Raw genomic sequence first — 120,331 nt, forward strand, 5'->3', positions numbered from 1 at the left:
GCGCAGCCTCGGTTTCCCCAGCAAGGCTGAGCTTTGCAGACCCCACAGCACTAGGGCAGGAGCAGGATCAATCCATCCCCTTGCCAGCAATCCCTTCCCAGGCACCTGCAGGATGCAGGATCCTGCTCACAGGCACTTAATCCCATGCTTCACAAGACACTGAGGTTAAAAACATGCTGACTTGGGATAAAAGGTCATATGCCGAGCGAGCGTTTACTCTGTGCTGCCATTTGGGGTTTCCCTTCAAGGCACTCAGCATCGCCTGCTCAGCAAACCACTGCAGGCAGCACCGGGCTGTATAAGGACAAACATCCCGTTCCCAGGGCTGGTGACCACACAGAGATGCTGCGGCATCGCAGGAGCGGCCATAGGGAACAGCTTGGTGCCCGGGACTGGCACTGGCAGCTGCCACAGTGATGCTGTGCACCAAAGCCAGCAGAGTCTTTGGCATCCATTGCATTGCTGGCAGGCACACCAAGTGCCACCCACACTGAGCAAAGCAATTATAGCTCTAAATTCAGTGGTGTCGGGAACTGGTTGATTTAGGCTTATTATAACCCCCCAAACACCCCCCCCTGCTGAGCCAGGGTGAAAGAGCTGAGTCCGGCAGGTCCAACCCAGCCGGTATGGGTGCCCTCCCCCCCTGCGTGGGCGATGGGAACCTGCCTGAGTCATCCCAAAGCAGATGTCACACTTAATGTGGAAGAAATTGCACGAAGCTTTTCCCACTCCGGGGGAGCCTTCTCCATCATTCAGCAGCACTTCCCTCACCCTGGGCAGAGCCACAGGGAAAAACCCACACGAGATGGGTGGAAAGGGAGCTGCCTTCAGCTGCAGGGATGTGACATGGGGCTCCCACCACAGATCCCAGCCCCGTTTAGGGGCTAGGTTTATCCCCACAGACCACCACTTCCCTGCCTTTCCCACAGACGGGCTGTGGGGAGCTCATCTCTCCTGCTCCTGGCGTCGCAGCCCACTGTGGTAACAGCTACATATCCCCTTACGGGCTCGCAATCCAAGTGGAAATGAAAACGCATTGCACAAATAAAAAGCCCACATACAGGATGTCAAATAGACTGCTCGCTTTCCCCGTTTCGCTGATTTGATACAATCACAGAAAAAACAGTCCCAACCTTGTGCAACTGGGGGCTTATAAATAGCAACGTGGCACGGGAACCCAGCAGGGCTCTGCACAGCCACATCTGCTGTGGGATGACGCTGCCGAAACCTGCTGCAGTCCCAAGGCTGCGAAAGGCGCTGCTGGTTGCAGGAGGCACCATATCCCACCACATCCCACCGCTGGGATGGGTGGCACGGGGCCAGCCCAGCCAAGGCATCCCTGCACCGGTGGCAGGCTGCAAGGCTTGCACGCAGAGCTGCTGCTTCAGCCCCAAGCCATCCTCCCGGTCCTGCTGCCTGCAGCACTCCTGGCACCTTCCCACCTCCATTTGACTTAAATTTTGCAGCATTTTTTTTTCCCTCCCCAGGCTGTGCCTCGAGCCATGCTTGGAAACACGAGTTGCACACACAGGAGAGCCGTGCACCCCACGGGCTGGGCTACGGCTTCAGCATTGCTCTTCCTCACCCCCCCCCAGCACCTGAAAACACCCTTTGCAAAGCAGGGCTGATGAAACGGGTCACAAACATTCCCAGGGCACAGCTCTGCCGGCAGCAGGACCCTGCCCCATCGACACCCCCCCCCTCCCAGTGCATCAGCTGCCACCCACCCGCTTCCATCCCAAACCAGGCTGCGAAGCTGCTGCAAGGGCAGGATGACAGCTCACCCCTGGGAGAGCAGCAGAGCCGGGGGAGTGATGGATGCACCCACGCTGGGCGATTTATTGGCGGTTTCTGATTTGTGCAGGAGCTGTCAAGGGCCACTGACAGCTCCAGGTGCAGGAATGAGGGATTGCTGGGCATGGGTGCTTTATTTTTAAACCCCAGCCCAGGACATCCTTTCTGGCATTATCAACTTGTTTCTCACCTTAGAACCCCCCGGCAGGTGACAGACAGGACATCACCCAGTCGGGCATTTATGAGCAGAGGTGGCTCTTGGCATCAAATCCCAGCTGAGGTCTTGGGGGGTGGCCCTTTGAGGCGCTGGGAACACTGGTGCTCAGGATGGTCAGATCCAGTAGCACTCTGGGATGTGTCCCTCACTAGGAAACAGTTTTGATCCCCAAGCCAGCAAGGAAAGTTTGGGATGAGATGCTGGATGCTCAGCAGGAACTATCAACCAGCCTCACCCATTTCCCACAGGAGGCTCTGCCCAGAGCCACATGGCAGGGGGGGGAGAGCAAGAGTTTCCTACATCTTTCCACTAAAAAAAAAATTACTTGGAGTAGTAAAATCCCAGGGGGAATAAGAATTTGCTTTGCAAAGGGAGAGGCAAGGAGCAGCACTCAGCTCTGCATCACCCAGGGCTCTGGAAGCCTCGGTGGGATTAGAGGACATTGTGGCTGAGATGAAACGTCCTGAGCATCACAGGACACCCTGCCCTGGGCTCCCGGCCTGCAGCCACAGGCGGTGCTGCCCCCACCCAGGGGTGTGGGTCACCCAGCCCTGCTCACACCCAGCCTCCATGTCTGCCAAGGAGACAATTAGTCTGGTAACAAGCATGTCATCAATCCTCCAGCCAGGCTCACCTCGTCTGTCCCCTGGGGCTGAGCTAAAGGCTTTAGTGCGTCCCCACTGAGCATCTGCACAGTTTTAGTCTGCATTGGTCTCTTCCGCAGCTTGATTTGTTACAAAACCGTGGGACTGGTTTGGGTTTTGCTCACCCATCCCTCCACCGTGGCTGCCCTGCAGGCAGGCGATGGCCAGGGCACAGCTGGTGGCCCTGGCTGGCACGGCCCAGGAGGCAGTGCTGGTTTTTGCCCCATCACCTCTGGCAGAGCCCTGCTCCATGTGCCACAAGTCAGAGACATGCTCCACTTACCACAAAGAAATGGCCCTTTGGCATCCACCCCAACCTGCTTCTGCCCCATCTCTGTGGGCGCTGCTCCTCCAGCGCTCATTAGCCACCAAAGACAGACTTCAACCCAGATTCCTTTCACCTTTGCTTGATGGGAGACATTCAGGAAGGGTCTCTCCTAACTGGCTTCCAGTTGAGCACCTCCAGCACATCCAATAGCCCTTTGGTGAGGAGCTGGAAAAACAAACCAAGATCTTGGGGCTGATATCTGGGGACCAGCCCGCTATTTCCAGGCTCCAACATGCAAAAGGTTTCCCTGGGAGCCTCACAGTCCCCTCCCAGTACAGGGATCCCACAGAAGTTCATACCTGGAGCTCACAGTCTGGGTTGAGGAATCACCTGGCCCAGCAAAGCTCCTTGGGTCACTGCCTCGAGGACCACAGGGGCTGCAGGCAGAGCCAAAAATATCAGCCCAGCTCCATTTCACCTTTGCTTCACAGCAGACATTCAGGGAGGGTGTCTCCTACCTGGTTTCTAATTCGCCATCTCCAAGCTGTCTCCAGCCCACCAGTTTGGGGGGGAATCAGAGCGATCACAGCCCCTGGCCCCAGCAAAGCTGGTGTAAGCCCCCACCTCAGCACCCTGCAGGGGTTATCACAGCTTCCCCACCCCAGCTGAGCACCAGCCTCCAGACTAACTTCATCACATGGAAGAGCCAGCACTGGAGTGAGCCGGCCCCTTTTTATTGAGATTGCCGGGTTAATTAGCCCATGCTGGGGCTTTCCAGAGAGATCAATTCCCATGGCCACAAGAGGGTGAATTACTCTCCGGGCTGCAGCTGAGCTGCCAGGGGATTTGCCTTCAACCAGCCCAGCCTGGGGAGAATAAACCTATTTAGTGCAGTTTACATTTCCCACCTCAGCTTAATTCAAAATTAAGCCTTAAAAATTAAGGCTGTTCTCACTGAAAAGATGCAGGCCCTGGGATGTATCCAAAAAGCATCGCCCCAGCTGTGGGCTTCTCCGCCTTTCTCCGGAGGCTGCTCTGATAGCTGGTACCAGGTCGAGCCTGCATCGCATGAGGTGGGATGAGCGTGAGCCTTCCCCCCCTTGCCAGCACTGCCTCTGAGTCAGTATGGAAGTTAAACTGGAGAAAGGCTGATGAGGTGCTGTAGGAGGAGAGCAAGATGAACAGCTCACATGCCCAGCACTCATCTCTTTTGGGTATCTGCTAAAAGCACCTGAGCACCAAGCGGTGCCTGTTCCCATGGGAGGATGCTGAGGAGGATTCTGAATTTGGCTCTGCCTGAGGATGGAGCAGCACTGGGTTACACACGTATGTGTTACACGTTACTGCTGAGCAGAGGCAACCACAGGGGCTAGGCGATGCCAGTTGGACCCACAATCTGCTCCCAGTGATGCGCCTCTGTGTCAGCATCCTCCCAGCATGGCAGCTACACCATCCCAGCACAGCATCTTCATCCACCCCAGGGTCCTGGAACCACCTCGCAGCCCAAAACCGTGCCGTGAGAAAGGGGCACTTCTGTTTGCTCAAAGCAGCTGGAGAAATAAATGCCTTTTATTTGGCTTCTCAAATTTATTTTATTTCTCGTCCCTGGAGAGCATTTCCCCAGAGGCTCTCTAGTTTGCTTGCTGTAAACCCCCGGTGCCTTTTAGTGATTCTGAGACACCTCCAAGCTCGGGAAAATACTCTGCTCCCCCCCAGGAGATGCTCCCACTGCCCGTTTGTCATTTAAATTCTCTCTCATGCTTCTAATCTCTTGAATGTAATGGCAGGGCCATAAGCTGTAGTAAGGACACAGCTGATTCACCCATAATAAATCCTAAGCTGTGGGAGATGCTTCAGGACAAACCTTCAGCTGAGGGGTGGGTGTGTGGGTTGGGCATCAGATAGCAGATATCCATCATCTGCAGGACGAGGTTTTGGGTTAAAACCACAAACATCTTAATGTGACACTTATTTTTTTAAGAGAGATTTCTTCAGTTCTCCCTCTGGGTTCCTATTGTTTTTTTACAGCATGAATGAAATTAAGAAACTCAGTGATTAAAAACCCCTTGCAACAAGAAAAATTTCTGTGCCAGGGAACGGGTCTGGTTCTGGCTGGATTTCATTAATAAAGGGGAAGATGAGGTGTTTTCTTTCTCACCAAGGAAAGAGACGCAGCAGCAGGTCCTGTGACCCCGCATCTCCTCTGCTGGCTGTATGGATGCAGCAGGGACCACGAAACGAGGCCGCCGAGTAAGGGATTAAAACAATTTCGGCTCTTTTCTAGAGTTACTGTCGGTTCCTACCACCTCCATCAATTAATGCGAATTCCCCACAGGATCCTCTCCATGTGTTTTGTTGGACAAGATTAATGATGAATATAAAATTACATTTTTCATCTTGGGACATCACTATAAATCTGGAAAATGCCCCAATGAGCCCCTTTCCATTAATATTCAGAGACTGACCGTACGGCCGAATCCTTTGGGATTCACACTCACAACAGGGCCCTTTGCATACCAGTGCAGCACAGCAGACTCCTCCGTCCTCTTCCCCTCCTGGAGGGCCAGAAAGTTGAATTTCCAAGTGTGGTTCTGCACCTTCGTTTCATGGTCTTGATCTAATTTTAAGGATGTTTGTGCCCCAGCTGCTCGGCAGAGGTGGGAGGCAACAGCTCCAAGACTCGCTGTGGGCAGAGCGAGCTGGCATACGGGGGATGGTCTGCAGGGGTCTGTGCTTCTATTATCTTCAAACAGGTTCATGGCCAGGCAGGTTCTGATAGCAGCACAGGTCTTCCTGCTCTGCACCCCCAATTTACCCCCAAATTGGTCTTTTTGCCAGAACCGAGTGTCTTCTCTGGGCACCGCATCACCCTGAAACCCCCTCCTGTGGAACATGTGCCATTCGTCTCTTTTTCTCCCCCCCCACCCCGAGTGGGGTTTTTAACATGACATCTTTTGTGGGAAATCACTTCAGGCCAGGTCTGCTGGTGTCTGCATTGCGGAAGGAAAAAAACCCACAAGCTCTGGGTTTGGGAAATGGGAATCTGCCTCCTCCGGACCTTGGTGGGTGTAAGGATGTGGCTCAGTGCCAGCACCCCTGAGCCCTCCTGAGCTCCCCACTGTCTTCCTTTGGTGCACTGTGGCCACCAAATCCCTGCCCGGGGGGTGGGGGGTGGGGGGTGGGTGGAATTTAGGGTGGAGGGGGTTAAACCACAGCCCTGGTTCAGCATCACCCCAAAACTCCTCAGGTTGTGCTTCACCCACAGCCAGTGTGTTCTGTGTGCAGGGACCCCAGGTATAAAACAGGTAGAGGTGAGTATTCCTGTAACCTCGTGGCAAAACTAGAACCATCAATGCGACACGGCTGATAAACCCCTCGGGAAATACCCAGTTATTTAAGGCACCAGGTGGATTTGCCTTAATAACAGCAAAGGGCTTCGACTTCCCAAACACCGGTAGGAAAAACTTTGCGATTTGCAAACCTTTGCCTTTTCCTTGCAATTCATTTCTGGGCAATCGCCGCTTCATGCAGCAAGGCTTTGCAGGGACAAGTGTTTCGGAGCTGGCTGGTGCTCTCCAACTTTGCTGATGGCCCTGTCCTGCTTCCCATTGCCGGCAGCCAGTGGGGACGGGAACGGGGGCTGCCGGGCACCGGGCTGGGAAGTGGCACGGCCGCTGCTTCGTTGTGGGAAGACTCAGCATCCCTGTCAGGTCCTGGCTGCCCCAGCTGCCAGCTCGGAGCAAGCGATGCCATTTTCGGTCTAGTTTTGGCCGGGGGGTAGCCTTGGTGCAAGTCCCCAGAGCTCCGCTCCTCCTGCGCCGTTAAAAATAACAGCAAAATATGTTTTATTCCTGAGCCTGTGCCAGCATTGGGACTATTTCTGGAGCTATGAGACAGTTGCTTGGTGGTGCCAGGGGAGCTGTGGGGATACCTGTACCCTTGCTGGGGTCCCCCCACAGCTCCTTCCCACAGCCAGGTGTAGCTCAAGCATCCCAATGTCCAAAGCTCATCCCCATGCTGGATGCAATTCCCTCCTCAGGAGTGGCACAACACACAGAAGCCTGCTCCTGAAATGCATCCGTTATCTGAGAGGTATTTCAAAAATAAATAAATTCTGGGATATATCAAAAGGGGTTAATTAGTGCTGTTGATGCAAACCAGATCCAGAATTTGCCTTGGAAAGAAAACAAATCAGAGCCCAAAAAGAAGCACAGGGAGGGAAAGCTGTGCTGCAGAGCCACACGCAAATGTTCCATGTCACATTATACAGAATTAATGCTTTGGCTTGTCTGCGCAGATGAAAAGGCTTTAACCTAAAGAATCAATTAAGTTTCCTCACAGACAGCCTAATCTAACCTGGGTGGGACTCTGGGGGGAGCAGAGCCCCTCGCCTCTCTCGATGGCAGCCGTAAATCCCTGCCTCGCCACAGCCCTGATCTTCAAAGCACCAGGACCCGCTTGCTGCAGCTCCAGCCAGTACAGTCAACTCCATCCAGGTGGAAACCACAGCCCAGAAATAAAACCTATCATCTATTGCTAAGCACATTTAAGGTGAGGAAGAGGAAACGTGGCCACTGACACCTTTGCTGGCTCTGGCTGTCAGTGTCCTCCTTGGGCTGGAGCACTCCAGCATCACCCACCTGTCTGTCCATCTGATGAGACTGTTCCAACATTGTCTGTCCCTCTGGGTTGCTCTGAACCCACTCAGACTCACCCTCCTGGCTGTGCACTCCATGTTGCCTGTCCGTCCATCCATCCATCCATCCATCCATCCATCCATCCATCCATCCATCCATCTATCCATCCTGACAACACCAAGCCTGCTCCAACACTGCCCATCCATCCATCTGTCTGGAGCAGACAGGACAGGGCAATACAAGCAGTACTGGAGCCCCATTCCCTGCATCCCAGAGGCTCATGTGCCCATTTACAGCCCAGCTGGAAAACACAGCTCTTCCCCCTCTGAATCAGAGTTATGGTTCAAAACACTTTTTTATGCTCTCCAGGAGCTGCATCCTGCACTGAAAAAGCATCTTTAGGATTGTCCAGAACAGGCTGATCCTGCACCTGGCAAAGTAATGAGGCAAGAGCATCCCTGCAGATGAGGGATTTGGGGAAACCCAGGGAGTAGGACAGGATGGTTGCAAGCAGCAGGCCACCCTGGCATCACAGCACAAGCTCATAGAACAGCAGCACATAATGAATCATGTATTTTTAATTATGGGAAAAAACAATAATTTCAGCTTCGCTCCCAGATGCGCAGCTCATCTGGAGTGTGGCATCAGCCCGGGAGCCAGGCAGGTGCCTGGGATGTGCCAGGGCTGGATCAGGCCCGATCCTGGGGCCGAGCAGGGGGTCAGAGGGGTCCCCCAGCTGGCGGCAGCTCCCGGAGGATGTGGAGGTCATGGCTGTGGCCTGGCTGGCTCTGCACACACATGTGATGAGTTGAGGTCTCAGCTCGGACTGACGAGTCTTGCACCCTTATGGGTTTTGAAGCGGGTAGCAGCAAGATGGGGACAGCCCCATCCCCTGACAGTGACACCCCTTCAAGGTGGGTTTGCCTACCTGGTGCCAGCCCCCCACCCCAGGTCATAATGGGGCTACATGACCTGGGGGTGGGAAAAGATGAATTTTTGAGGCTTAAAGATGGTGTAAAGCAGGCAGCCGGTGCACCCACCCTGCCCACCCACTGCCAGGGACAATGTGTGCAGGTGTCCCTGTGTGCTTGATGCTAAATATGCATCAAGCCTGTGCTGTGATGGCAAGGAGATGTCACACAGAGCATTCATAAATGGACAACTTAGATACTGGAGAGTTCATCGATGAGCTAATGGATGTACTACTCCATAACTGCACTGCTGACGCACTGGTGACACACTGGTGACACTCTGGGCTCGCTGTCCCTCTCTGGAAGGAGCTCAGCATCATTTCATCCAACCCCATGAGTGATTTCTCTCCATCGAAGAGACTGGTACGAAGGCAAAAGAACACAGCTTTGACTTCAATAGAAGCAAAAAACTCTTCTGCTAATTTTATCTCCAAGGCAGGCTATTATTAACATGTCATTATTCTTAGAAAATTTTGATCCTGCCCGGCCCAAGACACATAAAGTCTCTATAAACTCCCGCGCATGATTTACGGCTCGGCATCTGGGGACCTGAGTGAAGTAATTCAGTCCTGTCACTTTTTGTTCCTATTTAAAGGCGTGCCACAATTAATGTTTACCCGCCGTGAGACCTGCAGTCAAAGTGGCATCTGCCAAGTGGGAAAATCACCGTTTTCATTTGACAGAGATTAATTAATCATAAATGCTTCCCCCCGGCAGAGCAGGACACCTCCCCCCCCCCCCCCCCGGCCCCAGTGCAGGTGGAGGACCAAATCCGGGAGCCCCCAGCAGTGATGCAGGCAGGGATGGGCAGCTTCGGCAGTGCCTTCCACTGCGCCCCCCCCCCCCCCCCCCCCGGGAAATAACATTTCCATGGATTTTCTCCCCATTTCCACCCTGGGAACGGCCCCACCATCTGAGCAGCAGCACCAAAGTGCAGGCACAGGGTGGGCAATGCTGAGATTGCTGCTGCCTTCTCGCGCTCGCCTGCAAATTAAATTGGCCACCGGGATAATTGCTGGAGGCTTGGGCTCCCCATGTCCTCCTCTGAGCAATTTTTGCAATGCCAGGCCAGGGGGGTGGCTGTTGGCGGTGTCACTGTGTTAATTGGGAGCAAGAGGGACAGCACTGTTAAAGCACAGGTCTAATTAGGTGATGAGCATGTCCTGCCAGGGGATCAGTGGGGTCACACCCCGCAGCCCCCGACTGCAAACGGCATCTCCTGTCCTGCCTGCTCTCAGCCAAGGGGAACCACAGCCTGGGGACAGCACGGGGGCCCGTGGGGACCCTTGCCACCACCCTTACAGGCACCACGAGGAGGATGAAGGGTGGGCACCAGAGTCTTCCTCGCTGCAGCAGCCCTGAGGGCAAGGGATGAGCCCTGGTCCCCAGGCTGGCTTGGAGCAGCATTAGGATGTGCCGGCTGGGCTTTGGCTGCTCCGGTTTTCCTCGTGCTCAGATCAAACCTATGTCCCAGCTGGGGCCTGAAATGCCCCCGATGAGGCTGCAAAGCCCCCAGCTCCTGCACACCCACTTGGGTTCCCAAAGCCCCAGACCCCCAAAGCCCCAGACCCCCAAAGCCCCAGATGCCGGAGCCAGAGGCTCGGAGGCTCGGAGCAGCTCCTCTTGATCCCAACCAGCAAACCAACAGCTCAAGGGTCCCCGTGCCAAGACAAACCCATCCCTCCTCCGAGGCCATTGCTCCTCAACAAGCTGGGAGGATGGGTCCCTCCGCCACCCCGGGATGCTGCCACCCCCACTGGCACCGGGGCTGCCCTGGTCCTGCCCTGCTCCCCCGGGGTAAATCCAGAGCGGCTCTGCTGGGTTCCCAGCACACCGGGACCGCTCCTGCCATGGACTTTTACTCTCAAATCTGGTCGCATTACAGGAGGAGCAAGGGCAGTAGGGCTGCCAGGGAGCAGCAGGGCGATCATTGCTCATGTTTTATCCCCTGCAGAAGGGATATGTTCTGTCTTTGGGTTTTTTCTTCCCAAACAGAAGCTATTTCCCATCCCCTGGCCCACCTGGCAGAGTCCCCTTCACCCACCCGCTGTCAAATTCTCACTTTAATTACATGCCCTGCCAGGGGTCTTCTGCAATTACCCAGCTTTAATTTCCTGCAGCCATGCATCTTCCAGAGCCTGGGAATCTCCCAGCCAGCAGCCCGGTGCTGGGTAAAGGGCCGCTCACTGTGTCCTGCTCACACCTTCGCAGCTGGACAGAAAATCAGCAAAGAGACGATGTGGTGAGCTGGGCTCTGGGGATGTTTCCCCCATCCCTTGTTAGAGCCGGCAGAGGTTTCTGCCCATGGCTGCAGGGTTGGAAGCATGGGGTTTGCACTGGGCAACCTGCTCACTCTTAATTAACCTGCAGCTGCAGCTGCATCACATCTTTTATCCAGGATGTGAGGGATGAGGTGTAACTCCCTGCCGTGTGCCAGCAGGAGCTTGTGTAAAACAAATCGCTCTGGCTACTTCAGGGACCGGGAGAAGAGCAAAAGCACCAGTGCTGGCTCTGGCTTTTTATGGGATTTTTCCTTTCTTCCTCTGCAAGGAGGGACCTCCAGCTTCCCACCGCCTCGCTCACACCCTGCAGCAGAAGCAGGGGGGCTCCACCAAGCCTGAGCCCCGCTAAATATCAAAGCTTGGAAAATGCAACACCAACTCCTGGGTTTGCTTGCAAATAGACTGGAGGGGGGGAGGGAAGCAGCAGGAGAGAAAAATGGGGAATCGGGAGATGGCAGGCTGGCAGGAGCGGTGTGGGGCTGGGCAGGCACCATCAGCACCTCCAGCTCAGCACCAGGCTCCCACCACGCCTGCCCTGCTGTACCGGGCCAGCCAGCCCCCCAGAGCCCCCCACTCGCTCCAGCCCCAGTGTGGCAGCGTGGCCAGCCAGCCAGGCACTTATAGATAATTTATAAGAGCCTTGGAAGCATGCCAGGACAGCCAATCAAGTGGTGCGGATTTGCATATTAATGACATCTCATAAATAATACATACTGCACCAAACAAAGCTGATGAGAGCTGCTGGAACACCAACAGCATAAACTGTCTCTTTAAATTACTTCTATTTTGCCTCTTTTTTTTTTTTTTTTTTTTAATCTTGGAAGAAAGGGCTCCAGCCTGAGCCCTCTGAGTAATAGGTATTAAACCACAGCAGTGAATATTACGAGCTATATTTATTGTCTCCATTATCAACCGGGGCAGAAAATGGGAACCCCATATCTAACTTTATTGCTCAGGTTCACAATCGCCTAAAACCATGGTTTATGGGGGATGGATGGTCAAAGAAAGGGCACCTCCTGCCAGCCTATCACACTCAGCACCCGCATGGCCCCTCCTGGGGCTGGAGCACCTCTCCGGGCAGGATCAGCCCCCTTGGGGTGCCCAAAGAGCGTGCAGAGCCCGGATGGATGGGTGGTGGGGTGTCCCTGCACCCATCCTCCATCCCAGCCTATGCACATCGGGTGCTGAGCAAGATGACCCTGCAACTCTGCGGCAGATATATTGAGCTGATATTAAAATAATAAATTTATATTATATATATATATGTAAAAGTGGCTGGAAATCTAGTTTGAAAATGTTATAATAGGTAAGGCAGAGGACAGCACGGCTCCTTCTGACACTGCTGCTTAGAGAAAAGGCATTTTATAAACCAAACACCCACCTGAGATCCAGCTGAGATGCTCCGGGTGCCCTCAGGGACTGGCTCCGGGCATGCAGCATCCCCACACGGGTGCCAGCCCGGGCAGACACGGTGGCCTTGGGCCCCTCATCGAGACACCGCTTCCCGGGGAGCACAGGGCTTATCAGCCACTCGCCCCATGCGATAACGCACTCGGGAGCCCTCGTCACAAGTTGTAATTAACTCCTGAGCGCTTTTCCTTGCAGAGCTGCTGTTTATTTGCTATGGTTGGTAGTCCCCAGTGGAGAGAAATATCATTCCCCAGCCCAAAAGTGCCCTCCCTGCTGTACCAAGTGAAGGAGCGCCTGAAATTTCAGCTGGAGAAGGTGACTTTGGGGTGGATCCATCCTCCCCTCCCAGCAGTGGGGTGGGCCATGGTCAGGGGTACCAGCCCCACAGCATCATTACCAGTCCCATGGGATAAATGCATGGAGCAATTATGGAGAAACATGGGATGCAGGGGGTGGGACACCATCTTACCCAAGCCTCTACAGCCCTGCTTGCAGCACCTCCAGAGACTCTTTCAGAGCAGCCCAGTCCTAATTTCTTCTCACAGAGCACAACCTGTCAGCAGATTTCGGACCCTGCTCCTCGCTTCTGTTGGCAGGGCTGCGGTACACCAAGCCCCTGGGGAGACTGCAGGAAGGGGAGAACCAGCTGAAAGCACCAGCATCGCATCCACACAGCCGGCGCTGAGATTGCTGCAGATCCACCGATGGAGCTCACGACCTGCTCCGGGGTGGCTGAGAAGCTGCTTTCTACTAGCAGGAAGGGCACAGCCCCTCTCCAGAGATGAAGGACAGCATCAATTCCAGAGCAATCTGTGTTGCAAAGGGAAAACCAAACCTCCCTGCTGCCCCAGGAGACCAACCAGCCCCAGCGAGGCTCCTCCAGGCTGAGCCATGCAACCTGAAGGGTCTGTGCTGGGTCCACCTGGTACCCTCAGTGGGGTCTGGGGGTTAAAACTACCTCAGAGCATGTGGGATGGGGTCAGCGGACTCGGCTGGACCCAGGCTGTGGGTCCTGGGTTTCACCATTACATCCCATCATCCCAGGACTGTGGGGATGAGCAAACAGCCGTATCAATGAGCCTGAGGCCAGTGAAGGACAGCAGCCCGGCGATGTCTGCTCTGGCTCTCAAATGCATAGGGAAGGAGAAGGCTGGGCAGGAACATCTCACCCTGTGTCCCCCTGCGACAGGGAACGCCCCCTGTAACAGGGAGCACACCTTTCTATTTATAAGCAGATTTATTTTAATCACGCTTCACCTCACCAGCCATCGCTAACAGGGATGGATACAGCGCTCTCCCAAGGGATACGGCGTGATGTGCCACAGCACCGGTGCCATTATCATCTCCTGTGACCAACAATGTTCCTGATCCTGCTGAAGCGGCTGCCCCGGCACCACCAGCGGGTGATGGTGGCTTGACAAAGGGCTCTGGAAAGGCACCGGCTGCATCGCCGGGTGCAGGCAGAGATGGGAAGCACAGCCACGCTCGGCCCCCTCCTCTCCTGGCCTCTCCCAAACTGGCAGGGAAATCCTCAGCAAATTGCTGCTGGAGTTTCAGAAACAAGCCACATCAAAGGGCTGCAAAAGTATGTTGAAATAATCGGCCCTGGGATGGGGAAAGCAAGGTCAGCAGCCGGGCTGGGGACCGTCCCCCAGCACAAGCTCCCCAGCTGCATCCACGCTGATGGAGGAAACCTCCTGCTGAGCCTGCAGGAACTTCAGTATTTGCAGCCTGGTGCCTTTATAGGTTTTCTTCTAAATTGCACCAAAATCATCCCATCCTCCTCCCGTCCTCCCAGAGGCAACGGTTTCCCTCTCCCATGGATGTCTTCACTATTAATTATGGACCTTAATAAATAAATCCACCACGAGCATCACTTCCCTCCCACCCCAGCTTCCCCCGGCCGCTGCAGGGGCTGAGCTGGGCTCCTTCCCTACCGCTCCGGGCAGCTTGGCTACAGCTTTGCCGGGAAAAGAGCTGAGCTGAATAATTCAGATCCCTTGCAAAGCTGGAGGAACCAACCACCTCCCCCCAGGCTTTGCCAGAGGGGCCAACAATTTAATTCTTGGTAATTTAATTAGGTTTGCCTCTGTTTTATGTCCCGTGACATAGAGACATAATGAAATTTTTAAAATGCAGTAATTTTACACCAAAAGGTTATTAGTACTCCAGCACTCACTAGGAAGAGAAAGTGAAATGATCAGGTGTGGGCTGCTCTGGTTTTGGGTGAATTTCACAGCTTTTCAGGCTCCTGACCCTTTGTGTCTTCCCCAGCCGGCAGCTCCTGTCCAAGAGCCATGAGGTGGCAGAGGCAGCCCAAGACCAGCAGCAATGGAAGGTCACTTCTTTTTATTCAAGTATTTTTTTAATCTCCAGCTCCCTCAGAAATCACCCAACCATGCTCACACAATAAAAAAAATAAAAGAAGAAGAAAATTTAATAAGATTTCAAATTGCCTTCTTCTGAATTCAAATTGCTTCATATATTATGTTCATGATAACTCCCGCACATCCCATTTTCCTCCAGTCTTTTCTTCATGTAAGACAAGTTCTTGTGCTAATGATTTCCTGATTTTTATTTACTAAACATTGCAGAGGAAATCCTCATTATTTGTGCCTTGGTCAGCCTGGAGCAGACACAGAAGGTCCTCGCCACAGTGCCCAGCCCAATGGAGTATGAAGCTCACGTACAACTGCTCCGCATGCTGCTACTGAGAAGGATTCAGTAATTGAAAAGACCTTATAAATCAATAGAGCTAAATTTAAAACTTGGGCAGGACTCCACATAATTCACCCACTCTCCTGTTAAAGACTTTTGTTTACTTTTTTTTGGGGGAAAAAAAAGTTGGTAAAGGGGAACCTGGGGTACCCCAGCTCGATGCTGCTTCCCCAGGACATCTGGCTAGGGAGATGCTGTGTGCGCAACTAATCCCACATGGAGATCATCTCGGTGTCAGGCAACCTCTGATTATCCCCCTGTCCTTCAAGTGCAGGAAGAAATTCTGGCCGCAGGGTCGAGGGACCGCAGTGAGCTGCTTTTATTGCTAGCCAGGAACATGAAGCGGCGCACGTCTTACCGAGGGAGAGGTAAAGCATTCCCCTGGGCATCCCATCCTCGAGGGCTTTACCCACCTGCCAGGGCATCCACCAGCCCCAACCTGGCATCCCCCCGAACCCCAGCAAACGCCTGGAACCACCAGTGAGCAGCTCTGCTAAATAATTTGCCAATCACGGAAAACAGGATTTAGGCGAAAAGGAACAAGTGGTTGGATGTAATTAGACCCAATTAGTGGATGGGTCAATTAAGTAGTGGCAGAGGAGACAGGGGGAGGATAGGTGACGGGATCAGCAGCAGGGGACAGTCGGTGGTCCCCGAGCCATGGCGATGCCAGGGAGCACAGTACAGCCAGCAGCTCATGCCCCAGGTGTGGGTGCTGTACCCTCGCTTGTCCCCCACCAGTTTTCTGGAAACGTTCACCAACAAGGGTTTAAATGAATCGTTTATCAATTAAATGTGCGATTTTGCCAGACAAATTAAAATCTGTCCTCTTGTTTAATTAATAGGGCAGCTTTATATTCCACAAATTAAGGAGACTTTTGAAGAGCTAATTTGTTAATTAATGGAAGCCTGGAGGCTCTTGTTTCATTAGATGTTGGCAAATCCTTTAATCGGAAGCACTGCTCCTCCTTCAACACCCCTCGTCTATCTCACACCCAAGCTTGAACCCAGGAATGGCCCCGCAGCGACACTTGCCATGGGAGAGCTCCTGGCATGGCCCTGGCTTCCCAGGGATTTATGGCAGCAGCTCGGCAGCGGTGTATTTCTCCTTCCCTCCCTTTGGGAGGATTTATGTCCACTGTTGAGGAAGGGCATGAGATCCCCACAACCAAGCCGCCAGCTGCCGCTGCCGAACAAAGTCCAAACCTGTCTCCAGGAAGGAAAGAGGGGAAAAAAATTAAACAAAGTAAAGAAAAGCTTCTGATTCAATTCAGAATGAAAATTTCACTTTATTTTTTAAGACAAAGCTCTCTGCGTGTGCAGTTCATATGTAATTGACTTTAATAGGTGCCCACCTTGCCGATGGCCAAAACCCGCAGCTGGCAGCTCAGATCTGAGCCCAGCCATCGAAGCCAGATCACTGCCACAGGAGCCTTCAGGGCAAAGAAATCCTCCAGGTATATCCAGACTCCCCAGGTCAGCCCTTTCCCCCATTCCAGGGTGGCAATAGGCACAGCTGCCCCAGCAAGCCCATCCCACTGCTTCCAGTACAAACCAGCAGGATGGTTCTGAGGCTGGGTGGGTACTGCCGACCTGTTCCAAGCAACGCCATGGCAAGAAGAATTGCATCTACCCCAGGGCAGGGAGCCCCAGACAAGCATGTTGGAACCAAAACTTCGCTGAGAGCAGGACCAGTAACACCAGTAAGAGCAACGTGGTGGCATGCACACCCTTGCTGACCCATGTGGAAAACCACACCATTTCCTTGTGATAAATATCTCATTACGGCTGCTCTTCATTTATACGGCATGGTACTGCAAATTCTGCTTTAAGTTAAAAAAACAGTAGTGTGATTTCCCAAGCTTGGGTTATGGACCATTTTCCCCCAAACCAGATTGACCCAGAGCCAGAAGGAACAGTTCTCTTGTTTATTTTTAGATATCAGTGCCTGCTGCACTAGCCATCACGTTATCAAGTAAATATGGGAAGCCAGACGACTGCCAGCAGAAAGGCACCCAGAGACTCTGTTATCTTTGTTTTTAATGGACTGTCAGTTCCTGGGACGTATTTGCTTTCAGCCTTTAAAAAGAAACACCAGCTTCACTTTATACCACAGAAGTCTGCCAAGTTTCCAGCTTTCACTGAAACTTACTTTGCTATAGCAGGCCTGCAACAGGCAGAGAGAGCCTCGAGAGAGGGCACAGCTTGCTCAGACTGAGAAAACAGCAATAAAAATCACATTGCATGGCAAATGCCTGTTAAAATTTCCAAACGCGTGGCAAAACCCCATAATGTTGCTGTTCAAGCCAACCCCATTTGGGTGCCTTTTGCACAAGGGCACTGATGGTTTGCACCCTGGGACTGCACCACTTGCTGGCTAGCTGCTGTGGTCAACAAGGAGGGGCAAGCTGGAGCTCAAGATGGGTAAAAGCACACTTGTCCCTGGAGCGGTTTTCATTAATCACAGATTAATTGAGGTTGGAAGGGACCTTGGAAATCATCTAGCCTGAGCCACAGCTCAAAGCAGAGCCAGCCTCCCAGTACATCAGGCAGCTCAGGACCTTCAGGTGAGCTCTGAGCATCTCCAAAGACAGAGATTCCACTACCGCTCTAGCCCCCATCCCAGGGGTGATCCCCTGGCACCGCAAAGGGTTTTTTCCTCCTGCCATCTGCCTTTTGCCTTTCACTCTGTGCCCAAAGAAGAGCCTGGCTCCATCTTCTCTACGAGCTCACTCCCGACAGCATCTTCAGGAGGGAGATCTAGTGCCCATCTAGATGATGGAGCAGACCACAGCATCACACTCTTCCCCCGGGCCATCGCAGACTGCCAAAGCCAAGGAAGTCCCTCAGGCTTTTCCACCTGCCCTGATGGCTCCATGAGAGCCCCAAGCCCAGTGGCTCTGGCCCTCTGCCCTGCTCAGCGAGCTCCTCAAATCAGAGGGGTCACCAGAAAACTGCTGCCTGATCCCCTTGTTTATTTGTTAAAAGAATCATGCATGTTTGGGGATAAAGTGCTGTCAGTTATTTCCCCCCTCTATTTTCTAATGCTCCAGCCTTAGATCAATAAATTCAAAATCATCTAATGAGCACTCAGCCTGTAATTTATTTTTCATAAGTGTTAATCCAATTCCTTCTGAATGTTATGCCTTTGGGACCCTCGCAAATTAGGAAGCTATTCAAGACACTTCCCCGACATTACTTAGGCGGAAAACAACATTAGACTGAAAATAATAATAATGCCAAGCTCTTTCTCTAAAGATGGTTTTCAGAGACCCAAAACATGTTTCATTTTATTTGATCCTCTGCTTTCTCTATTTACTGATGCACCCTGGGGCCCATCCCCAAGCAGTTCACTTCAGCCTTTAATAACCACTATAAAATGAGTCTTGCCAAAAGCCTTGATCTGATGTGGCTTTTATTGTGATCCAAAATAATGCTTATCGGGGGAACAGCTCCTGCCCTAGTTGTTGCGGGCCCGTAAAATACACATGGACTTCAACCCAGGGCTTGCAACGGCTTTTAATTCCTGCTTGCATTGTGGTGACTCTCACCCAGGTTTGGAAAGCAAAGCAGACTTCAGGAAACATGAAGAGATGATTCCAGGTTATTTTAAGCTTAAACCCAAGCAATACCAGAGCTTCTCCAATGACTCCAGAAGGCAAGAGCTGCCCAGACTCAGGGCTTGGTTGGGAAAATCAAAACTGAGATGGGAAAGGGGAAGGAGGGCAGGATGCCAGTGAAGTTTGAGGCCATGCTTCGTCCCTGCCTGCCCCAGCGCAGCCAGCATATGCCCTACAGCATAGACTCATAGAACCATTTAGGTTGGAAAAGACCGTTGAGTCCAAGCATACTCCCAGCTCTGGCTCTGCCAATGCCCCTCTCAGCCCTGTGAAGTCATTTTAGTCAGAAGCCACGGTGCTAAATTGTGTTTCTCCAGCCTCAGGCTCCAGGCGCAACCCCAGCCCTGCCAAGCACATTTTCGGCAGTTCCCCAGTGAAAACCACACTCAGGGGCAGCAGCAAGGGATGCTCTGCACGGGCAGGTGGCACCCAGGGGACCCCAGCTCTGTTCTCCAGGACCGTCCAGCGCAGGTAACCGAGCTGACACAGGGATATCTCCCCAGTTCCTGCTGGACTGCGACCATCAAACAGTTTTACTAAGGCTGATGTATCTTCTGGGGGATTTCACCCTAGTCCTGCCCCATGCACCCAGTGAGCATCCCCCCCTGCTAACAGGGAGGGTGCATTTCCCGTCCTCTGCTGTGGTTCCCAACACATTTTAGGCCCCAGCTGCATGGTCCTTCAGAGAAACTTCAATACCAACACCTTAAAATGTCTCTCTCTCTTCCCCAACAACAACAGGTACTTTTCAGATGCTGTGTATTTGTTCCATTTAAGCGGCAGGTTGCGCTGGGAATGGGAGAGAGGGAAACAGATGCTTTTCCCTCATGGTTTGCATAACGCATTTCTCTTTCCACTTACTGTCTTAACATGATGCGCTTGGCCTAAAAAGAGAAAAAAACTTGCAGTAATATTTACAAGCTAACTAGGCAGAGGACTGACTTGAACATCACTGCAATACCAGAAAAGAGCTTGTTGGGCTGGGAGAACTTTAGCTGATTTTCCTTGAAAATCAAAACTGCAACAGGCTGCTGCTGGCTATAGCAGGGAGCTGGAGCTGTCCCCAGGGATCTCAGAGCACAGCCAGGCTCCCAACCTGACCCCCTGCCCACCATTAGCAACCTCACTGGAACCACTTTTCTCCAATTTATAAAATGACTGCTGAGAAAGACAGGGGAAATCGCATCTTCTTTCCCCACAAAAGAACCAGATTTGAATTTCTATGCCATGGGATTAGAGAAAAATTAAAGCTATGCTTGAAAGAAATAACAATTGCATTATATTTAGCAGCACTCCCTTGTACAAACCCCAGTCAAAATGCCATTTCCAATAACACAACAAATCTTACACTACATAAAACTCTGTGCACTGAGGTGTGTGTGGGGAACTGCAACACAGAATAGCTTGCTCCTTCCACGCATTGCTTCATAGCATTGCTATTTTCTGCCTTGCCAGACCTCAGCCCCACACCTCCGAGGCTCAGCAAGCTGTGACGGGTCCCAGGAGCGAGGGACAGAGGCATCTCTGCAGCCCCGAGGAGGTCTCTCACTGTCGCGCTGATTTACCGTGTGGCAGGTGGTGGGAGCACTCTGTGCCAGCAGATCATCATCCCCTCCATCGCCCCAGTTATCCATCAGCCAGCAGCTCGCTTTCGGAGCACTGGTTCCCTGTCACTCAGGAATTATAGATCTACCCAGCAAAGTCGCAGGGAAATAATTGTTTGTTTGCTGCTCAGCCCTCTGAAACTCAAGGAGAAAATGAGATTTCGCCTGCTTGCTTCAGATCATGGGGTTTTCTTCCCTGCCGTGCTTATTTCAAAATCCCCACTCCTTCCATTCTGCTGCCAAAGTAGTGCAGGGAGCTCCCAGCAGCATTACAACCAGCACCCCTGGGTCTGGGGGATCAGCCTGTCGGCTGGCTGCCAGCACAGCTCAGCACCAGGGAGGGCTTTGATGAGCCCAAGGGGGGGAAATTTCCACCCTACTTCAGACCAAATCTTAGAGATGGTACCCACAGAGAGGCGGATTTGCAAAGCCTCACGACTTCAAACACAGTTTTAAATAGTGCCTGGACAAGAAGCACGCTCCAGACAAATAGAGATGTTGTTCCACTGGATACATTTAATCTCATTAACCCAGGAGCTGTTTGTGTGGTTTTGTTCAATTGCCGCGGAGCAGGGAACCCAGCCACAGCAGCAGTTATGCACAGAGGCCGGCAGGGAAGCTGCATTCAAACACAGCTGAGATCAACCTGTCCGCTTTTACTGCCCCCTCAAGCAACCAAACCACTGCAAAATTAATTACCCCTAGCAAATCAGTGTTTCTTTGGAATGAGGCAAGAAGCTCTCAGAACGGCCGACTCCTGGGGCAGGCGCTGCTTGGCACGGCCAGACGGCTGCTTCTGTGGCGTCTGGGTCACAGCGCTGCCCACGGCACGAGCACACAACCCCATGCGGCTTCATGCAAAATACAGCAACGATTTATTGGCTCTCCTGCTCTGCAATTCTTGCCCTGCCAACCTCCTCTCCTCCTCAAGAAGAGCAGAAGCAAGGACAAGGGAAGGAGCTGGAAAAAGATTTTGATTTCAGGGGAAGGGGGAAGACAGAAAGCGCAGGGGCAGCTCCAGCACTGCAGAAACCAGGATTTACAGCCCTCTGCCACAGCCTTTCGCACCCATATTGTGCCTCTACCCAGTCCAATTTAATTTAATTGATTTCTTCAAATGAGCAGCCGCCTGAATTGAGAGCCTTTTTTACGCTAGGATCTTTCGAGCAACAGCACCAATAGATGCCAGCATGGAGGACGTGTGCATGACCCTCACGGCAGCCAGGGTGAGACAAAGGTGGAGCCCATCTCTGCTAGAACTTGTTCTCCCTCCACAACAAAATATACCATCTTTTAACTCCTCTGAGGCGTTTCCTGATGCCAGCCGACAGCTCCCCCATCACATCTCTTCGGCCCTATGCAGATGCCAGGGCTCAGACCCCAAGTCACTTGGAGCACTGAGCGACGGAGAGAATCTTCAAACCCAGGTGTGACTCCTTGGTCAGCAAAAGGCAAACTTGGGTGCTCGGTGGCATCCTGCAAGGGCTGAGTGCGGCAGGGACAGGACAGAGCTCCCCACAGACCCTGCTGACACCAAAAAGCAGGCAGAAGCCCTCTGGCTCAACTCCTGACCATGCTGGGGAGGCTAAAGCAAGAGAGGGTTCAGCATCATCACAGCTTTACAAAATGGCTTCTGTGCATGAGCTGCAGGCCTGCTGCTTTTCCCGCCCCTACCTGCTTCCTTATTCAGTCTCTAGATGTCTTGCCTGCTAAAAAAGACACTTTAAAGCAAAAAAAAAACCCCCAACAACAAAACAAAACAAAAAAAACAACCAAAAAACCCCCCACAACCCTAAACTTGATTCCAGATGGTCTGGAGGAAAACTCACATAATTTGCCAAAAAGCTAGGATTTTGCTTTCTCAGTCCTGAATTTCAAGCTCTGAAAGGTTAGACCTCCCATAGCGACAACTGCAGTGCATTCTACTCTTTTCTCATCGTTATATTCACAACATTTGCAATTCCAGCTCATTACACAAACCCAAGACTACTGCGCTCTTGTCAAATCCACTCACTGCTTCTGCTTGCTGCCTCTTTTCAAGCAGAGACCACGTACCCAGGGCAGGCAAGGAGGCTGGGGCTGTGGCAGAGCACTCTGCACCAGCTGAATTCTGTCCCAGCTTCACAGCTGTGTGATCAGAATCTGTCCTCTCACCACCCCAGGCTTCACCTGCCCCACCTGAAAAGGCAGGTGAAGGAGAAGGAGACACATCCCAAGGAGCTGATTAGCTGATGTCTGAATAACACCAAGATCTTTATTGCAGAGCAGGAGGAAAGAGCAGGTCAAGCGCTTTCTCCAGCTTCAGCATTACTGAGCCACAGTCGTGCTGGAGGGAGCCCACTGGGACAGGTCTCGGCCAGCCCAGCCCACCTCCTGTTTCCAGCAACTCTGCCCCTGAATCCCCCTTCTCTGCTGTCTGGATCTGAACTCCCCTCCAGCGCACGAACAAACCTAAGCCACTTTGGTCTGTGTAAGAGTAACTGCTTGCAAGAGCTCTGCTCCAGGGCCACAGCTGGATGGATGCCTTATCAGCACAAGCTTCTTGAGATTCAGAGTATTTTTCACTTCTTTCCCAACTGGAAATATTCAAGAACCTCCTTTCAGGTGCTCCAGCTGCATTCCTGGATCTTCGAAACACTACTGGGGTGGAGAGACCTGAATCAGAAATGACATCTCACAAACATCAAATGCTCCTGCCAGATCTTTTTGGCATCTTCTCCCAAAGCTGGGCACCATGAGCACAGCTGTACTGGAAGGCCAGCCCACCAGTTCATTTACTTTGAGGGAAACCGCTCCTACAAAGTGTTCACAACAACCACCTAGCATTTTCTCTGCTCTATAGAATACCAATAAAGAGCCCTGTTAGATATGAGACAAGTCACTGGTTTGGCTTTAGCAACTGCTGTGTTATTGTGACCTCTCGTACAACACTCCTACAAACAGCCCTGACCAGGCACGCTCTGGTCTCAGGGACAGAGAACTGGGAACGTTACAAGCTGCAGGACCTGCTCCTGCAGGGCTCCTGGCACCTGAGAAATTATCTCTGTACTCCCTGAGTGGAGATGAGGTCTAAGAGCAATTTCCCCACCATACCCATACCCCATGCTGGGCACAGCTTGTCTCCCTCTCAACACTTCACATAAGAGGTGAGCGAGAGAAGACTGAAGAGACACTGAAATAAATAGCACAGCCCAGTTCTGATGTCGGCTTCAGGCTTTGAGGACAAACGAAGGTTTAGAAGTAACTTTTGCACGCTGGAGGGAAGCTGGTCAAAGAGCCGCTGGCTGGAAGGAGCCCGTTTATGGCCAGCATTGTGTAATCCCAGAGCACGCTGCCGAACATGCCATAGCAGCAAGGGCTAGAAGAGCATCTCATGGCAGATAGCTGCTGGGAAGAGCCCAGCAGAAAGACACGTTGGAAACGCAAAGGATGTACCTCAGCCGCTAGGCAGAACACTTGCTGCACGCTCCCAGAGAATCCTGAGCTCTGGTGTTAAAGCATTTACAAAAGGTTGCAAAGAGCTGCTCTAATTGTTCATCCTGGTGAAATACAGGGAAAATAAACTTTTAGAAATCAAAGGCTAATGCATGAAGCAGATGTGCCAGAAATGATAAGGCAAAGCAAGGCTTTTAGAAACCAAATTTCAGCTTTGCACAGATTAGACATTAAAATGAACTCAATTTCATGCCATATGCAAATCTTTACCAGCTGTCAGCTCTGTAGTCACTAGAGACTAAATGTAATAACTAAACAAGAACAAAAACGCAGCAAAGATTGCGTTCTGCACAAGCCTGGTTATTAGCAGGCTCATGCTCTGGGAAGTCAGGGACCCTGCCCAGCCTACTGCCCATGGCTGGCAAGGCACATAACCCAAACGTCAGCAGAAGCCTCAATTAAACGTCTGCAAATAAAGTAACTATAAAAGATGGGGCTACTATATACTCCTGACATTCAAGGGTTCCCAGGCAAGCCGATGTTTTCTGCACGATCTGTCACTAATTTGGTAGCTGGACTAACGAGTGACCAGCCCTCCCAGAGCAGAGGCCAGGTAAGCACCAGACATCTTCCCTGAGCACAGCTCAGTGGGACAGCAAAGGGACACCTCCATCCAGACTTTTCTCTTCCTTGGCAGCCCTGGATATATGACACAGATGCACCATCAGCCACGAGTGCACGAATGGAGAAACATTCCCGTTTCCCTCTAGAGTAAAAAGTCCTTGAACGCTGATCCCCACCAAAGTAGAGAGCATCATCCTGGCTGAGCAGCACCGCTGGCTGAACTACAGTCCCGTCCCCAGAGGAGCTGCACTGAATCATGACCCAGCACTGGCCATTTACCGAAACATTCAGCAAACATCAGCTCCACTGAAGTAATTCCACATAGCTCCTAGCTCTTGCCTGAAGCCCTTTGCCATTTCTCCCAGACATTGCAATCTTAGAATTGCTTCCAAAATGGACAGATCTCTGAGAAAAGGGCAGCACCTCGCCACTCTGTGCGAAGGCAGGATGCCGACCCAGCCAGCAAAAGCAACAGATGTGCCACCACTTTCAGCACCTGAACTGCATCCAGCTGCCAACACCATGCGCTGGGGTCTAGGCTCACCTGGCAGTAGCTGATCATTAGCTAAAACCAGCACAGATGTAAGCTGCAGCTTCTGGACACTAGTGAAAGGCAGGTGAGGAAAGAGCAGCAAGCCAGAGCTCACCCTGACAATCCCTCACTGTGGGGAGCTGCGCTGGGGGAACAGCATGCAGAGGGACACAGGCACGAGATTCTAGTACCAGAAAGCAGGTAACAAGTTGGCTATGAGGCAAGGAACTGTAACAGCAGCACTTCATCAGAAAGGCTTCCTCATCGCTGAGACAGCGCAGGGGTTTAGACAAATCACCTGAGCTGACAAGACAAGGCACGAGCCCATCTCCCCGTGCCCTAGCTGCGCTGTATTTATTTCCACGGTGCCTGCACTGCATTCCTGGGGAAAGGCGCAGCTCAGTCCTCTCCACCAGCACACTGCACCCACATCCCACAGGATGAGGGCCAGACAGAGCTGGCACATCAGCACACCACGCTCAGCTTTTCCCATCCCTTCCCCGAGCCCGAATGGGAGCCTGCCGCAGCCCACCCCAGCATCACCCCTTTTGGGAAGAGGCGGCCAGGGCACAGGAACGGACAGCACAGCAAGCAGCTGCCACGCGATGCTGAGCGCTTGCAAAAGCTGCTTGCGGTGCTTGCCCTACATACCAGCGCAGAGAGAGATTTACACGCAGCTCCTGTTCCAGCTCAACCTCTTCCTGTTGAAAGCCATAAAGCCCAATGGAGGAGATTTAACATTCCATCTCCAAAGTAATTAAATCCAGCCATATAAAGTGAATTGTTTAACAACTCGAGTTTTGCAGAGCGCTGGAGGAACCTGATAAAGATGGAGTTAGACTACTGGTAATAAACAGGGGCTGTTCTCCGCACTGTTACCGGCAGGGGGGAGAGGGGAGCCCGAGTTTTAATTTGGCAGAATTTCAGAGGACACATTTTATTTAGCAGCATGCAGGAAAATTAACAGAGCACCATGGAAAGCCATGAACTACACATGCTCTTTCTCCATATTTCCAAGAGGACTCTCGAGTCAGCATCTGAGCTCTGCTGACAGGAGCACAGATTGCTTTGCAAATCCATTTCTTCCAACTCTTGCCTTGTTTCTGAGCGTAGGTGCTCAGAAAACAGTTGTGTGGAGCTCCTGAGATCAGATCTCTACATCAGCATTACTAACCACAGAGGTGCTTGATGCTTTAATAAAGGATCATCCACCTGCTTTGGTTTGTGTTTTTAACAATCAGCACATATAAAGAGCCGTTTTAATATCTCAGGCTCTGGGAGCCTCTGGAAACTTAGATCCATGGAGAAGCAAAGCCAGAGTGGCCAGCTTCTGTTCCTGAGCCTCTGCTTCCCTTCCTGGGATTTAGGAACTTAAATAGCTCTTAAAGACTGCAGTCAGGGAGCATCCCTGTCATCAAGCACCGCCCAGGGCAGTCCTGGCTGACCAGAGACCCTCACAGTCAGTCCACACTGACCAAAAGACTGAAATGATGGAAATCAGCCCAGGACTGGGACCCGCTGGCCAAGGCTCACTCGCAGCCCCCCGAGCATCCCCCAGCACTACTGCCAGGACACATCGCTGCCTCCCCAGCATTGTTGCACTGTCTGCAGTTGCCATGGTGACTGAGCATCCTCCCCTCTCCCGGCATCTTTAAGTACGTCCCCCTTTTCAGCAGCCACCCCCCCGGCTGCATCCTGTGCCCGGGGCTCTGGCAGGCAGCAGGAGGACATCCTGGTCCCCCAAGCCAAAGCAGGCAGGATGGAGACAGCAGGGAGACAGCCGCCTGTGAGGAAGTGCCTCCGGCCAGACAACATCGCTGCCTCCATTCTCAGCTGCCAAAGGCCTCCCGTCGCTGAGCATCACCAAGAAAAATAGAAAATAAAGACAAGAGTAATAAGGACTTGTCATTCCCAGATCTAAAAAGGGTGAGTTTTTTAAATGAAGTCCAAGAAGGGAAGAACTTGAGGACATCTAAGACTAGAAGAGGCTCTCTGTCCTCAGAGCACCACAGTGCACTGCCCGTGGCCTCCAGGGCCACCACTGCCTCCAGCCCCACTACAGCCGATGGCACTGGCATCTCCCTGGGCACACACACAGGCCCCAGAGACACCAGCAGTGCCAGCTTCATGCTCCCCACCCACAGGAGGGATCACCTTCGGCCACGTCTGTCCCACCATCGCATCAGCAAGGAGAAGTGCCACCTCCGAGTTTGACAAGCTCTTGCCTTGCCATCCCAAATCTCTGTGGGATACCAGCTAAGCTCTGACAGCTGTCAGTACCTTAGCAGGAGGCGAGCTGAGAATCTTACAAGGTAGAATAGCTCCTTTTGTAATCTGCTCCTACAGAACACCTACCCTCTTGCCTGGTTTAGTCCTTCTTGTCCTCGATTGCCCTGGAGACAGCAAGCATGCAGAGTTTTAACTATTAAACAATGCATCTTGCAAATGCATCCCCAGTAAGCGTGGCGGCTGGAAGAGGTCTCTGCTGCGGCACGGACAGCTCTCCACCCTTCTCTGCCAGGCTGCGCTGCGAGCGCTGCCCTGATCTGGCTGCTCCTCTGGCACCTGGAAAGGACCAGGAGGTTGTTTTCACCCCTGGCTGGCTATTGGGAAGCTGTTCATCCTTCTGCTGTCTCCTAAGCAGGTTTCTGTGCTCCCCGACACTCAGTCAGAGACCGATTAAGCTCTGTGTAGCGTGCCAGGAGGACAGACAGCAGGAGCACGCACCTACATAGACACTGACACTAAATCCCTCTTAACTAGCATTGCTTTTGTTGCATTTTTAGCTGAACCCCCCCTTCACTCAGCCAGAGGAGCAGGGAGGTAGAAGCAAGAGATTAACTGAGCATCTTACCCCAGAAGGCCTCATTATCCCAGGAGGTCTCCACTGCTTCCTGGAATCAATTAAATGGACAGGAGTTGGGGATACCTGGCACTTCACAGGATCAAAACCCAGAGAGGAGACTGTGGGAGGCAATTTCCCTTCTGTTATTGACATGCAAATCATCGCTGCAGTAGCTCATGGGTTTAATATATTTCCAGATTGCCTGGTGTGGAGTCACATTAGTCAAGTATATGTGGCAGTTAGTCCAAAATTACTCTTATTATAGTCAGCGTTTCCACCTCAGCTTCAAGGACAGGCTGGAGATGTGTGTGCAGCCACTTGCCTTACCCCTCTCCCAGGTCCCCCCTGAGGCAGGGCTCCCACAGAGTTTGGGGACTGCAACTAAGTGGCCAAGAAGTCCCTAGCGAGGCTTGGAGTTAGAAACAGATCCTTGAGTTCCCCAAGAAACATCCTTTTCAACCTTGGGAACACAGATGACTGCAGCTTCCATAAAGCTGACGTTTCTTACTCCAAGGCAGGACAGCCAGCAAGAACAGGAACTGCCACAAGAAACAATGTTTTCTCCCACAAAATATATTGGGATTTTTCCAAGATTTTTCACATTTGCTCCCCATTCTTCATAGCTCCCAGCACCATGGCTGAAAACTTTTCACAAATACTAGAAGAGGGAGGTGTTCCAAGTGCTGCCATTTCCACCTCTGTCCCTGCCCAGGGACAGGACCAGCCCAGCAGCATTTCCCACTCCCTTTGGACAGCTATTTCTGTGCCCCACTGCCTTCCAGACCTTCAAACCAGTAGCAATGCACGCCTGATTGGGAAACTGTGCTGATCACAAGTACAATAATGAAAGAGCTTTTCTTCCACACAGATGGGACTCCTTATTCCCTTCTTCCCTCTAAATTGCATTCCTCATTATACCCAGACATTGCAGAGTGGCTTTGCTTGGGACCTGCTGGTTGAAACAAGCTTACTGGTCTGATGTTAGAACAGCTCAGTCCTGGCTTAGCTGAATTAACGTCGCACTCAGCTGCAGCACTGCTTTGTGAGTTCTCCTTTTGTCCATTTATTCCCAGTGCCGCAAACCAATCTGTCTGAGAAGCATATTCCTCATTATTTGTTGAGAGCCAACAAAGCCCTCTGTTCCTGCACCCTCTCAGAGCTTTGTTTTCAGCTATCTATTCAGTCTTCTGTTTGTGCTTCTCAATGTTTGCACTAAGAGCTTTAAATCGCTCACTTAGCCTTGAACCCCCTCACTCAGTGTCTTTGGTTTGCAGCTAGAACTAATCACCACAGTGCAATCTAGCCTTTGCTTTTTGCTTACCCTTCTATTTTCTCTTTAATTAAAAATCCCTTTGGTCTTGCACTTGGATCCGTGACGTGGTTTCCATTTGCCTTGCAAACAGTACAGCCAAAAATGTCAAAACCGTTTTTCACAACAACCTTGCTTTGACCTGGGTGACAGCTTTACCACCAGGCATTCGATCTCTTACTTGCCCATCTGTTCATTGATTAAAATCCCACACTTCAACATTCAATCCTGTCTCTGCACCCAATAGCTTCTCCTGACAACAAGACCCTCATACAGACAAGGAGCCTTTCCCAAGAGATGTTCCTCAAGCAGATCACCACCTCCTCATTGCCTCCGTTTAACTCAACAACTCAAGGGCAGCCAGTTGCCAGCAAGCCCCAGTGATACCGCTCAAGAACGCAGGAAATAAAAGAGATGAAACTCAGGCAGGGACAGGGGTGGGACGACACAAAAAAAGACCACCAGCACCCCCAGCATGGCAAGGGTTGTGGGGATGCTGTGCCTGAAGCACTGCACCTCCAAATGCTCTGCAGCACAGCTGGACTGGAGCAAGGGCAGACAAGCTCTCCCTTCTGCAAAGATTTGGTGGGGTTTTTTACCCTTAACATGCAGCCCAGGAAAGCCAGAAAGAAACCACCAACACTTTTGCCTTATCACATCTTCTAAATTTATATCAAGTAAGATTACCACAAGGATCAGCCTAACAGCCACCATCAGACACAGCACTGTGCAAGCTTCAGAGAAACGCAAGGTCTGTGCCACCAGCCACCGTTACACCTCATCAGCAATAGATCCCAAAAACCTCCTTAGCACACAGAAAGGCGATTTTTATCCCAGTACAAACAGTTCCAAAAGGAAGCCAAAGCCTTACTCAACCTTCAAGTATGTCTGATCACTGCCTCTAAAGGCAGAAGGTATAAAGGTCCAGGAGAAAGACTGCAGCACACTGGGAGGTTTCTACAGAGCGGCGAAATGAGTCAGTGCCATCTACCGGCTGTGGGGACCTGTCCGCTTCCACATTCACCGGATTCAGCCTCAAATACTAACTAATAAGAACCAGCCTCTTACAAGTCTTCCCCCATGACACAATTGTAATGCCTCCAGCCTCCCCCTGCAACGCCATAAGCGACAGCGCTCTTTCAAATGTAAATTCCTTCTGGAAATTAAGGGTCTATACAGAGCCCTTTGGCGCAACCATGGCTCCAGACACATCTGTGTCCGGCCATGCCAAGAGCTGCCAGGGAGCCTCAGCAGGCCAACTCAGGGCTAGGGCTCCAGCATTTCACAGCCCAGCTCCTTCCTACCATCTGCACTGGGAACTTCCTTCACTACCCCTGACAAAATCATGAATAATTATGATGTATGATAGACCAGCAATGGCAACCCTTGAGCTGGCCTGGATCCACGCTGAGGAAAAGCTGTGGAAATGCCAAGCGTCAGCAGTACTGCCAGCATCTCCAAGGGACAGTGTGGCTCTGTTGGCTTCTAGCACAGCAGTCACAAAGAAGTACTGCTCCAAGGCTACTGAGAGGCGTCAAAGCTGGGATGAGATGCCAGACATTCCTGGCTATCAGTGTTCTCCTCTGCTGGATCACATTTAATTGGTGAACAGATTCTAAATATGCTTCTTACCGTTTTTAAAAGGAAAATACATCATCATTCTCTAATTATTCCGTAATTAGGTTTGGGTGCCATATCACTGGCACCGAGGAAAATACACATTTCTGTCAAAGCTTCCTCTTGGAGGGCAGATAGATTTGCTCATCCTTCAAGTGCTAATTATCCCCCAAACTTATCTTTCATAATTAACAGGCTCTGGCAGGCTCCAAATGGCTGGAGGACACAGTATTTCTGTGCTGCAGGGATTGCCTTGGGCTCCATGTGCTGCTGAATGGTCTCAGAGCTGAGGTTCTGTCAGTCTCTTTTTAGGGACACTGGTCGAACAGAGTTCATCAAGCTGCTTTTGTCAGTCCTGGTAAAATCAATGAACACCCGAGAGAATCCCAGCACTGAAAGAGTGGTTACTGCCTTTCCCATTGAAAACAAGCAAGAAAAGGAAGACTGTCTCTGGAAACATGGAAACCTCCATGCAAGACAACATGATTTGCAGAGGAAGCACAACGATGTAGGAACAGCATAAAGCTAAAAACTGGATCAGGACACTGTGCACAGACAGCATCCATACTATGCAACAGCGTGCCCCATGCTATGCTCTTACTTAAGTACTGGCAGTGTGTTCCTTCATCACTCGGGCACAAAGGCACTTTGCGCTCATTGTTGGAAGTCCACCATGCAGAGAGACCACTCAACCAGCAGTTCCTCTGAAAGGTTTAGTTTCAAATCCCCATTGGGGAAAGGGACCCTTGGTGCATTCCCAACAGGAGCGAGGGAAATTCAAGGATGCGAGGGACAGCATCTGAGGAGGACAGAATATTGCATTTGTGCTCAGAACATCAGGAGGAATCTCAGAGCTGGCTCCTCTCTGAGGTGTCACAACGGACAGCCTGTGCAGAGGCAGACACATGGGCAGGCGTTAGGGCATATTTTGGGCCTGAATTTCTCTTCCCAAACGCAGTACTTGCTTTCTTCAACTTCATGTTTACAAATATTAATTCTACCACAGTAATTTAAACCCGCTCCTTTTCCTTCTTAAGTTATAGCCAACAAACCCAACCTGGATTCACGAGCAAGTTTTAAATGCATTCTTTACTCCTCCACTTCAGGCAGCGCTTTAACAGCAAGCAAAAGCAGAAAGGACAGATGCTGGTAAAGCCTCCCTCTGTAACACCCCACAGCAAGAAAAGCCACCGCAGCTGAAGAAGGCTGTTGGAGGCTGTGCTGCAGGGAAGCACGGTGCGCGCTGTCTGCTGACAAGCAATCCAGGCCCATCTTCCTTAGCATTCCTCTGGGAGAGTTGTGCGGGAGAGCTCCAAACCCTCACAACACAACAGCTGGATTTACTGTAACTGCTTTTTCACTATTGTCAGCTATAAAGAAGAAAAACAGTTTAAACTGCCACAATTTACGTCTGACAAGCCAGGTTATTTTTTATTTTTCCCTGCCAGTGATGATTTGCTGTATAAGCATGTGATAGAAAACCATCTTATCATCTTGCTAATACTAAAATCTGAAAGTTACCTGCAGTTCCCTAAAACACTCTCTTTTCTTTCAGCTTCTGGCAAATGCTTCCCCATTCCTGGTCTCCAGCAGAGAGGCACAGCTCTGCTGCACAGCACCAAGGTACAGAGCTTACTGACACACTCTGCTGTCTGAAGGCAAAAAATAAAGGTCATTTTTTCAGAAAGGCCAGAGATATGCAACAAGAACACTTCTATCAAACAGATTATATGGTTTTTACCGTGCAAATACACAAGCTGTGAGCACTGAGAATGACTTCCTGCACTCCCCACACCACCTGGCCCCAACAGAGCCCCGCTGGTGGAAGCTCCTGGCCAGGCACTGAGGGGGCCGCACCAGCCAGGCAGCTGCCATCGGCCGGCCCTGCAGCCTCAAGCAGGCCTGGGCGCCCCCGGACACCTGCCCCGGGGCTGAGGGGAGCGCCGGGGCCCGCTCCCGCCCAGGCCGCAGCCGTCGCTTAGCAACAAGGAGGCAGCCCCCCCCCCCCCTAGTGCTTGCTATTTAAAAGCTGGGAGCCCGCCCCGTCTCCGTTTTGCCCTCTTATTGGCTGTCGGCCGTATGATTGGCGTGAGCGCTCACCACTTCTCCCCCTCCACGAGCGTCTCCCGCGTCGGGGGCGTGGCGCTACTCGGAAGACGCCACAGGAAGCCGAGGGCAGAAGTAGGGAGGCCCACGAGCGGAGCGTCCGCTGTAAGCGCCAATGGAAAAGAAGAAGAGCGGCGGTTCAGCCAATGGCAGGGCGCGGAGGGCGGGGTCCGGATGGGCGGGGCAACTGTAGCCGGCCGCTGGCGGCTGCGGGAGGGCGGCAAAGGTGATGGGGGACCCTGGGACGGGGGGACATGGGGGAAGCCCGGGCCGCGGCGGGTGCTGGTGCGGCCGGGGGGACCCCGGCGGGTTGGGGGGGCCGGGGGTCCAGCCTGCGGGAGGGGGAGCTGGGGGGACGGAGGAGGAGCAGCGGCTGGAGGGGAGCCGGGGGCGGGGGAACGTGGATCCCCAAAATCGTTCAGGCTGGGAAAGATCTCCAGGATGGTGGAGCCTGGGCGCGAACCCTGCACTGCCAAGGCCACCGCTCAACCACGTCCCTGCGCGCCGCATCCGTGTGGTTTTCAAACACTCCCAGGACGGTGACTTCGCCACTCCCCTGGGCAGCCCGTGCCAGTGCTTGACCAGCCTTTGGGTGGAGAAATTTTTCCGAATATCCAACGGAAACCTCTCCTGGTGCAGCTTGAGGCTGTTTCCTCCTGTCAGCTGGGAGAAGAGCCCGACCCCCACCTCCCTACAGCCTCCTTTCAGGAGTTCAGAGTGATCAGCACCCCCTGCCCCGAGCCTCTTCTCCAGGCTGTGCCCCCCCCAGTGCCCTCAGCTGCCCCCCATCAGCCTTGTGCTCCAGCCCCTTCCCCAGCGTTGTTGCCCTCCTCTGGACACGCTCCAGGACCTGAGGGTCTGGGGAGTGGTTTCCACACCGGGAGGACATGCAGGAGCTGTGCCATATGCGTACAGGACAGAGCTCCTTCATCCCTGTGGAGCCCAGTGCCCACGCTGCTCACGGGCACCAGTGTCCCCTCCTGCTGCTGCATTAATGTATAGCAGATGCCATGAGGACTTGCATTATGCTGAATGCCGCGTGCACCCTGCCCTCGTGTGCTTAGGGGTGGCAGGGAAAGGTGGGTGCTTGGGATAACCCCTAACAGCTGTGACAGAAACCCAGAGCAGGGATGCTGAAGTCCATTCAGGTGCCACATCTCCAGCACCTCACCTGCCCCATGACATGGAGGACTTGGCTAAAGCTGTTGCTGTTTTTGTTTCCAGGTAGGAGCAGTGGGAAAGGAGATGTTCCTCCTGTCTGCACTGGAGGCAGGATGAATCTTGTGTCTATGGCGACAGATCCCGAGTTGAAATGGATAACGCTGTGGGTCCGCATCAGGTGGGCAGCCGTGCTCGGGCTCCTTCTGGGCTCCCTCCTGCTGCTGCTGCTCCCACTGGCTGCTGTGGAAGACCAGTGCCATGCAGTGCTCAAAGGACTCTCCTTCCTGAAAAGTAAATTGGGCACAGGCTCCTTGGGGGTCACCAGATACACAGGACAAACAACTGAACTGAGCGTGACCTCCAGTGGGCTGGAGCTGCTGGTGCTGAAAGGCAAAGCCTCCCCAGGTAAGTCTCCCTGGGTGGGCACAGGGGAACAGCCCAGCTGCTGTATGATAACAACCCACACCCCCTGCCTGGTGATCTCCTGTACCCCACAATGGTAATGAACTCTCACTGCCCAACTGCAAATTAACATCAGCTGTAAATGACCCAGAGGTCAGATGTGCCATCACCGGCAGCAGCCCGACTGCATTCCATTGCCCTGCAGAAGGGCGATGTGCTGATGTGCTGGCATTTTCTCAGCGTTGCTTTGTCCCTCAGAAGTGTTTTCCTCATGCTTTTGGCATTAGTAAGTTTTGTTAAGGGAACTGGAATATGGAGTGGTGTTTTAACATACAGTAAGCTGGGATAAATGGTATTAATCCTGAAATCTCAGCTGTCATAGAACAGCCTTTCTAGCAATGACAGGCTGCGGTTCTTGCCTTTATCGGCCAGGACATTAATTTGGAAAACATTCAGAGGAATCATTACAATTCCAGCACTGTATCTTGTTTGCATGAAGTTGTTTATTGCTGGAAGAGTTTGACATCCCAGTAAAAAACCCAGAAGTGCCGTTAGCAGCTGTGGGCCGTGCTTCGAGCAAGAGAACTGGCATTATTGCCGATGAGAATGTGTATAAGACTCTGTGTCCCCCCACACAAAGCGGCCTGGTGGCCCAAGCAAGTTCTGCTGCGATGGCTACGTGCCTGTGGCCAGCTTGAGCCGTGCTGCTCACACACGCTGCCTCACCACGCTTTCTGGAACAGCTCTGCTGCCGCGTACTCAGCCTGTAAACGTGACCTCTGCGCCTGTAGCCTGGCAAAGCCTGGAGCACAAGTTCTCAGTTACGGTTCTTAGAGACTGGCTTTATTTAATTTTTGTATCGGTGAACAGTGACAGTCCCCAGCGGTTTTCAGTAAAACTCACTACCCTGTTATCTAACTCTTATTGTTGCATTTCAGAAGTGAAGTTAGAAGCCAAAGCAGCTCTGAATCAAGCCCTCGAGATGAAGCGCCAAGGAAAGCGGGAGAAAGCCCACAAACTCTTTGTGTATGCCCTCAAAATGGACCCTGATTATGTGGATGCCCTGAATGAATTTGGTATCTTTTCTGAAGAGGAAAAAGACATTCTTCAGGCAGACTATTGTATTCCAAAGCACTAACCATTTCCCCTTGCAACGAGAAGGCTTTGATCAATCGGGACCGGACGCTACCTTTAGTTGAGGAGATAGATCAGAGGTATTTTAGCATTATTGACAGCAAGGTTAAAAAAGTGATGGCGATCCCCAAAGGCAATTCTGCCTTGCGCAGAGTGATGGAGGAGTCCTATTATCACCACATCTACCACACGGTTGCTATTGAAGGGAACACTCTGACGCTGTCAGAAATAAGACACATCATCGAGACCAGATACGCTGTTCCTGGAAAAAGCTTAGTGGAGCAGAACGAGGTGATTGGCATGCACGCAGCTTTGAAATATGTCAATACCACACTGGTATCACGGATAGGCTCCGTAACCATCAGTGACATCTTGGAAATACACCGGAGAGTGCTGGGCTACGCCGACCCGGTGGAGGCAGGGCGGTTCAGGACTACCCAGGTGTTTGTAGGACATCACATACCTCCACATCCCCAAGATGTGGAGAAACAGATGCAGGAGTTTGTACAGTGGATTAACTCGGAAGATGCCATGAGCTTGCACCCTGTGGAATTTGCTGCGTTAGCCCACTACAAGTTGGTTTACATCCATCCATTTGTAGATGGCAATGGAAGGACTTCACGCCTGTTAATGAACCTCATACTCATGCAGGCAGGCTACCCACCCATCACGATCCGCAAGGAGCAACGGGCTGAGTATTATCACGTCTTAGAAGTGGCCAACGAGGGCGACGTGAGGCCTTTCATACGCTTTATCGCTAAGTGTACTGAGACAACTCTGGACATGTTGCTCATCGCCACCACAGAATACTCTGTGGGCTTACCTGAAGCAGATGGAAGCACTGCCGGATGCAAACAAACTATCCCCGTCAAGACTTGAGGGTTGTGCACGTTCAGGAACCAAGGAACGCGTGGGAGAACAGAATGCCAAGCCACTCAGTATTCCTGCTGGGAAATAACTTGACAGGAGGTGTCACTCTTTAGCATTTCATTTATTTAAAGTGTCTTACATTTGATTAAATTAATATAATTTATTTATATACATTATGCCAAGCTGAAATGTGAACTGTTGATATTGACTGTGCACAATAACTTGCTTGTGCTACTGGAAGGAGAGGGGGAGACATGTCAAGAGGGGCTCAACAAGCTGAAATAGAATTTAATTTCTCCTTAAGGTTAGCTTTGAAAAGCTGCTTCAATCACAACCCTTCACCTAGTCAGTCAACTGCAGTCTTGTCAACTGCAACTTGTCAAGGAGCTGCTAGGCAAGACAAAGTCTTAACCAAGTTGTGGCTTTTGTATTACCTCTTCCCTGTTGATTAAAAAAACCCCACCAAAAACCAACCCCAAAACACACCCCTTGCAGTAACAGCACTCCCCCAGTTATGTTAATCAGACTCTTTCCTGTCAGTCATACAAGTTTGACAATACTGATCAGGAAGGAGGCTAAACTCCAGTTCAGCAAAGGCATCTCTCCGCTCCCATTTCTGTTTTCAGTAGCACTTTGCAAGTTCACTCTCAGTTGCCTTTCCTAGGGTGAGTTTTGTACAACAAGAGGGAAGTACTTAGTTTAAGATTATAGATCGTGTGACTGGAAGAGGAGAAGAAATACTCTCTTACGTCACTGAACAGTGAGGTGCTTTTGCTATGCTTCGGCTGGAAGGTCTACCTAGTGCTCCTGAGGCCTTACCTCAGATCCCACCCCAGCACGCAGGATCCCTGGGGAACTACAACTGTCCTTACACATTTCAGCTCAAGTGTTGGAAAAGGGCTTGCTTCTGCTAAGCTGTGGGCAGAGAAGGTTTTATGTATAACAGCGAGACAAACTTTATCACTTGTGCCAATTTGGTAAGAATCTGTCTAGCAAGTCTGCCAAAAACTTGATTTCTTCAATCTACACAAGACAGCTTTTCACAATTAGTTACCAGGTTGCATTACTACTGTGGTAAATGCGTCAAGAATCACACGAGGCCTCCTTGTGCTGCAGTGGCAGTTAGCACAGTACCTGGAAGCTGCTGTGCAATTCAAAGCAGCATACTTTATCTTTGCTTTTAAGGTAAAACCAGCTGCAGCCTAACACAGAAGAACAGTTCCTTCTACCCCTGCCTGCCAGCTGTGTAACAGCATTAATTGATCCCAACTCCTGTAAGTCCAGGTAACTTTGATTCAATCCAGTTTAGAGTGCTGTTAAACCCTCTGTAAAACAGAATAAGCTGTTAAGGCTGTCCCAAACCAGCATTAAGTTTCTTCTCTTCTATCTCCCCTTACCTGCGAGGCAGTTAGGACACATTTTATGCAGGCAGACAGTAGGACAAGACTGGGAGGTATCTATATACCACAGCATTATGCTCTGCTTATGTACCAATTATTGCTGACAGGGAAAGCAAACAATAAATGAGGAACGTTGTTCTATCCTTACGGTGTGCTTATTTTTGTAGCGCAAGGTGAGTATAAATAAAATCTGCACTTTAGAGCTCTGGAGGGAAAAAATGTTATTTTAGTAATAGTTTAATAAACTATTTTACTATTAAAGTCTTTGTTTGCAATAGGCTGTTCTCAAAACACTTTTCTGCTGCAATGAACTAAGAAGTGGTCACAGCTCAGTTTGTGGAGTAGCAAATTACACAGCACACATCCTGGCTCCCTCAGCTGTGTGTAACTGCAGCATGGGGTGTTACAGAGGGCTCTGAAGCAGCAAGTCCAACCCCAGCAGCCAAAGGAAACTTAATTCATCACTAGTGTTGTGTACGTGCCTGCCTGTGATGAGGGCAAGGCCAGCCTTAGCATTCCTGCCCCACAAATCAAAGCATATTGAAGTGTTATTAGAATGTTTCTAAGCTGGTTTTGAGGTAACAGTCCCTTGCTGTATCACTACAACTGCCACTGTTAACACTGTTCACAGCTATGAAGCAGACTCCTCGTTTCAAAGTAAAGCCAAGTCAAACCAGCACAGAAGGTAAGCACTGAAAACAGTTTTATTCACAGCAGTGCCTGTGTCGTACAAGCGAGCTTGGTACCAGGGTCTCCCCTCACACTCAACCCCTGTGGGTGTTGGCTTTCCAAGTTAGCAGCAGTTTTAGTTGAAAAGCAGTAATATTTCTATCCAAGATCGGTACCAGATTACTTTGAAGTCTGAGACGATTACTGAAGGGCTTTCAGGATATTCATACTAGATGGAATGAGCTACTTAAAGGTAAGTGACACTGTGTATCTCAGTGCACCTGAGAGGTGAGGTACATCAGTATTACCCAGCTGCCATAGGATAAGTGCAATTCCAAACACCCACATTTCAACAAAAGCAACAGTATTTATAAAAAACCTTTGAGAACTTGAGTTTAATAAACCAAGAAACGTCAGCTTGCACTTCACATTTGTACAAAACCATACAGAAAGCACCTGCAAAAGACATGAGCTAGCTAGCTAAAACAACCAAAAAAAATGGTCCTTAGCAACAGCACATACAGATTTTATGGGAAACAAAAATTACCAGATCTAAATATCATCTCATGACACTTAAAAATAATAATTTGAATGTCTTTTACAAATACACAATATAAAAAACAGGTCAACTGGGAACAGAACATTAGCCGAATACATATACATGTATATTTGTGTATATACATATACACACATATGTATACAAACTCTCCCAATACTAAAATAGGCCATTGTGGTGAAGTTACTAGCATCTGCCATTTAACTCTTAATGGAAGGAGATGAATGTCCCTGCGCGTGTGTGTGTTTGGGTGGAAAATGGGTTCGCTGTCAGAGAGAATGACTGCAATCACAATCGGAACTGACCAGTGGAGCTTGACAAGGTTATCACTAGGTTTTCACATCACATCTCATTCGTTAATGAAAGAGAAATTTGTAAAGTATTCATAAAACTTGATGTGGCACCCAACCTGTACAGGAAATATTTCCCCGCTCATTACCCTCAATATGAGGAATCGCGTAACGCCATTTTACCAGAACATAGTATAATGCTTTGCTCCTAGAAACAAGAGGAAAAAATCCTGGATTTGTACCATCCTACACTGATCTCAATGAATGCAGTAGTCCAGAACAGTATTTACACATGATTGTGACTGGCGTTCTCTCCTTGCTAGCATAAGGACACAACATGGCTTCCATAAAAGGCATTTCACATTTTACCAGACCTGCTGATTGCAGACTTTTTGCTCACTTTTTCAGTAGCATCTTGGCAAAATCAGCATTGGACATCTGTTTAGGCTCCTCGGGGGATTCGGATGAAGTTGCTGGTGAGTTCTGGACCATCCCATTCTCAGCCTTAGCCACAGGGTTACTCTGGCGCTGTAACGCACGAGGCATCATCGAAAGCTGTGTCCTTCCCTTCCCTCGCCTGGAGACAAAAAGGGACATTTAAAAATACGCCAGGCCTCTTTGGGCATACTGCTTTAGCTTGGGGAAACAAGAAGGACTTTGTTCACTATGAGGAATGCTCATTTAAATATTATTCCTGTCATTTGTTTCAGTAATAAGTAGTGCAACGCTTTCAATGGGTGCCCTTTGAAACAGTACACCTAAGTTCTGGCAGAAAACAATTGCCCAACAGTCCCCAGAAACTGAAGCTCCGTGGCACATACAACACAGCACCAATGCAGTGCTAAGCAGCAGAAGCACTCCGGAAGATGAAAGAGCAATGTTAACGCTCACTGTGAACAATGGCTGGTTCTCCAGAAGGACAGGACGTGGAAGTTATCAGCGCTCACATGCTAATATCAGATCCAACAGCATGTCTGATGCCTGATACTTAGTCACTACAGAACTGTTTCTATTGATAAAGAAGAAAAACCTGCTTTTCCTCATCAATCCACCAACCCCATTTTTTAACGTTCAGCACTTTTAAAATTGTTGTCTCACATTCTAGCTGAGATTCCTACACTTTAGCATATAAAGAAACTCTGTTTCCTTTTCAAGCATCACCAAGCAGCCTCCCTCTCGCTAATACTTACGCTCCATAAATCTGTCGTGGTACTGCAAACTGCGATGCTCTGCCTGCCTCAGACTTGTCTGGCAGCTTTCGGAGAGGTGGGTTACTGATCATCACCTTGATGACATGTTCCTTAACCATCAGGCCATCCATTTTCAGCACTGCCTGTGAGGCCTGAGCTTCATTTTCATATTCCACATAGGCCAGGCCCTAAATAAGGAAAAGAGGTAACCTACATTAGTTTGAGTGCTTCTTTCTCTGTGTGACAGCCTTTGTGAGTTATTTGGCTAACTGGTAGGAAAATTGTACAGAAAGTAGACCTTAACATGGCTAAGAGTCCCAATATTCTTTAGCTAAAAAAGTTTATCTACAACCTGCATTTCTTGACTGTCATCCACAACACCCTAATTTGTGGAAGAGGTATTTAAAAAAAGAGGGAGAAAAGAGAAAACCAAGATCCCAGTAAATATAACAAAGTACTACAGCAGTGGCAAGTCTTCACTTCTTGAATCTGGTACTGGACAGATTTGGATTCATAGGGGAAAAAAGACAAATGAATCTATACAGCTAGAACAGAAACATCCACACAAACTCTCCTGCGATTCTTCACTAGGCTACAACTTGTACCTAAGGAATCAAGTACACTAACACAGGGCCATTGCAGCCCCCTCAGTTTCAAGAGCAGCAAACCCCATCTTAAGCAGCTCCAACAGGACTGACAGGCACCATCTCTAAAGAGAAAGTCATCGCTGCCTGGAGAACAGCGACTCTTTGCAGGAAAAGGATCTGTGTTGACTTCACGAAGTAACAGCTGCTAACTGCACCGATAACCAGCTGCTAACGGCTGCTGGTACACCTTCAGTACTTGAGTCTTACTTCCAGCAAATGGACAAAAGGGCACCCCCCAGCATCTGCTGGGCAGGCTCTTACAGCAGGCACACTAGCTGTGAGGCATCACCTCTCAGCTCTGTTATTATTGCTCTTTTAAATGACATTCAAACTCTTAAGCTGTATTTTTTTTTATGATCCAGTTTCACAGGAAATACATCAAATTTTATATAATGTTCAAGGTAGATTTATTTGTGGTTTAGGCAGAACCACAGCTCCAACTAAGCTCGGAACATGGACTGCAAGACTTGGGGTACGCATGAGAGCACTTGTTATAATGTATACGTGCAACCGGAACTGTACTTGAGAATTGCTAAGAGCTATAAAATATATTTTAAAAATACATGCACAGCATCACCAGGATGGCACCTGTTAGAAGTGCCCGACATGCAGACATAGCCAAGGTGTCAGGTAGAATTTTGGCAGAGCAGCAGCTGGTTTAGAGTCTCTTATTTAACAAGGAGTCATTTATTCCAGGAGGGAAATAATGAGCCCTGTCAGAAAGAGGTGGCTCATTTCTCACTGGCAGATCTATTACTGCAGCAGATGTTAGGAACAATAGCCTCAAGAAACAGGTTTCACTTGGTATAACTGAAGAAAGGGAGGAGGAGAATCTATCTAGTCAGTAACTTTCAAAATAAATTCTTTGCAGACTTAATAATGCCTATTTTTACCATACTGAAAGCGCTGTAAACATCTTCCCCTCTATACTATTTATATCACACATTCTTCTTCTGCAATTTAAGAAGTATTTTAGAAAAATTCCTCTTCCCCTCCCATTTATTTGTTGGCACAAAGGCACACTGGGGTCTACAAATCCAAGCATTTCTACAAGTTTTAAAAGACAGCTAGGTTGGCAGCTTTTAAAAATAAAAACCCCTACTTTTTATATCCAAGCTTCACAAAGAGCTTCTTTTTGAAGGACTGCTTGAAATTAAGAGTGCATTAAGGATGCCTACCTTGGGTTTCCCAGCTCTGTTAGTGACCAGCCGAATGTCTTTCACATTCCCATGTGCTTTACACACATCTTCCAGCTCTTCCTTAGTGCAGGAAAATGGCAAACCAGATATAAACAGTTTATGTTTCTCCAGTGTAGTGCTATACCTGAACACCTGAAGAAATGAAAAGGCTGTTAGTTAACAAACCAGTCGGAGAATCCAAAGATTTTAATCTATTATACCCTCAAAAGGTTAGAGTACTTCATTATTTGTGGGCTCCAAAACTACCTTAAAGCCACAAGCAGTATCTTGAAAGATATTTGCCTATAAACATAGGCATACACTAAGGACTCACAAGTAAATGCTTCTAAATATCTACATTTCCTTCACAGTGAGGACAGCCATTGATAATGTCTTCTTGCTCAGTTATCACTATCTGAACATTAAGTTTTTGTGTGCAGTAACTCCATAATGCAGAAAACCACCGATTATACAACCCATCTCTAGTACAGACCATTAACAAGAACGAGTGGGTTGCGCAATAAATGCCCACAGCTGTCTAGGCTCAACCAAAATAAGTACTTCACAGATGGAGGTGCTCAAGTAAGGATCTGGGTACATCACACCAGTAACAAGCTGCCCTGATTAGCAGATTTCTGCAAATCTTGGAGGAAGCTAATGTTAATCCTGCTTTATGGCAAAGTACGCAAGAACTCCCAGAAAACAGTTTTACTGCTAAGACATAACATTACCATTCCAAACTCAAGTTTATTAGATGCAAGCACTCAGGAAGCAACAAACTTTGACAGCTTTCCTATGCAGTCCCACTGTTCAACCTACTACTTGAAAGAATAAAAAGTTTACCTTAAAATCTGGATTTTTGTTCTTGTCAACACATGGAGAAACAAACATTGGTCTTCCCTCCACAACTTTACGATCCAAGCCAAGAGCTTGGAGCGCAGATTTTTCTTCCTTGAATTGTACGTAGCAGTAGCCCCGGAAAGTCCCCTTGTTGCTGAATACTGGACGGATTTCTGCTACCTCCCCACAGCTCTCAAAGAGCTCTTTCAGTTTCACTTCAGGATCTGCCATGTTGTAGGAAAGGTTGCTGACGAAGACGGTAACATTATCTTTACTACTGTCGTGTAGAACTTTGGGGATGTCTTTTCGACTGGTAGATGCCTTTTCCTTTTGGTTTGCTGGGTAATCTGGCTTTTCAGGTCCACTTCTTCCAAACAGCCCAGTTTCTACCTCCATGTCTTCCTCAAGAAGTATGCCATCCCCATCTCCCTTGTGTCTCTTGCTGGGCAGCTCTGCTGATTAATGAAATTGAAAGCCTTAATAGAAAAAGGTTACACCTTTTCATTCACCATTGAAATTAAGTTGTCCTGCATCGCCACTACAGAGTTTGGAAACAGCATGTGAAACCACAAATACAATGACAATTCTTAAAGACAAAAAATAAAAACCTCCCTCAGGTTTTTAATAATGAGCAACAACAGATTATTTGACCAAGACGGCAAGGACTTAGATGAAAGCAAAAGGAGTATTTTTCCTTCTTTCTGTCAGTTACAGCTACTGATCTATGCTCTCTCTTTGTCTAATGGGATTAAAGTAAGAAAAAAAAATAATCTAGAAGCTCTCAAAACTCCCAGGGGCAGTAATCTATTAAAATCTTCTGTTACCACCTTCTAAGAGAGTGCTACAATACTGAATAACCCAATTTAGACACAGCCTCAGCATCACATGATGAGTCAGGAAAATTACTTTAAAACCAACTGAAAAACATCATAGTATTTCTCTGAAATAAGAAAAGTCTAAAAAAAATCTCTAGAAGTCCTTATAAACATATACTTCTGTTGGTCAAAACCCATTTAGCCTTGCTTTCATTTCATTATCACAGTGAAGACCTAGCAGAAAAAGACCCTGAAGACAGCAGCTCTGCAGACACCACTGATAGCACCTCCCTGCCTGCCTCTAACAGAGAGGAGATAACCAATAACTCTGTTGCCGCATCTGAAGTTTGAATTTATTATCTTTTACCTTCTTCTTCTTGTCCCCATTCAGCTTCATCATCATCATCTGCTTTGCGCTTGTCTCCAATCCTTGTTTTTTTGGCCTTTTTGGAAGCTTTCTTTTCTGCCCGAGCCTGCTTTCGTTGTTCAGCTTTCTCCTCCTCCTGCTTTGCCAGAGCAGCTTCTTTCTCAGCAGCCTACAAAAAAGCAAGATTTTTGCTTCTAGTGACTCCAGGCTGCAGAGCATTTTTCTGAAGTACTGAACCTGGAGGGTTTTCTCCAACAGGATCATCATTTAAAGCACATCTCAATTGTTTGCTCTCACAGCTTATCTGGAGTGCATGTTACTTTTGTATCCATCCAGAGGTCCAAAGGTGAAAGATGAAAAGTATCAGAAGAGGTTAACCACAGCTTTAAACTAAAAATCAATAGTTCTGAGGCTTTAAGACAATTCAGGATTATCTATGGGAACCAACATTAGAAATGTGACAGTCAGACAAGCATAAGCTTAATATAGGCATTTCCTATAAAGGACTTGGGTAGTTCTCAGAAAGTTCTGACCTTTGCTCTTTGTTCATTAACTCGAGCTAATCTGTTTTCTGTTTTTTGAACAGCTGCATCCCAGTCTTCCAATGTTCCTAAAGGAGTTAAAAAAAAAAAAGCACCTTGTATTTAGCTTTCCCATAATTTGAAAATACAATTCTAGATGAATAAGAGAGTCAATGTGTTCACAGAACTTGCTCTTAATATTAACCATTACATACAAAAATTCTATCTATAACGAGTAGCCTTCAAAGATAAAGAAAACAAAACCCAAGCAGAGCTAAAACCTCACATTTATAATATGACACTCCAAAAAGGCATGGAAAAAAACAGGAATTTCAGTAGGCTTCAAGTCAGGCCAGAAAAGAAGAAGAAAAAAAAAAAAAAAAAAAAAAAGAAAAAGAGAGCTGCTTGTGTATACGACAGCAGTGAAGAGATAATAACCCTTCATCAGAACACAAAACACTAGATCAAGATTCACTCTGTGTCATTGTACACTAACCAGACTGGGTAAAACAAGATGACGTGCAGCGAGTTACCTTCTATTCTCTCCAGCGTGAGCAGCACCTCACAGACATGCTCTGGATAGTCACTTGTGCACTGCACAGCTCGATGCAAGGCCTTCCTGCAGTGCTGAGTGTCACCGTGAGCTCTGCAGTAGGGAAACCACGGAGTAAGGAGCAAATCCTCCACATCAAGATTACAGGATAGGACAGTTAACTGCATTCTTTGCAAATGTTTCCCCTCTTCCTCAGCAAACTCCCACTACGCTTTGTTGGTCACATTACATTGTCTAATACTTCTGAAATATACTGCAGAGCTGCTGTAAGAACCTCAAAAGCCTAATATAGACCCATATGATGTACACCCACACTAAGCATCTAAGTTTTTAGTTTCTCCATCTGTGAGAGACAGAAGTTAATCAACTCTTCCAACCAGTTAGGCTCTTACCTTTCTAGGTTATAATATTCCAGCCACATGTTAGCATATTTGGCATTTCCTTTAGTCATGATGTTGTCCCAGAGTTCTCTGGCTTTCTGCATGTTGTTACATAAGCGGGCCTGCAACACAGCATCCAAAGTATTCAATATAATTTAGGATTATCTGTTCAACACCGTTACCCCACTGGCTCCCCTCTACCCCCCAAAACAAGAAAACACTAGCAATGATGCACACAGACCCTCTTTAGAGTGATCAAAGTGAACACCTAATGCAATCCTACTACTGAATAATACTTCCCTGCCCTTCCGTTACATCAATCTTTGGTTTTGGCTCCCACATACGTTTCATTTTGGTCATTATAAAGAAGTTTAGTTGCTTCCAAATTTCTCCTTTTGTCATTACTCAGGAACATACCTAACAGAGCACAGACTGAGAACTGGTTTTGTGATAGAAGTGCTTAGGAAAGGTAGCAGGGGAAGAGGGGAAAAGGATTAAGACACCCAAGTGAGATTCACCCAATCTAACTGTAGGGGTACACATGTATGCCTGACAACTGACTTATTAGAACTGCTTTAGCATAAGATGTACCTACTTTCTCCCTCCACTAAGTGGACAGAAAGTGAAAGTAAGTAATTCAGATTCAGGCTCACATTGTTCAGGAGGATTACAATGCCTGAAACTTTGGCAATTCATCCCATGCATTATGCCCAGAGAAATTACAGCACAAAAGTAACGTGACTTATTCTGATTCATACCAGCCTAAGGCAAAGGAAGGAAAATAAAACATCCACTCGCAGACAGTGACTGTGCAGCATGCTGACACCTGCACTAGGCTAAAACTAGTTAGCGTAGGCAGCACTAACTGCGGCTAGCCTGCTAACCAAGTTACACTCACATTTCTGTACCATACTGCAGTCACAGCAGTATAAACATACTAACGGTCCCGACAACCTTCTCAAACACAATGCTGCTTCTTTCCCAGGATGTTGTGCCTCAAGCCTGAAGCAACACTATGTGCTTGACCAGTCCAGAAACAGGAGTGGAAGAAGAAAAATTTACTCATTGGCATTTTGTCTAGGTAACTGCACAGTACAAAACGATTGCATTCTGTGGTTGCGATGTTAAAACAATCAATTTCCTCTAGTCTAGGAATTTAAATACAGCAGATGGAAACATCACCTCAACTCTTGCCCAGTTCTGCATGATCGTGCAGGATGGATCTCCACTCTCACTGAATCCTGGGAATAAAAACAAGTACTGTTTGTGAATGGCTCTTGGAAATAAAGTGTTTATTAAACAAGTTCTACACTGCAGATGAAATGTTTATCTGTAGCTTTCTTAAAACATTCGAGACACTTGAAGACAAGTTAAACATTGTGTGGAGAACTCATCTATAAAATTATTTTGAACGAGAACAATATACTGGATGATTGAACTTACGCTCTTCTACCTCTTGTTTCAAATACTCCACAGCACGTGCAAACGCAGACCGCAGCTCTTCTAGTTCTTTACTGGAGTCTTCAAAAAAAAGAAGAAAGAATGTCCTTCAAATAATTTTTCATCTCCCATCCATCTTCCCTAACACCCACAATAATTTTACTGGGGGGTGGGGGGAGCCAAAATTTATTACTTCAGTAAAACTCACACCGTGCATAACGAGAAACCCATCAAGTACCTAAAATATAAAAGGCAGGGCAGTTTTGCAACAGCACAATCTATTCTGTCAGCAAGGAGCTGCTTTAAACCAACTAAGTTCATATATTTTATAGACACTAAATGGCCAGAAAGTAGGTTTTGTGAAACATACGAAACTATTATTATTTTTTTAAAAAAATACCACCTCTGTTTCAGAGAGGTACATAGAAAACAGCTTAAATATTTATTGACATATATATCATATATACCTTGTGTAAAATCCACCCTTCTTCTCAGGTAATCAAGATATGCCTGCCAGATTTCTACATAGTCCGTGGCCTGAATAAAACCTGCATTCAGAGCTTTCTCAAACATTTCTGAAAGAAAACGGGGGAAAAAAAACCACCCCACATAAATATATTTACTTTTCAGATACAGACAAAATTCGCAAGCTACAGTGTATAGCACAAAGTAGTATCTGAGCACCTTACATTTCCAGGAAGACAAGAAAAAAAACCCAAGAAATCCTACATATGGTAAATTGGTTTAGGAAGTTAATTCAGAAGCCAGTTTAATTCAGTAATGTTCATACAAAGTTGTTCACTGCTTGCTCAGAACTGAAGCTGCGCAACAAAAGCGGCTTTGCCCTAGAAGCACACTACTATACATTGCATCAGCTTCAAGACTGTTGCAGCAGGATGAAAGCAAAACCTACAAGTCACCATTTGTCACATCTTATTCAGAGTGCAGAAAGCAGTACTGTAAAGAAGTTTTGCCAAGACGGTCTGTCTTTACCAGAAATAATGCTGTGATCCACTCTATGCCTCTCCATTGCCAAAAGATATCTAATCCACAGCCCAACCGTCCAGGGACAATTCCTAACAGCGCGGTCATGAGCAGACAAGACCAATTCTTTCACTTTTAGCTGCCGGTCCTGAAATAATCATACAACAAAGTTCCTGTTAGCCAGGGAGACCATCCAAGACAAATACCAGCTTATAAAGGTCCAACACCTTAAAAACAGTACTTTCATTTTCTATTTGAAAACTTATGACAAGGCATGTATTTTAAATTCTATACTCCTAAAAATCCAGTGAACACCTTCAGATCAAACAGGATATGCTCAGGAGCAACACAAGCAAGACTCCATGCCATATTCAGCCTGCACTATCTAACTGTCTGCTTCTAACCAAGGTATTTTCTGCCAACAAGATAAATGTAATAAATATAATAAAGGCCCAACTGTTCCTGGTACATTAAGAAGAGGGGAGGAAAGGATATAAGAAAGAGGGTGCACACACAGCCTACTCAGACAGACCTCATTCCATCCGCAACCTGCTGTCTCAGGCTGGGAAGATAGAGACAACAGAGCAGTTCAGCCTAGATAAGCCTCCTACAGCAAGTTACACGCCTCTTAATAGATGGTCCTTCTGCCCACATGTAAAGCCCTGCCTCTCAAGTTCAGTATGATACCCCACATGTAAATATAGGCTGAACATCTGTGTTTGCTTCAGCTTGCTGGAAAATTAGGGTTTTTTGTTTTCCACTACAGAACATTCAAGACAGCACCGGCAGCCCTCAAACAAGCGCTTTCATTAATTTATCTGTGTCTCCTGAAGGAGAGGGAGGCTTCTCAGTGATTCAGACAGCACTGAATTGCTTTGCCTACAAAAGGCTAGAAGAAAAGGAGGGACATCCTCGGAAGCAATGCCTCCGGATGACTAGCCACCAGAGACCATGCCACAGCTTAAGCACAGCAGATTACTCCTGGTCAACACAAGCCTCGATGCCCACACCCACTTTAATTCTGCAGTGAAAACACAGAGCTAGAGAAAGAAGTAAGCAAATGCTCACTCTGATCAATAAACACACCACTGAAAACAGGAAGAAACAAAGAGCAAAGTGAAAATCAGTTTCCAAAGAATTTAAAAAACTGAGGGACAAGACTGAGGTAGAACTTACTGGTTGGTTGTTTATCACTAAGATTTAAAAAAGAAAACCACACATGACACAGAAAAAAACCCTGAAAACATTGTTAGCTTTTTCCCCTTACCAAATACTGATTGTAGCGTGCCCAAAGATCTGGCACAAGGCAGTTCTCAGCCAAAGCCCTCTCATAGATCAACTGAATGCGAGCTGGATCACCTGCTTTCATTTCAAAATCAATGTAAGCTTGATATTCTGCTAGCTTTGGTGTTTCAGCACCCAGCTATAAAACAGACAAAAGACACAAAAAATTAAACTCTTTAAACAAAGCACAATCCAAACAATTAAACTGTTATTCAGAGTAGACCTCACGCAAAGCTTTACAGAAGAGCCCAGCCTCTAAATATCAAGAGCTTTCAATTTTCATGTATCTCCAAATACCACCCTGGTTCTGAAGCCATTCATTTTTACTCCTCTTAGCCCAGCATGCTCATCAATGTTGGAAGAAACAGCTGAGGTGCGCATGAGCACTCTGGAATAGCCTGACACAGTCAACAGATTCAAGTTTCCAGTATAACCATTGTGAGGCTTCTAGCCTCACACTGCTCACAGCTGAAGAGATCACCTAGCAATACTCAGCTGCTTTATCTCTGTGATTAAAAAAAAACCAACAGTAAAACTGGGGCAGGGGAAATCACTCCAAAGCAATTAACTCTTAGTTTTAAAGGAAAGTGTAAGTAACAGCATTACCAGTGCCTCTTCATATGGTTTACACTTCTCCAATTGCTGTAGAGCTTTTTTGTAATTCTTTATTATTGTTTCTGGAATTGGATCTTCTGACCACTCCTCGTATTCAGCATATGACGCCTCCATATCTATTAAAACAGACATGAAAACCACATCAATAATGCACTTATTGGACTAAATAACCAGATTTCAACCTATACTTGATTCTAACACGTATTTGTATTTTTATTTACACTTTCAACCTTAACTATCACACTACTGCATGCTTAAAGGGTTCAGACACTTCATCTTACAGCGCACCAAAACACAAATTCAGGGCAAGTTATTAAAGCTACTGATTTGAATTTAGAAAACCAAAGTGGCAAGATTGTCCCCAGGCTTTAATGAAAAAGAAGAACCTAAATTCTTTCAATGTGCAAATGAAGAAGTCAAAGAACTGTACTTAACTTTCTCCTGTAAGAAAAGCAGCAAGAAGAGGGACTCAACAAGGAGTCTGAAGTATGAATTAGACACAGCAGGATTCTAACAATCCAGCTGTCAGCACGTACTACTCCCCACCAACCAAGGTTTTATGGAGTGATCTTCACAGCTGAATTCCTAGTTCCTAATGGTCATGTTTTGTGCTCATCACTTGCACTTTAAACAGCCTCAAATTATGTACTGAAGAAACAGATAAATCAAGTTTCAATGAGTAACAATATTTCTGAAAAGGGATCTGTGCATCGTTCATGAGGCCCTAAAGACAGGCAAACATCATCGATTAAAGAACACACAAGTACTACAGCTGCAGTTTGGCTCTACCAGAAGCATAATCATGACTAATGCCTGGATCACTGTAACACAGCATATCCACACCATCTCTGCAAGTGCAATGGCTCTTACCTAACAGTGGGATCCCCAGCTGGCGCCTGAACAGCGTGTGGATCTTCTCAAGCTGGCTGCAGAGCATCTGCTGCTGCTCAGGAGATGGAACACTGCCAGGAGCTGGCTACAAACAAAAGGATTGAAATTTAATCAGTTCCCTCAAGCCTGAGCTGATGAACATGATGGGGCATTGTTTATGAGTTGGGGGATCTGGGCTCCAAATGACTACATGATCCTTGAAAGACAGACACAGCCATCTTGCATTTCAGAGGTCACCACTGTGAAAGCTAAAACTTGGAAACTGCTAGACTCAGAAGCTGGATGAATGTGAAAAGTATTCTCACTGAAAGCTGACACATGCATAGGGAAATGATAACCTGAAAAAAAAAGTAAGCAAAAGTAAGCAGCATGTGATCATGCAGTTTCACAAACCCACTGGGCTGCCAGATAGTTTTTCAACAACTCCCTGGTGTGAGCACAGATGATTTAGAACTTCCAGCTTTCTTTCTGTTTGTGAACGAAAGATATTCTCCTGTTACCCCTTTGTTAGGGCATTTCACAGAAGAGGGTTGGAATGGATCTTTAAAGATCATCGTGTTCCATCTCCCCTACTGTGGGCAGGGACATCTTTTAACTTCCATATCTTATGTAGTACTGGCAGTCTTGTAAAGGTGACTTTTGCAGATTTCAAACTCTATGTTCCAGACATAATATACGATCATCCAAAAGTCATAAAAAGCGTAAAATAATGAATGAGTTAAAAGCTGAGAAGCAGAAAAGTAGAAACTAGAAGCAGAAAACAGTCTAGAAAAGTAAACTTGATTGACTACGTGCAAAAATATTCACTGGCAAGAGCATCGTTTAATAATGAAGCTACTCAATTTCAAGTTACTCTTATCAGTTCAAGCTAAAGCAGCAGAGTGACACTTTGTGATCTTATTTAAACACAAATCCATTACTATATCAACTAGATATACAGAACATTTTTCCCAGACCAAAGGGTCAGTTCCTGCAGCTGAAAAGAAACAACTGTGTGACATTACAGCCTTTTCTCAGAGGAGACTGATGAGGGGGCAGTACAGGATGACTTCAGAAACTACACCACAGCTTGTTTCTTACAAAAGCCCAGGAGCATGGCCTTACCTGTGCCGTTTCCAGTATGGCATTCTCAAACTCACGGTACGCTTCCCATAAAGCTGTTCCTTTCGTCACATGCAGTCCAACCGCAGTTAACGCTCTCTCAAATATTGAGCGAACTTTCTCAATTCCTCCTTCCTGACCAATGCCACCGATTGAATACTGGGCATATTCCAACCAAATTTCAGGACCTAAACAAAGTTAGGAGAAACAAATGACCTAACCCTCCCAAAAATAAATAACGGTAACTCTCTGCTTCCCAAATACCTCATTTGCCACATGTAAATAGACCACCACATGCCAATTTTCTTCACCATCCAATGTAGTAGAGAAAAGTTCAAGTATTTTATTCTATGCTCTTGGTTCAGCACCAGCAGCTACAGTTTTCTTCTGAAAGAAGCCATGCTTGTGGTTGCCACTGACTCCTGTGGGCCACCTCTGGCACATGAGCTACATCAGAGATGCACCAAGACCCCCCAACAACATTTTCTTGAGCACATGTACAGAGCTAGGACCGCAAAGCTGCCACACTCCTACATAACTCAGACTAAAGTAGGTCCTTCTTCTCTTTCCACACTACTATACTTGCCTGCTCAGCAACTGCTTAAGCAGCTAACTATGAAGGCGAGAAGGAGGTGCTAGAACAGCGTTAGCTGCCTGGCACCTCTCCTGTCAATAGCAGTCTGAGCAAATTAGGTTGAAGAATCCCCAGCAGAGACTATCCAGCCAAGAGATGTCAGACTGCACATCTCAGGCTCCACAAGTAGTCCTTCTGAACTCCAAGCGCAACCCAGCCACAGATCCAGAGGATTCTTCCTCTCAGTTCTTCACCTCTCCATTCCTTCTCCCTGAACGACCACCAACACCCTGTGAGGTGAGCTATGCTGGTGCTGTGACATTTTGTATATAGCTTCTGCAAGGGATTTGCCTCGATGTTACCAAGCCCTCTATGCTTCTTCAGCCTTCAAGTTTTCAGCACCCCACCACAATGTCCCAGAGCATGCCGTTACTCAGTGCTTTAAGCTACAGCTGCAGGCAGCTCCTGACAAACGGAGAGCCAAGACACCACATACTTCCCATGCTTTTAACCGGGATGATCAGAGCCTGGTACCACAGCATGGTTAGGGTTACCTGCTTCACAGGATTTCAAGAAAGCTGTCTCTCAGACAGTAATCATGAGCTGTTCTGAAAGAGCTGTCAGACAGTAAAAGTGGCAGTGAAGACAGTGCTAACCAGCATGGAAGACAGCAGTGGAAATGAACCTTTTAAAAGCATTCGCTTTCCTCAAAGACCGACCTGAAGAATCTATAATGGGTAATAACAGAAAGCATTCCCTAAGCAAGTGCAATACCTGCTGCTTTTAGAGATTAGAGAAGTGCAAAACATGCATTTACAACTTTTTACAGCATTTGCTTAGGTCTTAAAGACTGCAGTGGCACTTAAAACCATTGCCTTTGAACGGACTTAACTCCAATGCCTCAGAAAGTCTAAGGATCACTTCACACTAATATTTTTTATCCAAGTTCTGTGTTATAAGAGAAAGAACTTTCCTAGAAAAAGCAAACCATAATCCAAATGCAACACAATACATTTTACAGCATATATTAACAACTTACAGATGTAGTCTTTCACAGCTCTCTCAAACAGCTCATAAACTTTCTCCCGCTCAGAGCTTTCAGAAGCCATTTTTATCTCATCCTTCAACCAGTCCAGCCAAATTTCTGGAAGGAAGACGTTTAGAATACATCATCAATATTCAGAAAGAATACGTTAAGCCCACTTGTTGATTTTTTTATGAGAGTTTTTAGTAACAGACTTAAAAATGGGGAGCTAGCCAAGGCAGAGAAGAGAGCAATTTTAGCCTCCACAACTACTCACAATGAATTTAAAATAAAAGTTTGGCAGAGATCTTTTCAAACTGGTACTAAACAAGCACACTCTTATTTAAAGAGAGTGGAAGTTGCAAGCAGTGATTTATCAGTAACTCAGGCAGAGGATCAGTATGCACCAGTAACCAAAGAAGCAGCACCCAGAGATACAACTTCACTCATACATTTACAAGAGACGGTAAGTTTCCAAGTTTTAGACTGCAAGTTTCCAAGCACACAGAAGGAAACCTTCCTTCGTCAAGCCTAAAAGCACACTGGTGGAGCAGCCTCTGCAATATTTACACTGCCTCTGCGTTACGAATAAAACCAGAAACACCCACTTCAAGGGCTACCTACAACTTCCACCAACATCCTATTTTTTTGCTTCTTGACTATGAAACTTAACTTTTGGCAGGAATTCATCTGGGCTCTGAGTCACATTCACTGACTCTTACAGGAGCTGTTTCAGTGCTGCCATCCCACAGCTGTATGCCCTACAGCTAAGGCAGCACAAGCAGACATATGTCTGTCCCTGGGCTACAGCAGGCTGCATCCTGGCAGCCACTCACGCAGCTAACAGAGCCTAGAGTAGACAGGCACACAAAAAACACCCCCTCCCACCAGTACCACACTACCACAACTGGCAGAGGACAGCACAGTTACAAGTGGCAACAACTCAAATTCCTGCAACAGGCTCACTATCCTGCATCTGCCAGAGACCAAGTTCAACGCTGGCCATTAACACCAGCAGCACTCAGTTGAAAAGTCCCAAATCTGTTCTTCTAGGTTTCTCTGGACTGGAATAATGTTGGTGAAGGCTAGCACAAACACATTATTTCACTACTGAAACAACAGCATTTTACACAAGTATAATTAAGCTGTATCAGCTGCAACACAAGGAGATGTTCTGTACCTTCGGTAAGAGGGAAGAGTTCGCTCATCTTCTGACGAGCTCTTCTGAGCTTGACCAGCTCTCCCTCCTGGCGGAGCAACTTTATCAAATCCAAGTGACAGTTATAGTCAAAAGCATTGATGGAAAGCTTTAAAAAAAAAAAATATATTTTTTTAGAAGCACTGTTTAGTGATTGACACGAAGAAATCTGAAAACTTTAGCAGAACAGAACTTCATACTCTCTTTTGGGGCGCACACATGTCATCGTGCATTCACATAGCCAAGACAACACCTACCTTCCTGCATGAGTTCCACCAAACTTCGCTATTGTTCGCAAGATACTATCAGGTCACAAGCAGACATTTATAAAACAACGCTTCCAAATTTAACAGACCTTTAAAATTAAGCTGAGAGCTTAGCTTATGGCTCTAAGCTCTAAAGGTTACTGCTCAGCAGAGCAAATGCCAGCAGCAGCAGTACAGCAGCTACCAGCCGCAGAAACAGATGCAAAAGCACAAAATTAAGAAAGTCTTTTTCAACAAAGCTAAACATGCTCTAATTTCAATAAGAAAACCCCAGACAGCTGTTTTTTTTTCAATGAGTACAAACCGTCCACTAGGCCTCTCCTCCAATTTCCCTCTCAAAAAAACCCACCCATCCCCAAACACTTAGCTCCCACTGCAAACTCCACGTTCCAGTCCTGACAGCTCCCAACACCAACCTACACGAGCACCCCCGGATTTTTTCCCCGCATCACCACAACTGCTCCAGCAAACAGGCACAATAAGCGCCCCCCGCAAGGCCTCAGACCCCCGGAACGAGCCCTCCCCAGATCCCCGGCAGGGCTCCCGGGGCGGGGGGGGCCGCGACCGACGCGTCTCTTGTAGCAACGCGGGCCGAGCCAGGCCGCACCAGCCCGGCCTCCAACACCCGCTCCTCGGGGCCCAAAGCCCGGGTCGGGCGGAGGCCGCGGCGCTGCCCTACCGCCCCCTCCCCACATTGCCGCCGGCCCAGCCGGGCCCCACCTGCTCCTCCAGCCGCTGGATTTCAGCCTCGTTTTCCTTCTCCTCATCTTCACCATCACCAGACGAGTCCGAATCGCCCTCATCCTCCGAATCACCTCCCGACTCGGGATCGCCCTCCGGCAGCCGCTTCTCCTCCTCCGCCGCCACCGCAGCCGCCTCAGCTCCCGCCGCCGCCATCTTATGCAGCTCCCTTCGCAGCCAGCCGCGCTCCGCCGGCCGGCGGGGCTGCCCCCTCGGCGCCTGTTCCGCCGCCGCGTACTGCCGCCGGGCGAGCGCGGCAAGGAGAGGGGCTAGCGGCCTCCCGCAGCACCCCGCGCTGCGCTGCGCACCGAGGCCGCGCTGCGGTGGGCGCCGCTAGCGCTAGCCCCCTTCTCTTATCATCTGCGGCTCAGGCAGCGCCGCGGGCAGCCCGGAGCCAGGCCCTCAGGGGGCCTCTGAGGAGGTCCGGGGCGTGCGCGGCACCGCTCGCCCGCCATATTGAGTGTGGCTGCCGCGGCCCGCACGTGCGCCGCGCGTCGCGATAAAAACCGTGTCGCGATTGGAAACGGCGTTGAGCGATGCTTTCAGCGACAGCAGTACGAGGCTTATTTTGCAGGCAGCCCTCAGCCCCTCGGGTAGCGCTCGGCGCCAGCCCTAAGGCAGCGCGGGGGCGTGGCCGGCCCCGCCCGAGGGTATAAAAAGGCGGCACGAGGCCGCCCCCGCCCGGCGGGAGGCTCAAGATGGCGGCGCTGAGGGCGGCGGGGGCGGCGCTGCTACGGCCTGGGCGCGGGGAGGCGGCGGCCAGGCTGGGCTACCACAAGAAGGTGAGGGGCTGTGGGGAGGGGGACGAGGACGAGGAGGGTGGCTGGGGATACCCGCGGTGGCTGGTGGTGACGCGGTGTCCTCGCAGGTGGTGGATCACTACGAGAACCCGCGCAATGTCGGCTCCCTCGACCGCAATGCCAAGAACGTGGGCACCGGCCTGGTGGGCGCACCGGCCTGCGGCGATGTCATGAAGCTGCAGGTGACCTTGGGGACCCGCAGGCACGGGGAGGGGGGGTCACCAGCGGCTGCTGTGAGGCCCAACCGCCCTTCTTTCCCCTCAGGGATGCAGTGCGGCCTTCCCTCCTCACGCTCTCTGCACCCTAAAATGTCCCCTGGGGCCTGGGCAGGGCCTGTCCTGCTCCCCGGGGCCCCTCCTGGCCCTGACAAGGCGGCTCTGGGGTGACTGGCAGAGCTGAGCCAGCCCCTGAGGTGCCACCGATGCTCTCACAGGTGGAAGTGGATGAGAACGGGAGGATCATCGACGCCCGCTTCAAAACCTTTGGTTGCGGGTCAGCCATCGCGTCAAGTTCGCTGGCAACGGAGTGGGTCAAAGGGAAAACGGTAAGGGTGCCCACTGGAATCAGAGGTAATGCCATGGAATGCCTTCAAAGCTTTAAACATGCCCGCGTTGTCTGTTGGGATCATGTAGGAAACACTGGCTTAGGAATCCCAGGACTGACTTTGTGCACTGCAGTACAGTAGCTTAGAAAGCAGCCCTGTTAGTGGCCTGACCTCTAGGGCGATAGCTGCCTTTTCCAAGAATCTCCATTAATCTGCAGGGAAGTATTTCGTGTCTTAAGCAACAAGCAAACTATGCTGATTGCATATTTTGGAAGAAAGTTTAATTATGGAGCATCTTTAGATCATTTAGATCTTTCTTTCTGTAGACAAGTAACGCATATCTGTATGACGGTAGTAGATAAGCACGTTTAGGGCAGCCCAGCTGGTAGCACTCACTCTGTGACACCAGTATGTGGTGTCACAGCTCATTCCTACCACCGCTCAGTCTGAGAAGTTCCTTAATTCCAGCATCCTTTGCTGCCCCTGGCAGTTGAGATGTTCTTCTGTGTGGATTCTGTTGGCTCTGGAGCATGAAAGCACTCTTAACCAATGCCTTTGTAGCCTGTGTTGTACCTCACGTGACCAGTGACCACACACTACCTGTGTTTCAGGTTGATGAAGCACTGAAAATCAAGAATACTGATATTGCTAAAGAACTCTGCCTTCCTCCAGTCAAACTGCACTGCTCAAGTAAGTAAAGGACCAAACAGTGAAAGTTCAAATACAGACTTGTACTTGAGAGGGAGACTTCTGGGAACAGCACAGGTGCTTCTGAATGTTGTTTTCCAAATAAAGTTTCTGCACAAGGAACAGCTAAGGTTGGCCCATAAGAGAAGCGTGCTTATATTCAGATTTCAGGGGGGCAGGTGGGGGATGTTAAGAGTTTTCAGATCCCTTTCATCTTTTGGACCTCATAGCTCAGCAGACTTGTAATAAAGTGTTCAGATTCTGACATTCTTTTTCTAAGGTGCTGCAATGGTGATGACTACTAGCTGCCCTTGTTTTTACGGCATCTTTTGTTCTAAAGGATTTTTGTCATCTTTGAAATACTTGTTTTGTTTGTAGTGTTGGCTGAAGATGCAATCAAGGCTGCATTGGCTGATTACAAGTTGAAGCAGGATCCAAACAAAGAAGAGTCAGAGAAGAAAGCAAACAATGCCTAAACTGACTGTAAAGCTTGTCCTCATTCCACTTAAATTTGCGGTGCAATTATTCTAGCTATTAGTAGGATCCTGCGCACTACTAAATGAAGCTGTAAGATACGCACAACTTACGCACAACATGTCACTGCTCGTGTGTGTACAGCCACTGTCGTTGTGCTTACACAACTGGGATGTGGGTATTTCAGCAGCCTGTGTCCTGTCACGACTGTGAAATGTAAAAGTGAAGAAGGCTGCTTAGCTGCAGAGAACACGGTGGCTTCTTTCTGGAGAGAAAATCCTGATGTTCTGGTACTGGAAGGGCTGCACTTTTTTGGAGGATGTATAGTTTTGCCTAATATTCTACAGAATTTGGTGGGAAATGTTGCCTTGGTCTTAACGTTTATGTAAGAACTACAGATCCGTCTGTGTATCAATGCAGTATACAAATGTGGGGCAGTGTGTCTGCCTGCAGACTACCGCTGTGTCGGAGTTTCATTTCACAATCTGTGTGAGCTCCTCCTCTCCAGGGTGCCAGGGCAATTCTGCTGGCAGTAGAGGGCAAGTGGGCACTGGGTGCCATCGCCCCAGGAAGTACAGACCAGTGCTAGCAGGGCTGGCTTCTGCTCGAATCCCTTCAGGACTATTTGCTTTATTTTTTATTTTTTTTTTTAAGCTCCCATTAGAGGAGCAATCTTAATTCTGGAGCATCTTCTTTAAGAATTCAACCTTTGACCTAAGTGCTTTGTTAAGGAGAGTAAATGTGCCCTTGGGCTTGAGCCCAGGAGAGGAAGGGTGTAGTGGGATGTAGGGCTGAGGAGGGGGAGTGAGCAGGGGTGGTTCCCTGCCCTCTGGAGATGCCTCCGCATCCCAAGGGCTGCAGTTCAGCTGAGATTTGCCAGAGGAGCGGGTTGTGGGGAGAGCATGGTGGATGTTTGCCTTGAGGATTCGCACGCCGAGCGTGTGAGCTGGCTCCCCAGGAGCTGGGGGCACACTGGTGTGTGGAAGGTCAGCGTGATGTGGTATCTGGCATGGCTTACGCGCTGTGCTGCAGGCCACCGTGCTCTCCTCTGCCTTTTGGTGGCTGCTTTTTTCCCAGGGAGTATTCCCATAAATTTCAAAAACAAACAGAAAACACACTTGCAAACTTTGCCTCCTCTTAAGGTTTGAAACCACACAAGAAATCTTACTTGCCTTTTTTCATACCTAGGGTGTTTTAAAAACCATTTAAAGAGAAGTGGCTATTCTTAATACATCTGTCCACAATATTTTTTTTTTTTTTTTTTTTTTAAATGCAGAGCAGGCCACGTGTTGCTGCTGTGGTTTGTCACTCACATGTGAGACCGCTCTTGCGGTACCTCAGCTGGGCACCACCCCATGCGCCGGATGCTGTCCCTTGGCACGGCCCCATCTCCTGCTGCCCTCCTGCAGCGAGGAATGTGCCTTGCTCCTTGGGAGCAGTCCTGTGGTTTCCCCAGTTAAAAAAAAAAAATCAGGGAAATTCCAGCCAGCCATGTCTGCTTTGAAGCAGAATCAGCTCATGGTGCTTGTGAAAGCCCCACAACAAACTGCAAGAGGGAGATAAGAACTGGCACGCTGTTCTAAAGGGGAAGGGTGTCCTGATGCAGGGACCTGGGGACACATCCTGCCTGCCCTGTGGCTGGGACAAAATGCAGGGTTATGGGGATGCACGGATGTAGCGATGCAGGGATACCGGGATGTGTTGCTTTTGAGGTAGAAAAGCCTCTTTTTACTTGCCTGCCACCCCTGCTGGGTGCAGCTGCGTCCTTGTGCTGGGGTGTGCGGCAGCACCGCAGCCCCCCCGCCCTTGCCTGTGGGGTGCAAGATAAAAATTTCCCAGAAATGGTTTGTCACGTGCAGATTTTGTGCCTGTTAAGCACATTCTCCAGCTCCCAGGGTTTCACCCACACAGATAGCCTTCACCCCGAAGCATGGCCAGGCTGGCTGCCAGTTGCTCTCGGGGGGCACCCGTGGGCCCCGTGGGGCTGGAGCTGAAACCTGGTGTGATGCAGGGAGGGCTCTGAAGGAGCAAACAGATGGGGGGTTGTGCTTGGGCCACCCAGTGAGCTGCAGAAACACACAGGAGAGGAAATCTGCGTAGGAAATGTCTTTATTAATAGTTGAAGGGGTTAAGAAAATAAGGCAAAAGTCCAGCTGGGCTCTTGGCTGCCCTCGGGTCACAGCTTTGGGGTAAAAAAAAATGAAAGAGTGGGTCCTTGCCACCAAATCCTTCTCCTTTCTCCCCTTATCTGGGCAAGGATGGCCAAGGTCATCCCAACCTCAGTGGCCACAACGATTGGCAAGGCCAGCCCGTGGTGCCCGAGGCCACAGTGGGCCCCTGCCCTGCTCCCTGCAGAGGGGGGGCAGCTGCTGAGACCCCCCCAGCCGTGGTCCCACGCCTACCCAGAGGGACGCAGCTCCCGTCCAGGTGCCCGGAATGGACCAGGATGCTGCTAATTAGTAAAATAACATTTAGAAGAAAGCTGGTGGAGGGCGAAGGCTACCTGGCGCAGCACCGGGGGAGGGGACAGAGCAGGAGCTGGGGAGGGGGGGTCTGCACACACCCAATGTCTGGGGGTGGGAAAAGCCCCTTGGGCAGCAGGAGCGATAGGGCTGCTGGTGTTCCAGCCCTGCAGAAAAATTCCATCTGCTAAAAAACGCCTTGGCTTTGCAACAGCATCTCGCCGGTGCAAGGGTCAGTGGGCCCCGGTGTGGGGGGGGGGAGCAGGGGGGAGTGGGGGGCTTCATCGGGGCTTCCTTGAGCCGCCACGTACGTATGGAGCAACAAACCACCAGGTCCATCGCGTGTCTGTGGGGTGTCCCCGGGCCGGCAGCTCCTCAGGCTCGCCTGGGACCGGGTCCCTGCCCTAGATGCCAGGGGGGGCCGGGGGGCCATCCCGGGATGTGTTGGGGGTCCCCTCGCCCCCTGCTCCTGTTGCGCTCACTGCTTCCTCAGCACCTGCATTTTGGGGAGGGGGCTTGGCCGGTTGCTCATCACCCAACTTTTTGCTTCCTTCCTCGTCTTCCTCGGCGGGGGGGCTCTGCTCCCCCCGGGCCCCGTTGGCCAGCGGCGCCTTGTGGGGGGATCTGAGGTTCTGGGCAGCGGCGAGGATGTCTGCCTGCAGCTGCCGGTTGCAGTCGAGCGGCTCCTCGGCACCAGGGTTGGGGGCCTTCTCAGGCACCTCGCTGAAATCCCGGGGCCCCCCCACTTTGTCCTGCTGGTCCACGTACTTCTTCTTGGGGAAAGAAGAGGGGTAGTAGGCGGATGCCTTGTGCTTCTGCCGGACGATGACAGCGGCACAGATGATGAAGAGGAGGACGAAGGCCAGCGAGCCCACCACCACCACCAGCAGCATGTACTCCTTGAAGAAGTCCACCAGCCCATCCAGCACGCTGCCCGGTGCTGAGCTGTTGGTGACTGTGGTCCCCACCGCGTCCCCCACCGTCGGGCCGGTCCCGGGTGTCACATGGTGGATGGGTGGCACAGCTGATACCTCCTCACCATCCCCACTGCCCCCACCATCGGGCAACACCACGGTGCGCCGGGGGGCTGCCGAGCGTGCCGGGGCTGCCGCCAGCAGCAGCAGCCATGTGACCATCGCCAGCAGCGCTGCCATCGCCCTCCGGGCTCGTGCACGACGGCCTGTGGGATGCAGAGGGGAGGGCAAAACATTAACACCCCGACGGAGTGAGAGCCCCCCCAAACCCCGGCGCAAGCAAAGCCACGCGATGCGCCCACCCTGAGCCCTGCGCATGGCTCTGGCGCAGCGGGACAAGCCACCGACAGTTAGCTCAGGCGCTCGCTTATTCACACAGCTGAATTTCCTTAAGAAAAGCAAAATGCAGCTCTGGTTTCCTCGCCCCCGACGCTGAGCAAGGGTCTGTGTTTGTTTTGCAATGGCGCGCTGCAAAAATAGATGGAAACCAGCTGAACTCAATTGCTCAAGCCTGGGGGACGCTGTGTGCACGGCGAGGGGACCGGGGCTGCTGCCAACAACGGGCTTCAGACAACGGTTATTTGGCTGATTAGAAAATTCCTGAAAAAATTGAGGTTTCCAGTGGAAACTTTGACACAGGCGACGCTGCCAAGGGACCAGCCCCCAGCGCGAGTGGCATTTCCCAACCTCTCATCCCAGCACAGACCATTACAAATGATTCCCAGCTTAAATGTGGCTAAAAATAGGTTGGCGGCAGGATTTCATCCCGGTGCTGCTGCAGCGGCCGAGCGGTGCCACCACGGGGTGTGTGGGACCCCCCAGAGCCTTTGCCAAAGGACAGCCCTGGAGCCGGGGTGCAGGTCTCAGGGGTCCCGGCTGTCCAAGCATCCCCGGGGAAGGGGGAAGGCCAGTGCCATCCCCTCACCCCGCCTCACTCCTCTGTGCTGGATGGGGCTGGATCTGCCCCACACCGGCCCCCACAGCCCGCGGTGCAGTCGGACATGAGACGAGCGTTTCCCATCCCTGCACATGGTCCGAAGCCCCCGGCCAGGCTCTGCACCCCCACGGGGTTGGGGAGCGGGCTGCGGCCATCCCCACCACGTTGCGTCGCGTTCCCAGGGGACAGCAGCGCCTTTTGGCTGCGTCGTGCCACGTAACGCCATCGAGCCGTTCCCAGAGCTCACCCCCTCTGCACGGCCCCGCGGGAAGGTCTCAAAAACCAGCTCCCCGGGTCTGTTGGTGGAGACCCCCCAGGGCAATTCCCCCAACCTCAAGCCCCCCAAATCCCAACCCGCCTCCCATTTCCCTCCCCCCAAATAAACCCAGCCCAGCAGCGCTGCAAACCGGGAGGGACTCCAGCAGCAGGACTTGGCTTTCAGGCTCCTTCCCGGCTGCAAAAATCTGGTTTGTATTAAACCAGAGCAAACAAACGGCGGCAGAGGCAGGAGGTGCCCCCGGACCACCGACCCTCCCGACTCACCGCAGGCACTGCTGCTGCCATGGGCTCTTGGCTCACTGCAGTAATGGCAGCACTGCCAGGACAAGGGGATTTGGGGGGCTGGGATGAGCCCCTTCCTTCTCCCTCTCCACCACCTTCACCATGGGGAGGGGCAGGGAGAGGGGTCCAGGGGAAGGTGAAGGCATTCATTTGCCGTTAGCAAGCGGAGCTGATGAGCAGCCACAGCCACAGAAGTGCTGACCGAAGCCCAAATCAGTGCCAAGAGCAGGGCCTGTTGCCCTGGCCATCACCAGACCTCCCTTCCCAACCCCATCCCATCCCATCCCATCCCATCCCATCCCATCCCATCCCATCCCATCCATCCCATTCCCATCCCCATCCCATCCTCACCCACCCCCATCCCCACAGTATGTCCCTGGCTCCGGCTCGGCCAGACACAAGCGAACCCCACTCCGCTCCCCTCCACCCCCCATACATTCGGGAAATTCACGGTTTTGATGTTGTCCAGGTGCAGCATCCTCTGAACTGTGCCCAGGCACGTGGCAGGCTCCATCCCGTGTCCCACCGTAGGGACCATGCCCAGCCCTCCCCGCAGCACCCTGGCCATGGGGCAGCCTGCACCCCGCTCAGGAGCCACCCTGAAATTGGGGAGCAGTCTGGCACTGCCAGTGGGATCCTCACCTTGCCCACAGCCGCCGCGTCGGCAGGAGGGAGCAGGGAGGACAAGGTCTGTCCCGCACAACTCGCCTCCTCGTGCCCCTTTCTGCTTGCCTGCTGGGATGGAGCCTCCTCCTTCTCCTTCTTCTCCTCCTCCTCCTCCTTCTCCTCCTCCTTCTCCTTCTCCTCCTCCTGCGCCGCAGCCTGGGACCAGCTTGTTCTCATTAGGGCCGGGCTGGGGAGGGAGCGCAGGAGGCCAGTGAGGGGCAGGCGCCCCCCAGCCCCCTCCCAGCCAAAACCCAGCTGCAGGCTGGGGGGCTTCCCAGCCTCTTGCCCTGCCAGCAAAGTGGGGAGCCCTGGTGCCCCCTGTCATTCTGGCCCCATTCTGGAAGGGGCCTCTTTTTGGGCTGCAAGTAGGAAAGGGGGTCACACGGAGGGGTTATTGTGGGGATGTTCTTATCCATGAGGGCGGAGGTAAAACCCCATCCCCTGGCCATGTGGCTGAGCGCCACGGCAGGACAGTGGTACTGGCACCCCCAAAATGCTTCCCAGCAATGCCATGCCAGGAGCAAGCATCCACCCCACCCAGCTGCCTTTCACAGTGCTCCAGGACCCCTCACCGCCCCATTCCAGGGCCAGATCCTGCCCCGTGCCCAGCCCTGCAAGCCCAGCCCCTGCAGCCCTGCCTGGGCGCAGGCACGAGGTGGTGGGCACGGCCACCGAGGCCACGCAGCACCTGGGATCCCAGTGGGACAGTGAGGCTGTCAGGCTCAGTGCCCCAGCGTTATTGGGGGCTGGCAGCATGGCACAGGAGCAAACAGGGCTTGGGACCCCCGCCTTCATTTCAGGAGACCTTTTCCTAAATGCCCCAGCCTGGCAATGCCGTGGCACAGCCGCCCGTGCCGTGGGGTGCAGAAAACCACCCCTGCAGTTCCCCAGGCCAATGCAGCAGCAGCAGCCACACAGCTCCCCAGGGCAGGCTCTCCAGGCTGGGGGTCTGGGGTCATCACTTGGACCCCCCTGTCCCCGGCAGAGCTCTGCCCACCCCACCACAGTCCCCTCCGTCTGGGCTGAGGTTGCTCAAGAGGCTGCAGCCGGCAGCGGGTGACCTCATCCTCTTGCGATTTGCCTCTGCGCCTCCCTGGGGACCCTGCCAGATCCCCCCGCAAAAAAAAAAACAACCCATCACCAGTACCCAGGGCCTGCGGCTGCTGCGGGGCTAGGGGTGAGGGTGCCTGTCCCCATCGTTGCTGGCACCGGAGGGGAACCGGCGCCATATGGGTTTCAACCGGCGTCGCCAAACGTAATCATGGCTCCCAGAAATAACGAGTCCGTCCATCTGTCTGCAGCTGGCGGCTCCACGCAGCTGCTGGGGTGGCTTTTCCCGGCCTTAAATGATCACTGCTGAAATCTTAGAGGGGAAGGGGGAAAGGCGAGGGGAGGCTGGGGGGTGCGAGGGTGGCCGCATTGCTGAGGCAAGCCGGCCTGGAGCAGCGCCAGCGGCATCCGGACTGGCTCCTGCAGCCCAGATGGGGACGGGGCTGCGATTCCTCCCCATGTGCCCAGCAATGCCGGCGTTGGGCTGAGCCTCCTCATCCAGGGTCCCCATCCCTCCTCATCCAGGATCCCCACCCCTCCCTGCCCAGTATCCCCATCCCATCCTGCCCAGAGTCCCCACCCTTCCGCAGCCGTGGTCCCCACCATCCCCATCCAGGCTCCCTGTCCATGCCCTGGGCTCTCCCCGCGGCCGCAGGGGCACGGGGACAGGCAGCCCCCGGTGCCAGCACACACCGGCCATTACGATGCCGTTTTTGCCTGCGGCTGGGGAGGGCTCGGCCGCTGGGTGCTGGGCAGGGCACTGCCACCCCGGCCCCGCTTTGTAATTTGGGTCAGCTGGAACGTGGGGACCCGCAGGGCTCGGCTCCGCGGTGCAGCCGGCCGGCCGTAACCTGCAATTTGAGACATTCTGGCCTTGCTCTGCTTGTAATTTGCTTCACTGGGCTGCACTTTGCTGTGCCAGCGAAATACCCGTGGGGACTGATCCTGTGGAGCTGCACCACGGCGTGCACAGCACCGTGCACGGCACAGCATGGTGCACACCACCGTGCACAGCCCCACGCCACCCGCTGCCCCCTGCACCGCACGCTGCCCTCCTGCCGCACGGACTGGGGCTGGCCGGGGCCGCGTGCCCGAGGGTCCTGCTGGGACCCCAGCTGGCTTCCTGCGGATTCCTCTGCCGTGAGCTGGGACATGGCAGCCCGACAGGACCCGCCGACGATGCCAAATAGGGCGATTCCCGGCTCCCGGCAGCCGGCTCCCGCTCCGGCGGTGGAGGAAAGTTTATCCTCGCTGGGCTGCTGGTCCAGAGGGGCAGGCACGGGGCTGGGAGCCATCCCTCCCACCTGCACCCATCCGCCTTCTCGGGTCCCACCAGCCTCATCCTCACCTGGAGCGGGGGCAGAGACTGGATGAGCCGCTGCGGGGTGAAGCCGGATGATGAGGGCATACCTTTGCCTCTGAAAGAAAGTGGGGCTGGGGGTGACGGTGGCCCCTGTGGGTGACCGTGGCCTCTGTGGGTGACAGTGGCCCCCATGGGCTCCCATTCCCCAGCCTGGCCCCAACAGCACATAAACCTTTGTGCCCATCACGGCTGAGCCATGAGCTCCTGCGGCTGCTTTTTGGCACGGCAGGGTGCTGGCACCCACACGCACGGGGACACAGTGGGGTCAGAGCAGGGTGGCATCGCCAGGAAGCCCAAACCCCAGGTGTCCCATCTGGGGACTGGCCACCGCCACCGGCTGCGGAGCCCCTCGCCCACGCTGAGTCACCCATAAACATTTACATTTGCAGCGGGGAGTGGGGCCCCAGCGCTCGGCCCCAGATGGAAAATATCCGAAGCGCAGTGTGAATGTAAACAGGCGGCGGGGCCGGGGTGCAGGTGAGCTGCTGCGCTGCCAACCCACCCACGGGGCGGCCACCCCCAGAGGTGGCTTTTGAGGCACCCAGCGTGCAGCTGGGGGATGGGGTGGCTCCAGCGCTTGTGCGCTGCAAACCTGGAGGGTGGGATGGGGCCGGGGGGATGGGGACTCCGAATCTGGCAGAGGAGGGGTGGGGATGGAGGGATGGGGACGCTGAGCCTGGCCACAGCCAGGACAGGGATGGAGGGACAGGGACCCTGGGACCAGCTGAGACAGGGATGGGGACGGAGACAGGGGGACGCTGAGCAGGGCAGGGACAGTCCCTGGATATTTCTGCTCCCTTGGGTGCCCCCCCCAGGGCCAGGCACAGGGAAGGGGTCGGGCTGGTGGCTTAAGGGACGACTGACACCAGTGCCCTGGGGGAGGTGGGACCTGGCAGCGAACCTGAGGCCTCTTCAGCCCCCCAGGTACAGGCAAGACAGTGGGACTGGGACCCTTGGTGACTGCGCATGGCTTTGCTCTCCCCATCCCTCCGGCCCCAGCCATGCAGGGACAACCTGGGCCAGCGACACCCTACGAGACTAAGAGCCTGTGACCACCACTTGCCCACCGGGGACAAGCCCTGGGTGCACCGGCAGCGCACAGGACCATCCTGACGGGTAGTGACAGTGCCGGCGGCGTCCCCTTGCCTCGCTGCAGGCGACCGCAGGGCAGGAACACGTTACGCCACGAGCGCACCCATCCCTGTCCCTGTCCCCCGTCCCCCCCCCGCCATTTCCGCCGTGGCACCGCCACCTTTTCCGCTCCCACACCACGGCACGAGGCTGAGCCCCACGTGGGGAGGGGGTCCCTGGGGCTGCGGGGGGGGTTGTTTCTGCCCGGTGAGGGGTGTCTGTGGGTTTTGTTTCTGCTCCCACCCAGGGGCTGGGCCTGCTGCTGGGGAGGAAGGATGGAGAAGTGAAATTTTAGCAGGGGGATATGGGCAGGCAGGGAGAGGGGAGGGGGCTGGGGGGCTGGCGGGCACTGTCCCCACCAGAAAGAGACCACCACGTCCAGATAGCGCTTTAATGGGGTCGGCCGCAAGGGCTGAGCTCACCCTCGGGGAAAGCAGCTCCCCATCACGCTGGTCCAAGTGAAAACACCGACCCAAGGGGATGGGGAGCCTGCTCGTGGCTCCATGTGTGGCAGCGCCAGGGAGCGGGCACCATGGCCACAGCCCCGCGATGCTGCGGGATGCAGGACCAGTCCCTGCGGTATGCAGGACCAGTCCCCGCGGCTCAGGAGTGCTCTGGCAGGAAGCTGCTGAGAGTCAGGTTGTCACCGTCAGCCTCGGAGCTGCCATTGAGCAGCAGCTTCGGCCGCCGAGCTGGGCCGGCTTTGGGGCCGTTGGTGGCCACCTCGCCATCGGGCAGCAGGGAGGAGATGCAGATCATCTCGGTGCGGCTGAACCGGCGGTGTCCCGTCCGTGCCCGGCGCCAGAGCAAGGTGCCTAGCACCCCTGTGCACACCATGAAGGTGGCGGCCACCAGTGCCAGCAGCAGGATGGCCAGCAGGCACTTGCCCATCACCCTGCTGGGGTCCCAGGGGAGTGGCGCCGTGGTCCCCTGAGGCTGCGTGACCCCCGGGGCCAAACCAGTTGTCGCAGGGGGAGCTCCAGCTTTCCTGACTTTCTTGTAACCCGTGGTGGTGGGGTCGAGGGCTGGGGGGGTCACCGAGCTGCTGTCCGTGCCGTTGGCCACCATCTTCTCCTCACCAGGTGATGTGAGCCAGCTGGGGACGGTGGTGATGCTCTTTTGGGGTGCTGCCTGTGTGCTGGGCTCTGCTGGCTCAGAGCCCTGCAGCAGGTCGGGATCAGGGGAATCGGTCTCATCCTGCAGATCAGCTGTGGTGGGTGCTGTGAGTGCCTGCTGCAGGCTGGCGTTGGTGCTGGGTGCTGGTGGTGGTGTGGAGCCCAGCAGCAGGTCGGGATCAGGGGAATCGGTCTCATCCTGCGGATCGGCTGTGGTGGGTGCTGTGAGTGCCTGCTGCAGGCTGGCGTTGGTGCTGGGTGGTGGTGTGGAGCCCAGCAGCAGGTCGGGATCAGGGGAATCGGTCTCATCCTGCGGATCGGCTGTGGTCGGCACCACGAGTGCCTGCTGCAGGCTGGCGTTGGTGCTGGGTGCTGGTGCTGGGGCAGAGCTCAGCAGCAGGTTGGGCTCAGGGGAATCACTCGTGTTGCTGCTGAGCATCGTGGAGGCATCGTGGCCGTGCCCTGGCGTGGTGGCGGTGGCGCTGGGCTGCTGCCCACCGTCGACCCTCTTCCTGCGGGAGAGTGGCAGGGGCTCAGCCTGCGCCTGCCCGGCCGCCCCCCAGACCCACTGCACACCATGGTGCTGCCCCGGCTCTGGCGGTGGCATGGCCTCGCACACCCACAGGGTGCTCAGCACCAGCACCAGCATCACCGGCACGGCCTGGCCCGGTGCCATGGGACCTGCGAGGGCAACAAAGGGAGCAGAAGAAATTCAGGTGCTGGTCTCTGTGGGAGGATGCTGAGTTCTGTTGTTCAGGCTGGAAATGGCCCCAAGGAGGGATGGCGCTTGAGCAAAGCATCCTCCTCCCCTACTGGAGAGGGGACCTTGGGTTTAGCGGGGGGTCAGAGGATGCGACCACCGACCTCCTCCAGCCACGGCCAGCAAAGCCAAGCTGCCTGCACCTGCACCTGCTCAGCCCCGGCAGTGCCGCTTGAGAAGAAAGTTTTGAAAAGGAAGCTGAGTGTCTGGAAATGGGAAACGAGCCGCGATGGAGGTGGCTGTTGCAGGACAGGCAGTTGCAGGATGACTCCCCGGGCAGAAATGAAACCGTAGGGATGCTGCATACATTTTCATTGACTCCCCCTGGGGTGCCTGTCCTCCCCCTCTGCCAGCAGCAGCGGATGACACCGTGTGCCTGTGCATCTGTGCCGGAATGGGAGGAGAGGCAAACCCACCCCAAACCCACCCCACCCCCACCCCGTTACATCTGTCAATCACCGATCCCCCCTCAGCAGCCCCTGTGGCTGGTCTCTGCAGCCCTGCACCCAACAGTATCCAAATACCCATCAATGCTCCCCCGGCACCGAGCATCCCTGGGAGGCTCCCACATCCCCGTGGCACCCACCCACCTCTGAAAAACCCCAGACACCAGCACTGCGCAGCACGCGGAACCCCCCGGGGACCCACGCTTGCCCCAAGGGGGACCCTGAGCATCCCCTTTGCACCCACAGCATCCCAGGGACCGATCCCTCACCGGACACCCTCCCACCGGGGCTCACCTCTGCCGGGGGATGCTGCAGGACCCCGAGCTGCAGTGCTGGCAGGCATCACCAGCGAGGGTCCGGCTCGGGGGCTTGAGGGCAGCCCCAGGGCTGGGCAAACGCCGAAAGCCGAGGGGCGTCGTGGGCTGCCCTCCGCCTGTGCCTCCCGCCCGGGCGGGGAAGGAAAGGCGGGCGCGGAAGAGTGGCTGTGGTTTCAGAGAGCCCGGCGGGGGAAGGACGTCACGCCAAGAGTGGGGCCACCACGGGCTGGGGGCTGCGTGCCCCCACCACTGTGGCTGGCTGGGATGTGGGGTGTACCCCAAAAAGGGGCTTTCTGCCCCTCGCCGGTGTGCGCAGTGCTCCCTGGGAGCCCCCCGGCCGGCTCGGCCCCACCGGTGTCTCTGCCGAGCTGCGCGCTGGAGCTTGTGCCACCCCGAAAGCAGAAGTGACGGCAAACCTGGTGCCAGGGCTGCCAGCCCACCCCGGCATGCTGCGGGCACGGCTGGGGGGGCAGCTCACTGTGCCCCCAGAGGGCACGTGGAGGTACCCCAACACTGGGAAACAGCCTTCTCGTGCGAGGAAGAGGAGGGTGAGGGTCTGGCTCGATGTCTTTGCAGAGCCCTTGCACCAGGGTCCTTCTCTCTGCTCCGCCATCCCCAAGAGGGGCTCTCGGGGGCTGCGGGGGGCTGGGCACTGTCCCACCACGTGGCACAGGCACGTCGCCCCACTAACCGCAGCACAGGCGGGAGGTGCAGCCGCAGGAAGGATGCTGCAAGAGCACATCCGCAGCGAACACCCTGCAGCTGCTGCTCAGGGCCATAAACAACCCCACCGCCTCCGCTGCCCCCACCCCGGGGGGACCCCGAAGCCCCAGTGCTGTGGGCTGAATGCACCCCATCCCTTCTGGAAAACTCCTGGCCACGGGGGCTGGAAGAGCATCCTGGTTCCTGCTGGCCCCAGATCGCTTGTGGGAAAATACGCACAGAAAGTGGGGGTCAGGTCCATGGGAGTGGGGGGCAGTGGGATGAGCATCCCCTGGTATGGGTCCAGGGGATGTGTGGGTGCCCAGGGAGCACTGCCGCTCCGAGAGAATCCCTGTCCTGTCCCCAGGCATGGCCAGGCTGTGCCAGAGCTGGGGGGCACTGGAGGCAGCTGAAGGCGGTTGTGGAATGCAGCTCTGGGGGGGGGATGCTGGGGGGAGGCCCCAAACCTTGGTGGGAACTGAACGCTGATGTCTGCAGCCTGGGCCTGCTTTGCCGTTGCAGGTTTTCCTGCACCCTCAAAGCAGGTTTTGGCTGGGAAGGAGCAGAATGAGCTCCCCCCCGGCTCCAGGGCAGCCCCCAGCCGGGGCTATTCCTGCCGGAGACCGTGTCAACCCAGTCTCAGCCCTCACCAGCAAGTCTGTACCATCGAGTCCTGCACCCAGCCAAGCTCTTGGGTTCACCCGCAGGGAAATCACCAGCAAGTCCATGTGCACCCACAAGGATGGGCCCCAGATCCCCTGGGACAGTGCTGGCTGGGGCAGAGGGGTCCCAGAGGACAGACCCTGCACAGTCACAGCCCTGCATCCTCTGGTTTCCTTCGCGGCTGTTGAGGGTAGTGCCATCATTTCATAACCTGGTTATGGCTAAAAGCCTAAAAGTGCACGTGCTACTGGGTAGTGGTGGGTGCAGGACACAGAGAGTCAAAGAAAAAGCAAACCAGAGGAAGTTTATAATCAATGACTTTTATCTTTTGAAAATGGAAGCAAATATTTGGACAGATACTATGGCCGCTCTATAAGAGCGCATCTTTCAGGACTTCGCTGGTTCTCTTCTGGGATATCACGGCTACAAAAAGCTTCAGGCACTGACTCCGGTTGAGCCTGGCTAGGCATCAGTTCATTTAAATAAAATACAGGCTATAAACTAAAAACCAGGGCGGCCTTTCCTCCACCCTCCTCGGACCATCTACCACGCACTGATCTCCTCTGGGCATTTCGATCCAGCATCTCAGAAAACTTATTTCCCTCCAATTAGAAAAAACCAAAAGGTCCCCAAGCACACAACCCTGAAGTCACACATACAAATCAACACAGAGATCACCATTTGGGGGAGCATTACGTTTGGTTTTGTTTTCCAAATAAAAAATAAAAATACACATCATCTCAGCCATTTACTGCAATACAACAACGTCACCAAACATTCAAATAACTTGGAGCGTCCAGACTGCGAATCCAGCATCAGTGGTCACGGACACTGCTGCGCTCACTGCTTAAAACAAAGAAAACCCACTTTTCTGAAGCTTTCATGCTATGCAGTTATAACACATCCTCTGTCTCTTCACGACTCATCCTCGTGCCTCTCCAGCTACGTCACCTGGCCGTTCCGATAGCGCGGCTTCACCTTCACACACACAAGATATCCCTCCAGAACAGAGAATCCTTAATCTGTAAGTTCTGAACATGCAAACACTGGAAAAAATGGAGAATTTGAGGATTTCTAGCTAACCTAAGGAAAAAAAAAAAAAAAATTCACTTTAGCCTGGACAAAGGGACACGTCCCCCCGCTGCCGGGGATGCCCTGGGTGGGGGGAGGCTGCTCTGGTGCGGCGGCTCCCAAGCACACAAACGTGCACGCACATCGGGGATGCAGTGAGCTGCTCCAGGGATGGTCCCAGCTGGGACAGGCATCGTGGCTCCTCAGCCAATAGCCCTCGGACACCCGATCGTCTTTGCCCACCTTTGGATTTGACACAGGTTGCCAACATCTCCCCAGCACTGCGGGGATGGGCAGTGCCAACCCAGCCTGGCACAGCATGCTGGGGGGGGGGGGGCGACATGGGTCCTGTTGGTGCCCCAGGGGCACAGCCTGTTAGCAGGGACCCATCCCTGCCCCAGGCAGCCCCCCTCGTGGCAGAGACCCCACTGAGCAGAGGTTTGCTGAGCTGAGGCATCCAAGCGATACCACGAGGAGGTCACAAGCTCGGCCTGCTCACACGCTTTCTCCCCTGAGGATCCCCAGCAGTTCTCCAAACTGGGATCAAAACCACCCTTCCCCAGTCCCTTCCACTCCAAAGGGCTGGGAGTGCAGGGGGGCTGGGTTTGGAGGTCACTCATCTGATCCGGGAACAAATAACTTCCTGCAAAGTTTTACGGCATGGTGGGGCGGTGAGGCAGGAACGGTGGAGAGGAAAAGAAACATTCTGAAAAATAAGAGAGGCATTTTGTTTTCGGAGACCCATCGTGCTGAAGTCACCTAGCTAGTGCTAAAGCTGCTTTGGAAGCAAGAGTCTAAATTTCTGACATCAGCATTAATGTGAGGGGCCAGAGAATTGCAAGCTGGCAGATTTCAAAAGCTTCTTAAAAGTCAACGAGCCAGAGCACGGTGGTGCAGCTCTAGCGCGAAACAAGTATTTACAGCAACGCATCCAGCTGAAACAGACCCCATGGAGAACCTGGTGGCTGTGGATGTCCCATGGCACAGCTTAAACCCTGTACTCTGCGGATAAATGTAAAGGTATTTCCTGCAGGAAAGTAACTTCTGCCTCAAAAGAAAACAAAAAAACCCTCGGCAAGTAAAACATGTGCTTTTGGACATGGCTAGAGGAATCCACGGGGGTATTTTAAAAGGGCAGCATGATGCTAGTTGAAAAGGTCTGTAGAGTGTAAAAAGGAGAAGAGGCATTTTGTGTGATGAATCACCTCCTTCACAACTACGGTTTTTTTTCTGTAAACTGTCAGACAATGGTGGTTAGGGAAGCAGGAAAGGCAGCTTGTACGATCTCTGAGGGGTCTCAGCAGCAGCCTTGGCCACACTGCAAAGGAAACCGATCTCATTGTTCAAAATTGAAGATTTATACAAAATAGCTTCAGTTTTGTTCTCTAAACAGTATAAACACCCACCATGCGCACACACACACCTGCACACACACGCAGTGCTGTCCCTTTAAATTTAAAACACAAATACTGCAAAGTGGCAAATAAGAAAAATAAAAAGCAACTTTTTTTTTTTTTTTGGCAACTTTAAAAAATGGTTAAGAACAATGTGGCATTGGTCCCTAAATCTAGAAAAAGATATTTGGGCACAACATTGAAAGTCAGAATGGATTTGTTTTCAAGAATTCGTAACATCTGGAAAAAAAAAAAAGACTGTAAAAGTAGCACTTATTCTTTTTGACTTGTTTGACACAGTCACATAAATTCATTAAAACATCAGGAAAAAAAATCTTTCACTAAAAAGCTTGGCTTTTAATCATCGGCTCTCGTTGACGTGAATTTAGGAGAACAGGAAAGCTCGTACTGGAATGCTGCACGCTGCTGCTTGCTGAACTGGGGGAACTGGAATGTGCCTGGGCTGGCGGCAGGGCCAGCACCGCTCGCCCCGCTCAGTCCGCGATCTTTGCCATCTGCTGCTCCAGCTTGGAAATGCGCTCGTCTTGGTTGGTGATCGTGTCTTTTATAGATTTCAGCTCTTTCAAAATCTCATCCAATTTGGCTTCGTTTTGCTGGAAGACAAGACAAGACACGGATTTGTTAGGAGGGTCAGTGGGGCACGCGCTGCAGATGGGAGTTTTCAAAGCCAGGGGCTCCTCCGAAGGGGATTCTTGGGAGCCGCAGGTGTGCCGGGGTGCGCAGGCAAGCGGGGTGAGTGCGTAACACACGCCTGGCACAGTCACCGCGGCAGCTGCGATGCTCAGGGCACAGAGCAGCGTTTCCAGTGGCGAGGACATGCTAAACCAATATCTAAGTGTTTAAGGACCTACTCGATTGACGGCTGTCACTTCCACATCTCCCCATATTGCTACAGCTTGTGTTAGCTACAGCCCCCAATTTCAGACTTGTACAACCTCCTCCTGGACCTGCAACCGTCTGAGGTCTGTTTGTCCCACTGCCTGCCTGTCCTGGGTTTTACAGAAAAAAAGAGATGCACAGAAGCTGTCCCAGGTAGGTGGGTGGCTGGAACAACAAGGCAAGCTTTTCTTTGTGTCACAATTCCCAATCATCTTCCACAGCTACAGAAACCTTGCCTGGAACACCACAACTCAAGTGCCATCTCAACTTCAGGTGACCCACTGGGCACCCAAGTCCAGGGGTACTTGAGTCATACATGCTTGAGCTTTGGCATCCCTGTTTCTGAAGATGCAGCACCCCAGTATTCATGTCTCAGGCCACCACCCCCAAGTTTGTGGGTTTTACTCACGGTGTTTGAGGCATCAGCTGCTTTCTTTGGAGCATTTATGAGATCACTTTTCTTGTTTGCGGCAGGCTTGTTGTCCAGTATGTTCTTCTTGACCACCTTGAGATCCCTGTTCTTGCCTGGAATGTACCCATGCTTCAAGGAGATGAGAAGGGGATCGGCATTCTTCCCTTCAAACCACTCCTCTGCTTCCAGAGCTGCTTCTGGGCCAGCTGTGTCAGGGTACAGGTCATCCTGGAAGAGGTCCGACTGCAAGCCAGAAGACATGAATTGGTCAGGTGCTTTGGGGCTGGAAAGCACAAGCTGGCTTCAAACCACATAACCAGGAGGCAGGGCTCACCTTTCGAGGAACCGTCATGATGATGGGCTCACATTTCCTCTCGTGAAGCTTGAAGAACCTTTCGAAGAAAAAGAACAGCTGCGAGTTAGATGGGAGGACCCCAAAACACCGTGCAAAGGAGACCTCGCACCAGGAGACAGGCGATGGGAAAGGAGCCACCCCAAGGAGTCACAGCCGGGCTGTGCCAGGACTTGCAGGAACCTGCAAGGGCTGGAGAAAACCACCTGGGCGCACGCGGAGCTCCCCTCTTAGGTACTGGGTGACTTCAGAGGGTCGCATTTTGGCCAGGAGGGACTGTCAGCGAGGCATGGTCCACTGCTCAGACCAACGAGGCAAGCCCCACAGCGGTGAGCTACAGGTACACGCCAGCCAGGCTTCTGCTGTCCACTCACACGTGCCACCACACTCTGGTCACCCCTCGCAGTCCTGCCACACACTCCAACATCCCCAGCCTGGCCACTGCTGCTGAAATATCCGCGTGCTTCAGGCAAGTGCAGGCTCTGCTCCCTTTCAGGGGCTCCTGCTTTCATTAATCATCAAAGGAGCATCCAAAAATGTCAGGGGCCACATCCAGCATGTCCCTTACCAGCGGTGTGCCGGGAGCCACTGCATGACACAAACCTGCCTTCCTGCTTTCTTCCTTTCTCATGTTTCCTGAATTGCACCTGCACTCTGGCCACTGCACTGCTGCTTCAACGACTCTCTCTAAATTCCTGAAACTAGCTTCCAACCCGCTCGCTGTGTGCAAGCTGGAGGCTGCTATCGGACCCAGGCACCAAAAATTTATCATCAATATCTTGACAGCATAGGCTGTAACCGACCAGATGCCAAGTTTTCTGCAGACAAGGTATTCTGCTAGATATCACGCGTTCATTTGTAACAGACCGCCTAACTCCCAGCATATTTTGAGGTTATATCATGCTATGCCCAGCACAAGCGTCACTTTGCGTCACAAGTCCCAACAAAGACTGCAGAAGCAATAGTGTGGCAGAGGGGTCTTTCCAAAGCAGGCTCCTACCCTCAGCAGTGCTCCATTTGTGAGCAGGGAGCACGCAGAAGGGTTTTACAGAGGGCTCCCAGCCCTTCCCCGCCCCGCCACACTCCTCCTCCACCTGCAGAAAGCTGGCCGACGTGCGCTGTAGGAACGTGGCTTGCACCGGCCGGGTGCAGCAGCGGGACTTCTCATTTCTGAACGACTGAGCACACGACGGGGGGGCCAGCTAAGACGACCCCACTACCCTGACAGCCTCTCTCCTTACCTGGCAATCTCACACTTGTTCACATCAAGGCCCCTCTTTGGCATGAACCCCATGCCCCTCTGCGGCTCTTTGCTGCTAAAGGTGTTGAGGTAGTGAACATAGGGGGATTCGTCCGTGATCTCAAAGTAGCGAATGCTGCTGTCACCCTGCAAGAAATGAAAGAGGGACCACTCCAGAGGCTTAAACTCCCCGTGCCCACATGCCTGCTTCCCGCTAGGCAGCCATCAGTATCACCTGACAGCTTTTCCTTCCAGGAATGGCACCAGAGAGTGATCCACAGTTTAGAGCTTTTGGTTTTTTCGCAAGCTAAAACTTTTCCTATTTACCAGCCTGATGTGTCTCACCTCAGGCTGCTCACAGCAGCCGCTATCAGACAGCGCGCTGCTGTGTTCTCGCTATCCGTACGGCCTCAGCAGGAGCGTAAAACACATCCCTGCCGTAACCCAAGCACGTCAGCTGAACGGTTTCTCAACAGTTAAGTGCTGTTCTTCAAAATACTGGGGTACAGCGACCTGGAGCTCAGGCTTCCAAGATTGGGGGTGTCAACTTCCACACCTCCTCTTGTGACAAAGCTCAACTTTCTGCCACAGGCAGGCAGAAAAGCTACAAACCAGTTTCTCTTTGATTCCAGGCTGCTCTACTACACTAGCATTTCTGAAACAGCAGAAGAGGCAGCAGATATAAAACAAGTATTTCTCATTAGCTGTTTACAAAGGTGGGATTCTTGAACGTACTTGTATGGATCCTCCTTTGCAATTACTCGTTCATCTTGACTTTGGCTCCTATTTGTAGGAAGTCCAAAGCTGTGGCATGAGAAGTGGGCACTTTAGAGCACTTAATGCCTAAAACCTGCTTTCAGAAAGAGCATGTGATTCCAGTTTTCTGTTACTTAACCCCACGAAATTACAGTGGGTGTCGCTACAGCCTCCATCATCTTCAAGTACAAGGAGGATAACAGCTGAAATGTACCTTCCTCCCACACTAACGAACAATTGTGCTGGTCAACACCAACAAGAGGTGTTTTGATGATGGTATCTGACTTACTGCATGAAGAGCAGCTTCGCCTAAGTAATTCCATCTCAAAGAAACACCCAGTAACATACCAGACCCTCACGGGCTCTCTATGGTCCCGCAGTGAGGATCAAACCAATTTCAGAGCAGCCTGATTTGTCTGCAGCCCTGACCATCGCTGCAGTGCTCATTTTTTTGGTTCTACCCTTCTCAATCAAGACAACTTGGGCAACATTTCAGAGGCGTCATTCATTCCACAAGAATCTCCCTCTAAACACACCCAGTCATGCCAAAAGCTTCTCTTTACCTTGCCACACAAGTAAATGATGTTGGTATCTGGATCGTAGAACGGCAGCAGGACCCCGTTGCTGGTGTCCATCTCATGAAGGGCTATTGGCTCCTCCATGTTTTTCTGGAAATCAAAAAATGCCAGGGATGTTAATGAGGAATGGAAAAGCTCGTGTTAACATAGGATCTAAATTATTAACGGTTCTTTGTAGCTAGTGAACACGCAGCGGTGTTTTCACCACCCTGAAGGATCTGTGCGTTACAATAACACATGCTGAACGAAATAACACAGAACGAAACAAAACAGGACCCAAGAAAATTCACAAAGGGAAAGATGTGACCTAGTCTACACATCGCTAGAGCAAGTGTCTCGTGCTAGTGTGCTAGGATCGCTGCCGTCTTGCTCTGCACATGTAACATAGAGAATGAAGCGACCTTCACAGAGCCGCCTGCTCTCTGTGTACCATCTCTCAGGCCCTTCCAAGTGCGCAGCTCCCAGCTCCATCGCTGCAGGGGCTGGTCCAAGAGAACTCACGTCCTTTACTGAGTGAACACCCAGCCTAACTAACGGCAATACCTTCCGGCCCAGCAAACCTGAGCAGCAGCAGGCAGCAGATGGAAGAGGGAATATGCCCAAGTATATGAACTGTGAATTTAGTGGGTGACTACGGGTCTGGGCTAGTAACAAAATGGGCATTACAACAGCAAAGTAGTAATGAGACAGGAACATACTGGATTCCAAAGGGCAAGCTGCCGTTCGCTCATGCGGCTGAAGCCAGTCGTGAAGATGTTTCCATCGGCGAGGAAAATGGCTCGCATGGGCCGGGCTCCCTCGTGGGTTTTCTCTTTCTCCTGAAAGAGATTTACAGGTTAGCCTCTAGCAATGGACAGAGAAGCCCAGCTGGTGGTGGCTTCTCTTCTAGCTGCACAGAATCGCTGGCAGGACACACTGCTCCTCCACACATGCTGACTCCATGGAGCAACATCCAACTACCTTGGCCTGACACTTGAGGGAAGAAAGCAATTACTAAACTACAAAAGGGGTGGTCATTCCTGGCTCCTTCCAGCTTTGCCTATCAAGACTCTTGCAAGGTTGAAGGAAGACTTCTTTGCAAGCTACGACACATGTGTAGGCTGCTACATCTCCACTTTGCATACACAGCTTCAGAACTGTAATTATACAAAAGGATTAGATGTGGAATTACACTCCTGCAGGTTTTAGAACTGAGCCCTAAAATTCGAGCTCAAACACTAATCCCGATAAACCCAGACAAATCCTTCAACCACTGCTATCTTTTCTGTAATTCTTTTCCTCACTTTGAAAAACACAAATGAACATGGTACATATGCTAAGCTAGAAGGTTCTTTATGTGCTCTTGTTAACCATCTGCTGGAGTGAGACCCAGTTGCTTTTTAATTATTGCACAAACTTACAGCAACAATTTCTTGTTTCCTGGGGTCAATAACTCGAACTTTTTTGTCTTTCGAAGCTGTACAGATTAGGCTGCCATTGCGATTCCAGCTCACATTGTAAATCATATCCACGTGCATGTCATCCAGGTTTATGAGGGCTTCACCTGTTCCCACATTCCAGATGATGATTGCATTATCACAACCTAAAACAGAAAATAACAGCTAAAGTCACAACACCGGTGTACACAGAAAGAAGCCAGCAGCAAAGAACAAAGAATAAAACCTGCTGCAGCAGCTCCAAAGCCTCAGACGCTGTCTCTTAAACATGCTCCGTGCACCAGCATGCACACAGAGCCCCATCCTCACCCAAAGACAGGCTCGGAGCAGGGACCAAGCAGCCAGAAAAGACACAAAACTCCTTCCTTGAAAGTGTCGAGCACCTTCTCAGAGGCGCTGTAGCTGTCCCAAACAAAGGCACTGCTCTCACAGATGGTCACCACCCCTGCCCACGAGCTGTCTGCACACATGCAACAGGCAGGAGGGACAGGAGAGGTCCCTGGCAGAGAAGAAGCTGAGGGGAAAAGCAGGAGGCACAGGTGCAGTTGAAGGTCGTCTGCAAAAGCGTCACGCCCTGGCCACTGCTACTGCAGATTTGTGCAGGAGCGCTTGGATCTTGGCTCAGCCACAGGACTACACAAGCAAGAGATGCCAAGGGCAAAGAGGCAATGTTCTTACAACTCTATACGTGAGAACACTGGCTGGCAGCCAGTCATTGCCTTCTCAGGTCAGAGAGATTTGTGGCAGAAAGAGTAAAAGTGGCACGGATGGAAAATAGGCAAGTGACAGCAAGAGAAACAGCAGAACAAAGAGAGAAAAGAATGGCAGGCAGCAAAAGCTGAGGTCAGCGGTTTTACAAGGACTACAACCATCAGGCGGGTGGTTTTATTGAGGTACCAGACAGCAAGAAGACAAGGAATAAAGCCTAAGATGAGACAACAGCAAAATAAAGAACAGGGCTGGAGGACCAGAGAAGGGAAGCACAATGTGTAACTGAGCAAGTAATTTCTCCTAAGGCTCCAGAGGGGTGAAAACATGTAACAAGGCACAAGATAACAAGCACTCTGAATCCCCAGAGGACATGAAAGACATCCAAAATCAGGTTTTGTCACCAGGAGGAACCCTGGAGACTCCAATGACCTGACAGCATCCCTCCTCTTCCGTGTTTCTTAGCAGTAACCCTGGCCAGACTGCTTGGACACACACATCTTGGTCCTTGCAAGTACAACAGCCTGAGAAGGTACCTAAGAAAAATCACTGTCTCTTTTTGTAGGTTCTTACACTGAGTTTCATTACGTTAACTGCCACAAGGTCTGCAACTCCAAGCATTTTTGGAGAAACCAGACTGAACTGGTACCTCAGAAGGCATTTATATCAATAGAAAACACACAGCTCATCTAACAGCCCAGCTGAAAGGATTGGCTTATTTCACTGGGCTCCAACCTAAAGGTCATGCTTTGAAAGCCTCGGACCGTGCTAATGGATAACGACTTATCCATTTTATTTCCCTAATGATGTGACTGTTTTTCAGTGGTCGAAAGCATCTCATCGTATAGACTGTACCAGTCAAGGAGACAATGTGGAAAATGCTGAAAATGAAAGTTTGTGGAAGGAACAGCCGGACTCGGGGATACCTTGCAGGGCTCACTGAAAAGGAGAAACAGTTGGGCCCTTTACAAAAGTACGTGAAAACAGGGATGAGCAGAGTGCAGATGTAAATGGTTATCACTGGATGAAACTTGCAGATCAAATAAAGCCTGGAACAAGTTTAATACTGTAATTTATGCTGCCAGACAATTTCCTGGTTCTTGTCCCTGTAAACTGAAGATAATAAAAGGCCAGGATAAGGAGGGGGCTGTGAGCCACGTCTCCCAGTGTTCCCAGGCAATGCCACACATCTTGTGATTCACCAGCCCGAAGCAGCTGGGAGCAGAAAGAAGGAAAAGGAGTCAACAAGCTCTTCTCCAAAATACCTGGTGTGCAGGCAGAACGTGAGGGAGAGGTGCTTGCTGACCCTCCAGCCCTGAAGCACCGTACCTGCACTGAGCAGCACGTTGCGTGCCGTCGGATGCCAAGCCACAATGCCGACTCTCTTGGAATGGCCTTCTAACACTACCACCGGCTCTGTCAGGGACAGGGTCAGCCCGTTCTCAGGAATCTGCCACACCTGGAAAGGGGAAAGGAAAGACGGTTAGCCAAGGGCCATCCCCTCTGAAAAGCGTCTGGCTTGCTGGCCTCCTGCATCCTGCACTGTGCCACCGCAGAAGTCCAAGCTGTCACATCTCAGTAGAAACAGGATGAGAGAATCGGGGAGGGAATTGTTTCCAGCCACCAATAAACCTCTGGCTGATCTGTGCGTAACATCCTTCCTAGCGCTCGCTGCCAGCCCATAATCACCAGCTAGGTATGCTGCAAACGCCCTGTTACTGCTGTGTCCAGAGATCCATCTGCCTCAGATGCTGCCTCAGAAGGGTTCAGAAAAATTTGCCTTGCAGCTCCAATTCCATCTGAACAAGCTGCTGTCTTTTCAAATTATGCTCATCCCTTGGAGGGACAATATCGCAGCTATACTGGCGCCCACTTTTTATTTCTTTAGAAATACCAGCAATTACTTTTCAGGTTGTGTTTAGAGCCTCCTTTCTGATGCTGTGTAACTGGGGAAGAACAGTTTGGTCCTGGCATAGGTTAAAGCAGCCCAAGTTAGCCTTGCAGCAACTACCTCCGAATGCAGCAAATTGCCTGCTTGCTTCTTGCCTGCTCGGTTACACAACCCTTCTGTTGCATCTCCAGGCAAGTGCCATCAGGAGGAGGAACAGACCCCCAAGGATCAAACAGCGCTGGAATTCCAGCTGCGGAGTCAGAGCAGGTTTATGCACCCAAGGAGGCGCTTTCTGCAACTGGCTGGGATGGGAGAGACAAAACCCATCACCCCGTGGCCCAAGGCAGGATCAGCCCTACCAAAACTATTCCTGCAATTCAGCACCGGACAATCATCTTTGAACTGAATTTGACCTACATACAGCGTTATCAAAAAATTAAGTAGAAAGCCCATCAGTGAGCAATTATAACTACCTATAGATAGGTGGCAGCATCAGAGCACGTTTGCTTCGCCTTCTATTGTTTGCTTTCTGGAGTTAAGAGAATAGGGCTCGCCAGCCCCTGCCCACGATGCCCAAGCAAGCTGTCAGAGCCAGCAGATGCAAGAGGAGCAGGTTTCAGAAGCCAGGCAGCCAGACATGCGTGAGAACGACATGGATTTTTGCATTAATCCCAGTTTCTCCCTTCTTGCAGGGATGGCTGCTGCTTAAAGGAAACCCACCGAGAGGCAAAAATTCTCAGCGCGCACCAGCTCATCTCTAAATAACCCTAAAATGATTTCCCTTTTCTCTGATGCAGGTCTCAGCACCACCCCTCCCAGCACACTCAGCATCCCAGGAGGAACGACCTGCGACAGGCACACAGCCTCAGCAGAGAACGTCTCTGCAAGGGCTGAACCCCCTCTTTTCTCTCTCTTCTCTCTTCCTGCCCAACGGAACGCTGCTAGCAACAGGATGACATAAACTGAGGCTTTTACCAGCCATCACCTTTTAAAAACTGGGTTGTAAACTGGAGCTGTTCGGTCTGGAGAAGCAGGACGTCATCCTGCTCACTTCCAACTCAACACCAGCTTTGCCAGCGATGCAGCCACAGCGTGCTCTCAGAGGACCATGCTGAAACACAACCCGCCTTGCTAACAGCAACAAATCATTTCACCTGCCCGTTACACGATAAAAGCAGGTTCCAAAGCCACCCATTTTTATAGAGGCAGCTTGAGGAATAAACGATCTGACAGTGGCAACGGTTTCCAACAGGTCTGCTGACAGGGGAACTTGAACATCAGGCTGCTAGAACTGGTACCCACACTCGATGCCTGAACCGCACGCAGGTCTCAGATGAGCCACCTCCAGACCCCTCACCACTGCAAGCACTGGTGCAACGCTGCAGAAAACAGGTATAACCTAAACCAGTAAGAAAGGTGGAAAGAGAGAGACCTCAGTAGAAGAGGCAATGTGGGAAAGCCGGGGGCTCTGAGGCAGAGGTATGGCAGCTGCCCAGCACAGCACTAGGTGACACCAGTGCGGGGGTAGAGGATGCTTGACTTAAGCAGCTCGGGTCTGACAGCTCTGCCTGGCAGGCAGATGCTGGGGCACAGCTGATGTGGGGATGAGAAACGGAAAAAACCAGCAAACCACTTCTCCGTGAGATGAAAAGGCCATGACAGCCAAGACTGACCTATGCAAGTTGACGTTATGCTGCAGATTAAGCGGTGAACCAGACATCTGGTTACATTGGAGTCCTGAGCAGCCCTTAAAAATGACAATAAAAATGACAAGCCTTGATGAACACAGCTATTTCTTCCCCCAAGAGAAACTGTGTGATAAAAGCAGCCTGCCCCAACTCCCTCAGCCTCACTCTCTTTTCTGGGGGAAGCTTTGGAAATCGAATTGATTCATAAAAAAAAGACCCAGGAGCAGCACAAGCTCCTGGGCCAAGCGTGACCTGCAGCCAAGCCACGCAGGGAGAGCAGCAGGGTCAGAGCCAACCTCCCTCCCTGCGGAGGCGCAGCTGGAGCAAAGGGATCACCGGCTCCCCGAGATCCCCGGTTTTGTTCTGCTGCAGGTGGGAGCAGGGCAGGGATCCTCCTCTGCAAGCACAGCTTCGTAGCAAAGTAACTTGCATGCCAGAAAGCTCCAGGACCAAGTTTAAATGTGAGCCAGTGAGTGCAAGGGGTGGGAAAGGGAGATATTAGAGGCAAAACACCAATGAAAAGGATTTTTTAAAAGCCTCTGGAGGACAGACAGATTATTATTTTTTTTTGTAAGGGAAAGCCCCTATAGTTTACAGCAGCTGCAGACCAGTGTAATCCTCTGCAGATTACAGAAACTATTGACCTAATAATCCTGCCTGGTATTGCAAAAAAAACCCAAACAAACAAACCAACAAAAAGCCACAAAAAAACCCCAAAAAAGCAAGGAGTGTGAAAGGTCAGGATACACTCCCGAGCAACCTGGCCCACTCATTCCTGCATGGGGTGGGGTGCCTGCCTTCAGCGTGGGATGAAATTAGATTCACAGGGCAAATGAAGGAACTTTCACTTTGGAAGCAGAACCCAGCCTGCTGGCGGTGAGGACTCGGGATGAGTACACAAAGGAAACCTTAAAAGATAGCAAGGTTCACTGGACAGCAGTAACAGCTTGTCAACTTTCCCACTTGGGCGGGTTTGGTGGTGGTTTGTTGGGGTTTTTTCGTTTGTTTTGTGGTTTGTTTTTTTTTTTTTTTAAAGTTAACATGGCTGGTTTGTTTGCGACTGAGGAAGTGAAGTCACACCACGGTGGTGTGTAGACGTTTGGGTCTCAGAGGAAGAGCAGGAGGGAAAGGTTTTGCACAAACAGCATGTAAGAGAGAAATTAAAGCAAAGTTTTTTTCAGCACTTTTTTTTTTTTAATACCCTTTCAAGAGGAATAAAAATGGTCTCTGTGGCTCTGCACCAACCTGCAGAGAAGATCAAGCCAATTTCTAGAAACAACATAAATTCCTATAGTCACATCGTGTGAGGAAACAAATGAGTTTGAGCCCTGGGTTTTATCTACACCCCTGCTCTTGTATTGCTGAAGGAAAAGGCATTTTGTGCACCCTTTTTTTTGTAGCTGTAAGACCTTCTCCACAGCTAGCTGGGTCCTGGAACCATGCCTTTAACTGTCTGCTAACAGGCTGGTGTCCCAGCTGAGCTCTAGTTTAATTTTAAAGGCAATTTGCTCAATCAAATGAACTCTACTCTGGCCACTACATGCAAATTCAATTACTATTTACCTTCCAATAAAGCAAATTTTCTGTATCTGAGAAAGGCCCTTTGATACCATCCACAAGCCTTTATACAATCCAACATTTTCCATCTGAATTAAAAAACCTGCAATACATTACAGCCATTCAGAAGAATATCAACCATCAATATTTAAGTAATTCCTTATTTGCTGGCACGAGAAAACAATTCTTCAAATAGAACACCAGAAGAGGCCACAGAAGGTATCTGCATGCCACGGGGTTTTAAAGGAAGCCTTTCTGAGCCCAATTCAGACCAGAGGAGCTGTGAACTCCCTGTGCCCCACTCTTTTTGCAAAAGGAGAGAGAAATTTGGCAAGAAACCAGCAAACGGGGCAGAGAGGCTACGGCTGTTACCGGCATCGCATCGTTTGTCTGGTGGCTCCGGTGTTCCATGGAAAGGGGCACGTTCTGGAGAGCTGCGAACAAGGTATAAAGAGGAAATACTTCAACACTTGCAGACTACAAGTATTTCATTGTATCTCGAACCACTTCAAGCGAGTTGTGTTTGCCAGCGCCAAAGGAATCTGTTGGCTTCGCGCTCCAACTGGCAAGGGCAGGAGGGGACGGAGGCCAACGCGTGCCCCAAGGAATACCCGGCGTGGGATGAAGGAAGAGCGTTCGCTCCTCCACGAGCCTACGCTACCACAGAGAAGAAAGCAGGTGGTGGTTTAGAGAGGTTCATTCTACTTTCTCCTCTGCTGGGATCAGACAGGGATGTGCTTATACCCACTGGCACTGTGACTTGCACAACGGTGGTCTTACAAGGGTGAGATGTCCTAAGCATTGCCCTCCACCCTTTTTTTCTTCTCTACCGCCAAATTATTTCTGAATGCATCAGACTGGCCAGGGGAAGGAATGAGAGCATCACCTGGAACTGTCAGATCACACCTACCAAGTGCCTTGCACCAAACTGACGCAGCTGCAGTTACACCTCGAAAGCTGTCCAAGCTACAAAGCTCAGCAGGATCAGAAAAAGAGATCTTCTCTACTTTTAACCCTTAGTCTAATGATCTCAAATACTGCCTGTTCAACAGTTATAGGGAGCTCACGGGACACTTCCACCTCCTACAAATCTGAGTTTTTATTTAGATGAAAACGTTTCTAGCTTTTGAAATGGCCAAATTCACCTTCCTTGCGCAACACAAAGGCTGCAAGGCAGTTCGAAGCTCTGGTGCAGGGAACCAGCCCTCTTCACCTCAAGACACGGGTCAGATAGCATCTCAAAGCCGTGCTCTCTCCCTCAACACATGTCTTGCTGACGTTGATCAGATCTGTTGTGGCACAGGGCAAGATCCTAAATCCTTGGGTGCCAAGACACAGATGGTCTTTCAAAACATAAGGTATATATTTTTTTTAAAAGCAGCTGGCACTTCTGCAGAAAGCCACGTGATTTCCTCTACCGCATCACTTTTTCTCATTTCATGTTGGCTAATGAAGAGTTCAGAGCTGATGAACAACCACATATCCTCTAAAGTAAGATGAGTTTATTCAGTGACAAGCTGTTCAGGAAGCAGGACTGTAAAACCTTTATTAAAGAAAAGCAAAGAAAACAGGATGCTAAATGACTCGTGCCAGGACAGAAAAGCAATTAAAAATGGGAAGGCTCATTAGCGAATTCTAGTTTGTTTCCAAACAGTCCAGGCCAGGGGCGTTCTTTTCATACTCTAGCTCTGTCCAGCCCAGTTAACAACTGTCCCAAATGATTTGGGATACATCATTTTAGTTGGGCGTATAGTGATAGGACAAGGGGTAATGGTTTTAAACTAAAAGAGGGCAGATTAGTTTAGATTAGATCTAGATTAGGAAGAAATTCTTTACTGTGAGGGTGGTGGGACACTGGCACAGGCTGCCCAGCGCAGCTGTGGGTGCCCCATCCCTGGAGGTGCTCAAGGCCGGGCTGGATGGGGCTGGGAGCAACCTGGGCTGGTGGAAGGTGTCCCTGCCCGTGGCAGGGGGGTGGAACTAGGTGGTCTTTAAGGCCCCTTCCAACCCAAACCATTCTAGGAATCTATGATTTCCCACCAGAAGTTACGCGATACTTAACAGGAGACTGAACTTAAGTCTTCAGTCCCCTTTGCTTTCTCCATCGCTGCTGTGGCACTCAGCTTCACTGCATTTTAAACCTCCAGCTAACATGCACCTCACAACTTCCAGCTCACGAGTTGCATATGCTTGTTCCTTCAAGCACCGCAAGGACTCAGGTTACTTCACCTTCCCAGTTGCTTGCTCCCTTCCACTCAAGACGCAGTCACACCAAGAAGTACCCTACACCAAAGACGGGTGTGCAAGCCAGCAGCCAGCTACCCCGTGGTGTCTGTCCACACGCGTGTTGCCTCCAGGGTTGGAGGGGAAGCTCACCCCCCACTTCAGTGCGTGCAGATAACCCACCGTGAACCCATGCCCCACAGAACTTGTTGGCACGGTTGTAGGTGTAGATTCCTGCAGTTTGTGTCTACATCAGGAGCATTTGGACCACTCTTAACTGAACACTGTTGGTTTTTCTACATAATTCAATCCCTCTGGAGCCTCACAACATACTTCTCATTGCATTCGGATGAGAGACTGATTTTGCCTCCAAAAAGGCAGCCATGGACCTTAGCTTCCCCTGCTTCTGTTGATGCTCATGTTTCACAAGCTGTTCCTTCCGACTTGCAGCCCTTCTGGATCCTGGTTTCTGGAGGAACGCTCCTGCATCCTTCAAAGCTTAGTTCTAGTCCAGTAGTGAACGTTACAAACACCAAAGCTTGTTGTTTCGTTTAATATTAAATATAGTACATTTTGTTAACATGCTTCAGCTTCCAAGACTGAGAGATTGCAGGCAAGAGCTGTCCCAGGATAAGCCTCTTGGGATGAATCCCCTCCCAAACATTTTAACGATGAACAGAAGCAAAGGAATTTATCTGACATGATCTATAATAAGATTTCAATATAACATTCAGCCTACAGCATTTCTAAATATGGCCAAAGATCACTGAAGTTATTTGGCATTATTTCATCTTACAAGGATTTTCTTTCACTTATTCTGCTGTGTTTGCATACACGAGATTCCACATCCATCACTGAGCAAGGTCGTCTATTGTTCAGTGGGCTCCGACCGAGGTAAAATACATCTCAGCACCAAGGATGTCAGGTGCAGAATTGGGATTACTATTTATTTATTAAAAAAAGCCCTTTCAACATCTACTCACAACCTGTAGATATAGGAAAAACATAAAGTGCCACCCTGAAATCAAGGGCTGAAGCAATTCTGAAAGCTGATGGGCTTGTTACCTTCCAATCCCCACCTCTTCGCAACACACCCCACTGCATCCATTAGGATATTCGAGGTAAGGAGCCGCCTATGTCTTCTGCAAAGCATGACAAATCAAAACACCTCACCCCTGACTGGCACTCTTCCTTCTCTTTCCTCTTCCCAAACATCAGACAAATCCCCAGGGGAAGAAAAAAAATGGAAGAGCGACTGAAGCCAAAGCCAGGAAGACACGAGCCAAGGCTGTTACAAGAAGTGTCATCTCAGTGCTGAAGAGATTCTTCCCAGAAGTCTGAGGCTGCACCTTCTCAACCAGTAATGCGAGAAGAAAGTGCCAGTTGTGAGAGTCCAAATCCCACTGTTAGGGCAGATTATAAAGCTCGCTCTGCTACTTCATGCTCTAATTTTTCACTAGGTCCTGCAGCCAAGATAGCATCATTTCTCACGGCGAGATCAAACGTGCAGAATGCCCACGACCACTCTCGCATCGGCAGAACAGGAGGCGTCTTCAGAAATACAAGTGTCACCTGCAGCAGCCTTTTTAGCAAACCCCACCCTGCAAGACTAATTAAACACACTCTTACCATGACGGTGCAGTCCTCAGAGCCGCTAGCGATGACCTGGTCATTATGAGGACACCAGTCTATGTCCAGCACTGGTCCCGTGTGGCCACACACTGTTGGGTAGGACTTGTCAATTCTGCCTGTCTGCGGGAGGGAAACAAGAAGGAGAGCTGTAATACACAGACAGCACAGAGCAGAGGAGATCCTAATTCTCCATTAACTCTTTCAGTATTCACAATGTCATGAAATTTGAATAGTCTCATGTATCTGTGGAGGAGACAAACCAGCAACTCTCTTTCTGCAGCATCAACTAGCTGGAAACTCCCGATGCTACAAGGAAAGGGTTCAGAGGTTCAGCGCAGGAGGGCTTTGCCACCCCTTGGATGCAGCAATGCTTTGCTGCCCATATCTCAGCATTTTCTCCGATGCTGTCCCTTTGTCTGTCCCAGCGTTTCAGGAAGAGGGCTCTGCCCGACCACTGAAGCTCTGGTTTTGTCTGTGCTTTGCAACAGTGGGCAGCAACAGCTAAAGATAACCAAGCTAAAATTTTAATTGAAGGGTTTTGCTGGTCATTGAATGTACCAAGTCTGCTTGTTTTCATCATAGAAGTATTTTGCTTAGATGGAAAGTTTTTAGGACACAATTGTGCAGAGTAAAATACTGTTTTCAGGAATAAATACTGCCAGGACAGACTGCCACAGCCACCCACCCCACTCCCTGCCTCCCCCTCCATGGCCAGAGGACCAAGGCCACCAGCAAGCTGCCAAAGTCAAGCTCACCACACAGGTAAAGTTTCCAAGAAAACAAGCTAATGAGATGTTCCCGTTTGAATGGAGACCAATCTAGTGATGCCAACCCAGTCGTTGCAAAGGCACCAGCTCTGCCAACTGGGTGTACGTTTTGCTGATGGAGCCCCTCAATATCCTGAAGCAACCAACCCCCCCCCCCGAACTGCTGATGCACCTAATACCCCTGCTTCCTCTGGGTGAAAGGGAAGAAAAGTCACTCTGGGTAATCATGGTTCTCTCTCAGTCAAGTCTCACACGGATGGAAAGCAATATTTAAAATACTGAAGACACACGGTGGTAGCAGCAGGGTGAGCAGGAGACTCCTGCACTTCCAGGGCCAGAATCTGGGTCCCGCTCCAAGGGGTTTTGTTTCCAGGGAATGCCGCGATGGCCTTTTCATGAGCAACGGGAGAAGAGACACAGGAGGGAAAGGTCTTGGGACAGAGGTCGTCTTCTTTCATGTTTAAACATGCAGAAGAAATGGATGGCATTTCACTTCTGCCATTCGGTGGTAACGTTCCCCATCCTCAGAGGTTACATCCCTTAATATATGCCTCCTACCCATCTCCATGCGGAAGGCTGTTTCCATTCAATGCTGTCTTATGCACAAAAGGATCAGAATAATGCTGGATACTGGCTTTTGAAGACTACTGACCTGGAGACCTCTACTAGCATCAAAACTAAGATATAGATCCAAACAGACGAAGTTACAGAACCAAAACAACCCCTGTTTCCTAAATGGCCAAACTGAGGTTTCAAAAAAAAGACTGTCACGATCATTCAAATGCTTTTGAAATGATTAAAAATGAAAAGCTTTGTAGATGAAAAGCCATAAACCAGATATTCAAAAAATTAAAGTGTGTAATCCCTCATGGATGTTATAATGTGAAATAGGATTAAAAAAATTAATACACCCGACTGACATGTATAGCCTATCCATTTTAATTCATCTAATTAAAAAAGGACCGTGCAGAGCACATGCGTACGAATGTACTTCCGAAGTCACATTACAGGCCAAACACAAATATAGATCTAAACCAAAAGAAAAAAATAACGACTAATACTACGAGACATCAGTAACTACCTGTTCTTACTCCTAAGCAGGGCTCTGAGTAATCTTCTAAGAGGAGCCTATGGTAATTACTTGCAGGCTGCACGAGTGCTTGTCAGCTTAGCTTAGGGTTTTTACAGTAATTTATTACTGCAGGGAGAAAAAAAAAAAAAGATCAATTTGAGCAAATTAAACCACAAACTTCACCTTTCAGTTTTGATCACGATGAACCTGAACAGCACAAGCAGCAGCAAGCCAACTGCTTGTGACAGCCAGCTGACCGCAGGGACCAGGCAAGCCCACTGCCTGCTTTTGATCACCTAAAAAGGAGCTCATTTTTTAAACCAGCTATCTTGTACTTCCATTAGCTCACTAAACAGCAGCCCTCCGAGGGTGTTTTCATGAGGAAAAGGAGATGATGGAGGCTCTGTGTGAGCCCACGGCAAGAGGGAGCTACCAATGCCCCAAAAGCAGAAGGGACCAGTGCAGCCACAGGCTTCCAGCTCCCATGCAGGAGCAAGTCCCCTTCCCTCGGCAGGCGAAGCAGCAAGCTGGAGTAAAGCTCAGTCTTGTCACCAAGCTGGAATAACAGTGAGTCTTGTCCTCAAGCTAGGAACTTTGAGATGGATGCACAGGCGCAGCTGTTTTGGACCAGGACGGCATGTATTTCTCAGCCCAGAGCCACGTGGATCATGAAGAAATAGATGCACAAAGGGGAAGTTAAACTAAACCGAGCAGAAATATCTTTGCCTTGTGTTATAGGTGAAAAGATGCTTATCTGCATCATCTGTCAAATGCACCCTTTTCCTGCCGGGGTGTGGATAGCGACATATGCAAACCAAACAAGGGAACAGGCAGAGTAAGGATGGGGAAAATGAGCTGTTGTTCAGAAGCAGTGTGGGAGATACAGCAACAAGCACGTCTATTCCCAAAAACTCACAAAACCAAGCAAAGAGAGTGCAAAGAAGAAGGAGCTGTCACGCTGCCTGCAGACAGAGGAAGGCAATGCCAGGGCGATGCACACCCCAGGGGCATCAGCTTCTACGCTTGGACATGGCACTGTGGCATGAAAGGACAAGACCTAACTGCTCATCAGGATCCACAGAGAAGAGCGTCAGAACAGCAAAATCAGAATAAATAAGGATGCAAATGGACAGAAATTACTTATGTTCTTACTGGCCGAAAGGCTGCCACGCTGCGCAAAGCCGCAGTTCAGCTAGCAGAAGTCCAACAGCTTTCAGAGAAGCTACCGACTTGTGGTCAGAGACAAAAAAAATCTTTGCAGGGCAGAGGAAACTATGGTGCTTTCCTGAACGCATAACAAAGAGCAAGAGCTTCCCCCAGCAAGGCTTCTAAATGCACTGCATCTGCTCCACTTCAAAAAAACACCACCACTTTTATTAGAAAGCCTGACCCTTCAAAGGGTATTGGGGGGGGGGGGCTGTCAAAGGACAACCCCCCATGTCACCACCCCAGAGCCTGACCCAGCACACCTTCCCCTCAGCATGGTGAGAAATGAGCAGGCTTTAACTCCCAAGTGTTACTTTACCACCTCTCTAAGCCAGTTTTGTAAATAACATCCACACAGGCTACACCGTAGGCTCCCTCCTCCCAGCAGCATTCGCCTCTCCGGAGCAGGAGACCCCGATTCCCGGCATTGCACTGGATTAGCTGTGCACAGAACTTTGAAAACAATACCTGGGGGGCTTTGCCAAAAGGGAAAAACCAGGAAGCCTGCAGTAGGTTATTAAAAAAAACCCAAACACCAGCCTGTAAAATTAAACAAAATTCAACGTTTCTAAATACAACTCCTTTTAAAAGAGACGCCTCCGCCACAAGAACACCACGAGGTTTGCAACTTTGCTGCCAAATGGGTGCACTTTCACACTACTGTAATACTCTCAGGTTTGGGGATTTATTTATTTATTTTTAAAATGTAATCTTTTAATTAGTAAGGGATTTAAAATAAATCTCAAGTGTTGATACATGGCTTAAAATTAACTCAGTACAACTTCAAGAAATTAAATCCTTCTCATAATCCATTATGACTCTGAGCGACACATCACAGTAACAACTTGTGAAACTCAGAGAGTTGTATTTTATGAGAAGTGAGCCAAAAAAGTGAATTTGAGGATTACTGTTAACATGGTGGATGGCACTGACTAGAAGCACACTCAGTATTCAGGTCCTTCAACAGGTGGTAAGCTGCCCTTACCAAATGAATTCATTTAGGGCTTTCATGTATCCCAGATCAGAACTAAAAAAAAAAAAGATATATGAGATGAAGAAAAATTGTTATTAAATCCAGAAGAGACAGGTAAGTGGCACAGGAAAACTGTTCCTAAAAGTGGTAGGTTTATGAATTAATCTCACCGTTTTACAACCGCTTCTCTGCCAGAAAAGGGCAATTGGTTGCACAAAACAGCTCATGGATTATGGTAAAAATATCATGGAGAACAGCTGCTTCCCCCGACCCATGGTTGCACTCATTAAAATCACCATTTAAAATAGGGAAGTGGCATCAAGTTGCACAAGCAAAAGCAATTCCTCCACCCTCACTTCACAGAAGTTTGGGGAAGGAAATCAGGTCACAACTGCAAAGTTTGAAATGCAAACCTACTAGTGCCTTTTCTCTGTTAGAGAAAATATTCCTTTTTTTCTGAGCGAAATTGTGTGTTTTCCTTACAACACCAAGTGACACCAAGTCCCGTTGAGTGAGGTTTAATGTGCTCTGGCCACCCAACCTCCATCTCTGGTTGCAGCAGCTGGTCACGCAGGAAGCAGCGGGGAGAAAATACTGCAGGAGGATGTAAGGAAAGTGCATTGCTCTCTCGTGACCATGACAAATAGACGTTAGTCACCCAGCAAACCAATCAAGGCATCCATAACTAATTCGGAAAATTATGAGAAGTGTTACTCCCAAAAGTTCTACTGTAACATCATGCAATGGGACACTTTAAGGCATTCATAACTTCATATTGCTTCCAAACCAGACCCCTGTCAACATCACTTGCTCCCTTCCAGGAATTCCTCAGCAGTGCTCCCGTTCTGGTTTTGTCACCTTGACAGCTGCAGGGCTGTGACATTACAGGCTGCTACAGAACAGAGACAAAGGTCCTTGTTTGGAGAGTCCAGACCTAAATGGATGCACAAAGAGGAGGGAAGAAAAGGAAGAAAACCCGTGGGGACAGACAGGGATCCTGCACAAAGCCAGCCCTGCCCCAGCAGCGAGAGCAGGGCTTTAAAAACCCCTGCACTGAGCAGCCCCAGCAGCTTTGGCATCACCGCTCCAAGCGCCGCCAGGAGGGTTTTGGGCTCGTGGGCAGGAGGAGCAGGCAGCAGTGACGACGTTCATGTCACACCGCTGGGACAGGACCGGCAGCAGCCGGGGACTTTGTGGTTTGGGTGGTTGCAGCTGACTGGAGAATGGAGAGGTAAGAGCTGGTTGCAACTGCAAGATGCTCTGTGTGTTTGCCTGCAGAATCCTTCACAGAGTTTGTTGCAGCAATCAGCTACTTGCACATTGGCTTTAAAAAAAGGAAGAAAAAAACCCCCCCCAACACAAGCCGCCCCCCCAAAACCAACCCAGACTGCTGACTCCTGTCACTCAGAGCTGGGTATACAGCACAACTCCAGCACTTCAGCTAATGTCTGGCTCAGTTTCTAGAGGAAAGCTCTAAAATGAATTAACTTTAAAATGAAATTTCAGCCTCAGCTAACTTTTAGCTGTAAAAGGCCTTCAGGCAGAAGATAGAGATTCAAAACAGAGAGACCTGTTGTCCAGAAATTACAATTACCAAGATATAAAGTCGCTCTTTTGTTCTGTCCATAAAGTATGATTTCAAAAGCAGCTAATTCCCCTGTTAGCAAAACAGGCATACTACCTTTCCCACTGAAGGAGAACTAATTGGTGTCCTAAAAAGTCCTGGATTCTGCGATGAAGCAGTAAAACCCGCTGCAGTTGCGGGGGCGGTGGAAGATGAGCACCCACCCAGAGAGGGGAGAGGTGCTGAGCGGGGAGGGGGCACCCAGACAGGACCCACGGGGAACAGTCGTCTCACATCATCCAAACACGCTCATCCCCCTAAGCTGGGAACAGACGAGCCGGGACTCCAGCACCAGCCATGACGAAACAAACTGGGACCCGTAAAAACACAGACAGGAAAGGAGGAGACAGAAGAAAGTCTGAACAGATCCCAGGAAAGAAGCTACTTTATCCAACCATTTCTGTTGAACTCATTTTGTCCCTGGACTTGCAAGATTTCAGTTTAGCTGAAGTTTTAACAGCTAACCCAGCACTTTACCCTCCCTTTCAGGCCCCCCTACACCCTGCTCTTGTACGTATGGCTGGCATATATCCACCTGCACCCTACAGCAACCAGGAACTTTATGCCACGAACGACTCAGAAATTCAAGCTGCTGGTGGCGCAACGTTATCTTTCATCTGATGATAGGATGAATACGCAACTTACTCCACTCCTCACACTCTGCTTTAACCTCTGCTTAGGCAGGCAGATGTGGATTACACCGGGTGCTCCCCCAGTGCAACCACCTCTCCTTCGTACTGCTTGCAGGCAAAACTATCAAGCTCCTCTTCCACTTTCATTATTGGACAAGGTCTTAAAATTGCAGCAACGTTTGTACAAACCATCGGTTGACTGTAAGACAGGGGACAGTATTTGCTGCTTGCTCACCTGCAGAAATGAGAATTATCAGCCACACTCCTGCCCTCTCTTCCCTAACACACTAGAACCCGATGATCCATTGGAATCAAGCTGACAGCGATAAATATAAACTTTTTTGGTTTAAATCAGCTTTAAAGAAAAACCCAAGGTGAAATAAAAGAAACAAACCCAAATTAGTGCCCCACTTGGGAAGGTGCATTATAACTCAAGCCCATGTCCCTCCTGAGCGGCACAGACAGCCCACTTGGGCTAGTGAAGCACCCATGGGAGGTGGTCACAAGCTGATGGGCGCCAAGAGAGAAAAGAAGTGCAAAGGACCTGGGCAACATTTGCTCTATGCAGAGCAGATGTAGGCAAAATCTACAAGAAACCAGGTTTTAGCAGTTCCACTGCTCACAAGATGACTTTGGTCTTTAAAACCCACCAGTGTGTTCCTTTTTTATGCAGTTGTTGCAGTGTTGTCTTGATTTTTCACCTCCTCCACCCAACATTCAAAACTTGAGCTGGCATGAAAATCTGACCAAAATTTAGGGAGAAAAGTCCCTTCGTAGTCTCTAACCTTGCAACTTTCTCACAGGGACACTGCTATGAAAAAGACCTACAGCACTAGGGCTGACAAGGGCTCTTCAGGAGCCAAACTCAAGACAACAGTAACTCATTTTAATTCACATCCTTCCATCCACGCTCCACCAAAAATTGCTGGAAGGGCTCAACAAACCCACTGCAGCAGTACCTCCTGATTTTATTTTACACCCAGTTCAGAAAAAGATTGTAATTTTTTTTCCTTCAGTCCTTCCTGGAGGAAGGAGAATTTGGAACAGCTGATTAACAACGTACATATGCCATGGTTGAACAGTAAGGCATGTCACTTGCAGAACAACATATTCCTTCAAGAAGATCATTCCTGAGGTGTGCACTCACCCACCCACATGCTAATTGCCTCTCACAGCACCCATCTGATCCCAGCTTCTGGAGGAATGCTGCCTATGTAAAGGGAGTGCAAGAAGAAGTCAGGCATACAAATGGAAAAATCGAATAAAAGGTGTATCCAAAGGGGACTGAAGAAGCCTCTTCTAAAAGCCTTATGCAACGTGACGTTCAGCTGAAGGCATCTTTCTATGAACTGAAACATAAAGGACCCCTTTGCAGCAGATTTTTTTTCTTTGCAGATAAAAACTGCACAGATTTTTCAAGGAAAGGAAAAATAATTGTATGCAGTTCTGCTGTAATGTAGACCCAGCACCAGAACCACGGACTAAATGCAGGTATTTGCAAGTCGCTTCCCCCAGCACGTCAAGAAACCCACAAAATTCTAATCATGGCTGTAAAAGCGGGATCACCCATCGAGCTGGGTGAGTGTATTGCCCACAACCCCTCTCCTTTGACATCGGAGGCAGGGAGGTCTCTGCCCTGCCGTTTCCAAAGTCATCTGAGGGATGCGAGCACACCACACAGCAAGGGGCACGGCTCTTCCCAACAGCATCCCATGGGATAACCGGCAGTCCTGAGTTCGTGCTGCCAGGAAGGACACGCAGCAGTGAAGATGACAAGCCCACCACCTGAAAGGCTGAGGACGGGAGGGCTGGAGGAACAAGGCAGAACAATGGACTCTTGGTCCTTGCACAGCACTGAGCCACCCAGGTGGCTGCACCATCCATCCCGCTCCTACGGGAAATCTCCAGGGGATGTGAGCAGGAAAACTGCTTCTTCCCTCACCCCCCTCTTCCTCAGCTCCCTCCCAGCAGCCCTACCTACCATGCTGGAGGCGATGTCCAGCTCATCTCGCAGCACAGCCAGCATAGGCTGGGGCACCCAGCGCTTGGTCGAAGGGGTTTATCCCAGGGCTGCCCTCCCAGTGCACCCGCTGTGTTGCCTGGGATAAGGCTCAAAGAAAATCAGCTCTAAAACCCTGCAGGCTTCCAGTCTAACAGTGATACTCTATGCTAACATTCTGCTCAGTGTTAGCCCAGAATAAGCAGGCAAGTTTGTTCAGTGGTTTTTTTCCCTAGTTAATGCTGATTAGCTGGACTCGTATCATCTAGGCACCATTAATTGATATAAATGACCACTTTTGAAAAATATGTGGTCCATTCCAACAGAGGCCATCTCTCTCCAGACTAACCAACCTGTGGGAATTGCGATTTTCAGCAACTCAGACAGTGGCCGTGGCTCTTGCTGGAGCATGGGAATGGCGAGTTCCTGGCAAAGGCCCTGCACATGTGCATGCAAGGAAACGGGAAGTTCAGACAAAGTGTTTCCACAGCCAGCAAGCCTGGCTCAGCTGCACCAGCCCCGGCTGTGGCTCCCCACCGGCTCTGCGGGGAGCCCCAGGGGTGGGAGCAGTGAGGGAGGGAGAGAGGGAAGGAGGATGGAGGATGGAGCGTGGAGGGAGGGAGAGAGGGATGGAGCGTGGAGAGAGGGATGGAGCGTGGAGAGAGGGATGGAGCGTGGAGAGAGGGATGGAGCGTGGAGAGAGGGATGGAGCGTGGAGAGAGGGATGGAGCGTGGAGAGAGGGATGGAGCGTGGAGAGAGGGATGGAGCGTGGAGAGAGGGATGGAGCGTGGAGAGAGGGATGGAGCGTGGAGAGAGGGAGAGAGGGATGGAGCGTGGAGAGAGGGAGAGAGGGATGGAGCGTGGAGAGAGGGAGAGAGGGATGGAGCGTGGAGAGAGGGAGAGAGGGATGGAGCGTGGAGAGAGGGAGAGAGGGATGGAGCGTGGAGAGAGGGAGAGAGGGATGGAGCGTGGAGAGAGGGAGAGAGGGATGGAGCGTGGAGAGAGGGAGAGAGGGATGGAGCGTGGAGAGAGGGAGAGAGGGATGGAGCGTGGAGGGAGGGAAGGGGGATGGAGCGTGGAGGGAGGGAGAGAGGGAAGAGGGGTGGAGCACGGAGGGAGGGAATGAAAGAAGGAATATGGCAGAGGGAGAGGGAAGGAGGATGGGCAGAGGGAGAGAGGGAGGACTTAGGGAAGGGGAATAGAGCATGGAGGGAGAGAAGGAGGGAAGGAGGATGGCGCATGGAGGGAAGGGAGGATGGAGCACGAAGGGACTGAGGATGGAACGAAGGCTGGGACGGCGGATGGCGCCCCCTGGGTCCCCGCACACCGGCACCGGAGCCCCGGCGGCGCGGCTGGGCCCGGCAGCGCAGGGGTTAACGGCCGCGCACTTGCCGCGCCGCGCCCCCGCCCCCGCCAATCAGCGCGGCGGCGGCCGGCGGCCCCGAGCGCTGCCATGACCATATAAGGCAAAAAGCCGCGGCCGCCGCAGTGCTGCTGCGGCGGGCGCGGGGGCGCGCGCGCGGCGCGGCGGGGCGGGCGGGGCGGCGCGGCGCGGTGCGGAGCAGCCCGGCCCCTCCGGCCCCCACATGGGCGCTCGCTGCGGGGTCCCGGGGCGCCCCCCAGCCCGCCGAGGGAGCCGGCGGCCAAGAGGCAGCGCCGCAACAACAAAACCACGGCGCTACCGGCACTGGGCGAGGCAAATGACGGTTCAAATGCGCTAAACCGGGGGCTGGCGGCGGCCCCGCGGGGCGCAGGCTCGGCTCAGCACCGGCAGGAGGGCACGGCCACACGGCACATGCAGCAAGTGGGGTTTTACGGCTCGATCTTACAAACCCGTGCTTTAATGTCAGCCCGTTCCCCAGCCCAAGTACACCAGCGAGCATCTTGCTGTGGGAACTCGGTGCCTACCCCTGCCAAACGGCCGTCAACAGAAATCCAAAATGTTCGGGTGCTGAAGGAGCCAAAGGAACAATTTCATCAGCCGAGGCTATAAAAATAAATGAGGAACCTAGAAACTGGTTACAGCAAAGCCAGCAACGTGTTGCATTGCAAAAGAACGTGTGGGGCTGGAGGGTTTAGGAACAGAGTTCCTCCAGCTTTGCATGAAACATTCATCTATGTGAGAATTAAATAGCTGGACAAGGCAGGAACATCGCTCAGGGCGCGAAGGCAATGCAAATACAGGGGAAAGCAGGAGGAACAGCTGAATAAACTTAAAACCCCCTCAAACATAAGATGGCACTTAAAATGCAAAAGGCCAGATCACTCGGAACGAGCAGGGATTTCTGCCAGGGACTGAGAAAACATTGGGAAGTAAGAGCGAAAAAGAAAAAAAAAAAAAAAAAAGAGGGGTGCGTGTCCTTTGCCATTGGCATTTGATCATGCTGTGATGCAACACGAGTGCAACCGCGTGCTGTGTTGAGCAAGGTATTTCCCATTGAGATCTGTGTCACCGTGTGTGGCTTGGGCAAGAGCAGGATGCGTGGCCCGAAGACGAGCGCAAACCAGAATACTTGCAAAGAAGTGCTGTTAATAAGATGAGGAAAATAGAGAGCTATTTCAGTAGGCTAGGGGCTTGGCTGGCTTCACTTAGCACAACCGAGGCATAAGTGAGAACTCGCAGCCTCTGTTCCTGCAATGCACTCGAATGCGCTCACCATGTGGGATGCTATATTCAATTCTGGTCACTAGTCCTATATATAAACGGGGCAGATCTGCAAATGGAGCTAGGAAAAGAAGGACAGGGCTGATGACAGACTGAGGACATCTTAAGTGTATAGTTAAGAGAGAAGCTTGAGGGTCACAAAGAAAATAACCTTACAGAAAAAGACTTCCGTCACCAGAATGTGCTGGTTAAGCAACAGAAAGGGAGAACACCCCTCTCCAACAAGGGCAGAAGAAAGATGCTCTGTCATTTTTTTCCATGCAGTATCAGGGGGCAACAGGAATTTATTTCAGTTCCTGCTCACTTCTGTGCTTTTATAACACAGGACTGTAAGAGACTGCCAGGAAGGCTTCTGTACCCATCTCTTCAGTCTCCCTCCAAGCCTTTGATCTGGCCATTCTCATGGCTGACGGACTGGAACCTAACTTTTCTGTGTGTTTTGCAAAGCACACCCCTGGGGCTCTACAAATAAATTCAAAGTGGAAGGGAAAGAAGTTGCATGTATGCATGGGCTCACTGGAAGATTATTTTTTGGAGCCTTAGCAAGCACTTTGCACAGCAGAGAACATAAGGGGCTTTTCCCTGCCCGAGGTCAGATGAAGCCCCTCTCCTCAGTATATCAGGTACTGGGAGATAAAAAGACCTGGCTGAAGTACGATAAAGCCTAGGCACAGCCTTCTGATTTGGGAGAGCTGCGATGGTACCTGGAGGAGCTGTTTTCTTACTGAGGTTATTCTGGTCTTACACTGTATAGAGAAAGAATAACCAAAGGGGCTGGCAGCAGCCTGGACCAGCTGAGATGCCAAGGCCACATCACCTATGGAAATACCCTTCTTGGAACCTCTGCATCCATCTGATACAGGGCTGCAAGGAATAGTTTGGTTCAGGTGCGTTCCTGAATGAAGCGACACCTGCAGAGCTCAAAAAGCTGAATCCCCAACAGTGGAAAAAACCTGAGCCCTGCTATCATAAATAACGAGGCTTCATTAGGGGCGTGATTCCACACAGAAACTCCTGCCATAAGGAACTGGCTCAGATTAGTAAAACAAAATGCTTCTTTGCTGTGTTTAACGTCGAGGAAGCATCAGGCTGATTACAGAGACATTAAATGGGTTCTTACATGGCACTACTGAGCAACGTTTGTCACAGCACTGCAGAGACTTCCCAGCCTTGACGTTATTCATAAACCAGTGCTGCCACAACAACAAAGCTGAGCGGGTAATAGCGAGAAACTTTCAAAAAAAGCACTTACCTTGTGCAAAGGCAGCACCAGGAACGCTCCGCCACCGCTAGCATCTACAATTATTGCAACAAATCGGGGGTTTACTGCACAAAAGGAGCTATCCCAAGTAACACGGGAAACGCGGATGTCGTCGTAACACTGATCGTTTTTCACCGCTTGGCCAAACACGTGCCGAAATTTGCTCTGTCGTACCACTCGCCTCATTGTGTCTGCAGGGAAGAGGAACGTCAAAAGAAGGAGATCAGTTACAGGTGCAGGGACCTCCTGCTCGCCCAGAAGATGCCTGCCAAGGACCTCCATGGGACCCTCTCATCTGCACCATCACCCCGCTGCCAGCAACACAGAAATACAGTTTCACTCACTAGTCCTGCACCTTGCTTTAGCCCTGCTAAGTTCTCAGCCAGTTTTGCCTTTTTTTTTTTTTTTTTTAAAAAAATAAAGTTCAAGGTTGTTTAGTACCAAACAACTGGACTGCACTTCCAAGGGTGTTTTACAGAAGGGATCTGCCAGTTGAGCATCAGTTTTCCCATTGTAAATGTATGCTCTTTTGCAGTAAGGAAGTTCCTAATCCTAAAAGCAGTTTTTAGACAAGTCTCCACATATTTTTGGGGATAAATCTGGTCTCAGATTGAACTTGTTTACTTTCAAGTCAGGCAGGGTCCAGAAGACGTAAATAAAAATGCAAGCTCTCAAAATCTGGTGTTACTGTGAAGTGGTTCCACATGTTCGCTAGCTTCCATTTCTTTCTTCTAACTCCAAAATCTCACAAAAAAAATAATAAAATTAGTTTCCTAGGAAGAAAGGAGTAATGGAAACAAGCTAATGACTCAAATTAACTTAGTGTGTCTGTAGCACTTCTCTTGAGAAAAATAATTTTCAAGAAGGCTTAAGTTAGAATAGAGGGAAAGGGGCTGGCGTGGAAAATTCCGGCACCTGGAAGGCGACACGGGCACAACACTGCATGTGAACACCAAACCTGGAAGCGAGCAACTGCCTGGAGCCCGTGCATCTGGGAAGGGTTTTTCCCATCATAGATTTCTCTCCCTCAAGCAGCTCTTGCAGGAAGATGAAAAGCCTCCATATAGCATCCTGGTTTTACATATGAGAAAAATCTTTCTGCCCTGGTCTCTAGGGAAAGCAAAAAATTTTTTTTTTTTTTTAAAAAAAGCAGAGTCCACCTCCTAGCTTGCCTCCCAGTAGGTCCCCAAGCACATGGAGAGGCTGGGAAAAACTGCTCAGCTGCATGGAGCTTCTTGCTCCAGACCCACCAGCCTGATGCTCTCAAGTGAGAGACTCCGAACGCGGCTCCGGCACGGCTCCCTCAGCACAGCCTGTCTGCAGCAAAAGTGATAAAGGGTTGTACGCCTGTCTCTGACTGCAAAGGCTGGGCATGAAAGCAGAGCAAAAAAGAGACTGCGGAATGATGGCTGTTTTGTAGTCTCGGCGGTTAAAAAAAAGATAAATTAACAGCAACAAAAAGCTGAATAACTAGAGGAAAGTACTCATCAGAGCTGGGAAAGCAGCAGTCACGCAGTATGTTTGTAGAGGAGAAAAATGTTACCATTAACATAACAGACAGCTATCCAGTGGAATACTCCAGTTTCCGCACAGATAAGAAAAAATAATCAGAGTATTTGTTTTCCACCGGCTCCCCCCCAACCACATCCAGCTGGAGCATTTGGGAATCGGCACTGGCCATCTCCAGCACAGCTCTGGCTCCGGTCTGGGCAGCTGCTGCCAGCACAAACTGGGACAAGCACCATCAGAGCCACCAGCGCAATGGAAGAGCAAAGCCCAGGCGAAGGGTCCCAGCCTGGGCAGCACGTTACCTGTTGGGGAAAAGCCAGCTCCTCTGCAGGCACAAATAATAAGTGCACTGATTACGGGGTCATTTGTGTGATGGGGACTGTCCCTGGGGTGGGGTGGAGGCCACGTAGCTTTTGGCCACTGATGACCTGGTGATGCAGGCACCAAGGGCTCTGCATTTATTTCCAGCCATTGTCGGTGGGTTTTACCTGCAGCGTTTCTCACTGTACCAGTTCTACACCAATGTCCTATTAAAGCTCCCCAATTAACTCAATCCTTTCAGAGATAAGCAAGTGCCACAAACAGCGTTATATTAAGAAATCCTGCCGTTTAAGAAAAAACTGGTATAGATTTTAGATGCAAAATGTCAATGATTGGCGTGTTTATGACGTCCACATGAAAAAAGCTATATATAAATTATGAATGATTACTCCTATTATAGATGAACTTAGGCTTCCTCTGTACTTAATGCAATCGACTTGCATAATACACTTTCTGCCAACTATTTCACTTGCAGCACAAATAAAAAGCCTGTTCCACAGTGCACACACCCAGCGACACCCAAGTGCCATGGGATGTCATAAACCAGGAGCTGCTCCCTGGCTCCGGCCAGCAGGTAAGAGTACAAAATCCAGACACCAATTTCTTTTTATGCTCACGATGCACAGCAACACCCTCAGAGTTCATGTTCAGCTCTACAGCCAGATGGAAGAGCTGAAGCTGCAGGGCAGACAGTACCTTTCATGCAACGGGACCATGAAATATTAGGAGCAAACCATTTTTTGCACACAGAACTGATAATCACCTGGCAGTGGAGTGCATCCATTTTTTTGAGCGGGGGGAAAAAAAAATTTACAACTGCTCTGTTCGCAGTGTGATGCAGGTTTTTGTTTTGTTTTCAGGCAAAGGAAAAGATGAAGTTATCCAAAATGGATGGGAGAAACTCCGCCGAAGCAGATGGTATGTCATGTCTTGAGGTGGAGTGCTGCCAGCACAGGCGGCTCGGTAGGCTCCCCAGGGATGCTCGCACGGCCATCCCCGGCAGGGAAGGAGGGAGGGTGAGGCAGGGCACAGCTCCATCCCTGGGTGGATTCACAGCATGGCCCCCGCTGAGCCCCACTGAACCATGCACAAAGAAAAGGTGAATTTCTACTCGGAGATCCCCGAAAGACAAGCAGCATGCTGTACTATCAAGCTGCCCGAGGCCCAATTAAGATACATCATAAAAAAATGCAGTTCCACACCCAGTTACTAATTTATGGCGTAGACTCATTCAGAGACCTGTCAGATATTTTAATCCGGAGCGGGCTCCTCCCAGCCGTAAGCTGTCTGCCTGGACTTCTGCAGCCACGGCTTGGATCCTGCCAGGTCCTGCAGTGAGCACCCTGCCACAGCGGCATCACCCCCTTCATCCCTGCCTCGCCGGCACCCGAGGTGACACCAGGCCACCCTGAAGAAGCAGGGATGCTCTCGCAACGTGCTGCAACACCACAGGAAGCTTGCGGCCAGCTCAGCCCTCTCGAGAACACACCTTGCAGCAAAACCCTGCTCGCTCATCTGCCTGGGGTGCACGACTTGCCTAGGAGAAGGACTTTTCCAGTCCCCTGCTTTATGCACAGTCAATTTCCATGACTGTTCGCCCACTGGCAACGTTCCCATCCCACTGTGCATCAAGATTAAAATCTGATTGTTTAGAAAAAGGTAAAGCCTTGCTGAGTTAACATGCAGCAAATTGCCTGGTGTCAATGTACCATATACCTGGGGTTTTTGCAATTTGTCTGCTTTAATGCTGGGAATGTGGATATGATAGTTAGGAAGGACTATTTGTACAGCTTGGATAATTACATCTTTTCTTCACTTGATCAATACCAGAACACCACACACAAAAAAAAGAGCTTATCTCAAATATCAGGTACTGGGAGGTCTGCCACCCCTTCCACTCTAATGGTAGAGAAACACCCTCAATCCTATGGTGAAATTCTACTACTTTATTTCCCTCATTTTTACTGTTTGATGGAAAGGCTAATTTTTTTTTCGGTTTTCCATAAACGACCTTTAAAAAAATGCAAAGAATCAGATGTATCCAAAAATACCCTGTTTTGCTCCAAATGGATTGGTTTGAACACACCTTTGCTGCCCTCTTCTCCACCTACAGCTCATCATCCTTAGCAGGAACTCTCTGATGAACACATGGTGAGCAGCCTCCAAGTCCTCATTTCCATAGCAAAGGGAGTGATTCTTGGCGTTGGATCACAGCCATTTTGATCTGGCTGCTCTCCAAAGAGAAGAGGGGAGGGGGTGGGGGTGGGGAAATGTGCAGGCTGTAGTTATAAAGAGCAACGATGGTGGATCTTTCAAGCACCCCACAGAAAGCGAGCAGGTGAAAAACAAAACAGCTTGAGCCTGAGCACCTAAAAAAAAATAAAAAAATAAAAAAGAAAAAGTCATCTTCTCCCTACTTCAGCCTCTTGTTCAGATGTGAAAAGCATGTAAGATCCTCATTTATTGTGCATCAAAAGGACTCCCTCCTCCAGCATCTGCAAGAAATCCACAGCTGAATTGGGTTGCCACAGGTTCTCTAAGCACGGGCAGCAGCTTCCAGCTTGGCCACTTGTAGGATGATCAGGTAAGGCACATCCCCGATGATTCACCATCAGGCAAGGCTGAATCAGCCTCTATCACACATGCCAAAGTATACCTGGCCAGTTCAGGGACCCTGGGAAGTGACTTCGGAAATACCCAAATGGGCAAGTGCATCCATGGCTGATGAGGCTTCACTAGGGATTTACTCTTAGGAAGTGGACTTGGAGCAAGAGTTTTTAAAAAAGGAAGTTCATTAGATCATTGTCTGTGCTGTTAAATCTTAGCTAAGGAGCTGGAACGATCTCCATACACTTGCTAGACAGGAAATTTTTTTCTTTTTTTTTTTTTTTTTTGTGAAGTACAAATTTGGAGGATTTAAAACCTCACGACTAGGAGTTGAAAGGAGTTTAAATTTTGCCAGAGTTACAGCCCTCAGCAAAATTAAAACAGAAGCGTTAGACACCCTGCAAAGACCACTACAATAGAAGTGCTGACAGATCTACGACTGCACTGATCTCCTGGATCCTGCTCCATGACACACGGCATCTTACGCGTCCTCATGGGGACATTGGAAAGAGCCTTCAAAACTCTTTCCCCCCCCCTCCCAAATGTCAAGTGACTACCAGCTGAATTTTACCCAACATTTAACTTTGCCTCCCACTGTCTGTCCCCGCCGTACCGCTCGGCCACTGGCCTTTGTGTCAGCATTTAAAAGGACCTTAGAAATGCAGGATGCAGTCAGCCGTGCTTGCACAGGGATACTTTTCATTCCATTTCTTTCTGATCTCCCATCATGATGTGTCACAAGAGTTACCATGAGTTTGCCCATTTTCCTGTTTATAAAGGATTTATCTGTCTCAAGCATCCAACAGATGTATTTCTGTGGCTTCGGAGGGTTTTCAGCCTGCTTATGCAAGAGGAAACGCATCCTGCTAGGGAACACTTACAGGAAAACCCCCCACTAATGGCAAAATCCTGCTCAGCCCATGTGATTGTGATCCCTTCTGGAAAGGGAGACTTTTGAAATAAAAGGCTACTTTAAGTCACAGGCAGCTGGAGGCTACTGTGAAGGGGGGGATGACGAGGATCCACAAATCCACTCGATAGGGAGAACGGCACTTAAAGGTTGGTGCTGGGGACTGGAAAGGCTCCTTAAGCGCAAAATGTACGATAGGCTGCAAGCTGTTGCTAGTGAGCCCCCAGACTCAGAATTAGAGCCTTACTGGAGAGGTTGCATATGATTCAATGGCAGCTTTGGAATAAATGTACAGTCTCAGATAACTATTAACAAAGAAGCAGATAAGGAAAAAAAAAATAATCAAGACACACTCCAGGCGATGCCACCAGCAGCAGTTCTGAATGATGACTAATACCAGGGGGCACCTGCCTGATTTGTTATGGGTTAGACAGGGTGCTGGGGCCAGCAGGGCGAGGGGACAGTCCCACCGGTAAAACTGTAGCATGGGGCAGCCCACGCCATGGATGCCTGATGCGGGGAAGGATTTCTCGAGTACCGATGCATTGACTATGCAGCCCAAGGTCTTTCTAAACACCTGGGCTGAGATGCTCGGGCCTCAGCTGCAAAAGCGATGAGTGCCCAGAGCTGAAACTTTTTTTTTTTTTTAAATAAAAAAGAGAAAGTACATTATAATCCTAAGCTGATAATCAGGCCATGGATGTTTCAATCTGAGGTCTAAGTGCCCCCAGCACGGAGAAAACATCCTCCCTTGCAGTGGGGCTGAGCCACATCTGCTGAGCAGTTGGCCATCATGGAGGTAAGCACCAGAGAAGAGCCCACAAGGAACCTCGTCACTCACTCCTTACAGCACTTTGAACATCATATGGTAGATAAGGTACAGAGCCGCATATGGAAGGGAGGGTATAAGCATTCAGAATTTTTAAAGCCATAAAGAGACCACCATCCCACCGCACCTCCTGCTCCACACAGGCAAGGAGGACTCCATCCCACCGCCGCAGCCATCGCTGCATGCCCAAGAGCAAGGGGCTGGTGGAGCAGGGACGCAACCAACAGCCGTACCCCACCGCATGTGACAAAGGGAACAAATGTTACCAAGGTTATTTCCTAATTGCTCAGTTATGGCATTTCTTAACTTCGGAGCGCTTGGTTGTGCAACCTCGGTGGGCTCTCTGTAACCCACGCGTGTGCATGGCACGTTGTACACAAGCAAACATACATCACCTTGTGCTTAAGTCTAGTTGCAGACGTGTTCCACGTACATAATTTACAGCCCTAGCATACTGCACAGGACGGTGTCTTTGAAATGCCTCAGAAGACTCACTGATCCAGAAGAAAAGTCTGCCAGATCATTTTAAGGACAGCATTTTTCAGCACACCTTTGGCAGAGGAAGGAAAGTGAGACACATCCATGGGGGAAGCAAGCAGGCTCTACCAGCTGAGCCATGCGGATAGCAAGGGCAGCAAAGAGCACCCGTTCTTTGAAACCAGATGAGCACAGACTGACAAGCCCCGAAGAGGCTTGTTCACCACCATGGGAGACCAAGGCGAGCACAAGTCCCCCAGCAAGTTCAGGGCCACGACTGTAAATCGCCACCATTGTCACAGTGGAGAACCAGAATGTGCCACCAGCAAGGCTAAAGGAGAGCTTCATTTCCCTCTCCAAGCATTAAGGGAATCTATGAACTCAGTCTCGCGATATTAAATCTTGCCATATTTGGGCAAGGGAGGAAGTGGGGGGACAAAAATAATTAAAAAAATAATCACACAGCCACAAAAATTTCAGCTCGCCCTACGACTTCACATGAAACCTCTGGCAGAAAAAAAGAACAGCCACAAATACCTTGACGCAGTCCTCTACTTTTAAACCTACCGCTATTCCCTCTAGTATACCATTTCCAATCAATTCACATTAAGTCCGTTGCTGACAGAACTTTTGTTTTCAGATGTTCAGAGTTATTTAAACCAAAAGGTGAGCACCGCTACAGATGGTCACAGTTCCAAAAGACATCATATTTATGCACAGATTATTTTCAGTCTATGGTTACTTTAGTCTAGGTTGAGCAAGACCCTGCCATCTGATTTCACTTCATTTTAAAGACAAAAAGCTGGAATATGAACTTAATACTGAAATTTCCAGCTGTTATACCACTGGCGAGATTCTATTTTGGGATGGGAACCTAAACCACAAACTACCAGGGAATTCGATTATATCTCTACTGGGGAGCCCAGCACATTCAAAAATGTAACACAATCCAAAATTAAAGTAAGCTGAAATTGCTGTTCTGGACAAAGTGCAAGGTGTTGGTTCTAACCTGTGAAATACTTGATACGATTCTGTTTTTCAGAGCTGTACCCTGAAAAAATCTTACCAAAGACCATCATAATACAAAGAACTCTTAAGTCAGAAGTGCCTATAATACTTAAATCTTCCAGGCATCATCAAGAAGCACGTGTTATTTAAGTGTTTACCCTGTGCATGCTTGTCTCGAGTGCACATCTCCCATGCTGCGGCTAAGGGGGCAATGGATATTTTCACTTAAAAGATTTCCAGGTATACGCAATTCATCTTCTTGGGGGATCTTACTACTCAGACCACTTTGTACCTTGCATCTTTACAGTCTAACATGACATCATTTACCATAATTTACAGTGACAAAAGGACACCGCAGTTGAAAGTCATTACCCCGAACAGAGAGCATTGTCTGACTTCATTTAATCTCTGTCATCTACCATAAAGCTAAAGCAATGAATGCACACAAAAATCATTACACAAAATAATTTCGCAGGAGGCCATAACGGGTAACCGAAGAGAAACATCACAGCAGTTACACAAACCCTGGGTCTGAAACGGTGAGGCAGCTGAGGAGCAGGAACGGGTGCTCTTTTGGGTTTTCTTCTTTTATAGTGTCTTCTGTCAGCTGGCACTACAGCTGCCACCCTCACAGGCGGTGACATGTGATGTACTGGAGGATATTTGGATGATGGCAATGTAGCAAAATTTAGCTGGGCAAAAAAAGGTTAGTAAAAATGAAAATAGGAGACAGAGGAGAGCCAAGGGAGAGGGGGAAGCACTGAAACCCAGGACAAAACCTCATAAAGTAATATATGTGGGGAAAAGAGCACACAGGGACCGGTGGATTAAGCACCCCAGGTGCCTCGGTGCACCTCTGCATCTCAGCTTCCACTTTCACTGCCACCAGAGAGAGAGTTATACAGCTGGTGGGCAGCAAACAAGCTTTACTGGATAATGAGAAGAAGCCTTGCACCGCAGCAGGCAGATTCCCACCTTAAGACGCCGCTGTTCCAGCAGCTGACCACAGAAGGCTGTAGCCTGTCATATGCTCCCCTCCAAGAGCCTTTGTTCTCCTCCACTTTCTCCACTGGAATAAACACAGAGATGCTTCTTTGCGCACTGTGTCCTCAACCACGGCCAAGAGACGCAGCAAGATGCTTCCCGAGCTGAACATCAGCCCTATGAACCTCAGCCAGAGACATTACACCAGCATGATGGAAGATGCTACTTACACCCCTGGGGACTGAACTCCATCACCCCCACAGTAAAAGCAGCACATGCCACAGAGAGGAAAGCAACAGGGCTTCAGACCACACTTCGACCCCAGGGAAAACGTGAGATGGAGAGCACAGCCCACTGTGCAGAGCTGCAAGTCAGCCAGCCTGCTACAACAGCCAAGCGCCAGGACTCCAGTTAGGAGAAGTATGTAGATAAAATGCTTTCTCCATAGAGCTGACCTAGTTCTCTTATCAGCGCAACAGAGCTAACAAGGAAGTATCAATCTGTTCAGAGCTGCTAGCCCAATTTGCTGAATTCTTCTGTTCTCCTGAAGGTTACACGCAAGCTTCTTCCTGACCATATTCCTGAGATGCATTGAAAGCTTTTTTCGTAAATTATTTTTAAGAACCTGGTTTTGGCCAAAAGCTTAGTATCAGCTAAGGACGGTGGTTACAAACGGAGAAAGAGCTCTTCCCACCACAGCTTCGTTAATTTCTCATCATATCACCACCACGTCCTACCTTTCCCAAGTAACCAGCTAAGGCACGAGCACTTTTTACTACAGTGACAGAGTGCTCACAGCAGAACGCAGCTGTATTTTCTCCTCCAACTTGAAGCAATCAAACGTACCCAAATGGAATAGGCGGCAAACATCAGTCTTACTACATGTGCAACAGGGGAGCTCACCAGTAGCCACTAGAACTGAAACTCAACTCCAGCAGAGGATGAATTCTGTCCTCTTCCATCACGAACTTAAGCTAGAAGTCAAGCAGACAGCAGTACCCAGGTGCTGGAAGCCTAAAGCACAGAAAGAACAACACGTGCAGGATTTCTCAAGAAGAGGTGCAGAAGGGAAGGTGATTTGATTAACACAGTATTTTCTAAGGTAAGTACATTTCCTATTGAACTCCAATGACTTTAAGACATTATTGGAAACATTTCACTGCTTTTCCTTGCTTACAGTTAACTGGATAATTCCTTAAAAAGAAAAAAAAAAAAAAAAAGACAAGGAGTTTTATTGAAAGGAGGAATCTCCAAAGGACTTGATAAACTGCTTTCTATTCCTTAATTACAACATGCCATGGTATCCACAGGAAGAAACCAACATTAAAGATGTTTTAAGGAGATAAACAGCCTCGTAGATAAAAGGTTGTAGGTCCCAGTCCTTCCAGAGCCACTGGAGCACTACAGCCCGGGAGCCACCACCAGGAAACCCAGACCTGCAGCAAGCCCTCCGCTATAAACACAAAGTTAGCTGGGACACAAATTCCTCACAACTTAGAAATAAAGCAGAAACAACAGATCAGCACCACCGAGGCTCACAAATAGCCCAGCCAAGTGTGAGTCAGACTGACCAAGCGAGGATGCAGCATTCTCCAGATGGCCCTGCCCAACCACAAACACTCCGCTGGTCTGCCGGGATGGAGCACAACACCCAGACCTGCCGGGAGCCTGCCGAGAAGGCAGCGGCTGCCTTGGGGGATGTGAGCAGAGAAGAGCAGGATGGCCGAGTGCAATGGCAGCGCCGCTTGGCCCAGCACTGCAGCCATACAGGGCTGGGGCAGTGCCTGAAGTTTGTTTCCAGCTCTGTAGTGACAAATGTGATGGGCCAGGGACCTGGAGAATGTCACGGTTAGAGTGGAGTTACAGCACAGACCAGTGCAGTCCACGCTGCAATTCTGAACAGAGACACTACTCCAGAAAGTAGTACCAGGCTTGGTTAGCATACTGTGAGAAACACCTTCATCCAAATGCTGGCTAAATTTCATTAAATTTAACATATAACATAAAAAAAAAAAAAAATCGGAGCCCAATTTAGTGACTTTCACTTCTCAAGCTACTCCATAACACCTGCCCAACAAGTGAGGCACTCGCAGTGCATGGCTTCTGATGTTCTCAACAACAAACCAACAACAGTTAATTGTCAAAGACAAGACAATATCCTCAATGTAGAAGAACGCAGAAGGTTCAGACTGGACAACTCGGACACTTTTCAGATCTTAATGCTGTTGAAATAAGCTTCAAAAATGAATCTCAATGCTCACAGTTGGAACCAGCGTGTATTTCTCCACATTTCCATTTGCTGTCCTGCCAGCTCTTCTGGCCAAGCAGCCTATAATTCAAAGAGTACCATTGTCATTCTGTCCCATTTCCGTAACGTGCAATTTGAAATCAGGGCTGGGGGAGGGAGGAAGGGACTGGAGGAGGCTAAAACTCAAATCCAGATCGCTCAGTCTGCTAACTTGATTTTAAATCCCTATCTTGTGGTACCAATTACAGCTCCTCAAACATCTGTTTTAGCAAAGGGTTCCAAGTTCAAACACATTTCCTCTGTCCTACAGATGTTCTTTGTCGCTGATCTGTTTCAGGCTGAGGCTGCTGTCCTGTGCTGCGGCAGAGCCCCGGCTGTCGCTCACCGTAGCTGAGAGGGCAGCAACCTGGGTGAGCCGGTGTCAAACCACGAGCACAACACGCAGCACCTTTCTCGCCTCTCTAGGCAGGCAAGAAAAAAAAAAAGAAATTTTACTTAAGAAAACTTAAGTTTAGTAAGCAGCTTTAATAAACCTTCCTGCTACACTACAAAGAAAGATTTCAGGCGCAAGAAGGAAAAGCATCTTCCTACACCCACAGGCTCCCTGTGCCAAGGACAAGGGGCATACCTGCTGTCCCCAACACCCCCAGGGCAGCTCCCTGCTACCTGACGGGGAGCACCGTACCCCAACATGCGCTGGGTGAAGGTTGATTTCCCACTGGCTACTCTCAGCTGAGGAACTTGTTTTCAGTAAGGGGCATGAAGAATTGCAGCCTGCGTTGGATGACCTTTAAGCTTTACTCACCTGTTGGCTTGACAGGCAGGTTACTGCGTGTGCAACCCACACCTTCCAGCCCTCTGAGAGTCCCTGTGGCATTTACAGCAGCTCTGGAGGAGACCAGCCAAAACAACAGGGAGTATTACACTGAGATAAGCCCCAGCTGGTTTTTACGCGATCTTTCATAGCGCTTAAGAATCCCCTTAGTAGACCACAAGATCAGTGTGGCAAGCACTGGATGTAAAGAACAAAAAGATAACCTTTACCCCCCCAAAAGAAACATCAGGGAGCAAAGCGCAGAGTATAGAGATAACACATGTGCACCCAAAGCCTGGTGAAAGAAGCAGCCAAACCCAGATAGCCCACCTTTAAACAACAGCAGAACTTTTAACAAATTGCTCCAGAAAGCGACCAGGAAAACGATGCTGAAAGGCGCAACGACACTCAGCAAGAAGCGTTTTGTGCCTACACTTCACGCTGTGCTAAAGCAGAAGTAGATATTGCTGAAGTACGTCTGGCAACTCATGTTTGCCTGAGCTGGCTCAGGTTGGGTTTTTTTTTTTTCCTGCCTTGCAAACTGATCTCAGCAGATCCAAAAATGAAAATAAACCTTAAAAAGAATAATCACTGAAAAAACTCAAAAAAATTTAATCCACCTCCTGTTCTGAACAAGACATCTTGGTGCTCATTTACTCCAACCTCCAAGATACGGTATAATTAACGTTAAGTACTGCAGTAAGAAATCAGCAGTTGAAAAGTTAGGTGTAAGGATGGTCATTTATCCATACTCACACACATCCCACCACGTGTGCTGGTGCAAATAGACGAGCCATCTGTAAAGCAACAACTACACTTAGTATTATACGCTAGCAGCATTCTCAGCCTAGTACCTGCAAGGCCCTGAGCAAAATGCTTAATTAATGGAAATTCACATTTCCAAATTGGAAGCAAGGATATCAAGGATATACCGGTCACTACAAGAAACAACTGCAGCGCTGACTGGCCATCATATGATGAAAAATGCCAAGTAAGTGCCGAGCATATACCCCGAGTCAGTTGGGTGTTCAAGACTCCAGCATGACCTAACAAACCATGAGCTTTTAAAGTATTTTCTGTGAAAGGTGAGGAAAAAAAAGGCAACTTCAAGAAGTAGTACTGGGCCTTTGCTGATGACTATCTGCCATATCAAGTGATCATCTGCCCAGCACTGCCTGTTTGCCTGGCTCCCAAGGGATGGAGTGCTTACTACAGCTTGAATTTGTTATTGCCTGCTAATCTCTGGTGGTGCTAATTATACCCATTATCTGTTTGTCTGATTGTGCCTGACACATGTCCAGTACCCAAATCTGCAGCACTGTAGGATGTCGAGTCCCTATCAGATTTGCACAGGAACAGGATGCTTCAAAATGCCATGTTTCAATACAGCAGGTTTATACATTTATGTGAGATAAACAATGGATTTTCAAGGACTCCAGAAGACAGTCTCTATGGCAACTATATGCAGAACTAGGGGGATGGAGAGGGAAGGGGGGGGGGAAGTTCCCACATTTCCAAATACTCCAACCAAAGACATTTGAAGTCCATTTTCCAGGGACTACAGGTGAAGTGTATTGCCTCGGTTCATGCATGGATGCAAACGAGGTGCAGTTTTAGCAGTTTTCTCAAATCCTGCTCAGGTACATCTGGTAAGGCTGCAGAAATGGTTTGCCTTAATATTCGGCAAAGAAGAACTGTAGATTGATTACACGTGTGCTTGTACATACAGAGACTACATACAAAGATGCTATGGCTGGCCAAGATTTGGGAAACCAGGATCCCTCCTAAAGGGAACACTTGGCCTTAAGCGCAGCTCAGCAGCACTCCAGACGAAAGCTGTGAGCTCATCTCAGCACGCCTGACCGCATCAGGCTGAACCTTAATCACTTTAAGTCAGATCCCACCACTATTTAATTTTATTTCCATTGCTTTTTCAAATTCAATTATTAGAAGGGAAAACAAGAAAAACCTAATTATGATGGATTGAGAGGCCCAGCTCAATGTCAAACAGAGTCACTATAACTGATCCAACCACATCCAGCTTCTCCCACTGAGTGCTAGACCTCAAGAGTCATTACATGCTCCTAGCAAAAAGTATATTACGTATCATTTATTGTTATCGTCAACAAAACGTGGATTAAGACAAAGCAAATAATGTTGAAGAAATGCTATTGTCCTTTCTCCAAAGCAGACTACTCTACCTTGCTGTCTAACTCATTAGCAAAAAGGGAAAAATGGTCAAAGACCCATGTTCTACTTTGTCACCTCTAAACGAAGGAGACCTCTTCTATCGATGGGCACCATGAAAGCATCAGCAGGCTGGAAGCCTTTGAAAGAGCAGCACGGGGGTTTTTCCCCGCCGCTTCAGAGGCAGCAGCAGCAGCAGCAACCATTTTCATTATTCCTCTGTCAAGTTCCTGACCTACAGAGGAGGGTTTTAAAGCATTTATGGTATTCCATCACAAAACCCTCTTCCATTTCAGGAGCACTTAAGTGACTTGTTACGAAGATGTCTGCTGTAAAGAGATTACCTCCATCTTACTGGCATGAAGAACCATATGGGAGAGGCATAAGGTAAAATGTACCTGTTTGCCCAACAGTCACCTTCTACTTCATAGCTACATCATTACCTCCACATCCAGTCATTAATTCTGATCACCTTTGCACCCACTACACAAACCCACACGGGCATGTACACAACTAACGGCTGGTAATACAACTAATGGCTGATATAATCCATTAGGAACCTCTCCAGAACATTTGCTCCTCTGAGGACCATCAGCACCAGCCTGTGCACCAGAGAGCCCTCCAGCACAAAGCCAGAGCAGCCGGTGGGACCCCTTGGGTTGACACCAAGGAGCTGAGTAATTCTAGTGTCACCCTGGTATTTTACCAGCCTAATGCTGACATCTAAAAAAACACACATAAAGTCACGTACTGAAGAATTATAGCCTCAGAAAGAAACAAATCATCCATTTTTAGTAGAGTTACTCACGTGAGGAAAACTAGAACAAAGCAATCCTACCAGCAAATAAATAGAAAGGGCCCAGCAACCGGTATATTCAACACATCCAGAATGATCACCTTTCACTGCTAGCCGTCCTGAGTCACTTCAACTAACCTAAACCTTTTTCCCTTCGTTTTCGACGTGACGTTCACCCCAGCAATGCCGCCACCACCTGCACTTGCGCATAGTATCAGTTCACGTCGTGTCAGCCTAAAGTCACCAACAATCTGACTGCTCACATGTGGCTACACAACCAGGGTGACTGCAAACTGAAGCTCTAAGCTGTTTCTAATCAGACTTATTTCAGAGTTAACAACCAGCATATAAGCAGACCAAAAATATTAGGTGGGGGAGACTGCAGGGAAAGCGCTAGAAGAGAACACAGACATTTAATTCTTGTTCACATGCCCTGTAAATGCTTAAACTGGGGCACTTCAAATCCTCAGTGAGTTTCTATTCCAATGTATCCTTAGAGAAGGACTGAGATTATCACAAAAGCCTCGGTAAAACAAAATCAAAACAAACAAACCCACACTTTAAAAGTCAAGTGAAAAAGTGCCTGTGAGTTTGCCCAAAAGGACATTCCTAGCCCTGGGAGTGGTGCGCTGATGACCTCACCAAGCTGCAAACTCAGGCCAGGAAGTGTTTTGCTCATGTCTTCAAAATAGGAAGCTGGCATACTAGTCATATCCCTCGGAATCAATAATCAAGTTAAAACCAATAACATAAATTCTCTTACGATCAAAATGCAACGCTGTGCTTTAATGAGCCGTTTTATGAAGCCGTCGTTAAAGTCTAATATTAAACTTGAACATGATGCATGGAACAGCTACTGAGGGCAGATCTCTCTGTGTCCTTTGCTGCATCACTCAGGAAAGCTGATATTTTACCCTTCTGTGCATTCCTTCTCATTGCCATTAAGCTGAATCTCTGCCTTTTGCTTGGAGTGAATCCCAGAAGTGACAGATGCAATAAGCATGAAGATTTAACTTGAAAAAATCCAATGATGTTTGAAAAGGCAGCTCACTAGAAGACAGAGTAATGCCAACAGAGAACACAGAGACACACAAATGCTGATTAAAGCAATCTGTACAAAAAGCTGCGAGTGACCATTGAAAAATGAATATTATGAAGTGCTAGATTAAAACAAACACAAAGCAAATGCTCCCTGATGTGTACCCGAGTGTGTCAGGTCTTAACTACGGCTACTGAAAATACTAGAAATGTATATACGTGAAATAAACATGCATTGACTTCATCACTACGAGTATTTGTTCTTCTACCTTTGTGTACACTCTCTTCAGCAAACACGAATATTAGCTGCAATATAATGTCTCGGTGAGTGCACAGCCATCTGTTTTGGTTGGTTTGGTGGGTTTGGTTTTTTTTTTTTTTTTCCCCCTTGAGCAGAAAAGATGATTCAATGCTTGGTATTCAAATGAAAATCAAATATATCCTCTCCTGCCTCACGCACAAGATACCCGCTGTTTTCTCTAGCTGTTGCACATGCAGCACATAGGACAACACTTCTCACAGGAGGGCCTGTGCCAGTTCACACCATTTTCCCACACTTGCAGCAGGCACAGCGCTTCCCTCATGCACGCGCTTAGAGGCGCACGAAGAGAGAGGTCAGCGGCAGGTAAGTCGGATACAGCCTGGCCTAAAATTCAATCAGAATCGCTATCAGCAAACTGAAAAGCCAGCCTAGCATATTCAAAACGTCACTCTTTTCATTTTGCAAACATCTTTGGTCTTGCTTACACTAAGCCACACGCACATCTGCATGAACAGGCATGCTCAAACCAACCCGTACAGGACTGAAACTACTAAAAAACCCCCAAAAAACAACACGACACTAATGCATATCACTTATCTTTAACAATAAAACTGCATCAATCAGTTTTACTTTTGTTTCCAGTCAGCTTTCAGTCCTTTTTTTTTTTCTTTTTTTTTTTTTTTCCAGAGCTGTCTCCTGTGCAGTCACAGCATCACATTGTCTAGACTGGGGTACTACAGCTGAACGCCTGTGCGGCTGCATGTCCGATGCCTTTCTGCATCTCCCGAGTGGAGAAACAGCTAATTTCACAAAGCAGGGAGAAATACTGACCTTTAAATTCCGGCTTCTGACAGCTTGCTATTAACGTTGCTTTCTGCATAGAAAAAGCAAAGCCCAGGAAGATGTCACACAACCCAGGACGTTACGCATCTCCCGAATAGACTCTAAAGAGCCATTAATAACGGCGTGACATGAAGCCGGTCAACAGGAGCATCAAGAAAAACGGGGAATTAAAAATGAAATGAACAGAACTAAACCCTCCAGCCATCTTTTGTCCTCTGCAACGCTGCAGGGTGGCAGCGGGGACACAGTGCTCTGGGGGTGACCCGCACCCACCGGTGCCACTGAGCTGCTGCCATAGGGGAAAAAAAGGGGGAAGAAGGAGGAATATAAAAAAAAAGGAAAAAAAGGAGGGGGAAAAAAGGGAGGAAAAAGGGGAGGGGGGAAAGGGAAAACGCATGCCGAACAGAAAGATAAAAAGATCAACAATCGGTCCTCCCCTTGCCCAAGGCGGCCGGCGGGCATCAGGTATGCGGCGGCGGCGAGGCAGCCCGGCCCCGGGGCGGCCCCAGCAGCAACCTGCGGCCGCCGGCCGGTTGCGGGGACCCGCGGCGACCCGGGCCCGCGGCGCTGCCTAATAAGGAGGCGAGCGGGGGCGCAGCCCCGGCCGAGCGCGGCCGCTTCCCGCCGCAGGCCCGGCGCTGACAGCGGGCCGCCGCCTCAGGACAGCGGCCGGCCCCGCGCAGGAGGAGCCCGCCCGGCCGGACCCCCGCCCGCCCTACCCTGCCCTCGCTGCCCGGCCCGGCCCGTCCGCCCTCCCGCGGGCACCGCCGCCTCCCGCGCCGGGCCGCCCGCCGCCCTCCCGCCCCGCCAGCCGCCCCCCGCCGCGCCGCAGGCCGCCGTCCCGCTCCCCGGTTCCCCCACCCCGCTCGGCTCCCGCCCCCCGCGCACCGCGATCCCGAGCCGCCTCCCCGCGTCCGCTCCTCAGCCCGGCGGAGCCGCCTCCGCCGCCTGCCGCCGCCCGACTGAGCGCCGCGGGGCGGGGGCGGGCAGCGCCGGCGACAGGCCCCGCCCCCCGAGGCCCCGCCCCTGAGCGGCTGGGCACGCCCCCGGCGGACGGGCCCCGCCTTGGTGCCCTCGGCGGAGGGCGGGGAGCGGCGGGTGAGTGGCGGCCCGGCTAGCCAATGGCGGCGCGGCGCCAGCTGCCTTCCCGCTGCCCGCGGGCGGACGGGGAGAGTCTCGCCGGGCCGCGGTCTCCGTGAGGGGAGCGGGGCCGAGTCCGCGGCCTCTGGCTCGCCCTGCGCCCTGGCACAGCCCCGGCAGCCCGGTTTTCCCCTCAGGCACTCAGCCCCTTGCCGGGCCGGCGCCCCCCAGCCTGGCTGAGGCCTCTTCCCTCACGGGTCCCACTGCCGTGCCCCGCCGGGATGGCGCTGCCGTCCTCTGCTTGGGGTACCCGGGGTGCGAGCGAAGGTGGTACCGGCAAAAGGACGGGGAGGATCCGGGACACTTCGGCAACAAAATGGAAAATTGGGAGCGCTGATGCTGTGAGGGAAGACCCCGAGATGTGGCCTCGGAGGCCTCGGCCAGGCAGGACACAGAGGAACACTGAGGAGACCCAGCAGTTCCACAAGGCACGCTGACCTGCCGGGCCTGCGGCTGCTGGGGAGGGGGTGACAAAACGATCGCTTTGAGCCCCTGCTAAAAATCACACTTCGGTGAGAAGCATGGGACGGCAGCTTGAAACCAAAGATTCTCCCCATTGCGCTAAAAGTACAGCTGCTTCGGGGGATGCTGGCTTCTGTGGTTGTGAGCAGGTTGTTTTGGGTTTTTTTATATCCACTATTGGATGGCAGAGGCTCTCAGTTATTAACACAGTACACAGCAAGAAGGTGAGCACCTCTGTAAGCAAACGGCTCACGGGTACCAGCGCTCTCGAAGGCTGCGTGTTTCTGTTCCTCTGGGGAACTCAAGGAGCGGATGAATGATGCTAGATCAGTGCCCACGTTGCACAGCGTTTACCATACATGGCCAAAACCAAAAGCCAGCCTAGCTTCCTTCTACATTTTGGCCGGTATCTGCAAATTCATTTGCATGTGGTTAGGTGGCGAAGGGGCGTAACTTTTCAGGGGAGCGACACACCCGTCACT

The 120,331-nt window shown here is 50.3% G+C and overlaps 6 protein-coding genes across 12 annotated transcripts; 2 read left to right on the top strand and 4 right to left on the bottom strand.

Moving 5' to 3' along the window:
* The first annotated feature begins 31,923 nt into the window (after window positions 1–31,923).
* Window positions 31,924–37,861, top strand: FICD (FIC domain protein adenylyltransferase). Its single transcript, XM_037375653.1, is given in 4 exon segments — window positions 31,924–32,859; window positions 33,858–34,199; window positions 35,135–35,314; window positions 35,317–37,861. Coding segments are annotated over 4 exon segments (1,668 nt in total). The 5' UTR covers window positions 31,924–32,606; the 3' UTR covers window positions 36,210–37,861.
* Window positions 37,862–38,286: 425 nt separating this feature from the next.
* Window positions 38,287–55,908, bottom strand: SART3 (spliceosome associated factor 3, U4/U6 recycling protein). 2 transcript variants are annotated; one of them, XM_037375652.1, is made up of 19 exons: window positions 55,704–55,908; window positions 54,700–54,826; window positions 53,535–53,639; window positions 51,925–52,109; window positions 50,800–50,905; window positions 49,921–50,045; window positions 49,298–49,453; window positions 48,040–48,178; window positions 47,514–47,621; window positions 47,050–47,127; window positions 46,789–46,847; window positions 45,619–45,728; window positions 45,207–45,319; window positions 44,686–44,762; window positions 44,153–44,321; window positions 42,974–43,422; window positions 42,131–42,283; window positions 40,306–40,493; window positions 38,287–39,692 (listed from the first exon to the last, which is right to left on the bottom strand). In XM_037375652.1, exons 1-19 carry the CDS (start codon window positions 55,878–55,880, stop codon window positions 39,512–39,514), a joined length of 2,805 nt encoding a protein of 934 aa, XP_037231549.1. In that variant the 5' UTR covers window positions 55,881–55,908; the 3' UTR covers window positions 38,287–39,511. The 2 variants fall into 2 exon arrangements, with proteins under 2 accessions (XP_037231549.1, XP_037231548.1); XM_037375651.1 differs by having other exon boundaries at window positions 42,974–43,425.
* Window positions 55,909–56,390: 482 nt separating this feature from the next.
* Window positions 56,391–58,686, top strand: ISCU (iron-sulfur cluster assembly enzyme). Its single transcript, XM_037375655.1, has 5 exons — window positions 56,391–56,506; window positions 56,593–56,706; window positions 56,958–57,068; window positions 57,680–57,758; window positions 58,134–58,686. Exons 1-5 carry the CDS (start codon window positions 56,423–56,425, stop codon window positions 58,229–58,231), a joined length of 486 nt encoding a protein of 161 aa, XP_037231552.1. The 5' UTR covers window positions 56,391–56,422; the 3' UTR covers window positions 58,232–58,686.
* Window positions 58,687–60,320: 1,634 nt separating this feature from the next.
* TMEM119 (transmembrane protein 119) lies at window positions 60,321–63,909 on the bottom strand. Its single transcript, XM_037375654.1, has 2 exons — window positions 63,806–63,909; window positions 60,321–61,871 (listed from the first exon to the last, which is right to left on the bottom strand). The coding sequence occupies exon 2, from the start codon at window positions 61,843–61,845 to the stop codon at window positions 61,096–61,098; it is 750 nt and encodes a 249-aa protein (XP_037231551.1). The 5' UTR covers window positions 61,846–61,871; window positions 63,806–63,909; the 3' UTR covers window positions 60,321–61,095.
* A 3,841-nt stretch (window positions 63,910–67,750) lies between these two features.
* SELPLG (selectin P ligand) lies at window positions 67,751–70,614 on the bottom strand. Its single transcript, XM_037375656.1, has 2 exons — window positions 69,989–70,614; window positions 67,751–69,169 (listed from the first exon to the last, which is right to left on the bottom strand). Exons 1-2 carry the CDS (start codon window positions 70,035–70,037, stop codon window positions 67,977–67,979), a joined length of 1,242 nt encoding a protein of 413 aa, XP_037231553.1. The 5' UTR covers window positions 70,038–70,614; the 3' UTR covers window positions 67,751–67,976.
* A 1,062-nt stretch (window positions 70,615–71,676) lies between these two features.
* CORO1C (coronin 1C) lies at window positions 71,677–119,229 on the bottom strand. 6 transcript variants are annotated; one of them, XM_037375658.1, is made up of 12 exons: window positions 119,136–119,199; window positions 118,236–118,278; window positions 101,406–101,605; window positions 89,212–89,334; window positions 81,553–81,682; window positions 79,480–79,661; window positions 78,778–78,897; window positions 78,065–78,169; window positions 76,747–76,892; window positions 75,488–75,545; window positions 75,151–75,396; window positions 71,677–74,455 (listed from the first exon to the last, which is right to left on the bottom strand). In XM_037375658.1, the coding sequence occupies exons 3-12, from the start codon at window positions 101,598–101,600 to the stop codon at window positions 74,336–74,338; spliced, it is 1,425 nt and encodes a 474-aa protein (XP_037231555.1). In that variant the 5' UTR covers window positions 101,601–101,605; window positions 118,236–118,278; window positions 119,136–119,199; the 3' UTR covers window positions 71,677–74,335. The 6 variants fall into 6 exon arrangements, with proteins under 6 accessions (XP_037231555.1, XP_037231554.1, XP_037231557.1 ...); XM_037375657.1 differs by lacking the exon at window positions 118,236–118,278 and having other exon boundaries at window positions 119,136–119,229; XM_037375660.1 differs by lacking the exons at window positions 118,236–118,278; window positions 119,136–119,199 and adding an exon at window positions 113,113–113,131.
* Between the last annotated feature and the right edge of the window lie 1,102 nt (window positions 119,230–120,331).

This window comes from Falco rusticolus, chromosome 1 (genome assembly GCF_015220075.1).
Source record: "Falco rusticolus isolate bFalRus1 chromosome 1, bFalRus1.pri, whole genome shotgun sequence".
Classification (NCBI taxonomy): domain Eukaryota; kingdom Metazoa; phylum Chordata; class Aves; order Falconiformes; family Falconidae; genus Falco; species Falco rusticolus.

Coding starts and splice junctions, on each gene's coding strand:
- SART3 (XM_037375651.1), bottom strand. CDS start 55,880: ATGGCGGCGGCGGGAGCTGAGGCGGCTGCGGTGGCGGCGGAGGAGGAG. Junction 49,454..49,920: donor AACCATATGAAGAGGCACTG/GTAATGCTGTTA, acceptor TCTGTTTTATAG/CTGGGTGCTGAAACACCAAA. Junction 43,426..44,152: donor ATGGGGACAAGAAGAAGAAG/GTAAAAGATAAT, acceptor TTCATTAATCAG/CAGAGCTGCCCAGCAAGAGA.
- ISCU (XM_037375655.1), top strand. CDS start 56,423: ATGGCGGCGCTGAGGGCGGCGGGGGCGGCGCTGCTACGGCCTGGGCGC. Junction 56,707..56,957: donor GCGATGTCATGAAGCTGCAG/GTGACCTTGGGG, acceptor ATGCTCTCACAG/GTGGAAGTGGATGAGAACGG. Junction 57,759..58,133: donor AGTCAAACTGCACTGCTCAA/GTAAGTAAAGGA, acceptor TTTTGTTTGTAG/TGTTGGCTGAAGATGCAATC.
- TMEM119 (XM_037375654.1), bottom strand. CDS start 61,845: ATGGCAGCGCTGCTGGCGATGGTCACATGGCTGCTGCTGCTGGCGGCA.
- SELPLG (XM_037375656.1), bottom strand. CDS start 70,037: ATGCCTGCCAGCACTGCAGCTCGGGGTCCTGCAGCATCCCCCGGCAGA. Junction 69,170..69,988: donor TGCAGCATCCCCCGGCAGAG/GTGAGCCCCGGT, acceptor TTGCCCTCGCAG/GTCCCATGGCACCGGGCCAG.
- CORO1C (XM_037375657.1), bottom strand. CDS start 101,600: ATGAGGCGAGTGGTACGACAGAGCAAATTTCGGCACGTGTTTGGCCAA. Junction 89,335..101,405: donor TGGTGCTGCCTTTGCACAAG/GTAAGTGCTTTT, acceptor TCCCTCCCGCAG/ACAGGCAGAATTGACAAGTC. Junction 75,546..76,746: donor AACAAGTGTGAGATTGCCAG/GTAAGGAGAGAG, acceptor TTTCTTCGAAAG/GTTCTTCAAGCTTCACGAGA.